Source organism: Glycine max, chromosome 13 (genome assembly GCF_000004515.6).
Source record: "Glycine max cultivar Williams 82 chromosome 13, Glycine_max_v4.0, whole genome shotgun sequence".
NCBI lineage: Eukaryota > Viridiplantae > Streptophyta > Magnoliopsida > Fabales > Fabaceae > Glycine > Glycine max.
Genome location: NC_038249.2, coordinates 21831103 through 21972306, shown reverse-complemented (window position 1 = coordinate 21972306; position 141204 = coordinate 21831103). Strand labels below are relative to the sequence as shown.

Genomic DNA, 141204 nt, shown 5'->3' with positions numbered 1-141204 from the left:
CTACATCTTTAATATTTATTGCATAAAATTTGCAAGTGCATGAATTGTTCGTAAGAAATTAAATAACAAATATATATTGGTTTAAGTTATAATAATTTTATTTATAATATTAGTTATCTAAGTTAACAATAAATAAGAGAACAATATAAAAATTAAAAACAAGCATAAACAAACAAACTGATGAAACCTGAGTAACGACTAAGGACTTGTTTGTTTTATCATTATGTTGTTGCAAAGTATCATGATGCTTGGTTGGAGAAAAGGGGAAGGGTTTGTATAACATTTTGTTGTTTGGTTTAATTTTTAGGAAGAGATGTGAAGGAAATATGGGGAGCAAAACCCCTCTTAATCTAATTTTTGCTTCTTTCCTATATTGGGATATTTGGAGAGGGAAAGTAGGTGATTTAAAACATTTCAAATGTATTAATTAAAATAATCATACCTGTGTTTTGAAATTCAAAATCATTAGTATAAAATAGTGATTTTAAAAGTTTAATAATTTCTATCATCCCATTTCATTCAAACTAAATAATCCCATAATATTATTTATTTTCAATTTCTCTTTCACTCTCTCAAATCAAACAACCTAACATTTCACACTTTTTCCTATCTTTTTGCCTTTTATCCATTTCTCTCTTTATTTTCATCCGATCTATTTATTTTCTCGCTACCAAATGAAGTGTTTAGATAGTGGGAATTTCTTTTTCCATAGTCCATACACAAGGTGTGAAACTAAAACCTTAGTTAAGAAAAATAAACATATATCACTTGAATCAAGTTTTACTTGAATAAAAAAATATTAAATTTTAGAAAGGCTTAAATAACTTTTTATCTCTGTAGAATAGAGTATTTTTTCTATTTTAGTCCTTTTAGTATTTTGTTTGTTTTAGTCTTTTAAAGATTTATAATTTTTTATTTTAGTCCTTACTATCAAGCAACATTGCTAACAAATGATATAACAATGACATTAACAATTTATTGACTTGTTAACCCATGAAAAAAATTAACTGGATAATCACATGTAATTTTTTTAAATCATGTTTTAAAATTTTTCATCAATTAGTATGACATCGTCAACTATTTTTAACATATGATTTTTATAAAGTCATATTTATACAAAGAATTAAAAAAGTAAAAAAAATGAGAGCCTCATTTTATATTCTAATTTATAATTTACAACACAGAAGTAAATTTTAAATATGAAGGTTAATGAAATGAGTTAAAATAATATACCAAAATTTGTTGATGACATTTGAATCCTTTAATTAAGATCTGAAATTCAGTCCTTGACTTAAATATGAAATTGCAAATGGAAGTATACTTTTTCCAAAAAATGGACGGATCCGGTGTGACCTCCTAGTTATACCAAAACAAAAAAGAAAATAGTTTTTGCATGAATAATATTATTTTAAAACTTAATAACAAACATAAAATGATAACAATATACTACATCTCTTAACACAAAAAAAAAAAAAAAGTTAATCTTAACACAAACACCTTAATTTTATATATTGGGTTCTCACCAGAGTTGGTGGTGGCCATGCATGTTCTATACAAAAGCCCAAACACAGATCCAGAACGAATCTGATCAGTCCAATACATTGTTGGCCCAAAATGAAGAAAACAAAAAAGATTATACCAAAAAAATAATAATTAAAAGGTGAAAAAAAAAAAACAAAAAGTGTATTGCACAGTAGCCCCTTGTCTCCACAAATTTAGTTACGAGGCATGTTCTAAAATCTTCAGCTTGGGGAAACATTAGAATAGTTTAGTTTTGTTTTGGCTCTGCGTGACCAAAACAGACATAAATACATTTAAGACAGATCTACGCCCTTCTTTCTCTCCATTTTCTCAGATCTCTCTCTCACTCTTCCCAGCTTCAATTATCCCTCTCCTCCGGCATCCAATTTCGTCGCCGCCGGACAACACACATTCCCCGTTACAATACGATCTCGTTTCCGATTTGGGATGATCTTCAATTTTGATTCGCCCGCATTCCGTTTCCGAATTCCACACCGTCCGTGACCTGAACGCGCGCGGCCGTAGCGCAATTTGGTCGCCGCCAGAGAGTGAGACAAAATGGCCGGAGGTGCCGCCGGGGGTTTCGTCACTCGAGCGTTCGATTCTATTCTCAAGGAGTGTTCTTCTGTCAAGAAGTTTCCCGAACTTCAGAAAGCTATTCAGAATTACACAGGTCCCAACCCTAGATCCACTGCTTCATTCTCTATCTTACGCTTTTTTATCCTATTTGATGCTTTCTCTTTTCGATTGTGATAAGATAGTTATCCGCTTCAGTGGTCGATTGCTGGCATTGATTCTTTAGTTCATCTAGTTATGATGCTACTGGTAAATGGTGATGCCATTGATTATTTAGTTATGTTTTCGATACAGATATAACGAAACAGGCGAGCCAGAAAAAGCAGAGTGAGGTCAATCAAGCTGCACCTTCAGCTGAATCTGGGAGGTAAGATTTTTCAGAATAAGCACAGTTAGGACGATGTTGCGTTTTGAAATTTTGTTGTTGGAGGTTAGGTAAATTTAGTTATGGCAAATGAGTAACGGATAGTTCTTAGTTAGTGGAATGGGATCGAGCTTTCTGTTAATTCAATGTTTGGATTATATTGGTTTGTACTAGCACGAATGAAACTGAAGGTGGAGCGGCAACTAGGACAGAAGCAGATCAGTTCCAGAAGGCTGAGCATGCTTCAGATGACAGGCCTAAGATTGGAAACATTAATGTTGTTTTGGCTAGTGCTGGGAATACTCTTGAAGGAGCTGATGCAGAGCTTGTTTTAAATCCTCTTCGTCTTGCGTTTGAGACTAAGAACTTGAAAATCCTTGAATCTGCTTTGGATTGTCTTCATGTACGTGCATGCTTTCTTGAATCTGATCAATAAGGTGTTCAACCAGTCCTTATGGCATTTCTTCATGCTAACTAGGTCACTTACTATGTGTAACTATTGTTAATACAGAAACTTATTGCGTATGACCATTTGGAGGGAGATCCTGGGTTAGAGGGTGGTAAAAATGTCCCATTGTTTACAGACATTCTAAACATGGTTTGCAGTTGTGTTGACAATTCATCACCTGACAGGTATGCAAACCACTATGCATATTTAATGCTTATGCATTACTAGATATATATTTCCTGTTATACCTATTCATTTTTAAAAACCAACATGCAGTACTATTCTCCAAGTGCTGAAGGTTCTTCTTACTGCTGTGGCTTCTACTAAATTCAGAGGTATGTTTATTGTGAAAAAAAGAATCCATTGTTTTTTTATCTGTCTTCTGATAACATGTGTCACAGACATAAAATAATATAAATTTCTGTTCAAGGTATCTTTCAAATTCTAGAGTGATAAATAAAATAGAAATTCTTTACTTGTAATTTAAATGATTAATGTAATGTTTATTTAAAACTTAGACGAAGGTTTTATCTAAAGAAGCTTAATATACATTTTATTCTCTTCTGTTAATGAGAATTTTACACACATTTTATGACCATAGCTGAGTTAGTGGGAAACAATTATAAAAGAGTAGGCTCAGCATTGCATGTAATCTATTGGAAGGGCTAATTTACTTTGGCTTGACTGCCTTTTTATTCAGGGCAAAATGTTAGATCGATTTACCCTTTATGTTGTAGTACTGTTTTTCTCTGAAAAAGTCATAAGGGCTTTTGTCTAGAATTTGGTCATTAATCTACTTTGCTTTCCGTCTTGGAAGTATATCTCTCAGGGATTCACTTCCTTTAGATCACGTATTTCTCTACCTTTTGATGATGTTTTTCGCTTTGGGTTGGGAAGGATGTTTGAGGGGAAGTGTCTCGTTTTTAGAGGCCTTTATTTTCCTTTAGAATATGTTTCTGGGATATAAACTTGGTTTGTAGTTGCAATTGAAGATTCACAATAGTTATTATGACGTCATGTTACTCAGGCAATTATTGATGGGTTGACTTGTTTGAAGAATGAGCTTGGATAATTTAATGAGCTAGGGCCCCTTTTGCCCCTTTATGCTGCTAGCTTCAGGGTTCTGCTGCTTGCCTCTAGGTTTTTGTTTGACTTGTTTCGCCATTTTATTGTACCTCTTTTTATCAAATTCAAGTACTATGAGATTGAAAGTTGAGACCTGCAAGTACTCGAATTAGGCATGATTGGAAATCAGTTGGTGCCAAACTGTTTGTGTAAAGAAAAAACAAGATTACTAATACATTCTAAGATGCTTTGGGCTGCTTTCCTTTCTTTGTTTTTAATATGTATATATATTTCTTTTTTCTTCTTTTTTGTATGATTTTTGAATCCTTATTTACATCATTCAGTACATGGCGAACCTTTACTGGGAGTTATCAGAGTATGCTACAATATTGCTCTGAATAGGTATCAATCATTTCTATTCTGTCTTCAAGAGCTGTTATTGTTAATCTATAATACTGAGATTTATTGTTTTTGGATTTGTAGCAAGAGTCCTATAAACCAAGCAACGTCGAAGGCAATGTTGACACAGATGATCAGCATCACTTTCAGGAGAATGGAAACTGATCCAGTGGGGCATCTAAATTTCTTAGTATTAAGCATATTTGGCTTATGGCTTTTGTAGTAAATTTTTTTAGTATTGCCTATCAAAATTTCCAGGTCGAAGCGTCATCTGCTTCCAGTGGGCATACAATTTCAAAGGCAGCTTCAGCAGAGAATTTAAACTCAAAATCTGATGAATCTTCAACGGGAGACTCAAATGAAAAAGAAATGACTTTGGGTGATGCACTTAGTCAAGCCAAGGATGCATCTCCAACATCTCTTGAGGAACTTCAGAATCTTGCTGGAGGTGCTGATATAAAGGTAAATTAATTGCATAGTTTGTATTGAACCCTATCATGTCCTTATTATGACAAGATTGTGTTTTCTTGTATAGGGCTTAGAAGCGGTACTGGACAAGGCAGTGCATACTGAAGATGGTAAAAAGATAACACGGTATAAAATATGAATATATGATATAGTACTTTGGGATATCCATTGTGTGATCTACTCTGAATAGTTGATTAACTATTAATCTTCTGTCAAGTGGGATTGATTTGGAGAGCATGAGTATAGTACAACGTGATGCTTTGTTGGTATTCCGCACTCTTTGCAAGGTTGGTTCTCTCACTTTAACAATGGCATTGTGGTTAATTTCTTGTGAACATTACATATACTTCTTAATTTATTTGACAGATGGGTATGAAGGAAGATAATGATGAAGTTACAACGAAGACGAGGATATTGTCGCTTGAGCTTCTTCAGGTTATACAGTGATTTCAGCTTCAATTACTAGTTAGTTAATAGGTGCAGGATAATGCATTGGAATGTTATATTACTTGTAGTCATGCAGAAGTAATTATTTGCTTTATTTTATGGGCCAACTTGTGGGTGCCTAGTACATTTTATTTTATGTGACAGACTTGGGCCCTGTTTGGATAAGCTTCTTTGTAATCGCTTATAGGAGAGGAAATAAGAAGAACAAAAGAAATAAGCTTTTCCCGCAGTTACAATCAGTTTTTTTTTGGAGAAGTTAAAATCATTTAGCTTATCCAAAAGGCTAATTTTAATTTGTACATAAGCTAATTTTAGTTTATGAGACAAGCTTATTTAATTTTCCCTTCTTATTTTCTTTCATGGAGAATCTTAGCCAAATGGGGCCTTTGTGTTGTTCAATGATTTTACCCTTGGTTGAGATCTAGAACGATATATTGTAGTTAGAAGCTGAGTGAACCACCTAAATAACTGTGCCATCTGGCAGCTGGTTAACTGTCAGGTTAACTGTGGAACTGCCAAGAAAACCTAAGTTACTCAAGCATTGTTCTAATGCACTCTAACGCAAGGAAAGAAAATTTATAATATTTTGTCTTGGTGTTGTTATTTGTATTTAATGCAGAGCCTTATGCAAGGAGGACATCGTATATTTTTTTTTATCATTCTTTGAAAGCTTCCATGTGAATGAATCCTAGTAGGTAGACACAGAGATTCCTTCAAAACAAAATACAAAATGAAAACGAATACAAAATGAAAGGTGAAGAATACAATAGATGGCCTCAATAATTCAGTGGGTCAAGGTCTTAAAAGGCTCTGAAAAAATATCCACTGTACCACTGCCAGCTACTGCTATTGTACTGTTAGTTCAAAAAACGATTTGTTGAGCAGAAAATAGATGACACAACTCGTTTTGTATTGTTGATTAATGTAATTTTCAATTCTTCCGATTATAAGGCTTGACTATATCATTAAGTGGGAGTAGATAGGATAGGAACAAATATTCCATCCTTGTTCTTCCCATTTGATATTCAAACTTTTCATTCTTTGACAGTTACTATTTTGACTGTTCAGTCACATGCTTCTTATGTTATTTTTCAGGGTTTGTTGGAGGGAGTCAGCCACTCATTTACAAAGAACTTCCATTTTATTGATTCAGTGAAGGCATATCTTTCATATGCATTGTTACGAGCTTCAGTTTCACAATCCCCTGTCATATTTCAGGTTTTATTGAACTGCATTACCTTTCTTTGCGTAAAGTATCCATGTGTAAATTGTGATATTGATATTCTTTCTTGGCAGTATGCAACTGGAATATTTTTGGTGCTGTTATTGCGATTCAGGGAGAGTCTCAAAGTATGTATGTCATTCTGTAGATTTTGCAGAAGCTTCTTAATGTTAATTTGATGTCTCACTTGTTTTTACTCTATTTTGTTTCCAGGGTGAAATAGGCATCTTCTTTCCATTGATTGTTCTTAGACCACTGGATGGATTAGAATTTCCTGTCAACCAAAAACTTAGTGTTCTTCGGTATAATGTTCTTCCTGGTTGATTAAAATATTGCTTGATTATAAACTTTGTTAATGAAATTTCTTGTGTTGTTTGCCATTCCTTTTCCATATTGTTAATTTGGTTTAGTGTGGGTTTGCAGGATGTTAGAGAAAGTATGTAAGGATCCACAGATGCTTGTTGACATCTTTGTGAATTATGATTGTGATCTTGAGGCACCAAACTTGTTTGAACGAATGGTATTATCTTACAGAGCAATCTTTTATGGCATTATAGACAGCATGTAAATTAGTTATGACCTCTTTGGTAAATATAATAATAATCTCTGTTATTTTCCTATTCAATTTGTAGGTTACTACTCTGTCCAAAATAGCTCAAGGAACTCAAAATACCGATCCAAATTCAGCTGCTCTTTCTCAAACAGCTTCAGTTAAAGGCTCATCACTTCAAGTAGGTTTAGTTGTTGCCTTTTTGTTGGAAATCAGTAATTCATTGAATGAATTTTTTTATAAAGTTGCCTATTGATCCCATTTTCTTTTATCCTTCCTAGGGTCTTGTGAGTGTGCTTAAATCACTAGTTGATTGGGAGCAATCACATAGGGAGTTGGAAAAGTTAAAGAATAATCAGCAAGAAGGGATTTCAGCTGGAGATTCTTCTGAAATAAGATCTAGGGAAGATGTAACCAGTGACTTTGAGAAGGCTAAGGCTCATAAATCCACATTGGAGGCAGCCATTGCTGAGGTATTGATCATGTTTTGTTTAATCTTTTTCAACAGGGAAGGGAAATTTGTCTTAACTCTTAACCTCTTGTTGCATAATGATGAAGCTATGTTGGGGGCTGACTTATGGTTTTAATAATCTTTTAGTTCAACAGAAAACCAATGAAGGGGGTGGAATATCTAATATCAATTAAGTTGGTGGAAAACACACCTGCTTCAGTTGCTCAATTTTTGAAAAACACACCCAATTTGGACAAGGTTGTGACCTTCTCTAGTATAATTTAATTTTTGATCTACCATTGCATCCAAGTTTGGTCTGGAATATATAACTGTTGGTTGCTTTCAGGCTACAATTGGTGACTATTTAGGTCAACATGAAGAATTTCCCCTTGCTGTGATGCATGCTTATGTAGATTCCATGAAATTTTCTGGATTTAAATTTGATACTGCAATCAGGGAGTTTCTTAAAGGGTTCCGACTTCCTGGAGAAGCTCAAAAGATAGACCGAATCATGGAAAAGTTTGCAGAGAGGTAATGGCTTTTTTGTACATGCAAGTTGCCTCCATTCCCCTCACCTGAGTGGCGACTGCTTGCCTGTCTGTTGAACTGTGATCGGACAATTAGATGTATTCATATTCATTTGTGCATCTGTATTGGAATCTCCTTTAGTGCTGAATTTTGATAGATGATTATGTGCCCAAAAACTATGCATCATCATTCTTGCTTTTAAGAATTTTATGCTCTATCAACAGATTTGTTTGACCATTGTGCAAGTCAGTTATTAATTTCCTTGAACCTAGTGGGAAAAAAGGAAAACTGACAGTCCTAATTATTCTGCTTCATGTGGACTGAGATTAAGATGTCTCAGGGTGTTTTATAAGGTGTCAAATCTTAGTTGATTGCCATGCATAATGTCTACTTATACTTTATATTTCGTGGGCATGATACCTTGTACCTGTACTGATAATTTATATCTTTTGTACTAATAGAAGTGTCTTGGTGCTTGTTGTCTATGGCAGATACTGTGCAGACAATCCTGGCCTTTTTAAAAATGCAGATACAGCTTATGTTCTAGCTTATGCTGTTATTATGTTAAATACTGATGCTCATAACCCAATGGTGTGGCCCAAGATGTCCAAGTCGGATTTTGTTCGCATGAATGCCAGGGATGATCTGGATGAGTGTGCTCCTAAAGAGCTACTAGAAGAGATCTATGATTCCATTGTCAAAGAGGAGATTAAAATGAAAGATGACACATCTTTAATTGGAAAAAGCAGCAGACAGAAGCCAGAGGGTGAAGAAGGACGCCTTGTCAGTATTCTTAACCTGGCACTCCCAAAAAGGAAGTCATCCGGAGATGCCAAGTCTGAAAGTGAGGCCATCATTAAGAAAACACAAGCTATATTCAGGAATAAAGGGGTGAAAAGAGGAGTTTTCTACACTGCCCAGCAGATTGAACTTGTAAGGCCCATGGTTGAAGCCGTTGGATGGCCTTTGCTTGCTACTTTTTCTGTAACTATGGAGGAAGGTGATAATAAGCCTCGTGTTGTTTTGTTGATGGAGGGATTTAAAGCTGGCATACATATTACGTTTGTGCTTGGAATGGATACCATGCGATATGCATTTCTAACATCTCTTGTCAGGTATATGTTCCTGTAGCCCCCATCCCACATCCCTAAAAAAACTGTCCCTGTGATTATCATAAGTTATTTGCTTTTTTTTTTATTATTATTATTTTGACATGCTAGGTAAGTTTCATGCTTTGTGGATGAGAATACAGGATGGCAACTTTGATGTTTGGTACAGTTGACAATGTTCATTAGTTTCTTTGTTGACACCTCAGGTTTACTTTCTTGCATGCCCCCAAGGAAATGCGCAGTAAAAATGTGGAAGCTTTGCGTACACTGTTGGTTCTATGTGACTCAGACATGAACGCTCTTCAAGATACATGGAATGCAGTTCTGGAATGTGTTTCTCGCCTCGAATTTATAACATCAACTCCTTCAATTTCTGTCACTGTTATGCATGGGTCAAACCAAATCTCCAAGGATGCTGTTGTTCAATCTCTGAAAGAATTAGCTGCAAAACCTGCAGAACAAGTTTTCATGAATAGTGTTAAACTACCTAGTGATTCAGTTGTGGAATTCTTCACTGCTCTCTGTGGTGTATCAGCTGAAGAGCTAAAACAAACTCCAGCTCGTGTCTTCAGCTTGCAGAAGCTTGTTGAAATTAGTTATTACAATATGGCTCGAATACGAATGGTATATGTTTTATCAACTGCGAAGTGCATATTTTTTCATCATTTTGACATTTCATGTCTTATAAATTGCTTTTGGTAGGGTTTTCTGCTTACTTTATTTTTTGAGCTATTGGACTTGTATTATTGTTAATTTTTTGTTTTCAATGTCTTGGCTCAAATGTATTGCTTTTCTAGTGGAAAAGCCATTTATATTTATTAATTGGGTTTAGTTTATGCATATATAATGAGTGCACATATATGTACATGTGTATGAAATTTTTTATAGCCACTGAGGAATGATTTGAAAATATGGTTTTGCTCAAGCTATCTGTAAACATTATCATTGTGCTTCTATCCCTTGTAATAATATTGTCTTTTGATGCTGCTCTGAATGCATTTCTAAGCTCTAATTGTTATGTTTTTCAGGTCTGGGCTAGAATCTGGTCTGTCCTAGCAAATCACTTTATATCAGCAGGGAGTCATCATGATGAGAAAATTGCTATGTATGCCATAGATTCTCTAAGACAACTTAGTATGAAGTATTTGGAGCGTGCTGAACTGGCCAATTTCTCTTTCCAAAATGATATTCTTAAACCATTTGTTGTTCTTATGCGGAATAGTCAAAGTGAATCCAAAAGGAGGCTAATTGTTGACTGCATTGTCCAGGTGTAGTGGGAATAAGTTCTGAATCCTGATTCTTGCATTTGAGGTTAATATCATTGGATATATTTACTAAAATTTAGCCGGCACTGTTGCCTATCACAGATGATAAAATCTAAGGTTGGAAGCATAAAGTCTGGGTGGCGTAGTGTATTTATGATTTTTACAGCTTCTGCAGATGATGAATTGGAATCAATTGTCGAGAGTGCATTTGAAAATGTTGAGCAGGGTAAGAATAATTTTCTTTGTCTTTGTCTTTGTTATTGCAGTCTAAGTCTACTATTGCATTTGTGGTGTATCTAACACATGGACATTTTACAGTCATCTTAGAACACTTTGATCAAGTAGTGGGAGACTGTTTCATGGATTGCGTGAATTGTCTGATCAGGTTTGCCAACAATAAAACTTCACATCGTATTAGCTTGAAGGCTATTGCACTCCTGCGGATCTGTGAGGACCGTCTGGCAGAGGTTTGTTGGGTTATCTGTAGGAAATTACTTTTCTGAATAGGAAGATTACACACACGCATTCATGCACACGCACACATCAATAGAATGAAACTGGGTAGACGTTTATATCAAAATCCATCCACTACCCTCATCTAGGATCTATTTCTATGGTATGTTTTTCTGGCGGTATGATTTCTCAAAGTACAGAGATGATACAATGTTTTAATATTATTTTTCCAAATCCTCAATCTTTTCATAAGATGAGACATTTCAGTGATAGTGTATATGCTGTATAGGTCCTATCCTATTGCAAGTAGTATAGACCTGCAAGTAGCTTAGTGCTACTCCTTAGTTATGACAGCTGTTGAGTTAGTTGCAACGGCTGTCAGTCTGTTAGAGCCAGGGCTCTACCTATGAACTTTATGAACACCTTTCTGTAAACATAAATCCATAACAATGAAAACATTCAGATTACTCTCTCTAAATTTTATGAACTTCTACATGGTATCAGAGTTAATTAAAAAGAAAAAGAAAAGCTCTGGCTTGATATTGCATTGATATCTACCATTGCTTTTGTGTGATGTATGCTGAAGTGTACATTGTTTCAGGATTTGGAAAATATTTATTTATTTTACTGTCAATTATTGGTTCCTTTCCTGCCTTGATGCCCCTTTTTTAAGTGGTTTTATTTGTTTGTCTGCTTAAGGGTCTTATTCCTGGAGGTACTTTAATGCCTATTGATGCTACTTTGGATGCAACTTTCGATGTAACGGAGCATTATTGGTTCCCAATGCTGGCTGGTTTATCTGATCTAACATCAGATCAAAGGCAAGAGGTCAGAAGTTGTGCACTTGAAGTCTTGTTTGATTTACTGAATGAAAGAGGTAGCAAGTTCTCCACAGCATTTTGGGAGAGTATATTCCATCGCGTTCTGTTTCCAATTTTTGATCATGTGAGACATGCTGGGAAAGAGGGCTTTATTTCTCCTGATGATGATTGGTTTCGTGAAACAAGCATACATTCACTTCAGCTTCTATGCAACCTTTTCAACACATTCTATAAGGTAAAGAATTAAAACAGTCTTGTTTTCTATTCTTGTAACTTTAACAAGCATACATTTGAAATTTTTGCTTAGAAAAAAGTTAGCAGACAGTCTTACAGTTTTAATTGGAAAATGGCCTGTGTTGACTTTGTTAGTTTCTTATATTAGATGCTTTTGTTATCTTATAAATTATTTATGAAATTTGGACCATTCTGTTCAGCATTTATCTGATTGCTGTTAAATTTTAAAAAGATTACTCATGAGGAATCTTGTTTCCAGGAGGTTTGTTTTATGTTGCCTCCACTACTGGGTCTGTTGTTAGATTGTGCCAAAAAGACAGATCAAACAGTGGTCTCAATATCTCTTGGTGCTTTGGTGCATCTCATTGAAGTTGGTGGACACCAATTCAGTGAAAGTGACTGGGACACACTACTTAAAAGCATAAGGTGTAAATTTTTTCCTATTTTCTGAAGATTCATTTTTGTTATTCTAATATCAACTGTAAAACATTCATTTAATCTTGATCTCCAGAGATGCTTCGTATACTACACAACCTCTAGAACTGCTTAATGTGTTAAGTTTTGAAAACCTGAGGAACCATGGAAGCATTATTAGTGATTCTGAAGGCAACGCAGGTGACAGTGGGACCACAAGGTCTATTGACAATGAGGTAATTGGTGACCGTCAACTTGATGTCAATAGTAATGGGAAATTGTCTCCACTGGCATCCTCAAATACAAATGCTGATGGAGTGGAAGATTCTATATCACAGACAAATGTAGATCAGTCTGAAGGTTAGTTTTTTGTTTTTAATTTAGTTGGGTGCTGTTTAAACATGTGCATGTCTTCAGTCAGATAAGTGAGAAGTGATATCAATTATCAAATAGATTAGTTTCACAAAAATTAGCTTATCGAGAAAAAGAATAAAAACGTGAAATATCTCATTCAAAATTGCCACATCTCATGGTGGGGCCTTAGTGACTACTTTTAGGGGCGGGCACAAGTCGGATTGCCTCAGAACCATGACTTCTATCCAATCCAATTAATTTTAATCGGTTCAGATTGGATTTTGCCTCGGGTGGATCGGATTGGATTTTCAAAAGAGAACTTCAAGTTCCTATACAAACTCACCGGATTTGAAATTTTTTAACTTGATCCGAACCATGGATCGGTTCGGATTCACTGGGTTATCGGAAATGAATTTTGCTTGATGGTATTAAGAAGTTGTTTATTATTGTAGGCCTTCCATCTCCATCAGGAAGAACTCCCAAAGCTGCAGATGGAGAAGGTTTCCAGCGGAGCCAAACCTTAGGTCAACGGATTATGGGAAATATGGAAAATCTCTTCCTTCGAAATCTCACAAAATCTAAAAGCCATATATCTGATGCTTCTCAATCATCTTCTCCAATTAAGGTATCATGATATCTACAGTGACAATGTAGCACTGACTTTTATTATTATGTGAATACATCTCTTATTTTACTCCATTTTAGGTTGCTGATGCTGTAGAGCCTGATACCAAGAATGAGGAGAGTCCTTTGCTGGTAACTGTCAGGGGAAAGTGCATTACACAGTTATTGCTTCTTGGTGCAATTGATGGTATTCAGGTTTGTATGTTTATATCTTTTCTATGTTCAGATCTCACATTTTTAGGTTTCCCTAAATTTGTGTGTTAAAAAAGGTTTGTAACCCGAAAAGTTTTCAAGGTTTTTGCATTTGAAATAGAAGTGAAATTTTTGGTTGACTTTGCTGCCAACTATTTGATTGCTCGAGTCTGTGTAGGGTAAGGGGGAAATGTTTTCCTTCTTTTTCCTCCTCTTTCATAAAAGGTCTTGGAAAAATGTCTGTATGAGGAAGTACCTCTTCACACTGTATGTGAGGAAAAGAGGGAGAATGTAATTTGAGACCCATCCTGTTTAAATATAAATAGATTTGGTGGTGGAGGAAGCTTTGGAACCCATCTCCTATCCTAGCAAAACATTTCTTGATGGGGGGAGTTTGATAGTCAGATGAAACTTTTGCCTTTAACCTGGCTGTGATAGTCAATGTCAGTTTGAAGAGGATAAGCTTCAATATCTTCTTCCAACTATGTTTTTCTAATTATTTGCAGAAGAAATACTGGACAAAATTAAAATCCCAACAGAAGGTTTCTATAATGGACATTTTGCTGTCTTTGTTGGAGTTTGCTGCTTCATATAACTCATCCACCAATCTTAGAACTCGTATGCACCAAATTCCTGATGAAAGGTAAGACAATACTCAGTATCTAATTGTCTTAATTTTGTTCTGTTGGAATTTCTTTACAATTGGAATGTAGGACTTTAAGGTTCACTAAACTATTCTTGGACAGGCCACCAATAAATCTTCTTCGCCAGGAATTAGCTGGTACTGGCATATATCTGGACATCTTACAAAAAGCAACTTATGGTTTTGAAACAAAAAAAGAAAAAAGTCCAGAGTCTGTTGGATTTCAAGATGTGGACTCTACAGAAGTTAATGGCTTGAGTATTACTCAAGATTCTGATTCAGAAGTGAAATTTGAAAGGTTAGCTGAGGAGAAACTGGTGTCTTTCTGTGAACAGGTGCTCAGGGAGGCATCCGACCTCCAGTCAATTACTGGAGAAACCACTAACATGGATATTCATCGTGTCTTGGAACTGCGCGCTCCCATCATTGTTAAGGTTCGAAGTTTATTCTCCATGATAATATATGAAAATTCACCTGCCTTCTATTCAGTATCATAGTGTTGCCTTAATTGTTTAGTGAATATTGTAAATATTGCAGCTTAATGTTTAAATAAAATTTATCATAAAAGAGTTATTGTTTATCTGTGTAAAGATTTTTACACTACCCGTGAACCAGATTATGCCACCTCACCTGTTTAGAAACTGTTTTAAGCTTCTATTGTTGATGAAAAGCCTTAACATGGTGTGGCACTTGCTTGCTTGTAGATTGCATAAACTGATAGTGGATCACGGATCACCTTTAATCTCAAAATAATATATATATATATATATATATATATATATATATATATATATATATATATATATATATATATATATATATGTATGTATAAATAATGTATTTGTAGACTGATTTTTGTTTAGATCTCATAAAAAATTGCTAAATCTTTCTTCCATACCATGAGAAGCATAATCTCTCCAGTCTCTAGCTGTCTGTCTTGACTGGCATGCATTGCTGCCATAAAAAAATGCGGCCATATAATCAATGATGCTCTGCCTGTGGCTTTTTTAAGGTAGTTGCCATGTCCTGTATATAAAAAAACTGGCTGGATCCATCTTCTACATTCTTGGTTTTCTTCTCATTTCTTTCAGTTTATTTTCTCTTCTTGTTATTATTATTTTTCAAATGCTCTGGATACAGGTGTCTTTATTTCTTTTTCTATAACAAATCAATTAAAAGGGGTACTCGGCTTGAGTTTTTATCTGCTTGTTTTTCAGTCTAATTGGATTAGTTTCATTGCAGCTTAAGTTTATGTGTTCACTTCTGTGCTAATAAACTAATATTTATTAACCTTTTCAGGTGCTTCAAAGCATGTGTTTTATGAACAATAAGATTTTCAGAAGACATCTAAGAGAATTCTACCCCTTGCTAACAAAACTTGTTTGCTGTGACCAGGTATTTCTTGTTTCTACAATTAGTCAAGACTGCATTTAATTGATAGTTTTGCTTTGTGTGTAATCTGTAATGTATGGATGAAGATTTAAGGGAATGGATGCTCACTGTATAAAACTGAAGTTATTTTCTATTCCATCAGAAGAAGTATTGAGACAGGGACAATTGAAAGAAAAGGAACTTTGATATATTGAGTATGTTTCCAATACAAGCTCTAATATCCCTTTTATAGGGTAAACAACTAAGCCTAAAAAGAGGAATAAAGAAACAATATAAACAAAAAAGTATAAATATCAAGATACAAAGATCTTTTTCTCATCCTAAAATATCTATGATATTTACAATGGGGACAAACCTAAAAAAAATTCTAATTGATTTTCACCAGTTGATTTTTCAACTTACATTTTGGAAAGAAAAATAGTTATTATTTTGAACTGATAAGTAATTTTTGGGATTCCTCGGCTGCTGCTATATGTATGCCTTTCCTAGGTCATTATTTGGTTGTGTTTGCTATATGCTTATGTCAATAAAAATAGAATAATTGAATGAGATTCATTAAATGCTTTAAATATCCTTTACTATGAGGAAAACATATCAGAATTTGCCTGAAATTTAAAGATGGAAAGGTAATTGTTTGGCTCCTTTAGGTGTGTGTCTTTGTTTGACCATTGTTTTGTTGCAATTGCTAATGATAGTATGGTTTAATTATAAATTTGGTTCTTACACTTGACAACATTTATGGTTTTAGTCCTTACACGTAAAGATGACTTAATTTGATCTTTATATGAAAAAGAAAAACTGATTACAAATCAGTTCTTGTACAGAGAAAATTATGCCACATTTTGGTCCCTCCATGAAAAGTACTCTATATTTTGCTTTCTACACATGACATGTCATTTTTCGTGTTAGTCCATGCAAGAAAAATACTCTAACTCCGTTATAACTTCAGTAAATGTTGGGGACCAATTTTTAATTTTTTTGGTGTATAAGGACCACAATGTAGGATCTTTTTATGTAGGGGACTAAAACAAAAAGTTAGGTATAGGGACCAAAATTATAATTGAACCTAAAAAGACTTTTGCATGTGTATATTTTTTTTTTTAATGTACCTTCCCTTGCTTATTATTTAGAGGCAATTCTACAATACGAGTATTTTTTGTGGCATGGATTTCACTTGTAACTAATACACATTTGACTTAAATTAACCAAAATTGATTTCTTGTTAACTGTATTAAAACTAATCCCTAGCATTTCTCATTTTAAATACAGTAAACATCCATTTTGATCTTCCAAAGATATCATTGTCATCACTCATTAGTTTGGTCCTTTAATGATAAATACCCAAAAAATGTTCAACTTGATGTAAAAAAATGACAATTAGGACCATTTTGATATTAAACTTGAATCTTGTTAAAGCCAAAGGTAGCACCAATATTTTGGTTTTACCGCTGCTAGTCCTCCAGCATCATCTTGTTTACTTTTGTATTTGGATGATTAGAACTAGTTCTGATAGTATGGTTTGGTAGAGTTGCTGAACAGTTGAACAGTCAGAGACTCGGAATATACTGCTGTTAATATAAGAAAGCCATCAAAATATAGATTAAATGTGATTTCAATTTCTAATGACAACGTGTATATATCTTTTTCTAATTTAAGGAAATTACTATGTATTACCAGTAAAAGATACACTGTCAATTCCTCTAAAATACTGGATTCCATTAAAGAACCTAGCTCTTTTTGTTTTTCTTTTTGGGAGGGGGTGTTAAGAAATGCCTCATGTGATGAACTGATAATCCTTTGTTTTGATCAGATGGATGTTCGGGGAGCTCTTGGTGATTTATTCCAGGCACAACTAAAACCTCTTTTACCATAACCGTCGTATAATGCCGCTGATAATCCTGTGTGATCAGATGGACGTTCGGGGAGCTCTTGGTGATTTATGCCAAGCACAACTGAAAGCTCTTTTACCATAACTGTCTTATAATGCCGTTGTTAGGATTCTCAGATATAAACTCCAGGGTATTGCCGTTGTCAGTTTTAGCTGGCTTGGAAAGAAGAAATATGGTGGCATTTTTTTGTATTAATCTTTTTATGGAAATTTTGTGATTGTACTAACAGTTTTGTAGAAAAGAAATAGAAATGTAATTTGGTTTCATCTGACCTCCCAATATTTGTTTGCACTTGACTCAATTTGTTTGTGCAGTATTTGGACAATAGGTGAAAGCTCTGATTGAGGTTTCGAATCAGTCTTTTGTTGTATGATAACAGATGTATACCATGTGAAACCCTTGTCTTTCATGAGAAGGAATATCAACTATTTGCTATTCATAATGTATACTAGAAAAAAAAAAAGTAGCAGTTATCCCCCTTTTCCCATTTCTTCGTTTTTATTTTATTTATTTTTTGACATGTTCAGACTTCATGCCTTTATTTTGAATGTTACCCCTTTACGAGTTGATTTGATTTCTCACTGTCAGTTTTTGATATTTTTTTTTTTTGCACAGCAAAAATAGAATTTAATTTATAATAAGAGACAGCACTAGGTGTACTGAATTACAATCAAGAGGATACAAAGACAAAGATAGCCGAACCCAACTAAAAAATCCAAAAAGAGAATAAGCTAAACAAGATAGGTCAAGTCCCTTCTAAGATAATTCATCCTTCAAGTTAGTTGACCAGTGATTGAAATGAGTTTGGAAGCCTTAGTTTGGAAGTCTTTCTCTGTACATTTTAACCAGGAACAAGTATGGAATAAAGCTTCATCCATGAGATTTACAGGATTGAAAGTCTGGTTATTGAAAACCAAACTATTTTTATGTTTCCAAATCATCATGGACAAGGTTATCCACAACACTTTCCATCTCTTGTGTGGGAGAATTGCATAAAGTGATTCTTTGGCTCTATGGGAAAAGGGTCCACTCTATTAACCCAACTCAAAACATCCCACCACAAAGACCTAGTTTTGATGCAAGAGAACATAACATGGCTGACATGTTCCTCTTCAGATTCACATAAAGGACAGCTATAGGAAGGCAAATCCACCTGTTTTTGATATTTTAATCACATAACATGGCTGGCCAGTTTTTGATATTTTATCTTTGCCTTTTAATGAATTATGAATGTGTTCTCGTTATGAGCTGGGGTCAGCTCAAGGTGATTGTCCTAGAGTAGGAGGCCTAGGAACCTCCTAAGAAAAAGGTTAAGAAAAAGGTGAAGGAAGGAAAGACTTGTATTATTTTTTTGCTTGATTTCTATATTGCATGATTCGTTCATATATATATATAAGCACCAAAATATGAAAAGTTGTTAACCAAATTCTAAAATTGTACTAACAGCACTAATGGAATTTAGCAAATAACAGAAAGAAACATATATGGCAGACAGCATATGCTCCTTTGGCCAATTAAGTTCTGCCAGCTTAACACTCCTGTTCAGAATTGGTTATACAAAATCTTTCAAACTGAGGTTTGATGATTCTCCTTTTGGGCCTCTGATTTGTGCTTGTCTCCCTTGTGTCTGCTTGCTGCATCTGTTTCTCTGTTTCAGTGTTAATTGCTTGTTGTGCCCATTGTTGTTGCTCTCTTCCTTTCATAACAGTTCGTGTGTATCATATAAGTTGAGTTGGATTGGAACTTGTTAATCCATATACTTGTAACTGTAAACTTCACTAAAACAACGAAGATGATACGTTGTAAGGGAAAAAAAAAAAACAAGCTTGCCTTCGGTATATTAAGCACGATTAGTCGCTTTTCGTTCCAATCTATTATTTTAAATTTAATTAGTTTGATTTTATTCTGGAATTAATAGTTCTTATTCAAATATATAGAGGTTTACAATGATTTTGGGATATGAAATAATTTAAAAGTTTGGAAATTAGATATTTTAATGAAAATTCTACAGTAAAAGTCTTTTAAGGCATGGCATTGGGATTTAAAGAGTGGAAATTTAAGTGCTTATTAATTTTAAGGTGAAAAATCATGGTTTGGATTGTTAGTTTAAAATGATGTATTTAAAAAAAAGATTAAAAATAAGTAATTTAATTTTTTTATAGGTAGAAAGTAATTAATTACAGAAGTAATTTTACTTAATTTAAAATGCTGGAGTTTAATAAGAATAGAATTTACAAGATTAAAATTGCACACAATTTATTCATTTTATTTACAATATTTGCACTTTTCATTTCAATTGACCATGGCAAATTTAATATAAATTGTTACATTTATGACAACCTTGCAAAGTTTGAACAAGAGCGTTACTCAAGTGTATTTGACTGCGTTTTTTAGTTTTATAATCTGTTTGATTTTTGTTTATAAAAACTATTTTTAGTTTTCAAACTCTAAAAAGCAAAACTTATTTTATGGGTAAAAATTGTTTCTCTACTAAGAAGTTCATTGGTCTTGTCCTGCCCACTTCTACATTATTCCTACCCATAGCAGAGCAGCTCCAAATTGTTCGTTGGATGTCAATTAGAGCTATTCCAATTCGAGATTGAAATGGAATCTATGAAACTTTCTAAGAAAAGAGAAAACGATTATTAATGAAGCTATTGCCTTTTGTTATGGCGTGATGGAAAATTAGTACTGTAGTTTTCTCTTTCAACGTATCTGTATAAGGAAATTCGATACGATCCTAGGTATATAGTATTAAATTAAAATAAGCACGATAATAAATAATAAATAAGTAGACGACATAGAAATGGGAAAACAACAAGATAAAGTTCAGCTGTTCTTGGACGATAAAAAAAAAAGTTGCTTTTTTTCTTTTCCGTTCTTAAAAGTCTGGTTTCTTAGTTTGAAATGAAAATTGATTCTGCTACGGTCCATAGACAATCCTAAACCCAGTAGGGAATAATTGGAATTAAAAATAAACTTTGGCTTACCCTTATGGATTGCATTTGAATTTTTCGGTTACCTTTTAGTGTGATTCTACCTTTCTTTGCTAGATTGTTCTCCCTCTCCTACCACGTAAGCATTTTAAAAAATAAAATAAAAATGTTATGCCTTGGCTTAGTGTCACCCAATGGGTTTAGGAATCCAGTGCTTTGTTTTGTTGAGTCTAAATGCAATTCTTTACGTAACTTTCTACTGAATAAAAGTACATTATTTTTTCCCCCACTTTGAGAATAATCATCTTCATATAGGTGAGTGTTGGGAACAGAGGGGACTCAGAAACATAGGTAATTAGTCAAGGTAAGGTAAGAAAAAAAACAAGACAACATGGGACTCCAACATTTTACTACGTGCGTTTTGTTAGCTCTTTGCATTCTAAGCCAAGGTTTGGCAAAGGGTGCTCATGGCTTTGCTTGCAACTGGGGAACGCGTTTAACACATCCCCTTCCACCTCAAATAACCGTGAAACTCATGAAGGACAATGGATTCAAGCAAGTGAAGCTCTTTGAGGCTGATCCCGCAGCACTCAAGGCTTTAGGAAATTCTGGCATTCAGGTCATGGTTGGCATACCAAATGACCTCTTAGCAACCCTTGCTTCCAATGTCGATGCTGCCATTGCATGGGTCAACCAAAACGTGTCCTCTTACATATCCAAAAATGGGGTTGATATAAGGTAATATAATACTACACTATCTCTTTATTCCAATCCTTGTTGTGCTGTCATTTTAAAAGCAATTAATGACCATGTACATAAAGCAGTTTTACACAGTCACACTGTCATCCCATTACTAATCACGTTAATCTGACTTTTAGGATAGTTATCATATAAGTCAATAAACTTATCATACATGATAGGTTATGATTGGATGATAATACATAACTTTTTTTCTCCATTTTAAAAGGGCAAAATATATTTGTGTTGCAAATGAATAATTGCATATTTAACCGGTGTTTGCAAAATTGCTAGGTATGTTGCTGTGGGGAATGAGGCTTTTCTCAAAACATATAATGGCCGGTTTGTTAATTCAACCTTTCCAGCCATCCAAAACATCCAAGCAGCCCTTATAAAAGCAGGATTAGGCAGGCAAGTGAAGGTGACAACCCCTCTAAATGCTGATGTCTACCAAAGTGACAGTAGTCTTCCATCAGGTGGAAACTTCAGGCCTGACATTCATGACCAAATGATCTCCATAATAAAGTTCCTAAGCCAAAATGGTGGGCCTCTAACCTTCAACATCTACCCATTCCTCAGCCTTGATGCTGATCCCCACTTCCCAAAAGAGTTTGCCTTCTTTGATGGCTCAGCTGCTCCCGTTGTTGATGGCTCCATAACCTACACCAATGTGTTTGATGCAAACTATGACACCCTCATCTCAGCCCTTGAGAAGAATGGTTTTGGCCAAATGCCTGTCATCATTGGAGAGGTTGGATGGCCAACAGATGGAACAGCCAATGCCAACATCAAGAATGCTCGAAGGTTCAACCAAGGCCTAATTGACCGCATTGTGAAAAGACAAGGAAGCCCCAAAAGACCTTCCCCACCAGATATCTACTTGTTTGGATTTATAGATGAGGATGCCAAGAGCATTGAGCCTGGCCCTTTTGAGAGGCATTGGGGTGTCTTCAACTTTGATGGATCCATTAAATACCCTTTGAATTTGGGTGGTGGAAAGCAACTAGTTGGTGCAAAAGGGGTGAGGTATTTGCCAAAGCAATGGTGTGTGATGTCAACTCAAGCAAATGTTGACCCTAATGCTTTAGCTGAGAGCATGAGCAAAGCATGCACATATGCTGATTGCACAAGCCTCTCTCCAGGGTCATCTTGCAGTGGATTAGACACAAGAGGCAATGCTTCATATGCATTCAACATGTACTATCAGGCCATGAATCAGCAAAAAGGTGCATGCAATTTCAATGGTCTCTCTGTCATCACTAACATAAACCCTTCACCACCTCAAAGCTCTTGTCAATTTAAGATCATGATCGATCTGGGGAAGCATGAAAAGAAGTCCACCTCTTCTTCTGTTGCACCAGAGAGGAAACTACACTCAATGGTCATGCTGGTGTCAAGCTTCATTTTTACTGTCATGTTATTGCTTTGTGTTTAGTTTTTTCGTTTGTGTTATGCAGAGTTTCACAAGTTCATGCCGCCAATTTTTTTAATTTATTCATTTATTTATTTTCCTTTCTTTGTAATTGTTTGTATATTCTCACTAATGAGTAGATTTTCAATCTCATACATGGTCAAATGAATGAATAATTGGTCTTGTTCTTCAAGTTGACTCAATTTTTAATCCCTGATCCTGTTATTGTATCAATTTTTTTTTTTTCAGTTTGTTGGTGTTGGAATCATTTTTTTGAAAAAATATCAACGTGCCTCTGGGACACCAGTTTCTACTTGGAATTAATGTTTAAATATTTTAAGGCACAATCAATATTTTTTTAATGAAGTAGTATTAAAAAGTTTGGAAAGAAAAATTATAGAAAGAGTTAACATTACATTTGTTTTTAACTTTTTATGAGCAAAGAGTTATATATTTTTGAAGAGTGTAGGAAGGAATACATTGTCTAACATATTTATTTTTTAAATATGTTTATTTTCATCGGTTTAAATTTATAAAATTTTTAAAAAATCATTAAATAAAATGTGAGATTTATAAAATTTTATAATTTTTAAATAATAGGAGAGTGTTATAAAATTTACTATATTAATAACATTTCTAGCCGTATCGTATCCAAAGGAAATCTTATGCACATTTAGAACAAGAGAAAGTTATATGGCTTGAAATCCACAAAAATACTCAGTTAACAAAATCCACACAAAAGAATCTTCATTTTTCGCTTAATAATTGAATAAAATAATCGCATAAATATATTTTGACACCCAAAACCTATTGAAAGCTGATAAAGTGAGAGAAATATAAAAAGAAGTGAAAAATATTAGGCCTGAAATTCTTTCCCCTATTTTATTTATTACATTAAATTGGTTCTTTTTTTAATTTATTATTTGAATTTTCTTATTTTTTAACCTTGTTGACCGTTAAATTTTTGGAGTGAAACACATACTCTTTTATTACTACACTCAAATGCTAATTTAAATATTTGGTACAAAATATAGTATTAATACAAATTTAAGTAAACATATTTCAAAATTCAATTTTTTTTAATTTATTATATTTTTATAATATTATATATTATCCTTTAAAATATAATATATAAGATTTCACATAAATTAGAATATGTATACTTATATAAACTTTATTTTTATTTCATATATTATATTATATTTTCACTATTCAAAACTTATTTTATGATGTAAATATATAATATAAATTTTATTTTTAATGTATATTTTTTTTAGTTATAATTTCATAAAATGAGAGTATTTTATTACCTTTTTAATATTTATATATGTAATTTAATCACATTATTTTTTACTTATATTAAAATATTTTTGTTATTTATTATAATAGTATTTTTTATTTATATTTAAATTTATTTAATCAGGTAATAATTTTTTTAAAGAATTAAATTATATACTAAAGATACATAATTAAAAAAATGACAATATTTTCTATTTTTTAAAATATTTATATATGTAATTTATGGAATTATTTTTTTTGTCTGTATTCTAAAAAAATAACATAAATATATTAATATAGATAAAAAAATATTATCATTAAGTATCATTTTAAAAGTTAAATATAATATATAAAATAAAAATAAAACTTATGAAAATATACATATTTTAATTTATGTGAAAATAGATTTTAATCTTATATATTATATTTTAAAAGATAGTATATAAAATTATAATAAATTTAAAAATTAATTTTAAATTATTTTCACATAAAACTTATATTAATATTATATTTTGTAACAAATATTCAAATAAACAGTTGGGTGTAAAAATATTAGAGTGTTTCTTATTTTAAGGACCATGATTCTAATCCACTTTATAATATAGTAATATAGTCAACATTTGAAATTTAACAGTTAACGGTTAGTTAAATGTTAAAAACTTAAAATCAACTTTACACACTAATAATGTATTTTAAAATATAAGAAGATTTAAATAGTAAATTAAAAAAATAAAGAGACCGATTTATGTAATAGACAAAATAGGTGAACAAATATACAATTAAGCTAAAATGTTAATGATTTGATGACATGTTTAAAATTATAAATTGTTTAAATATCACAAACTACTTTTAGTTCAGGGAAAAAATAATATGAAAATTATATAAAATAAAAAAATCTTAAATAATATAACTTTTTATTTTCTAATAGAAATATTTTTATTTAAAATTTTTTAATCTTTCGTTATAAGATGCTAGTTAACATTTTTCATATCATAATCCAAAATAATCACACTAGCTCACAATCATGAGATTACTTTCTGTAATGGGTAAGAAAGAAAGTTGTAATGGGTAATCGAAAATGATGCCCTAATTTCCGTATTAACCAACAATTAGCTTTCAACGTTTGTTTTCAACTCTCTCTTTAAATTCTCCCTTTTATCAACTTAAGAAAAAGATTAATTAATCTATTGAAGTAGTCTCAGATTCAGTGCATGTCGTCTATTTTTCTACACACCGAATGATTCTATATAACGAAGAAAACCAAAAATTTGAATTTAACTCTTGAACACTAAGGAGGGATTAGAAGCAATCAAATCACCCATATACAAAGATTATTCTTCATTGTCTATGATTTCGAGCATATTCAGTTTTCAGGTTCTAGCATCTTCTTGAAACTCTTCTGAAGCTGGACCAAAATTTCTCAGCTTTTCCCTCATTATCGTTACCCATCAAAGTTTCCTCTTCTGGGTGTTTGTTTATTGGATCCGGGGCATTGTAAGATTTGATCTTTTCACGAATCATATCATTTTCAAACACTCCCATTTTCTGGGTAGTAATTGGGATTGGTTGCCTCGGATTTCGCACTCTCATTTCTAGGGTTTATGTCGGTTGGATTTGGTGGATACCCTTTTGACTCCGAACGAGCTTGACCGCGAAAAGATTGGTCCTTGGTGATCGCAGTGTTCAATTCAATAAGTTCTGGGATTGATTCTTTTACAAAGAGAATATTGCCTTTTTTGCTCTGAGATTTATCCGTTCATTTCTTTTATTCCTTTTCTTTTAATGGTGATGCTTGAATATCAGAGCAAGATTCTGGTGTTATTATGTTTAGATTAAAGAGTTGTGAAGGCCCTGTGCGCTACTTGTATCAGCAAACTTGGCATCACCTTTATCATAACAATATTATGGCTTATTTAGTTGGTTATGATCCTTGTTCCCACTTGAGCAAGGCCTTTTCTCAGTACCCTTCTCTTTCTTTTTCTGATCGTGGTAGCTACCTGTCTTTCCCATTTCTCCGTAATCTTGTTTATGCTAATGTTTTTGGGGTTAGCAGAAGCATTGGTTTTGGTACTAGAGGTTGTAGCTTTGACACTAGTGGTAGCTGCAGTGGTAATAGTGATAGGATCTTTGTGAGGGCAAAGACAAGGTCCCGTGGCTTTGCATCGAATCGCCGCCAGCCGATGTTGGCTGATTTGGAGCAAAGGAATTCTGTTAGGAGTGATGAGAGTGATGCTACTTTGGTTAAGGTTGATAATGGATCTATAAATGGAAGTCCTGCTAAGCCTCCTTGTTTCAGTGATCATCGATTATCCCAGAAACTTGTGGTTGCTGTTGATGTTGATGAGGGTATGTATGAATGTGGTACTCTTTTTATTATATTATGGTGTTTCTTCATAATTTTATATATTTTGTCATTTAACTTAATAGTTTATATGAATTATGTAGACCTAGTGCAGAATCTTGACTTTTTTCCAAGGAGAATTGCGTTACTTGATGTCTTTTCCCTCTTTTTTTTTATAAAAAAATTGTTTCAAACTTAAACATACAATTGAAGAATTAAGAAACTGAAGTCAAAGTCCGCTCCTGGGTCCATGAAACGCACAGATGATATCTCACTTTATTCTAAGCTTATCTTAATGCATTTTACATGTGTATTTGCTTGAATCTTACCTCGTCAAAATCTTGCCTAGAATGACTAATACTAATTTTAATTTTTGGATTATCCACTTTTGTTCTTCTTCTGATGTTTTTCCCCATATAAACAGTATTAGGAAACTTTGTGTCAGCTCTCAACAAGTTCATTGCAGATCGATATTCATCAAATTATTCAGTTTCTGAGTATCACGTGTATGAGTTCTGCAAGGTATTATTTGTCTGCTTTGGTAATTCTCTGAGTTCTGCATCAGGTGTATTTGGCTTGTGCACTAGTGGTGCTATTAAATAAAACTTCATTGATAAAAAGATAATCAACACTTCTTACAGCCCATTAAGCCATCATTGTATTGTTGTGAATTTGTGCATGTTTGTATGTGGAGTCTGATGCACCCTTCATTTCTGTTGCAGATATGGAATTGTTCACGTGATGAAGGTAACTTATCTGTCAGATTTTCATATCACATTTTGTGAATGGTTTTGCTATTCATTTAGTTATGGAAATTGTTGGATATAAATTATTTCCTTCTCTTTTGATTTTCACCAAACTCTTATATCTTGTTCTGCAGCTGATATCCGTGTTCACGAGTTTTTTAAGACACCATATTTCAAGTCAGGGATCCATCCTCTTCCAGGTGCTCAGATGGCTCTTCAGAAGTTATCAAGATTTTGTAGCCTATCAGTTGTAACGTATGCTTTTGGTATTGAACTTTCATCAACCTGTAAAGGAATCTTGTAAGCATTGACTAACTGGAGGTATTATTGTATGATCAGATCACGGCAGAATGCAATCAAGGACCGCACAATTGAGTGGATAGAGAAGAATTATCCAGGACTGTTTCGTGAGATTCACTTCGGTAACCACTTTGCTCTTGATGGTGTGTCAAGACCAAAGTCAGAAATTTGTAGGTAAGTCCCTTAATGCTCTTTAATGTATTGCATGTTTTCTACTTACTTTCTCAGTAATAACTGCATAAACAGAAGAGAATTCAATCTCTCTTTTCTAATGTTTAATTAGTGATAGATTCCTGGTCTACTACTATTGACAGGTCTTTAAAAGCCAAGGTTCTTATTGATGATAACCCACGATATGCCATAGAGTGTGCTGATGTTGGAATTAGAGTCTTACTTTTTGATTATGAAAACTCATATCCTTGGTGCAAGAACGAGTCTGTTGATCAGCATCCTCTGGTGACCAAAGTTAAGAACTGGGAAGAAGTGGAACAACAATTAGTGTCTCTGATAGCTTCTTAGTCGTTAAAACTTTTAACAAGGATTTGTGGAAAACCATCGTTTCTACATGAAGTTCTTCACTACATGTGTTTGAAATATCTAATATTATATTCTTGAAGACTTGAACTCACTTGAAGTGACTGTAAGGAGACTACCACCCAAAGGTCGTAGGTAGGCTGAGGTCAAAGAACTATAAATGACCGGATTATATTCTTTTTCCCATTTTGAGCAACATTGAGGAAGATTGGAATAGGAAGTTGTTCATTATCTTCAGCAGAAAAAAAAAGGAAGTTGTTCATTATGGTCGAAATTATGGTGATTTTACCATATGTAGGAGTGAAATCTAAATCATATTGGTTATACCATCCTACATTCAATCTTAACCGTCAGATTGTATGATATCTGATGTTGAACAAAGATTATACATGAAATAAAAGTGCAAAACCATCAGGGGTTTTAGTCATTGGATTCTATTCGACGTTTTACTGGTTTATTATCTTTGGTATTGTTTTTTTTATGAGTCAATTAGAAATATGAAATTCCTAATTATTATTAGTTACTTTACTAAAATTTACAATAATAATATTTTTGAAATAATCAAATAGATATCTATTTGATAAATTGATCGAAATTTATTATATTAATATTAATTATTAATACCTATTTTGTACTTTATGTTATGCACTAAAATATCAAATAAATAAGATATATTGGATTGGATATTCTATATTTTTTAATGTTTCTATTAATTTGAATTATGTTATAAATAACTAACCATTTATAATTCAGATCCTATTTATTAAATTTCTATGCTCCCAAATTTTTTATTTATAAAAATGAATTGATAATATATGTAAAAAATTAAAACAAATTGAGAAATGTCGGCTATCGCATTAAATGTTAGTGGAGGGATTTTCGAATCTCCAACTTTTGCCCTCCTCCCTTCAACCCTTAAATCTCTTTTCTAACTACTAAGCCTTATAACTTCTTTATCTTTGGTCCATTTAATTGCTAACTGTTGGATTAGTGGGAATTCAAATCCAAAAATGGTGAAATGTATAAATGGATAGATAAAATATTGCTTCTATCTTGCTTAGTCAAAAACATAAAAGTTGTGCTTTAGTTCTACCCTGGTGTAATTTCGAAATGCCAGTAAGTAAATGCTGTCTAAAACATTGTATTTAGGACAAATATAATAATACACTCCTTTGTTGCTATTTATAATATCTAAAATGTGTGCTCGTTGTTTTGTATAAGACTTAGTTCATAATGTCTTGTAATAACTATTTTTAGACTAAAATATTATAAATTAATTGTACTAACTAATAATATATATATATATATATATATATATATATTAATGACAATGGTAATTTTGAAAGAAAAAAAAATATAAATTTAGGATATTTTGTTATCAATTAAATTAATTATTTTTTTTATTCTTAATAAATTAAGTAATTAAGTCTGATAAATAAGAAAGGAGGGAGTAGTTTCATTGATCACCAATTAACAATTTTTCTAGAATTTCATTACCGGTTGGATTGTACTGCTGCAATTGAAATTGGCATCTTCATGTGTAAGTGTTATAACTATGCTGGTACCGTGTGGTCCATTTCTGACACTGGTATAGAATGGTAGTTGCAATTCCATAAACTCAGTAATTATTATATTTTATCCTATTCACGTCAAACATTGCATGGTGTACATTAATTTACACCTATACATCAATTCATAGATGAAAATTACTCGGTCGTCTCTATCAACTTGATGCCATAAGCTTCTATAATATCCAGTGCTGCAAAAACCACATAGCTCACAAATAAGCATTGTGAAGTACAGTCCAAAATATACAATTTATTGATATTAGTTCCACAATGTACATCTGTTAACAATAGTCAATGACAAAATATGCGGTTGAGTAGCCTTATTTTCCATTTATTAATCTGATGCAAAACCCTTGATAAAAAATTCACATAATGCGAATATTTGCAATTTTGTGGCCATATGACTGGCAAGTATGCTAATTATTTCTATGGTCAAATTTTCCCCTTTAACTATATGCATGATAGAAAAACTAGACTCAACAAATGGACAACAAACCAATATATCATGCTCACCTGGAGTGTATACTTCAGGTTCGATAGGCCTTAAGACTCCTCTTGTCTGAATTTTGTTTGTCAATAAGAGCTGCAAAAAAGATATCATTCACCAACAGCATTTTCTTGGAATACAACATAAAAGAACAGAAAGAAACAGAAAATACCAAAGCTCCAACAGCAGCTGGAATGCCAACAGTAAGGGCCATGGCAGTTGTGGTTTTTCCATTAAGAGTCTTCCCAAATTCAAGTAAAGTAGCTCTATGCTTCTCTGTAATTTGGCTATCTGGGTATTCTATTTCCAGTTCATGGTGCAAAAGCACCATATCCTGCTTTCAAATCAGGTAAAAGTTAAGGCACTAGAAATTAAATGTATGATTTAATAAGTAATCTCTGAACATTCCTGCAAATGAGTTGCTTTAGCAGTATTTAAGGTGATACGCGGATACAAATCATTTTTTTTTCTGTTTTTTAAAGAAGTTAAATTAAGCAGTCATTTTTGTTTTGCAACATTTAGTTATAAAATGTCAAATGGAGACTCAGTTCATACAATTAATAGAAGATAAGTGTTAGCAATGTACTCTCTAACAAACTCTATTATCAATTAAAATTTATTGGAAATTATAAATCATCAATGAAACTCATCAAATAAATGTTGGACAAGTGGCCTCAATAAGGGTTGAATAAAGTTTCTAAATCTTCCCACCAACAAACTTTAACTCCCTTTAAACGATAGGCTTTCTTTTTCTTGTGTTCAGGAAACTCAAAAGATATAACCAGTCTCTTGATTACAATTGACTTTCTGAGAAGAGCAGACAGATTTCTCTCTTTCCTTTAGAGTGGATAATACAAATTGAAGTTTCTGGATGAACTAATAGATTTGCAAGTGTTTGTCCAAGAGTTGTTGAGAGAACATTTGCAATGAAATTTTCTTAGAATATCTCTCTTATTTTTTGAGGTCAGACACACATATATATGAATCCTTAGTGCCTTTTCAAAATGATTTGAAGAGATATGTTTTTTCAAAAAACTTTTTTCTCAAATTTTTCACTTGTGGTACCAGTTATATTTTGAAAGGTCATGACTTTTGAATTTGAATTTCAAGAGTTCTGCCGCTGGTAATCGATTACAAACATCTGATAATCGATTACAGGTTCAAAATTCAAATTCAAAACCTTTTTTAACAGCTATTTTTAAAAATTGTCTTCTGGTAATCGATTACATTGTCTGATAATTGATTACCAGAGCCTTGGATGTCTTAGAAACACTTTGTTTTGAGGCAAGGTTTAATCTTGAGTTAATCTTGAAGCAAGACTTTATTTGTTGAAGTAACCTCGTATTAATCTTGAAGCAATGCTTATCCTTTGAAGCAACCTTGTTTGATTCTTGTTTAGCATCATCAAAATCATGTATTCATACATTCACACTAAAAAATAAAGAGTGGAACCTATATAATTTTGTAATTTTCAATAAATTTCAGCATATAACTTATTAATAGAAATATACCTTTTCTGTGCTGGTGTATGATAACCTCTCCTCCATGCGGAAACAAACAACATCAAAAGCACTCTTGCAGGAAGCAGGGATTTCTGTTTCGCCAAGAAGTCCCAAGAATCTATATGAAAAAAGACAGTCAAGTTTTTTTTTTATAAGCAAAAATATTTTATTGATGATAGTATGGCAGAAGCACAAGATGTGCCCAACCAGTATAAGGTAGGGGTAAATGGTCTACATTACATGATTGTTTTTGCTGTCTTCATTGCAGTTCTTTGATCTTTGCAGTGCCCTTGTGTTAATATATGCTCCATGATGTCATTCTCTCCTATCAATGGTCCATCTGGATTATCGCTAACAACTTTGAGAAGTTCAAATAAGAATTTTCTGAAAGTTTGTCTCTGTTCATTCATTAGCAACGAATGAGCTTCATTGTTAAATAAGCCAATCCTAGACAGTGTCCCCATGATCTCACTAAATCCTGTACACCAAGTTAGAACAAGTAAGTTTCAGAAAGATTAATAAATATAGACCCTTTATGCTAAACACGCCACAAGATTAAATAAATACTATATTGCTTAATTTTAACATGATTCAAAGAATGGAACCACTTTATCAAATTATGATTAATATAGTTTAAACATATTATAGAGAACAGTATTAACCAATGTCAAAATGTTTGCCTGAGAAACAATAGAAACATATATACAACATGCCTTCATAGCGGAGGGTTCCACGGAAAATGGTCGATGCTTCAGTTATTCCATACAAATCCCTTAAAAGTAATGAATTGCGATTTGGGAGACATTCCAAAGCAAAAGCAGGAAGGTCCGGTAGCCTTAGTCTTGTAGCAGAATCATAAAGATCGTTCCCTGGTCAAAAAACAAGTATGATGCATCAACATGAAGTAATCTTTTTCAAAAATGGGCAAGAATCCTCTGAGGTCAAATATAGAAATTACATGAATTTTATTTGACCTTCAAAGTGGATTCATGCATGCATATTGTGGAAGCATGTTAGAATTGTTGCTTAAAAGCTTACCATCAATATGTACAGTTTCACCACCCCATTTGTAGGTGGCAGGATTACGCCCAGCTCGGATTGCTCCTGCAGGATTCCAACTGAAATAATGGGTAATTAACCAATGAGTTCTTATAGTGACAATCATCAAAGTTTTTACCACATAAGCAAAATGACTATGTGACCTACTAGAGTTGAAAGGTTAGCCAGATGAAAATGCTACAAAACAGCGAGTTTAAAGGCATTGAGTAATGAAAACTTACAATATGATTTTCAAATGTTTTACAAATCATATCTAATTAAATACATAATTCAGTGTGCTTACTCTTGAGTTTGACAAAGAGATTCCAAGAAGTACCTGAATTTATATGCTAATGGATTGTTAGCAGCTTCAGGAGATGGAAGTCCACCACAATAAGAAGTGAAAGACTTTATTTTCCCCTTCCGCACATGTGCTTGGTTGATCATCTTCATTGCCATCATATGATCTGGATCATCAAACAACTACAATCTTATATTCTTATTGCAAGACAGACCCATTTTAGTTGGAAATATGAGAAGCTTCTAGAATATTCACAAGCTGGTTTTCAGCCAATGTGTTAGGACAAAAGAAGCAAACAAATATTTTTGAAGGAGTTTGTATAAATTTGATGATATGATATGTTGTAACATTCAGCCCAGTAAATAAAATTTCCAATAATTTATTTCAACTTTCTCAGAAGAAAAATACCGTAGCCATCCATGCAATCAGAAAATAAACACAGGTAATAGTTTAACAGGTGCAATGCTTAGAACATAAATTTAAAGAAAAAAATCTGGGAAGTGAGAACAATAACTCAAAACCGAGTTTTTAATAAGTACATCAATCCAGATGCACTATTTTAGACTATTTTATTTTGCAGAAGTCCTGGAAACCGATCACTAATTATCAAATAACTCTCTACCAATTCCTGGGTCCAAGCCCATCTCTCCCAGAATTGTTATGCCAGCATCCTTAGCCTTATCATTTAGCATTGACATGGAGCTATCAACATAGCTAGCAGTGACAAGATGTTTTTTCAGCTGCATTAAGAAACATATTCATTTACTAAGGTAGAAAAAAAGAAAGAATAATTATGTACAAATACTACCCTTGCAATTTTTACCAAAAATAAAATCTATACAGATGTTATTTATGAGATTCTGGAACCAGGGAACAATTTTTTCCTAGATTACTCGGATCATCTCTCTTTTTTTTGTTTCCCCACAGGATGACCAATCTATAAGTTGATTTATGTCTAAATTCAAGAAGTGACTTCAATCCTTGTCACGTTATTGCAGCCTTTACTATAATCTAGTCTGGATATGCTTTGTCCAAAAACCTGTCATTTTAGTTGCTTTTATTGTTCTAAATGTATATAATTTCAGTTCAATATTGAAAAATATCATAAAATAATGCGAAGTACCTCAATGCAAGCATTCGCTACGATAATATGACAACTTGGGGGCAGCAAACTTATAACAACGTTAACCTGCAGACAAGGAAAAGAAAACAAAATGTCAAGACCCTAAGAACACAAAGCATATATAGATCAGATGTAGCATGATGTTTCAAGATGGCGAAATCATAGTCAACGTTAACAATGATGGAAAATTCAAAATTATAAGTACACTATATGTTAATAATAATCAAAACGTTTTTTCCAGCAAAATCTCATAGGGTTTGATGAAGGTCAGTTATTTCCCAAGAGACAAACGTACCTGTGCAATGTACTTACACAAATTGGCATGATCCATCACATCAAGCTGAACTCCGGTTACATTTGGAATGCCCTCTACAGTCTGCATTGATCATCTAATGTCAAATCTAGGACCTAGTAAAAAACCATCTCTTCTTCCATAGAAGAAATCAAGAAATTATTATGTGAACGCAAAATATCAGTCAAAATACCTGCTCTGCATCCTTCAGGTACAGAGATCCCACAATGATTTCTATATCAATTTGACATTCAAAATCATCTTCCAACAATGTTTTATACCATTGGCTCGATGATGGCCTTCCAAATGATGAAAGCATTTCGGCAGCTGGTTGACAGACCCGACCAGCACCAAGAATTAAAACCGCAGCCTTCTTTCTGGGATCAGACTCCTTCTCTATGCCATTCTCTTCGACTTTACCAAGCTTAAGTGAAATTTTACTTGAATCTTGATTTGAAAATCTATCATTTTCAGTTGGATTAGCAATAGCAGTTAAAGAATCAATGATTTGATCCAGAACAGCCCTGTCATCTGCACCAACCTGTTCAAAACCCAGCATGTTAAGACATCGTCGATTTTTAAAAGTTCTTTAAGTTGGTATGAAAGTCATAGTTTTAAATGTAATTTCCATTAAAAAAATGACTAAAAAACACAGTACAACAAGTCATATGGTGAATTCCTTAGGATCTAATATGCTTCCTGTTGAGCAATCTTCATTACTTTAGCTCAAGAGCAATGAAAGGCTTCCCATCTTTCAAGCATATGGAAGAGGTTTCAATTATTTAGTATTGCACATCAAAAGAAAGAGAAAGAACATTTTCTGAGGACATAAATAGATTTTTCAGTTTGAAATAAATGACTACTTACTTCAAGTTCAGAGAATGATACAGCTTCAACGCTCTGACCGACATGGCAGTTGACTAAGTGGAAGGAGCCTCCTGCAGCTTCAATAATATCTAAGGCCTCATTTATCAGAAACTGATCAAATAAGTGACCACTCAGAGACACCTGTCATATTCAGCAATCACAATCAGAAGATTAACTAGCAACTAGTGGGGAGTACCATGAAATTCTACAACTCAAGTTAATCTTGGCATGTTTTGTAGGGTCCAATTAATGGATAATAATATTTGAAACTGAAGAACACACCGATATATTGTACTTCCTTTTGTTAGATAGAGAATTTTCTGCGTTTTCTGATACTTCCCTGCAAGCCAAAAAGACAGTGTGTGCCTGTTATATAAGCGGAAAAATAACAGGAACTGTAAAAGGGGCACAAAATCCAACAAAGTGAATGAAAAGGCTTGCTATAAAAAATTTACAGTTAAGGATACAGACAACCAATAATGAAATATATAGATGAGACACATACTCTGAATCAGAACTCCGCATGCGTGGGATATAATCATATAAGGAGGTTAGCACTCCTTTATTGGCTATGCAAGCTCTCCTTAAGTGAGCAGGCAACTTTGTAATGTCTGTAGCAGAAGCCAAATTTATGACAAATTGGGAAAGTATGTTTCCAAAATGTTGGGAAGCCTAGCCATAATGAAATTGCATATTCGATCATTCTCCAAACCTATACCATTCTCTTCTCAAATGGAAGTATAGGAATTCAAAAATAAGAAGGCACCTACCTCCTTTGCAAATTCTGTTGGAAGAATGTCAACAGCTAAGCATATCACACCATTCCCCTCCATATCATCATGGTAGGAATTTGTTAAGGGATCATATCTAACAACAACGTTTAAACATTACATCATACTAGAAATAAATAAATAAATAATTGTAACATAAATATTTGCAATTGAACTGAAAGTTACAGTGTAAATATGTAATGTAAGCCAATATAATATTTCAGCAAAAGTATCACCTACAAATCTTATAGCTTCTAAAACATACAATCAAGTATTATATGGTATTTCATCCTTCTTAGGACTTCTCCTTTTTCTGTTATATGGGCCTCCTAACGCATCCTAGCTCAGCCTTAAGAGGCATATGACGCAATGACACTTTATATGAGACATAAGTAGAGATTTATTGCAGTGGGCATAATGAAACATTTTGTTAAGGCTTCATGGTGCATAAAATCCAAGCTTTTATGTTGAACATAGGTAGACCAGTAGCATCATACACATGATTTTCAACTTCCAAATAAAGCATTACCAGAAGCAGAAAAAAGGTACTGACAAAAAAATCTTCTATTTTCTGGTCGTATTTTATTTTTAGCTTAATTTTATTAGCAGAAAGTAAGATCATGAAATGTAGCTTCTGTAATTCATCATATCAACTTGGGCCATATATAATTCTTGACATTATAGAATGTTACCTATGCAGAGTGCTTGAAACAACGCGATATTCAGCAACTCTAGAGCAAAAACTATTATCTCTTTCTAAGATAAATTTCATGGTAGAATAGAGTAGATGAGACTAAAATAAATTAGTTTCCCCTGACTAGAGACATGGTATACCTGAAAAAGGGTGAATCAATTGATGTAGCACGGTTAACAAACTCAATTGAACCCCCTATATCACACGTTATGTCTGCTATTCCAACAAGGGGGCACCCCTGGCTCATTAAGTCTTGCATCTGCTTATAGCTCAGCAATTGAGGAAATCTTTTCTCCCAATACATGCAATTGACTAAGATAAGCAAATGTGAGTAATGGTTTTTAATAACAAAAATCAGTTTATCAAGAAACATTTTGTGCCAGATGTAACAAAAACTGAATTACTAATATACGGTAAGCTAACTTGACAACTATTACAGTTCTTCTTGATCTAGTAACATATGAATTAGATATATCTTCACCCATGGTAAACACAAGAGTTGAGGAGAAATATAATTTGATCACGAAACATTTCAGGCCAGGGTATTCAAAAGCAGAATTGTTAATATATGATGATTGGTGGTGACCTAACTTGAGACTTCTTTAAAATCTACTACTTTAACTGAATTACATGCATCTTCAACTATGAAAAAGCATTTTGAGACTTGGTTTTTTCTTAATATTTCTTTTTGACAGATGATAAAAGAAAAATTCAAATTTCTGAAACTAGAAATTTAAATTACTTCAAATAATTTTAGTAATTCCTGACAAACAAGGTCAAGACAAAACAAAATTATTAGCTACCCATACCACTGCAGTGTGGCAAATAATAGAATATAATTTGCTCCATTATCAGTAGCATGCATGAAGGGACCTACCAATAACAGATGCATATGGTGCTATTTTTTCATGGAAAGTGGGATTGTAATGCTCAGGATGTGAATAGTAGTCTGCCTGAAATTACCAGATCGTGTTAGTATACTATTTATAAATCTCAACCCCTGCTTGACATAATTTTTTGCTTATCCAATAACAGGTTTTATTTCAAATGATAATAACAGGTTTCAGATACAAATTAACTTGCCAATTTTTTTGCAACTTAGCAAACAGGCATTTTTAGCAGACAAATAGATACGAGGAGATCTCAAAACACGAGATCAAGATCAACTAACTTTGTCAAACACTATCACGTGATCTTTGGGTTCAACCATGTCTTGGGCAGTCACAACACAACCATAAACTTGGAAAACTCTTTTTGAAGCATGCCTTGGTTGATCTTTGTCCTGTTAAACAAGGTACATACAGGGCAAAGTATAAGACATCTCAAAAGCTAATAACATAACAGATAACACTTGAAGATTCTATTGATTTATTTTTATTTAAACTTGAATTCCTAATAATTTCCTTTATTTATAACTATAATAGATGTTTCCTACACACTTGTTTTACTGTGATGAACTTGTAACAAAGTGTTGCATTCTTTATCTGTTCAAACTACCCTAACTTTTTTGGAATTTCACAATCATCACTCCAGACTAAAAGATAATACTAGAAAAATGAAAAGAACATTTCCTCCAGTTGCCACAAGTTACCCATCCTGATTATGAGGAACTTCATGTGTTACCTTACTCTTTTGTCTCAATTTAACGAGGCAAGGAAAGGATGGGGAGGATAATTTATTATACCGAGGTCTAAAATTTTGATGAACCTTCATCAAATCTTGTACCACATTGAAAACAGTCAAAATTATAGGGATTGGATGGAAAAAGAGTTCTACAATTCAGTAATAAGACTCTGAATCATCATTATGTTGTGATATGAACCAGACCTACTAATGGCCTCTTTATACTGAAAATCTAGGTCAAGCACAAGTGTCACACAACTAACACAAGTTGAACCCAAAAACACTCTTAACATAATAAGGCTCCTAACACCATAACAATTACCGTTCTATGTAGATCGCGTAGTTTAGATGGATCTACAAAGGTATGAGGAAGAAGCTTAAATATCTCTTGTGCACCAGAACAAACTACAGGAAAGAAAGGAAGGATTCAAAAGTCAGCACAAGTGTCACTTTTCAACATTCAATTGGCAAAAGTAAATGGGATATAAGAAATATTGGTTCGTGCATGAATGGATTAGTTTAATTTCATTTGCGATTACGTCTACTTAAGAAAGGATAGGACATATAAAAATAGAGTATCATTTCCTAACTCCATACCATTTCCTGAACCAGTAAATACAAAAACCAGGGGACAAATCCCCAATGGCAATCCCTGGGTCGCAATTTCTTCACCAACAGAAATCACAGCAGCCTTAGCAGCAGCCAGGGAAGGATACATGTAAGATGATCCAAGTGACAAGAAAGGTGTTGAATATCCAAGACTTAAAAACCCTGGAACAATAAAACAGATAAGATGTAAAGTTTGAAGATCACTCACTATACAAAGCCATTCAACAATGAACATATGATAAATTAAAACCTGTGCTATTAGAAACTTACGTTGTCCTAATCCGCGCAAAAAGTCAATCATTCCAGCTCTACCAGCAAATTTTCCAAATGCAAGTAATCTTTTCCCATTGTCCCCAACAATTAATTCATAGTCATATAACGATGCCCTCTCAGCTAGAATCTAAGATTATGGAAAATACCAAAAACGAGTTAGAAGTTGCAAGAAACCGCCACAAAATTGAAGTCATATTTCAAACATGAAGTATAAGTATATAAAATTAACACCTTATCCAGCAAAGGCATGTTTTCTTTCTGTGCTTTATGTGTATGTGAGAAGAAGGCATAAGCTCTATCTGGTAATATCATCTCCAGCTGCATCAAAGCCATATGCATCATAAAAAATCTCTGATCAACTAACACAATCTAGCGGGAACAAGATTAATTTAATTAAACAAAGAGAAAAGAACCTTTGGTTGCTTAATGCCAAGGATGAGACCACATTGTGACAAGTCTTGTGATATTTCAGCACCAACTTCTTCATAGAGAGCATCATGGTGAATTCGCTTAGTGGAAGGCTGCACAATGATCCTAGAAACACCTGTCCCACCATGGAGTAATCGAGCACAGTGTGATGGGGTCAAAGGTGCCCTTCTTTCCCATTTATTCACAGATTCTGCCAAGATCCCAACAACCCCGTTCCCAAGCATGATCCTTGTACCTGTTTCAACACACCCAATTGTCCCAACTCTTCATCCATTCACAGCATAACACTCAAAAGCAACACATACACTAATCAATTTCTTTATCATATTCATAAATATAAATAAATAAAATGCTTATTTACCTCCAATATCAGTATAGTTGAACACGTTTTTGTGATGGATTGTGACACTGAAACTGAATGAAAGAAAAAAGTGAGGAACAAACAACGATAAGAGCAGAAGTGATTTGTAACAGGATATGAGTGTTAACAACTGAACTAGAACGGCCAAGTCGTGTACTTCGTTGGTGTTTGTGTCAATGTCAGGCTTGTCAGCACAACAATCTTGTAATATTTAAAAAGGTTGAAGTGTGACATGTGACGTGTACTATATGGCTATATAGTTAGGCATACGACATTGGAGGAATGGGAAATGGATCCTACTTTATGCTACGTTGTCATTTTCTGTTTGTTTGTTAATCTAGAACTAGAATGAGTACTATCTTATTTGAATTTACGAGAAAATAATAAATAATACAGAGAGAAATTTCATATTAACCTCGTGATCGACAGTGACCCTCCTCAAATTCAGAAAAAAAGGAAATAATAAATAATAATGGTTGAGGAGCCATGTTAACGCCACGTCTTATAAAAAAATACATACGTAACGTAAGTTATCATATTGTGTTGTTGTATCTACAATAGGAAACGGGATATGCTTAATGTCCTATCTGTCATCATTTACAGGCACTTAAGTGTCGTGACGTGAGGTATAATCATTCACCAAATTGAAAAAGATACACGGGACAGAGTCGTGTATTTCTTAAAATATTTTTAAAGACACGTTTGATTTCTTAAAATATAACTTTGTTAGAATTCATTAAATAATTAGAGAATAAAAACTATATTTGAAATTTCTTATTGTTTAAAAGTTAAGTATTTAATCATTTCCATATTTTCAATAAATATTTTTTATTGCTTCTTTAATGTTTGTCAATACTAATATTTATTTAAAATATGCATTTGTTTTCTATATGTTAACTAATCAGTTTAATTGTATTTCTAATTTCATGTTTTTTATCCCTCTATTTTTTATATTTACAATAAAGTCTTTCTATTAATATTTTATAAATTTAGTTGATGTGACCCTAGTAGTAACACAAGAAGAACTACTTGCACCTACGCAATGCATTTTCAATTCATTATCGGTATTAGTTAATTAATTACATATTTTTTGGTATTTTAAAACATTCAAATCGAAGATTTATTACAAGGAGAGAGTAAACACATAATTAGATACTGATTCCAATTTACATGTTCTGTTGTAATATGGGACTTTCGGTTGTCGCATCTAGCGTGGATGGTCTTTTTGCTTACTAATTGTCATTTGTCAGTACTTTTTAGAGAATGTTTGAGATCATTTGTATACTTGTTTCTTTGTCTGCTTCTTCATCGTGATAATATATTTTTTTGCCGGAATTTATTTAATTCTAGAAACAGAGAAAAAATTAAGATACTTTTGATATTTAAATGAGTTTAATAATGTGATGAAATATAATTCATACATACTCATGTTATAAATAAAATTTATATTTTCAATAGTTTAATTTTCTAAAGAAATTAAATTTAAAGTTGGAATAAGCTGATTTTTATTTCTGTCAAATGATCCTTCATCTTACTTTTACTTTAATGATTTTAAGCACGCATTCTTCAAGTTATTTTTATTTAACTATGTTAGATATTCACAATGCTTGTTTTTATAATAACAAATTGCTATATTTTATTTCATTTGAACTTTTTTTCATCGTTTTCTTTTCTTTTATTTTCTTTGTCCAAACGCTTCACCATTATCAGCATATCTATGAACTTAACCCAAATGTGAAGGTGAAGCATAAGGCCTAACTAATTCATGCTCATGTCTAGTGTGGGCTTGCTAAATCCTCTGAAGAAATGGGCCGTGGAAAAGGCTTAACAATGATTACATGAGATTTGCTTTGGTACGAAAAAACAACTCTTACAAGGTAAAGGCTACGGTGGTCCAGCTTTGTAGGTGATTTATGGCGAACAAGTTTTATTCACCGTTGGATTCATCTGACCCTCATATATGTACCGTAAATCCTCCACACTAGATTTATTCTTTACCAACACTTTCTCTCTCCACTCTCCTCACTTCTTTACCCTTTGCAATATCTCATTTTTCATTGTGGGCTTCACCTCCCCTTTACAATGGTGTTTCCTCTCACCCTTTCTATCGATGTCGACGGTCGCGACACCAAATTCTTCTCAAATCCTAACTCAATTTCTCTATCTTTCTTCACGTCATTTCGTGACCACTACGTTTCTTAGGGTTTTAATCTATTTCTTAGATTAGCTATTACTATTGAGTTTCTGTGTATCGATTTTGTGTTCCCGACTTTCTTTTCTATCACTACACAACTTAATTTTTCCTAAGAAAACACCTTTGCTTCAATCGATGTTCAGTTTCATTTTTTATTTATGATTTAGCTTTTAGTTCATGGGCCTAATAAGAACCCACATGTTCAGAAACAAGTGTCCAACCCAAATAGCTCGAACCTGAACCTAAACAATGGGATCTGGTTTATTTTGCGACGATTAGATCAAACAAGTTTTGATTGGAAACTATAAATCTAGCCTTGTTTGAGAATTTGTGTTTGGTAATCTTGGATATTTTTAGTTTTTGTTTAAATTATGATTGATTTTGGGTTGTTGGGTCATGGGCATCGGGGAAAGGGAAGAAGAATAAAAATGAAACATTGTCATTGAATATTATTTTTGACATTGGTAAAGTGTGGTCGAAGGGTTGCCAGGAAAGGATTGGAAGAAAAGGAGAAATATTCTAACAAAGAGGGTCTATGATAAGAATATACATTTAAATTAATCTAAGGACTAGAAATAGTGGTGCATTGCAGACCACCTATAAAGGTGGCCCACCCTAGCCTTTACCCTCTTACAAACATATACTTATTTTCTCTTAATTATTTTCACCACATTTTCTTCTTATATTTCTTTCATATCACTTGTAGCATCCATAATTTTCTCTATCTCTTTTTCTTTTTCTTCCTACCAAAGTGTTAGCAACACTCTCAAACACATACATTATATATTGTCCATAAAAACTTATTAAAAATCATAAAAACATAATTTATTTGATTAGATAAGTGGAATGATTTTTTTTTATATTTTACAATAAATTTCAGTAAATAGTAGAGAGTATATTCAAAAAAATATATTATAATAATAAATAGTCTATGTACTGGTAATATAAATGATTTTTATATTGTCATCTATTTGTAATTGTCATATATATGATAACTTTGTTTACTTCAATAATATATATTCTTGGAAGTCATATTTGCTATAAATTTTAGTTATTGATGCTGTAAAAAAATTTACATAATAATAAATAAAATTTAAACTCACTATAAAATATTTTACTGGAATTTTCCTTTCTCCTATTTCTTTTTTTCTTTCACCTCAAAATAGTAGGTTGTTTATACTTATGAAGGTGATAAAAACATTGCTGACAAATTCAGATCCTTTCTAATGTGCGCTTGATAAGGTCCTTAGGCTCAGGTGGACCCCTTAGGTCCTATGTGAAGGTTGTTGTTTCCTGTACTTTGTAAGTTGTTTCTTGCACCTTTTTTTTAGCTTATGAAATGTTCAATCTAAAATGTTAAATTACATTCGAGAATAAGTACAAATTTTGACTTTTGGAATGGTCAATCCAACAAGTAAAAAAAACATTCCAAAAAAGTGGAGGAAGCAACAACCATATGTGAAGTGTCTTGCTTAGTACTTAAGCCCTCTCATTTATGCACAACTGAGCCCAACCCAACCAACAATTATTGTTCAATAAAAAAAACACCAACAATCATTGGACGAAAATAAAAGAAATATTAGCAACCCACAATACGAAAGAACGCTCATTCTTATATTTTATTTATGAACAACCTTTTGTTTTCATAAATAAATAAAAAAATGTGGCGTAGATGCAAGGTTGTTCATAAATAAATAAAAAACACCAACAATCATTAGACTAAATAAGAGGTTGTTCATAAATAGATCATAAGAGAATTATATTTATTTTTTCAATGTAAATAAAAATCGAGAATCACTTGAAATGAAACTAATAATTGAACAGTAATTTACTTGATTTTAGAAAGACAGTTATTTAATTGACTAAAAAAAACTCAAAGAACCAGAGTTGCACATAATCCAAACACTAAGAAAATAAAAACGCCATTAAAGTAGATTGATTAGTAGCTTAATTTGATAAGATATTAGAAGTAATTTATATGACCTTCTAAACTTTTATTTCTTTACTTATTTTAAAATTTCTCAAAAAGTTTATCAAAAAAATATTTTTATAATTCATTTTATAGGCTTCACAATCAAAATACATAAAACCAGGCAATCTAACATTATAATAATATTATAAAAATTTGAAATCAACAATATTTAGTTGCAATCGGTTAAGTACTTATCTCAGATTGTTTAGAGGCGTCGGTGCTACAAAAGTGGATAGTCATGACAAAGTTGATTTGGTGATATTTCTCTTTCATATTGTGAAAAGCATGCCACAGAATGAACAGATACATGCCCCCATGAAATCTTCATATTGTGAAAACTTATTGAAAATGGTTAAAAAACAATTTAGAAGGTGTCTGAAATAGCATGATACATTGGCATTCATTCAATTTATTGGTTCAGATGCTTAACTTTTTTAATATTATATTTTTTTTTAATTCTGTTCAGGTGATATTATTACTCCTTGATTTGTACCCTAACACAAACAATTGATCAACAAAACAACTTATTTAGTATAGTATATTATATATTTACGTTCTATCGAATTAGTTAATACAGCATGGCAGGTTGGAAATTTGTTAATATAGCAGTATCTAAAAAAGTATCAATTTCATGGTATACCACAAATGTCATTTTACGATTTTGGCGCGCGCACACGCTAAAATGAATATGATCAAGATTCGAGAAAAAAATCTAAATAAATAATTAAAAAGTACAAGATGAAATGCAAACCGTATAAACTTTTTTTTTTTTTTACAGAAAAAACCGTAGAAACTTTAAAAATTAAATCCTTACATGTGCATGTAAATTAAACTTACGTGTGTGCGAAATTAAATTCTCACTTGTATTTATACAATTGTATATTTTTGGAATTGCAATGCTTAACTATTTTTATGATTATATTATAAAAAATATATCTTTTTTTATAATACTTCTTATGATTTTAACATATTATAAGTTTATTAGTTTTGGATTGATTTAAATTTATTCCTTTGTTTCATTTTTTTATTATATAAATTTTGTGTTGTATATAAAATAAGCGTGAATTAAAAATAGCGTAGAAAATATTATAAACTAAACTTTATTTACAGCCTTTAAACAAAAAAAAAACAAAGAATAAATTATATATGCATTGATAATATAAATTATTTTTACACAATTATTTAATAAAAGATAATTATGCAATATAAATTTGTTAACTTTTATAATAATAATTTAAAAGTAATATAAGAAGTCATTTCTAATTAATTAATAATGTAAAAACTTTTATATTCACAGTACATGTCTAATGAACTTGATCAAAACAAATGTATAAAAATCAAATCATTCTAATCTAAATTAATTTTTATCATACTTGACATTGAATCATATTAGACTTTGATATTGTATACAATATTCATTCTTGTGATCTAATGAGGTGTTTTTTTAGGGTAAAATACATTTTAATTCCTTATAAATGAGTTAATTTTTTAAGTCCTTGTATTAACTTTAATCCTTAAAAAAAATCTAAAATCATTGTTTTTGTCTTCAATTTATTTTTCGGTAAACTTACTCGGAGTACATTTGATTTTGATTATAATCAACTACTATAATAATAATTGATTGTTGAAATAATTTAATTTTTCAATCAAATACACCCTAGTGTCAAGTGACAATCTTAGGGTCTTTTTTGAGTGGTTGTGAATTTTTAATTTTTGATTTTTAAATGTAATTTTTATTACAAAACTTATTTTGTAAAAATGGAGTTGAAATGATTTTTAAATCATTTTTGAAATATTTTTATACCCATTTTCAAAACAAAAAAAAAATTGTGAAATTGGTTTAGTTTAAAAAACACATTTTTTATATTTGATTATGACACTTCTTGCTATTATTACCGTTACTATTACTGCCATTACCACTATTGCTACCATCAATATCATTATCACTACCACCACTACCTATATCACTTTTGTTATAGCTTACCATCGCACCGCTACTAACACTGTCATTATCACTATCAATATTATCTTCGTTATCGTTACCACAACCATATCGCAACCACCACCACCTTCACATTGCTCCCAACACCAATACTGTTACTACTTTCGTCATCACGATCATCACTACCATTGACATTACTACTACTAACACCATTATCATCATCGTTATTGTCACCACCACAACTACTACCACCATCACCAATACCATGTCTATCGCCATTGTCACCTCCATTAGCTTTCATTACCATCACAATTACCACCTTCGTCCTCAACATCACCGACATTACTACCGTCACCATCAATACCACTTGTCACTGCCACCAACAACAACAACGTTGTTGCAATAACTACCACCAATGTTATCACCATATCACCACCACCACCATGATTGCCAACACTATCAACATCACTACCACCACCATCTCTACCATCATTAGTATGTTTACTGACATTGTCATCATTGTTGTCACTTTCACATTAACACGCTCTTAAACTAATATTATGAAACTTTTAAAATAAATTTATTTTGAAACTAGTCAAATTTTAAATTTTAGTTTAAAAATTTGTGGAAACTAAAACTAAAAACTCAAACCTTAAAAAAATAAAAGATCCATATAAAAATGTTATTTATGTGCCTTAAAATGAATATTAGGGATGAAAATAATGATTTCAAACTTTGAAAGGAAAAAAATGAATGAATTTTTTCGTCACATACACCAAAATCAAAATTTTCTCATTTATAAGAACAGAAAACAAAGATTTTTTATTTTGGATGGATTAAAAATTGTAAATTAAAGAGCAAATTTCATAAAATTCAAAATTAAAATTTACTCATTTTATAGGAACTGAAAACATATCTTTTGTTTAATTTTTATTTCTCTCAATACTATAGCTTAAATTCAATCGATCCCAATTTAAATCAGAACTTGATTTTAATTTTTTTACACTATCACTAATAAATATAAAATATCCTGTATATACTTTTTAAAACAGTTATTGTAAAAATTAATAAACTTATTATATAAATTAATAGTTTATAATTAAATAATTAATAATATAAAAAATATTTACACTATTATTACGTTCTAAACAAATTATGGAGAGTTTTTGACTGCACTATCATTTGATTGAAATTGGAATATATCCCAAAAACTGGGATCGCTAAAAATGTGTGCGAAGGGCCACGATACCCCCCAAAAGTTGATTTCTTTAAAATTGCAGTCACAGATTACAGATAGCATATTGACAATGCAATCCAAAGGCCAAGTCAAATTGCCCCCATTAGTTTCGATTTTTGAGAGATTCTTGACCATGGAACCAGCCTTAGCCACAACACGTGCCAGATCCACGAATAGCTCAAATTCCGCGTTTTTATCTTTTTTTCCTTTAGCATTATTTAATAGGAGAAATGCTGTAGAATATTAATATACGGAGATCCTAAAGCAAAACGGCACCAGAGCAAGCTGTAAACGCGTTTTGTTTTAGCAGCAACTTCTTCTCTAAAGCACGAACTCGCTTTTGGCTTTATTGCTTTTGAGATTGACACATTTGGGATCTTTTCCCTTTCGTTTTAATTTTATTCTTTCTTGGGGTGAGGATGTGCTTCTGTGCTCACAATCAAATCTCCATTGAATGGATTTATCATAACGCTTCCTAATTCTACACAACTCTTAAGTTATGCATACACTTGACTTTAGTTATTTTTATTTGAATATTTCTCAAATCTATAACGTCAGAAACTTACAGGTGACGATATTTTTGGTGGGGAAGAGGAAGACAAAATTTGAAACATTTCTTATTGAAATAAAAATTATAAATATAGATAATTAGATTGTGTTTAAATGATTAAGATTAAAAAAAATGAACATAACTTTTTAATTGATTTTGCAATCATCAAATAAATTTTAATTTTGATTATTTATGTATAATTATACGATCTATACTTAAAGTTTTTCACATTTTTAAAACGAGAATTATTCTTGGTTGATATGTTCTTCACAAGTCGTATATGTATAATGTTCCATTTGGTTATTATTCATTGATTATTGTGAGAAATAACATTTATAAATCTAGACGTACTATGCAACTATGCAAATTTCATATTATTATTTATACAAATCGTGCTTCTAAAAAAATATTTAAACTCATGTGTATTTCTAAAAAATTTAACTATGTATAATTATATAATTTAAATTTACAGTTCTTATTTCTTGCATTAATTAAATATGCTCACGTGAATCCTTTACATCATGTAGTCATATACTATCCGAAAGTTGTTGAGGTTGACTGTTTTGACGATGGTGTTTATGACAATCCCAACATTAATGTAAAAATTCTTATTTCTTTGGACTTAATTAATTTTCATTAAATATTTTTTTTTTGGCTAAAATTTGACTGCATAATCTGCAATCCTGTTTTAGTCCCCAGATTAATCGCTAGATTTATTAGCATTATTTCATTGTCAAATAATGTAAAAAGTAACACCCCCATTGAACGCCAACATTTGACTTCATCCATGTTAATGATTTGAAAATAAAAATTAGAGTGGAATGGGAAATTTAAAATTTTCAATAAAAGCTTAGATTATTGACACATTCTCTTTTATTGTTATTCTTTTTTGGACGGCAGGCATTTTTCAACAAACAATTGAGATTTGACTATGAAATCAAAATTAATGGTAAAAAATTGTTCAAATAATCATAAAATCTCATATCATGTAGGATTCGAGACTAATAATCATTTACATACATAATTCTTTTTTAAGTCACCGATGTGTATTTTAACAAGAATAAAATTGTGATGAGTTGCTGTACACTTAAACAAATATTATCTTCAACCATCATCCTGATGAGTTCAGCAGAAAAAATAATACTATTTTATCATATAATTTTTTAGTAATAAATATTTTCTTTATTATAATAATAAAACAGTTTTACATGACTAATTTATTAATATTTTATAATAAAAATTGCATATGAAACTTTTTTAAGAAATATTATTTTTTAAATAAATCTCAATATCACAAAGAAAAAATTAATTTCTAGCTTTTTTTATCAGGGATATAAGTTCATCCAAAAATATTAACTATAAAAAGAATATATAGTGTTTGAAAATTTTCTCCTAATTATGCAGTTTTTTAAGTAATTAATTTTGATATATTTTCAGTGTCAACTTTTTACATTATTAATCAATTAAAAATACCTTAATAACTTTTGTAAAAAAGTTTAAAATGACTTTTACGTACAGTATAATAATCATCCTAGAAATTAATTGACGTTTTTTTAAGATAGTTGAATGTAAATTACCTATTAAAAATCAATAATTTTACTATATATAATAATTCTATTTTTGGTGGAACCATATACGATAATTCATAGTTGACATAATAATAAAAAAAACTTTACAGTTTACATCGTCTATACATTCTATTTTTCTTTTAATAATAACTTGATGCAAATTTTAAAGTTTTCTTTTTCTATCTAACTTTAGAAATTTAATTAGTGTCTAAAAAAATTATTATAGCTGACATTTTGTGATTTCTAAGTTTTGAGTGAGATTTTACACTTTTTAATATTGATATATTTATCTTTAAAATTTTCAAGGATGAAATTTAGACTTTATTCTTCTTTTTTGTAATGATGCTAATATCTTTAAGTAATTAAACATCAATATTTAACTATGAGTATCATATATCCATGAAATCAGCAAAAAATAATAATTATTTATCCAAGAGAAATGTTGATAATACTTTTCCATATGTATTTTTCAACACATGTTCACATCCCTTTATTGATATAGCCTTTATTTAATAGGAATTTAATTAGTTGTTGATATATATAGACCTAAAGAAATCTACCCACATGTTTGAATTTAACTAACATCGACTCTAAATAGGATATGGAACTAGGTTGATTTAATTAATTATGAGTTAATTAAAATGACAAGGTGATTTAAATTGTGCTAACTCATATAGCCAATAAATTACTTCATTTAAAATTGAGTATCCAAATTGATCCTTGAAAACAATAACAGGAGGGACACTTTTCAATCCCTCGACAAAGTGAATCGTACGTGATGCAACAATTCCCAGAGATTAAAAATTTAATATTAGACACTCTAATCCTTAATATTTGAGTTAACTTTTTTTACATGAATCAATTAATCAAGTTACTAATAACTTTTGTAAATGCTTAAGTCGGTTCACATTTTACTTTTCTATGAACTAGCTAATCATGATTAGAAACAGAAAAAATGATTAAATGGTCAAAGTGTTGCAGTATTTGAAATATTGACGAACCAATTGTTTTTATTTTCAAGGGACCAGAGTATCCTTACTGATTGATTTGAACCTTTATCTTTAATTAAAGGATAAATAATTATTTTTATTTTTGAATAAGTATAGCGTTGATAAATTAATCATTAAAACATAAAAATTTTAATTTTAATTTTTGTAAGTAAAAAAGTGTGACAAATTTATTAATATGATAATTTTTATACGTTATTATTAATAAAAGAGCCTACGTGACACAGAAAGATGAAAATGTCACAAAAATTATTGTTAATATGATTGCTAAATATATTGGATCAAAATGTTAATAAGTTTCCATTGAACCAAAATGTTAGTAAGTTTCCATTAGACTAATTTATGAGACTCCAAATTTCATTTCATTTAAGGCTAAATTATAGTTTAATTTTCATCTTTTTTCCTTTTTTATCGTTGCAATCATTTCAATTTTTTGTAAGAATTAACTTAATAGTTCTGTGATTTTGTTTGAGTATCATATTTTGGATAAAAGTTAATATTACATTAAAAGTTTCAGAGCAACACACAAATTATGCTTATTATTATGTTTGTTCTAACTTATACTTGTTTCACTATTTTTTAAGTGTTTGGTGTAATGTTATGCTTGCAACGATAAAAAAGAAGAAAAGATGAAAATTAAATTATATTTTACCCTTAAATAAAACAAAATTGGGAGTCCGACAAATTGATCAAATGAAAATTTTCTTGATATTTTGGTCCAATTTATGCAAGAGTCATGGTGACAATCATCTTTGTGATATTTTTGTCCCTCTATGTCACACATGGTCTTTTATTAACTATAACATATGCCGATGAATGAATTTGTTGTATTTTTTTTCAGTTTCAGATACTAAAATTTAAATTTTAATCTTTTGAAAACGAATTTATCAACACTCTATATATTTATAAACAAAAATTACTATTTTTCCTTAGTTGAATTAATATTTTACATTGCATCTTAAGTATTATTTTATGTCTAATCTGTTTAATTATTTAGAATGCAATACATATAAATATATGTAAAAAGTCTAAATATATAAAAGTAACACGTTCTTTTTTTTAGGAAAAAAGTAACGCGTTAATTATGCTGAATGTAGATCACAAGAAAATATAAGGAGAGTTTAAATTTTGTTTTACAAACTTTTTGCGAATTCTTTCTTAAAACGTGTTTTAAAATGATTGGATCATCTTATTGATATATAGAAATATTCTTAAAAATAAAGTTCGCAAACATCTAATAATAATGTATACAATTTAATTTTTAGGTTAGTTAAAATATATACATGTCAAGGGAAATAATATTTTTTTAGGATTAAATATTATAATTAATAATAAAAAATATTAAAAAAATAATTGACAATGAAAGTGATAAAAAAATTCAAAATGTCGTTAAGAAACAATTTGTTCATATGATGAAAAAGTTTGTTTATAAAAAACTTAAAATATAAAAACTTAAAATTTATTTATATGAGAATTAAGAATCTTATTGATGAATAATTAGTAAGTATTTTCAAATCTTAAAATCTGTCTTAAATATGATAATCTCCTGAATTCAACTCGATCACCTAATCTTTTTGTAACATTTCTCGAAAAAAGAATGTAATTGACCCAATATCATTGTTTTACTCTTTAATGGTTAGTGCATATCAGCATCTATTTACTGAACGTATTAAAGCCGTGTAATCGGAAACCTATGGCTGCCTGTAGTAGTGAAAGAAAAACAACATTAATTCACGAGGCAGTCCCATACTAGTTTGTCTAATTACGAGGGAAAAGGACAGGCGCGGGTCACTTGCATAGCAAACGATAACATTTATTTTGGTTTTCGTTTCAAATGGTGAAGTGGACATTTTTTTTCTTTTGGTGACGGTGGTGGGAGGGAAAATGAAAAGTATAATGATACATAAATAATTATTTATTTTAAATATTTTACTAATATTTCTTATTTTTCTCTTTCTCTTTTCTTATCCTATTATAAATCTTATTATATTTTTTCCCCCTCTAGGTATAAGATAACATATAAAGCATTTTTCAAATGAAAAACAGACAAGAGTCGATTTCAATGCAACAAATTGATTCTGTGGAAGCTGTAGTAGTAGCAGTCACAGTGGGTGGGGTGTTGGATTTGGTTCTGCACGACACTGCCCTCTTTTTACGTTGCGTAGCCTCTCTTGTGAGAGAAATTGTATTCTTACAATATCTTTATATAACAAAATAGAAGGGAAAAAAAAGTGTAAGATGAGTTGATTCAGGTCTTGACTTAGATGAGACTCTTGTTTGTTCTTCTGGGTCCTAGATTTCTTGACTTAAGGAGGAGGTGAGATTTCTTGACTTACGGAGGAGGTAACGATGTATACGAGGTGGTTGACTATATTCAGTCAAAAGAGAGAGAACCTTTTTTAATGGTTTTGATAAATATTGTTTTTATGACTATTTTAAACACTTGTAAACAAACTTGAACAGTGTTGATAGAGGTAATTAAGCTTTTTTTGGATTGAGTTGAGTGCAATTGAGAAGAAATACTAAAAAATAAGTTAATATTTGTAGAAGATAATCTAATGATTAAGTCAAAGAATATCATATAATAAAAATTGTTGACGAATTAGAGAGAAAAAATAGTATTATATAAAAAATATAATTCATCCTCTTGTCATTATATTATCATTTTTATTTATCTTTTATTAATTTTTAAAAATTAATATAATGATATTTAAAATCTTTTTGAACACACTAGTTTTATGAGTAATTTTTTTAGGGATCGATGACATTTCACATATAAATTTGTAGGATAATAATATATAAATATTTTACTATTTTAAATATTTCATCAACATCTCTTATTTATTTTATCCCTTTCTTCCTATCATATAATAAATCATATTAAACTTATATATCTTTTTTCTCTATGTAGGTGTTCAATGGATGGTTGAGGTGTTGATGCAATACTTTTCAAATTTTGGAGTACATAAAAAATATCTATCCACAGTTAAAAATTAATTTATTTAAAAAATAAAAACCGTTCAAGTAAACTTTATGTATTCCAATAAAACTTACTTTACATTTAACTAGACCCTAGTTAACATAATTAAGTACTCTCACGATATCAAGTAAACCTGAATTGAATTATCTATCACTAATACCAAATTTTGTTAGCAGCATAATAATATATTAATGTTGTAAAAAAATCATATTAATTCCCAGGGCTGGCTAAGACTAACCAACAATACTACTAAATTCGAAGCTCTCCTCGCCCTTTAAATATCCAACCTCTCTGACTCGTTATTTGCCCCCCACTGCTTCTTCCAAATGGCTATTCCTTCACTAGTAAACCAGCCTCTAGCATTCAGCTTCTCCTTCCTCCTCTTTCTTGCTCTCTGCACCCCATTGGCTGCTAACAACACCGATTTCGGAGGTTCAGCCTGCCTCAAGGTTTCCCCCACCCACTTCGCCGGCTCAGTCACCGAAGTCATAACTGCTATACGACAAGTCGCTTCCATCCTCTCACGCTTCAGCCCTCCCTTCGCCAACTTCCGCCTCGCCACCGCCCTCGCCGACTGCCTTGACTTGCTCGACCTCTCCTCCGACGTCCTCTCCTGGGCCCTCTCCGCCTCTCAGAACCCCAAAGGTACCTATTCTACACAAACACTCCTCCCTTTCGTCTAAAATAATCTACTGTCCCAACTTAAATATAAATAAAATTAACAACAATAAAAAAAAATCATTCAAAATAGAATCTTCATTAATTATCTCCGCTCTTTGTTTATATTAATTTTTTTAGTATATTTTTCACTAAAATTTATTTCTTATAAAAAAGATGGAATGAAGTATTAAATAAGCTAAAAATAATTAAAATTTATTTATATTTAAATCAAGAGAAAGATTATTTGAAACAAAATTAGATAAAAATTAAAAATTAATTTATTAAATTATAAGAATTCGGTAAAATTAACTGAAAAAAATAAAATAATAAAATTATAATTTATTTTAAAAAAATAATTAAGAAATTAATTAAATATATTAAAGATAAAATAGAAAAATACATATAAAGAATAAAAATTAGAAATTAATAAATTCAAGTAACATTAAACAAAAAGGTGAAAACTATTAAAATTTATTTATTTATTAAATATTCAAAGAAACTTTTTGATTAATAAAAAAAAATAAAAAATCTTAGCATAGTAAAGTATATAAACGGAGAATGAGTCTTGATTGTGTTTGGCAGGGAAGCATAACAGTACGGGGAATCTGAGTTCGGATTTGAGGACATGGCTAAGTGCGGCGCTTGCGCATCCAGAGACGTGCATGGAGGGATTGGAAGGGACAAATAGCATTGTGAAGGGTTTGGTCTCAGCCGGAATCGGCCAAGTGGTGTCGCTGGTGGAGCAGCTTCTTGCGCAGGTGGTGCCCGTACAGGATCAATTTGACGACGCCAGCAGCAAGGGGCAATTTCCTTTGTGGGTTAAGCCCAAGGAAAAGAAGCTGCTGCAATCAATTGGAATGACAGCTGCTGATGTTACTGTAGCGTTAGATGGGAGTGGGAACTATGCTAAGATCATGGACGCGGTGCTTGCGGCACCGGATTACAGCATGAAGCGTTTTGTGATTTTGGTAAAGAAGGGTGTTTATGTTGAGAACGTGGAGATCAAGAGGAAGAAGTGGAATATTATGATGGTTGGAGAGGGGATGGATTCCACCATTATCTCCGGTAACCGGAGTGTCGTCGACGGTTGGACCACATTCCGGTCAGCTACATTCGGTAAGTTATTATATGCTCTACTATTTTTGTCTTCGTTTTCCTTCTTTCTTTACTAACATTAAAAAAAAAAAGAGCATAGGATATGATGTAAAATTGAAAAAAAAAAAAAAACTGTATTATATTGGGTTTCGATAGAATCTTCTATTTCGAAGCCTAACGTTGATTGCCTACGAGATGGGGTAATAGCGTGATGATGGGAACTTTTTACCGTGCCTTTTTTAACGTTATAATCGTTAAATATTTCATTAATATCTTGTTTATAATAACAAAATTTTACCGTTGTTTCTTTTCAACTTAAGATGACTTTTTCAACTAATTTTGTTATACATACTCTAAATAAATAAAATAATTTTTCTTTGCTTTCCTTCTTAACATTTTTTTTTAAAAATAAAACATAAGATATGCTGTAAAATTGAAAAAAAGTGCATTGGGTTTGGATGGAATCTTCTATTTTGAAGCCTAAAGTTGATTGCCTACAAGATAGGGTAATAGGCTAATACGTTTTTTTAACGTTATTGCATGGTCATTAACCTTAATTTTTTAAAATAAAAAAATTGTATTGATGATGTTTTTTTTTTAAAAAAATTAATGTGTCTAATAAAAATGAATATTTATATTTTTTAAAGACTAAAATGAAATATTTGTATTCCGAAATTTCTCCGTCACGAATTTAGAGTTTCAATTTTCTTTATGTGTGTTTATAGATTTTAGCAGACAATAGCTAATTACTGTTGAGTTGGGGGTTATTGGTTTTATTATTTCATAATAAATAACTGAAAATTCACTTGGAATATCAATAATTAATGAGCTTTATACTGTTCTTGAAAGCCGAAAGGTGCTGGCATTAAAAAGGAGCAATTGCCATGCGATACCGATAGGGACCCCTTACATTACTTTTATATCTGTAGAATACCTTTAAAAAAGTTTTTCTAACAAAATCCTAGCAGAAAATATGACTAAATAAGTTATTTTGAACGGCAAACGGTCCAAATCAAAATCCCTAGCTATCAAATTCAAATTTCTATTAAGGTTTTGGTACAGCAAAAAATAATATCATCAAAATACGAATTATTATATCCGTGTTGATCACTGATTTTATTTCAACGAACCAAGATAACGGTATTTATAAAATTTGATCATGGAAGTAATCCATGACAGAATAAATAAAACTATAAAAGTATAGACAAGGTAGGCCAGCAAGCTAGTGTGAAAGATTCCATTAGTATTCCAGGAAATCCAGGCTCATTACCAACATAATCCATGTCTGCAAGCTAACTTCTAATGAATCAGCATAAAACAATGAATGCAGTGGGTCAAAGTTGTTCTGATTAGGAACAATCCCTTCTGAACACACAAGATTGAAGAAAGTGATTAAATATAATTTCGACTTATAACAACTTTCAACAGTAAGTAGGGCCTCAATATTTAATCATAACTAACATAATCCACCACGTATGCAACTAACATATAATTAACAATAAATGAGCAGGTGCATGGAATTAAAATTCTGAAAAGCATCTCATTTGACTGAAATGTTTAACCAAATCCTCATTTTTTGTACTTGCTTGTGTGTGTGCAGCTGTGAGTGGCAGAGGATTCATAGCAAGAGACATATCCTTTCAGAACACCGCAGGGCCCGAGAAGCACCAAGCAGTGGCACTAAGATCAGACACTGACCTCTCAGTGTTCTTCCGATGTGGGATTTTCGGTTACCAAGACAGTCTCTACACCCACACAATGCGCCAATTCTTCAGAGAATGCACAATCACTGGAACGGTTGATTACATCTTTGGTGACGCCACTGCAGTGTTCCAAAACTGCTTCCTACGGGTCAAGAAAGGGTTGCCAAACCAAAAGAACACAATCACAGCACACGGTAGAAAAGACCCAAATGAACCAACCGGTTTCTCGTTCCAATTCTGCAACATAACCGCAGATTCTGACCTTGTACCTTGGGTTAGCAGCACTCAAAGTTACCTGGGGAGACCCTGGAAGAGTTACTCACGAACAGTTTTCATGCAATCGTACATGAGTGAGGTGATAAGGGGAGAAGGGTGGTTGGAGTGGAATGGGAACTTTGCATTGGAGACATTGTACTATGGTGAGTACATGAACACCGGGGCAGGTGCTGGACTTGCTAACCGTGTCAAGTGGCCAGGGTACCATCCATTCAATGATTCCAACCAGGCTAGTAACTTCACAGTGGCTCAGTTTATTGAGGGGAATCTATGGTTGCCTTCAACTGGAGTAACGTACACTGCGGGACTCATACTTTAGTTTAACACAAATTAATACTGCCAAAGAGGAAATTATAGGTACAATTATCATCCTTATTTTAAAATTAAAAAAAAATGGCTTAAGCATCAAAGAGGAAATTATAGTTTTCCAAATTATTTTCGATTCAGTTCATCTTGAAATCTGGACGACATAATAACGTCAATTTTCTTTTTAATACAAATTATATAGTTATTTATCATTAACAAAAAATACTCTCTTCCGTGTCTGGCATGATTTATGCAGGGGTTATGCATTTAAGTGTTTTGTGGTTAGCATTAACGAGCTTCAACAACAATCCATCGGTTTGGCGAAATTTTCTTTTCTTTGTGGGGGTGACTTCATTTGGTGTGGTGACAAATCGCTGCATGAGAAATACTAATACTATTTTACAACGAGCCAGTGCTAATTAATGAAGTCCCAACTAACTACATTTGTAGAAATTGCAGCAAAAAAATAAATATAAAACTGCACTGTAGAGAGTAGAGTTCTTGCACATGTTGTATCCATTTAGATTGGATAGTATTTCTGGTCCCCAGCTCCTGATTCTAGCACGGAATTATGTCAATGTGTTAGTTTATTTTCTAAAAAATAACAACAATAGTTTTTTTTTTTTTTAAATAGTTCTGTTAACAAGTGTGTTAAGAGTATTGGTTAAATGATCCATCATTAAAAAAATTACTGAGAAATCACAATGAAATATATTATTAACCTATTTTTATAAATTTTTAATTATACTTTCAAATATTAAAATAAAACAAACTTGCAATTAATAATTTGAGTAATATTATATTGTATTATAATATTTTTATTAGTTATCCTAATATTTTATAACAATATTAAATGAATGCATTAGATCTTAAAAGCATATAAACAATATTTAAAACTTCTTTCTTCTAATAAATTAATAAGAAAATTGATGAGAAAGTTATACTAGGATTTCGAATTATTCAAACAATAATATGACTCACTATAAACAAATGTATATTTTTGGGTCGCGATTTTAGGTTGGTCACAATATTGACGCTATTGACTTGGGCTTGATTTTTACACTCTCTTAACTGTATCTCTTCCTCTGTGTTTGGGCCATTCCGTGCCTTCGAGAGCCTTGTGCACCCATTCTCTGTCCACTTTCTATGTGTAAATGTAACTCTATACTTAATTCTTTACTATCAATACTTAATTATTGAATATAAGAATTGATATAATCATCAATTATGTGTCGTTAACTTTCGTCAACGCGAGATTTTGGCTTGCAGACTTTGAGGACCAAGTCATCTGCATATTTTGACTTGACTCGTGATTTCGGCGATACCTAGCTCAAGTTGCAAATATTTTATGATTATGATTTTATTTACTTTTTATTTTTTGAAGCAATGATTTTATTTACTTACTTCCATGCACATACGTCTACATGCCTGGGGCTGGGGAGATTTTTATTTTTATTTATTTTTTAAGAGTAGGCATGAGTAATAGGTTCTAACTTTCGAGTCGTCACTATCATACAGAGAAAAAATTATACAAAATGTCTACATGCCTATTATTTATTTTTTTTACTGCAATCTACATGCCTACTTAAATAGCGGAATTACAATATAAGTGTGCAGAAATTTAATTAAAACTAAAAATAAAGTAAAAATTTAAAGTTTTTTTTATCAAACATGCATGTTTTCTTCAAATGATCATACAATTCCATGCACTTTTATTAGAAAGGCTTTTATTAGAAAGACTATGATATAATGATATTATTTTTTTATCGATAAATATTAATTATCACTTTATTAATTTATATTAATTAACGGAAGAAATTCGAATATATGATATTTTTTTAATCTCTTTAACCACCAAGTCAACTGTATAATTCTCAATTCTCATCTAATGACATTGTTAACCATGTCAATAAAGATATTATCTGAGCAACATTTCATGTTAGAAATGTATGGATTTATTTTTAAATGGCCAAACCTATTTAAAGTTTATTATATTTTTGTTATTATTATTATTTTAAAATAAATGGTAATACTGCTTTTTTTTTAAGAGTTCTAAATTAATTCTACAGAGTTCTAACGTATTTTAAGAGAATTCATTTTACAAACAGTTTTAAAAATCTACTTCCATGCAAAATATCAAACATTTACTTCACTAGTGTATCTTTAACAAGTTGCTCAATCTTAATACTCAATTAATGAACACGATGAGCAAATGGAGCAATACAACTAACTTTTAGAGGAAATTAACCCATTGGCCTAGTGGTTGCATATGATAAAGGTAACCATTCCATGAATGTTGAAGCCCCACGAAATAAATCATGAAGGTGCCATACTCATTCCATTTACCAATCACCATCAAATGGTCTAACAGTACTTGACTAGCTAGTAGTGTGTGTGACCCACCCTTGGTTTGTGACTAATCCGGGAATTGGAAGATGTAACCTAAACTCAGCAATTAAAGCACTGAAAACTGTTGAGCTTGAAGTGGAACTGTCAACGTAGTACAAATTAAGGTCCCTTCAATTAGTAGTTGCTGAGCACCAACCCTTTCATTATTTTCACCGCTACTCACAGAAAACCGAAACAGAATGACCCAAAACGTAGGCAATGTCTTCCTGTCTTAGATCATTCTCTTTCACCGACATATATTACAATATCTTCTAAAAACAACCTCAACCATCAAACTTAGCGAACTGATTCTTCCTTTTTTGATATTTCTTAGTCTCAGCTTCTCATTTTGCTTGACAATGCCAATAATACTACAAAGTTGGTCTTCGAGTAAAAACAAAATAGGTGGCCCACCCAAAGCAGAAATATAGGAAAATTAATACCGCACATATTAATTTTGTGCACCACATGCATCCCCTTTGGCCGTAAGCTGATTTTCATGTTTCCTGGTTTAAAAGGTAGTGCAATTATCGACCTTCTTTAACAAAAAGGGTCAAAAAATCTAAGTTCTAAGCCCGTGCTGTTTTTTTTTTTTTATTCTAAATTTCTAATCCATGTTCACCCACTGCCTTATTTATCACTAGTCAAATACTGAAATTCTTCGTCTCCAAATCACATTTTAACAGTCTCTTTCTTCTTATTGTTCATGTAATAGTAATAATTTCATGGCTATTCCATCTCCTAAAATTTTCCTCCTCTTAACATTCTTCTTCTCACATTCTATAGCTGTGAAGTCCTCCAATGTTTCCACAACCCCAACATTGCATGCAACCTTCCCATTTCCTGAAGTTAGCAGCTTCAATTCATCTAAGCTTTCAATCTCAATAAACATAAATCCAAACATCATCAACACCCTTCTTCAGTCCCTCCAAGCAGCAATATCTGAAGCCACAAAACTATCTGATCTATTAAACAACGCTGGACATAACATCATAGAGAACAAAATAGGAGCAGTCCAAGACTGTAGAGAACTTCAACAATCCACCTTAGCTTCCTTAAAAAGATCACTATCAGGAATCCGTTCCCAAGACTCCAGAAAACTAGTTGATGCAAGAACCTACCTCAGTGCAGCACTCACCAACAAGGACACGTGTCTAGAGAGCTTAGATTCTGCTTCTGGTACCCTTAAGCCAGTTCTAGTGAATTCTGTGATCAACTCTTACAAAGATGTCAGTGACTCTCTCTCAATGCTCCCCAAGCCTGAGAGGAAGGCTTCCAAAGGACACAAGAACCGGCGTTTGTTGTGGTTGTCAACGAAAAATCGCCGTCTCTTGCAAAGCAATGATGGAGGAGAGCTTGTTGTGGCTGCAGATGGAACTGGGAACTTTAGCACCATCACTGAGGCTATCAACTTTGCTCCGAATAACAGTGTTGGTAGGACAGTAATCTATGTCAAAGAAGGGACGTACGAGGAAAATGTTGAAATCCCAAGCTATAAGACCAATATTGTTCTGCTTGGCGATGGAAAGGATGTCACATTTATTACTGGCAACAGAAGTGTCATTGATGGCTGGACCACTTTCAGATCTGCAACTCTAGGTAAACCCTTTATGGATGGAATTATTAATGTAACTGACATGCCTTATCTTATAACTTTATGAATTGATCACTTTGATTTGTGTACTGAATATGCCAAATGTCTTTGCTTTGTGTTGGTGGCACTGACTAATTTGTTATAGTTTCAGTTTGGATAAGCTTTTAGCTTATGAGAGCTTTTTTAACTGTAAAACTTTTAAGAATTTTTTATCACAAGAATGTTGAACTTTGTTAAGTTTAATGATACCTGTAGAGAAGTGAGAGCTTATGAAAATGGTTGAGGTGCATAGGTTTATTATAATTAAGAAAAAACTTTAGATACAGTATTTTAGGTGTTTCTAATGTAGCTGTCCAATCAGAATTGAAGTCTTATCTTAATAATCCGTATAATAAAGATTTACATTAAAACCAATATAAGTTACCTAGGTGAAAATTTCAATTCTGATCGGAAAACAACACCTAAGCAATTGCATTTTAAGTTGTCTTTTAATTAATAAGAGAAATTTAATTTACTTCATCTTCTTTTCACCTGACCAGAAGTCTATTCAAATTGACTCTTAGCAACATGATTTTTTTTCTTCATGTTATTGTTGATTTGCTCAAAATGGCAATTGCATCATGACCATTGTCTCTTTTTTCTTTTTTTTTCAGCGGTCTCTGGTGAGGGCTTTCTGGCACGTGATATAGCTTTTGAGAACAAGGCAGGGCCAGAGAAGCATCAAGCAGTGGCCTTGAGAGTGAATGCAGACTTCACTGCTTTCTACAGGTGTGCTATGTATGGTTACCAAGACACTCTCTATGTCCACTCCTTTAGACAATTCTATAGGGAGTGTGAAATTTTTGGAACCATAGATTACATATTTGGGAATGCAGCAGTGGTTTTACAAGCATCCAACATTATCACAAGGATGCCAATGCTTGGTCAATTCACTGTCATCACTGCACAGTCCAGAGATTCCCCTGATGAGGACACTGGCATTTCAATCCAAAACTGTTCAATTCTAGCCACCACAGATTTGTACTCCAATTCTGGTAGTGTCAAGAGCTACCTTGGAAGGCCATGGAGGGTCTATTCTCGTACTGTTTTCCTTGAGTCCTACATTGATCAATTTATTGACCCAATGGGGTGGAAAGAGTGGTCTGGTGATCAAGGCTTGGACACTTTGTATTACGGAGAGTATGCTAATTATGGGCCTGGTTCAGGGACTGATAACCGAGTCAATTGGGCTGGGTTCCATGTAATGGATTATGACAGTGCCTACAACTTCACAGTTTCGGAGTTTATTATTGGTGATGCTTGGCTTGGGTCTACTTCATTCCCTTATGATGATGGGATTTAATTATAAGTGTGAGAGAGATTAAATAGGTGAGCTAGCTTGTTGTAAAATTAGCCACTTGGCCTTTGCTATTGTAAAATAAAAAGGTGAGTGGCTAATTTAAATATGATTAAGGTAGCTAAGTGCAGTGAAAAGTTGAAAAGATGTTAAGAAATATGCTGAACCAATCAGTTGTTTTGACGAATCAAACAATAAGAGAGGATCAAACAACATCCAATTGGTAGATAACTAAGTTTGATTTTTATATCTGGAAGATTAGTCACTTTGAATCTGAGATTGTTTTCGGCACAAAATATATAAGATATTTCCAAATGATGTCAAGTATTGTTCATCCAACTTACTGCTAATTGCTAAATAGTTTCTAGCTATTTAGCATTTTCCTTTAAATATTTGTATATTCTTATCTAAGTTTAATATTTTTATCATAAATGTCTTATATAAATATAAACTGGGAATTTTAACTACGCTACCGGGTGTGGATTCTCGGCCACTATGCCAATTGCCAGCAACCAAAATCAAGAAAATTGAGTGATTGTTAGAACAAGTATTTACTCCAACATTAACAATTAAACCATACATTTGTTCAAAATTTCTAAAACGCATACATTTGTTTTTCTTAAAGAAGAGAGCACAATTATGCCATTGGTGTTAAAATATACCAGGTAATTTTAGATTTTTATTATTATAAAAGAGTGGATTACAAATTTACAACTATTCCTTAGTTAGTGAGATGTATTGCTCACATTTGGACCTTTTCACCTAAATTTAGGATGTTCTAAGACTAAACATCATCCTAGATTGGATAAGCAAACGACAATTTTTTAAGAGGAAGAGTGAATCAAAATAACAAGGATATAAATAAAAAAAGTGCTGCTTTTCAGATATAGCTTCTTCCTAGTATTACTGGTGTGAATTTACAAGTTTGAAACGTGTGGCATGCCAAAATCATGTTGGGTTTGTTTACACTTCGTTGTCGTTAGAAATGATGACGAAGCGGGCAACAACAAAAAAAACAATGATAACAAGTCACATAGCCGTGCACAACAATCTACCACCCCCAACAAGGATCACATGGTGGCGCATTCAGAGAAGATGGTGAAATTGGTGTGCAGCTCCACGGACTACAAGGAAAAATGTGAAGGCCCTCTTAACAAGGCCATGGAGGATGACCCCAAACTCACGCAGCCAAAAGACCTTCTCAAGGCATATGTCAAATTTGCTGAGGATGAGGTTAGCAAGGCCTTCAACAAAACCATCTCCATGAAGTTTGAAACTGAACAAGAGAAAGGTGCCTTTGAAGATTGCAAGAAGCTCTTTGAGGATGCCAAGGACGACATAGAATCCTCCATCTCCGAACTTGGAAAAGTTGAGATGAAGAATCTTTCTCAAAGGACTCCTGATTTCAACAGCTGGCTCAGTGCTGTCATCTCCTTCCAACAGAACTGTGTTGATGGCTTTCCTGAGGGAAACACAAGGACCGAGCTTCAGAATCTCTTCAACCATTCCAAGGATTTCGTTAGCAACTCCCTTGCCATTCTGTCTCAGGTGGCTTCGACTCTTTCTACAATCCAAACACTAGCACACGACCGTTCTTTGCTATCTCACAATTCCAACTCCCCAGTTGCTTCTCTAGACAAAACTGATGGCCTTCCTTCCTGGATGAACCATGAGGACTGAAGAGTATTGAAGGCTATGGATAACAAACCTACACCTAATGTCACTGTGGCTAAAGATGGCAGCGGAGATTTCAAAACCATCTCTGAATGTTTAAATGCCGTCCCGCAAAAATATGAAGGACGGTAAGCTCCTCTCACTCTCTAGATTCTAGCTTAATTATTCATAGAGTAATGATATATGGACAATTGCATAGTGTATACACCTAATTAATATTGTTCATTTCTCTTTATCTCTCTTTTCTTATTACGTCATATCACATGCCATATCTACACTTCTTTCTTCTATCTCTGTGTTGTTCTTGGTGTTGAATAACACTTAGATGTCTATGCATTATTTCCTTTATTCACATTAGCACGTAGAATGTGGGAGAGAGAATTCCAACCATCTCATGATGAGAGAGACTCCCATCTTATTCTAAGTGGCATTTTTGTATATGCTGTTTATGTTTGATATCATGTGAGCTATAATATTCTTGGTGTTGTGAACATGCAGGTATGTGATTTTTGTTAAAGAAGGAGTATACGATGAGACAGTGACAGTAACAAAGAAAATGCAAAATATAACCATGTATGGTGATGGATCCCAAAAGAGCATCATCACTGGCAGCAAAAACTACAGGGACGGTGTTAGGGCATTCCTAACTGCAAGTTTTGGTATGTCTAAAACTAAACTCCCTTCATAAAAAGCACAAATGCATTACTTTTTTTTTTTGGTGAACCTGAGTATCCTCAACCAAAAGTTGTAGTTATAGACTAATCTCTCGAGATATTGAAATCAATAAAAGGAGCTGATCTCTTTCAACTTTTTCCATACACACTGATCTTAATGGAACCCTTCAAAAAAAGATTATAGACAGATCCATTTAAGAGGCTGACTTTTCCATACTACTACTAATACATTTATAATGTAGTGCACCATCATATTAGTCCATAGCATTACAAGTTCTTGTAATTTCAAGAATTAATCTGATGTATCATAGATGAGTGACATATTGTTTTGATTCTGTTGCTATGCACGTGCAGTGGTAGAGGGAGATGGATTCATAAGCCTAGCAATGGGATTCAGAAACACCGCAGGCCCTGATGGGCACCAAGCAGTGGCTGCAAGAGTGCAGGCAGATCGTGCGGTGTTTGCTAACTGTCGGTTTGAGGGATACCAAGACACTCTATACACCCAAGCCCACAGACAATTCTACAGGAGCTGCATCATTGCAGGCACGATTGACTTCATATTTGGCGCAGCTGTGGTGTTCCAGAACTGGATGTTCCAGAACTGCATCATGGTAGTTAGGAAGCCACTGGACAACCAGCAGAACATGGTGACTACTCAAGGGAGGGTGGACAAGCAACAAGCCACAGGAATTGTGCTGCAGAAGTGCACAATCAAATCTGATGACTCACTGGTTCCAGTGAAGGACACGATCAGGAGCTACCTTGGGAGGCCATGGAAGGAGTTCTCGAGAACCGTTGTTATGGAATCGGAAATAGGCGACTTCATTCACCCAGATGGCTGGACGGCTTGGGCGGGAAACTTTGCTCTCAAGACATTGTACTATGCTGAGTATGCCAACACAGGACCTGGTGCCAGCACCAATGCTAGGATCAAGTGGCCTGGTTACCGAGTCATTAACAAGGATGAGGCTACCCAGTTCACTGTGGGCTCTTTCATGAAAGGCACATGGATCCAGAACACAGGCGTGCCCTCTACACAAGGCTTGTACAATTAAACACCTTTGCTTCAAATTTACCACTTGAGTTTTTGCTTCAGCCTTGAGCTGCTGCTACATGTTTGTTAGGCACACTGAAATAACTTGATGGTGTTGCTCACTTTGATGAATTGTATTTTTCTACCTTTCTTTCTTTTGACGTGAATTTTTAAAAATGTTTAATCTTGAATTGTAATCTTGCACTAACTACCTACAGTAGGGTGGAATATACTTGCATAGAATTGTGTCACTAAATAGAAGAATTATTATACCAGCTATTATCAGTTTTTGCTGAAAAAGTCTGTAGTGAACTCTGAGATGTCAATAGAATTTTATTTGATTGTAAATTTAACAAACAGATGAATCAAAATCGTACAATTAAAATAGTTTACAATCAAATACTCAAAAAAAAAAAAAAAAAAACAGAAGAACTAAATTCGCCAAATGACTATAGCAGTAGAATCCAAGTGCAATTAAGTCTTTTATTTAATTTTCTTTAACCTTATTATTATTATTATTGACTTTCACCTTTTTCTTTTCAATATATATATATATATATATATATATATTCAATCAAATTGCTGCAGAGAAACCACCCACCCCGAAACCCCTGCTCCCCGCAGCAAATTGCAGCCACATCTCCCCTTAAACTGTTAACCTAACAATAAACCTAACTATAACACTTTAACCTAAATATGACTTTAAAAAAGGTTTATTGTGTTTTTTTATCTCACTATGTATTTTGTTCAATTTTTTAGAACTATTAATTAAAAGTTGAATCAGGTTCCATTATTTTTAAAAGAGTTTCAATGTAGTCCTTTCTGTACAATTTCACTATTAGTATACGATCAAATTCAGGAAAAAATAAACAGAAAAAAAAAAACTAAATTCACCCACAAGCAAACACATGAATGACAGGATGTCATATACAAAATCAAAATAGAAAAAATCAGCATTGCTTTATGCATATTTTGACTGCGATGGCATACAGCTCAAAATTGACATTCACCCACACGCAAACACAGGATGACAGGAACATGTTGCACTCTTCATTAGTGTGCGGCTTCAAAGTTCAAACAGATAAACCTCTGGCTCTATAAGCAAATATTTCTTTGGTTCTTAACTGAGTCTCAATTTTGATTTTCAATTAGCCCTTCAAGAGATTTACAATTTTCTTAACTAGCATTGTTGGATAACAAAGTGAATTCAAACCCCGAACGGAAAACAAGAACCTAAATATAAAGAAACAAAATTGGCAAAGGGAGAGGGACACAGGTAAAGTTATTTTCATCTTTTCTCAAAACAAATGTCACAGCTGATTTTGTTTTTTGTGTTCTTTTTTCTTGATTTTGTAAGAAAAGATAATGTATGATTGCCCTGCAATTTTTTTCTAAAAGCAAAATGTTCGACATTGAACCAAACCAAAAAGCCAACAGTTACAGAGTATCAAATACGATACGGCAAAACCAAGCTTTGAACATAATTAGTAGAATTCACCGCAACTATTTTGCGAGAAATTAAAGTATCCCCTGCTATGCTGTCTCTCCGACAACCCAGACCAAATTCGAACTTCAATTTCTTTGCCCCGAAAAGAACCTCACCGTCTGCATAGATTCTAAGCGAAATTTAAAGATGCTTATAACTAATCTTTGTCAACGGAGTCCAAGACTTGTAAACTCCGAACTCCTTCATTTGCCAAGGAAATGGGTTTCGAAATGAGTTTCGTTGTGACGGTGAGAAAGACACAGACACCCCCTCAAAACTCCAATTTTGGGTGTTGTGGTAAAGTTTTGCTGTTGAGTTAAGAGTGTGACTCAAACTCTCCCTTATCTTCAAGTAAATGGAGAAAATCGCCTAAAGCAATGAACTCTCAATTCAGTTTTATTTAATCTTCTGTTGACGACTGCTGCCACCACCTTGTAAGTATTACTTGAATCATCGCAGCCAAAGTGACAAAGTCAATATTCACTTTGGCAAAATTCAGTGTGGCTATCCGTAAGCATGGCGATCTTCTGGACCCAGGATTCACGAGTCATAGAGTTTTCTTGAATCATAGCACTGAAACAGAACAATCCGTCATTAACGGCGGATGATGCGTCATTGAGACAACGTTCCATGGAGCAGCAGAGTAGGGAACATTGTGTGTCCTCCTCAAACAAGTTTAAGTAGTTGGGCTTTAAGGCCGTGAATAAGATTGGGGTGTCTCTGCGAGATCTTTCAAGGTGCAGTTTCACCAAAGAAGGATCAAAGATGAGAGACTGGAAGCCGTCATAGGATTTCTACTATGAGCTCGCCAGGGAGAACCCTATCCATTCTCAGGAATGCCTAAAATTGTGAATCCTATAAACCCTAGTTCATGGGATTGGCCTCCACTATTAAGAAAACAAATTATGGACACAATTTTTTTTTATATATTCTTGTTAAATTAATATTCTAGTCTTCTAATTTATTATTTAGGTTCAATTTCATCTTTTATTTTTTAAAATCAATTTACTTTTTTTAAAATATATATTTTGTAACGGTTTAAAATCATTTGCGGTGATTTTGAATTATCACAAAATGTAATTTTTTATAATTTAAACAAAAAAAAAACTAAATTAAATCAATTTAAAAAATTAAAAGATCAAATTGAAGCAAAATAAAAATTAAATGATCAAATTGAATCTAAATAATGAATTAGATGATCAAAATACTAGTTTAACATATATTTTCATTATATATGATAGACTAAAATAAAAGTGTAAAATAATTTTATAGTGTTATTTAATCTACATTATCACATCGTTTATTTTACTTTAAAATAATTATTTTAAAAATTAACATACTTATGAGACTTAAGTCTTGAATTTGTGCAATAGTATCTTTTAAATTTGTTATTTAATAAGAATATCTTCTAATAAAATTCTTTAAGTAAGTGTTTTTAAAAATCTTGCTTAACTTCTTATCTCTTTTTATTTATCTTCTTTTAGTTTTTTTTTTATTTCTATATTTTTTATTAGAGATGATCAATATTCAAAATAACCTTGAATCTCAATATAAATTCTTTATCACACATCTAAAGTATAATTTATATGTTCAAAATTATTTATGTATTACAAATTTTAATTATTACATAATTTTTATACTTAAAAGTATTTATATACTATAAATTTTAGTTATATAAAATAAAAATTCATATATATATATATATATATATATATATATATATATATATAATTGGTTTCTAATATTCAATTATAGTTTATCCAGCCACTTAGTTAACATTAAAATTTAAAAACATAAAAAGAATATAGCACGCGTGCATGGTTAAGAGAAATCCACCCCTTCATTGCCTTACAAAGCATATAAAAAAGATGGTTTGGAGTTCCTTTGTTCAAATGTCTTTTTCATATGGTTGGTATGATGAAGATCCCAGAAAACTATATCTTGCAAAAACAAAATAGCGGCAATAACCCGATAATTTTTGTTGCAATTCGTGAACGCGATGCTAATATTTAGAATGCAATGTATAAGGGTCTTTTTAAAAATTATTATCTTATTAATTTATTATATTGCTCATTTTACAAAGTAGCCCACTCTAGAATTGGAGAAAAATAGTATTAAAGAGATTATAGTCCGATTGAGGTACCTCATGAACAGGGCAAAAGCCTATGATAAATTAGCGACAACTACTGAACTAGTCCTATACCTTTCGCTGTGAAAACACCCTGTCATCTTAGGAAAGTTTAATAACCATTCTAAAATAAATCTTTCAAAAAAATGACTACAAGATTATATTTTTATAATTACTTTAATAAATAAATAAAAAAACTCTCCATGTTGAATCAAATTTTAGGTAGTTGTCATGAACAAGTGTATGCTCTTTTGAAACATAAGGCAAGTACTTGTGGCCGATTGGCTAATTCTATTTTATTCCTCAGACAAAACAAATACAAAGAGTTGTCATGATCTATACAACATACGCCCGTTCCGACAAACAGAAAGAAAGGTAGCCAAATAATTCAAAAATCACTTGCCAAAAAAAAAAGTGTTATTCTATTTGCAATCATATCTGACATCTACACTGTTTATTAATTTAAATTGCTCAGTAGTAGCTGATAGACATTTATTTAAGTTTTGAATTTGTCTGTGTATCAATTGGTTTTTTAACCCGGATATTCCAGGAGAACATAGTTATCTGTCAACCATGTCATATCATCTTAATATATATCAACTAATTTGATTACAACATTATATATGACACTAGCACAGCCCCTAAAATCAGAGTCAGAGATGGCATCAAGGAAAGCTCTTAACCAATGGTTGGTTATGCCAATCTTGCTGATGAATTGCTTTGTTTTGCTGGGTCAATGTGCAAGGCCACTGAACACAGAAGAAGGAGAGGATTTGGTCACCTGCAAGCACACCTTCCATTTCCAAGTATGCATTTCTACCTTGAGATCAGTCCCTGCTAGCAAAGACATCAGATCTAAAAGTGCTTGCTGAGATTGCACTGAATCTGAGCACAACATATGCTGCAGACACTTTGTCCTATGTTCACGAGCTGCAGTCTAATTCTTCTGCTGCCAATGGCTCCAACAACAACATTTACGCGTCGCGTTGCTTAAGTGACTATGCAGAGGAATACTCAGAAGCCATAGAGAACTTGAAGGACTCAAAAGAAGCACTTGCTAATGGAGATTGTGACCAAGTGGATACGTTGGTTTCTGCTGCTATGTCTGATGCTGAGACATGTGAGGATGGCTTCAAGGACATGCAAAGTGGGGACAGTGATTCCACATCTCCTCTTACTGAGAGGAATCGTTACTTCTCTGAACTTTGTAGTAATGCTCTTGCCATTACAAAACTACTAGTTTAATTGAGTCAATCTTTTTCATCTAATGTGCTGTTAAGTGTTGACGATATATATATATATATATATATATATATATATGGTAACAACCTGCATTTATTACTTTACTAATGCTTTTTGCTTTTTGTTAAGTATTTGGTTTTTTATGTGTTCTGTCAGCAACTTGATCGGTATGAGGTAAATAAAGTATCAAATCAACAGTGTTACATGCACGTTACGATTTTTTTTTAATGCGCAAATAACTTGTATCATGCAGGCTCCATACTTCATTTCAAAATTATTCACTCTTTTTCACTGCACCAAATAAATGAACTTTACTCACATCTCTCTTCCCTCTTACTCCATTCCTCTTAAGCCTATTTCTTGCTCTTGCTCACCAAACAGAGTGTAAATCATAAGTAGGATAAACATGGAGTTGAATATTATTCACGATTTTTTATAGTAGGTTGGTGAGTTAGCAGATTAATTTATTTAAATAATGAAAGTAATTAAAATAAATAAGAAAATATATAATTTAGAAAAGTAAGTGGGCTGTAACGTCAGGGTTGTGAATGGAAATATATTAGAGATTAGAAATAATAGGAATTAAGTTTGTAATGAGAAAAATAAAGGTTTTGAAATTAAGAAATTAAATTAAAACAAGAAATTTGATCTTATAAATCAATCTTTATCGACCCACCAAAATTACTAATTATGAGATTGATGGATTAATAAACTGACTCTTAAAAAAATGATAACTTGATATGACCAACTTGATTCACTAACTCTATAAAGACTTTATAAGCATGTATAGACTTGCTATCCAACTACCTAATGAGCTACCTCTGATTGATTTTTGATTTTTGAAAGGGAGAAAATATATAAAGTAAGGAAATAAGAATATATATGCTCATTGTTACATTAAAATATTTTGTAAATTTAATCGACTTTAAATTAAAATTGAATACATCTTACTTTCTTATTTTAAATAAATCAAATTCATACAAATATATAAATTATCATATCATATAGATAATAAAGTAATAAAAATGAGTATCATTTTCTCATAGAACAATCTAAAAAATTATTAATTCTTGACTGATTTTCGATAAAGATCTATGAAACATTTAAAAACAAGCAAAAAGATGCGCCATGTTCAGGTAATTAAAAAAAGAATTAATAATGTTTTTAATTTCTACAAACGTAGTTAAATTCAATTTTGTTTCTTTCAAATATTTATTAATTTGAACTTTTTAGATTTTAATTTTTAAGAAAACAATAATTGCCTACCAAGAAGAAGAAGAAGAAGAAGAAGAAGAAGAATAAGGGTTTAGGGAGAGTGGAAGTGTAATTTCAGCGTTCAAATTTTTTTAGAGGGTCAACTTAGTAAGGAAAAGAGGTGATAATAGCAGCTTCGAAAAGAAGGCCACTTATCTATGTATTGGGCCATTTGAAGACAAAATTGGCCCCCTTGTGTGCGCGTTTCAATTAAATTAATTAACTTGTTTTTTTGAAGTATATAAAAAGAAGTTTAAGTTATTTTTAGGTTTGGTTTAAAGTTTTCTTGCTAAGCCTGTGGTGTAAGCTTCTTGGGATCGAGAGAAGTGTTATTTTGGCGCCCCTCCAATTCTTTTGAATCCTCATCACCCCCACTCCACCCATCTCATCTCTCTTCGATCTTAAATATTGAATCTTTGAGGGGTCAGAATCAGAATGTCGGCAACCATGGAGCAGCAACGCCACCAAAAAGCGCCCCAACAACAAGACGAAGCCGAAGAGATACAACCTGGCCCTTTACCCGTCGAGCAACTTCAGGTTTAATCTTCAACACCCACCCTTCACTTCTTTTCTTCAAAAACGCTTTCTTTTTCATCATTTCTCCCTCCCCATTTAATCCAATTTCCTCGATACCACTTTTCTCCATCGAATTGACGCCCACTATCATTTTAGGGCAGAAAAAAAAAAAACCTCTTTTCGTGTTTTTTGATGATACCCTTATGCTTAATTATGATCTCAGGCATCGGGCATAGCCGCCACGGACGTTAAGAAGCTTAAAGACGCCGGAATTTGCACCGTTGAATCCGTTGCTTACACTCCTAGGAAAGACCTTTTGCAAATCAAAGGTATCAGTGAAGCTAAAGTTGACAAGATCATTGAAGCAGGTAAACAAACACGGAAACATCTTCACCTTTGTTTATCTTATTGCCAATTTCTTACAATTGTGAAGGGAATTGTGATGTTTTTGTTTTCTGTTGTTTATTGACAGCTTCTAAGCTGGTGCCTATGGGTTTCACCAGCGCTAGTGAACTTCATGCCCAGCGCGATGCAATCATTCAGATAACCACGGGATCAAGAGAGCTTGACAAGATATTGGAGGGTCAGAATCAGAAACAATTAAGACCTTTTTAATGTTTATTATGTGTGGATTTGAATTTGAAACATCACGGGTTTCACTACTTAAGTGTCTTGAATTGATATGGGTTCTTCTACCAGGTGGAGTTGAGACCGGTTCTATAACTGAATTATATGGTGAATTTCGGTCTGGGAAGACTCAGTTGTGTCACACTCTCTGTGTCACTTGCCAAGTAAGTAGTTTAGTTTCCTTACATGTTCATGCTCAATAACAGTTTCTCTGATGCATTCAGTTTTAAAATTTGAGTTTGTTAAACTTTTGGTTCATATCTATCTGTAATTCTCACACCTTTACCTAATGTTTCGATTGTTGATGTTGTAGTTGCCACTAGACCAAGGAGGTGGGGAGGGTAAAGCTATGTACATAGATGCTGAGGGCACATTTAGGCCTCAGCGACTCTTACAGATAGCAGATAGGTAAAATGAATGATTGTTGATACAACTTTGCTGCTACCCTGTGTGTGATCTGTGCAATGCATTCAGTATTAATGTTTCTTAGTGCTGCAGGTTTGGATTGAATGGTGTTGATGTATTGGAAAATGTTGCTTATGCTAGAGCATACAATACTGATCATCAATCACGGCTTCTGCTTGAAGCAGCTTCAATGATGGTGGAAACTAGGTTTGACTTGCAACGGTTCCCTTTGCTCAATATTTTTAAGATCTGCTAAATTCTACATAATGTGCCTTTTAAATATGCATTATGTTGCACAAGTGCATAATACCATAATTGTTTGTTCTCATCTTGCTTTATCACTTACCACCTGAAATGTTTTATTCCTTCATGTTTTTTTCTTAGGCTAGAGTTGTAAGATTTTCCTTAACTTGAGATATTTGATTGTGGAAACTCTTTGTTTGGCTAGCAAAAATGCATTTTAGGCTTACATTTTGGTTGTATATACACAGGTTTGCTGTAATGATAGTAGATAGTGCTACTGCCCTCTATAGGACAGATTTTTCTGGAAGGGGGGAGCTTTCAGCTCGGCAAATGCATCTAGCAAAGTTCCTGAGGAGCCTTCAGAAATTAGCAGATGAGGTAAAACTCCTAGTTGGGCTGGCGGTGCACCTAACCTTCTAGGTTAATCTAATTCAATATTCTGGCTTAGGATGTTGAATTATAGAACATAACATGTTTGACTTTTCTTGGTAAATATACATAATCAGTTTGGACTTAGGAGTTAATAAGTTTTTCTGATTCTCTAATTGTAGTTTGGTGTGGCTATTGTCATAACAAACCAAGTAGTTTCACAAGTAGATGGTTCTGCAGTCTTTGCTGGACCTCAAATCAAGCCTATTGGAGGCAACATTATGGCTCATGCTACAACAACGAGGTATGAACTGCAAATATGAAATGTTTAGGTTTGGTTCTTCTTTGAGCTCGTTCTTACCCTGGATGTTAATTAATTTCTTGAGGACAGGCTAGCTCTCAGGAAAGGGAGAGGGGAAGAGCGAATCTGTAAAGTGATAAGTTCTCCTTGCTTGGCGGAAGCCGAAGCAAGGTTTCAGATTTGTGCCGAAGGAGTTTCAGATGTTAAAGACTAACTGATTTCAGAATGTTTGAATTTTTCTGTATGGTATACCTGTCGATTTGCAAGTATCCAGTATTAAATTTTGCAAAATTTGATGCCCCCAATTTTCTAGTTGTGATTTGTGAACCCCCTCCCGCCATATTTGTCAGCTTGTTTCTTCGCATTTTGTGTGATATCGATATTAATAAATTTGTAGTTATGATTGTAGAGTTCAGTTACAGTGAACTAGAGAAGTAGAGATCCACTTATTCAAAGTTTAACCCTGGCTTTTGATTCTCTGAACTACATAATAGAAATAGAATCAACAAACTATGTATGTCAAAGGCATTAAACTGAGGTATTGTTGGTGCTGTTTAAATCTAATGCCTCCATGGTTGACTCACTAGTTATTACCACGAAACAGCAAGCTTCACGGTAACTGATTGTTTAGGATCTCGTTCTTCTTACATTAAAAAAAATTAATAATTTAGAATTAAAACTTTCAGACATTGGTTATTTGAATTTATCAATTTAATGATGTCGTACTAAAGGGAAGCACATATAAAGGTGTATTTAAAATTAAGAAATGAGGTTTAAAAAGCATTTTTTCTTAATTTGATTTCACTTATCAAATCAAATAAAATATTAAAATAAATGGAAACTTGTGGACAACAAATTTAGTTAATTATAATATTTTAATAGATGAATAAATTGTTGTACAGAAAAAAATATACACAAGAAATTTACACTAAGTCATAAATAATTATATTAATAAATTTGACATTATATCTTAACATAAAATCTTAAAATTTAGTTTATAAATTTTCCTTTTTATGTTTAACTTTTTTTCTATTCAATGTAAGATTTTACTTCATAATTATACTCTAACAGAATAAATTTTAATATTTTTGACACATTTAAACTTCTTACCCGAGCTACATAAATTTTTTAATTAAATGATTTGAGGAACATATTTACAAATATTTTTATTTTGTTATAAACTTAATTAGTTAAATTAAAATTGTAATAAGACGACAAACCTTGCAACGCACACCAGTTATTATGATAATCTGAGAAACAAAACGCAGCGTTTGGTGCCGTAGCTCAAACGGGAGGTGTGTACGTTGTTATGTAAGGAAGGAAGAAGCAGAGCGAAGCGGTGACAGACAGAGGAAAATGGGAAGCAGAGGTCCACCTCAATCCCATCCAAATTCCGCTGCCATTTCCAAGGGTTACAACTTCGCTTCCACTTGGGAACAGGTTTCCTTCTTCAACAATTATTCCCCAAATCATGCTTCCATTTCTGTGTTTCCGCTCTTCTTTCCTCGCTCTAGTTACCTCGATTTCTAGATCTCGTATTTTCCAACTGCATTTGCATTCAATTCTTATCATATCATCTTAATCCATCTCTTTTGCTTACAATTACATCTCACTCCGCCACGGATCAGATCTGCGATGTTGTTCGCAGCGATTCGATTTGATTTTTGAAGTGAAATGTGTTTTGCAGAATGCTCCTTTGACAGAGCAACAACAATCCGCGATCGTTTCGCTTTCTCACGCAGTATCTGAGCGACCGTTGCCTCGCAAGTTGGTAAGATTTTGCCGTTTACATGTAATTGCTATTCTCTTGAATCAATTTAAATGTAATTCGCATTTGTAGGCTCAAGAAAATGCGTCGGTGCAAGACAATGCCTTATCTGTTAAAACGAAGGATAGTTCTTTTGATGACTCTGGTGCTATTGAGACTGTTATGGTCAATACCAATCAGGTTAGTTGTTCTGCGCAATCTGGTTTGTGACTTTGAATGCTTGACGTGAGTTTTTTTTTTTTTATTTGAACTTGATGCAGTTCTACAAATGGTTTACGGATCTTGAATCTGCCATGAAATCAGAGGTTAGTAGTCTTGTTATGCCGACATGGTGTAACACTCTGTTTATTTTGATCGTGGACTCTTAACTTAGTCAGTCTCCAATTGCAGACAGAAGAGAAGTATCAACATTACGTGAACACTCTAACTGACCGCATACAGACATGTGATGAAATTCTCCAACAGGTCATTTTCATTCTAGTTCTGTTTTACTGGGTTGGTTGCGGGTATCTAATTTGGTGACTATTATTTTCTCATTCAGTTTTCCATTTGGACGACTTGATCTCGTGCAGGTTGATGACACCCTAGACTTGTTCAACGAGCTACAGTTGCAGCATCAAGCAGTAGCTACAAAGACTAAAACGCTCCATGATGCATGTGATAGGCTGGTATGCTTTTGTTACCTGTGACATCAACTCATTTTCATTTTTTTGAAGTATTAGTGGAATGATTTGCAAAACTTATACTGTAGGTAATGTTTGCCAGTGACCTCTTGTTCCTTTAATAATAGACCACGTAGGTTAATGTACATGTTAAACTAATCAATCTGGAAAACAAGTCAATGGAACTGGAGATTTTAGGTTAGTTGGTTTCATTTTCCTTCATGCATGGTGGTAAAAAAATTTGGTTTAGTATGAAACTATTTATGAGTAATAAAACACCTTTTTTTTGGATATATTATTCCTATTTGGAAGTTGAAAGTCTATGATATTTTCTTAGGCTTACTTAGCTGCCTTAGATTTCTTCTTTGGCTGGAATGACTGATTTGCTCACTATTTTTATTCGTATTACAGCTACAAGAGAAACAAAGACTAATTGATTTTGCAGAAGCACTTCGTAGTAAACTCAATTACTTTGATGAACTGGAGAATGTAAGGTTTGACTGCTGGCTTGACTGGATCTTTTTCTTAATTTCATCTTCCATCTTTTCCTCTTTTTTTTTTTTTTTTTTGGTTTAATGATCTAATAGCATGTTACATCTTGAAGGATGTGAACATGCTAATAGGACCTACAAATTTATATGCTCCTAGCACCTAATATAATAATATCTGCCACTGAAAGGTGCCATTTTGGTGGGGACTTCAGGACAGTGCACAACGGGTGCTAAGACTAGTTGTCTCCTGGGGAACATCTATAATCTATAACAATAATAAAGACAATACCTCATTTGGGTTTCGATTTTTTTACCTATTTACCCCTGATTTTACCCCTTTAACTGCATACTATAATTATTTTTTTATTTAATCTTTATTCTCTCTTCTTTTTCTTTGAACTTCCCATTTATCAAAAAACTAATTGCTGTAACTTGTCATTTTCTATATTCTATTCTATCTTTCTTTCTTCCTCTTTTTTCAAATGTTTCTTTATGATATCACAAAGGTACGAAGTGTCTGTCTTGCACTGGTGTAATAAAAGAGGGATCATTTTCACATGTTTTCTGACATTGTGAAACTGAATAACTCAGACTTGCATCAAATTGATGATTTTTAGTACTTTTTTAATGAATTAAGTTTTGAGATATACTGAACTTTTACTATGAATTTCTGAGATGTTATACACTAATCATTTGTAATCTTTAGCTTTTGAATTTCTATTATCATACTTAATTTACATGTGTTTTGTGTTGCTTGTCAAGATTTTTTTTTTGTGTGTGTGTAAAGACATTATGTACTACAAGCACTTAATTGATGTAATTAACACTTCTTCAGTGTTGCTCTTGTAAAATAAAGTATTTGTTGCTGCTGCTTTAATCTTTCAAAATTTGCATGTTATATTTATTCAACATGCTTCTGCTGGTAGATCTGGTAGTATATTTTTTAACTTAAAAATTGAAGTAGTATATTTCTTTACAAAGAGTTTGGAGTTCTTTGTTTTGTTCAGAAGTTGCACAAAAGTGCAAGTAGTTATTATTTTATAAGTGATGTATATGGTTTGTTTAAATTCTTCTGTACAGGTTGCCACCAATTTTTATTCTCCAAACATGAACGTTGGAAATGAAAACTTTCTCCCACTTCTCAAACGGCTTGATGAATGCATCTCGTGAGTGAAAATCCAGTTTCGTTCCAGTACTTTGTACTGTTGCTCAGTGTATAAAATGTCATTTAAACGATTTAACGTTGGCTTTATCTGCTTTGTAGTTGAACAATAAATGTGATCATTGACATTTTTTATCTTTTAATTTAGGTATGTTGAAAACAATCCACAGTATGCAGAATCAAGTGTTTACTTGCTTAAATTTCGGCAACTCCAGGTTTATAAAATTTACTACTAAGAATTGTTAATTAATTTTAGCAAACTGTTTGTTCTACTTTTGATCTTCTGTCTATGGCTAGAAGTCTGTCCTATGATATCTCTCTCATATTTGATAAATATTAAACCTTGAGTAATTTTGAAACATTGTTCTTTTTATAGTCTCGAGCATTGGGCATGATGCGTTCTCATGTACTTGCTGTTCTTAAAGGTGCCTCTTCTCAGGTGAAGTTAATTTAACAGGTTGAGTGGATAATATGTGTGCGTATTGTATTCTACAAGGATACAAGTATTTAGAATCCTGTGATAATGTAATTTGGTATGTATCTCAACATCAGGTCCAGGAAGCAATCCGTGGAAGTGGGGGTGGCAAAGCATCTATCTCTGAGGGAGTAGAGGCATCCGTGATATATGTTCGGTTCAAGGCAGCAGCAAGTGAGGTAAGCCTTTCCATTTGACATAAATCTTTGGATTTGAAGGTTTATTGTGGACAGAAAAAACAATGGTCATTTATAATGATTAATTTTTTCTCCAGCATATTTCTACCTCTCCTTTGTGAAGCTGATTAAGAATGTAACTTTTGCAGCTTAAGCCACTACTTGAAGAAATTGAAAGCAGGTCTTCAAGGAAAGAATATGGTCAAATTCTGGCAGAATGCCACAGACTATACTGTGAGCAACGCCTCACTTTGGTGAGAATTAACATGCTTGGTCATTATATGTTGTTTTTAATATTTTTTTCTATATTAGTAAGTCAGCTGATTGCAAGATTCTTTGTTTCATTCCATGAAGATAAGAGGTATAGTTCAGCGGCGAATATCTGAGTTTGCCAAGAAAGAGTCTTTGCCTTCGTTGACTAGATCAGGCTGTGCATATCTCATACAGGTACTGTAATTTTTTTAAACACCATGTCTTTTTATTGATTTTGGTCTTTGGTTGATGAGAAACTTCTTGTAATTGTTCTATTTGTTTTTATGCTAAATGTGAACTTTTAAGTTTTAATGATATTACTTGGTTCATATCTTTATTTCGTATTGATTGTAATTTGAAGTGCAGGTCTGTCAACTTGAACACCAACTTTTTAATCATTTTTTCCCAGCTTCTTCAAAGGATATTTCAAGTTTAGCTCCATTAATGGATCCTCTGTAAGTTTGTATTCCTGTTAAAAGAATACTTGGTTTATTTTTCTTTGAACAGAAGAAGCATTCATATATCCAGATAGTGTTTGACAAGGTAAGTGAAGGAGCATTTGCAATGGGGGTTCCTTCCTTGGGTTTTTGATACTTCCCGGCTTACAAGTCCATCTTTTTCATTATCTATTGTTTAATGTGAATGTTATTTTAAAAGCAAAATTTCCATACTCTCAGTATGTGTATAGCATTGGCAACTCATGATTTCATCAATTTTGCTTGCAGGTCAACATATTTGTATGATACACTGCGTCCCAAACTTGTTCATGAAACAAATATTGATTTTCTTTGTGAACTTGTTGATATACTTAAAATGGAAGTTCTGGGGGAACAGCATAGTAGGAGGAGTGAATCACTAGCTGGTCTTCGTCCTACATTTGAGAGAATTTTAGCAGATGTTCATGAGCGGTTAACATTTCGTGCTCGGACTCATATACGGGATGAGGTAGGTTACTCATTGGTTTTTTATTTTTTATTATTATTTTAATGTTCTGATTTCTTAGTTATTTGTTTTAACTGTTGAAGTTATTCTTTTTTGTTGGGTTTTTGTCCCTCTGGTTGTTTGTTTTCCACCTTATTACTGAAAGGAAAAAAATACCATCCAACAATATATCACAACATAAATTATTTATCATAAATCTAAAATATAATTTGTATGTTAAAAATATTTAATTATTACAGATTTTAATTATAATATAATTTATATATTGAGAAATATTTATTTAATATAAATTATAAATTTTAGTTGTATAAAATAAACATTTATTATGTGCAAATTGCAATGCACAAGCTAATGTACTGGTTTTCTGGAGAACTGTGTCAATTTTGTTCTTGTGCTCAAATTTGCTTACCTATTTTTTTCTGCCTCTTCTTGGTAGCCTTCGTCCCCAAGTCCGCCCCTCTCTCAAGTCTCAATTTCAACCCTCTTTCTCCATTCATTCTTCCCCTTTCTCTAGCTCAAAACTGCTTGTGCTTTGCATCCTCCTCCAAACAATAAAATTTTTTGCCATGACTTACCTACTTGTACTGTGCTGCTTGTGTTGTCCCCTAAGTGCATCAAACACAACGTGATTAGATGATTGAAGTAAATGATTTTCAGTCTTAAGAATCATACTGTCAGATCAAATGTACTGCTTATATTTTATTGGTTGTTGACGATTTTTTGGCTCACCATATTTAGTTCCTTGTGGTGATCGTTATGATAATTTAAATTTCTTTTATACTATCTTGATTTCTTGAAAGTTGAAACCTTATTTCTTTATCTTATTACAGATAGCAAATTACATTCCAACTAATGAAGACTTGGACTACCCTGAAAAGCTAAAGAAATCTGCTGAAAGTACTTCTGAGATCAATCCTGTAAAGTGTCTTTCTTTGCAACTTTTTTTTTTTAGATAATTCAGCCATGACTGCTTTTCACTAATGATGGGTTGATGACTATTACATGCTGGTTTTCCTATGATAATGCTCATTAGATGTATTTCGTAATTCGAGTTGCTTGCTGCATTAGTTTCTTGTTGAGTAATGTGAATTAGATCACAACTACGGGTTATTCTTTTCTGTTCTTGATTATGTCACCTTCCAAAAATTGCCTTTTTTTGAACTGGAAACTTACATGGCTCACAGGATATTGAAATATCATGCCTGAGGACTATTGCAATATTGATGATACCATGTGATGAATCAATTATTCTTCCCAATCCCATCTCAGTTTTGCCACAATTTTACCAAGAGAGCAAATTTGTGGACTGTTGGGTATCCTTGTATTTTATCTATATTAGGTAGCTTTGTTAGTAAGCTTTTCAGAAGGGCAGCAGTGAGTTGTCACTGTCACTGCCCTTCTCTCTCCATCTTGTACTCTATATATATGTCTTTTTTGAAATAAAAAAGTAGTGAGAGAAAGGAGGGAATTTCTCCTTTAGTTTCAAGTTGGTACCAGAGCAGGTTCCGACCGTCGTCCGCCGCCGCCGTACGCCGTTGTCTCCGGCGGATTTTTCCGGCGAGACCAGGGTTCGGATCGCCTCGAAAAGCGCGATCCACCCCTGGAACTTGCACCGCCATCGGAAGCTCCACGCGCGGCTTCTTCCTCGCGTGTTTTCCGGTGCGTGCAGCTCACGCGCCGCCGTGCCGGCGTCGGAAGCTGCCCCTTCCGGTCTCGGCAGCTTCGTCGTCGCCTCCTGGGTGCGTTTCAGGCCTCACCTCCTTCTTCCGGCAAGCTGTTTGGTCAGCTCTTGTGTGTTTTCCTCTCTTGTGTGTTAGGGTTTGCTGTTTGGCTCTTAAATGGCCTCCTCTGGACTTGTTTTTTCATTCTCCGGGACCCCAACCATCACCACTGCAAAGCTGAACTGGAAAAACTACCCTTCGTGGTCTGCTTCCGTGGAGTTGTGGTTCCTTGGTCAAGGACACCATGACCACTTGGAGAAAACCTCAGATTCTGTTTCAGATGATAAAAGATCTGAATGGGAGAAGCTTGATTATCAACTGTGTGCCGTGTTAAGGCAATCAGTTGAGCCGGATATCTTGGAAATCCTTCGATCATTTAAATCATGTCGTTCCTTTTGGAAGAAAGCCCAAGAAATCTTTGCCAATGATATCCAAAGTTTGTTTGATGCAACCATGAAAGTTACAGCCCTCAAGCAAACCAGTCATGACATGATCGCTCATGTGGGTAAGGCTCGAGCTGCCGTGGAAGAACTGAGAAAGTTCCTTGTAGCTGATTCATTAGAAGAAGTGAATAGGAAACTTGACAAGTTCAACATGGTTCTTATTTTGAGAAGCTTGCATTCAGACTTTGATCATGTGCGTGATCAAGTACTTGCTGGAGACCAGATTCCATCGATGGATTCCCTCATTACTAGGCTTCTCCGCATGCCTCATTTATTGAAGGATGAGAATCCTACTGATGGAGTGGAGACGTCAGCCATGGTTGCATCTCAAAGAAGAGGAAGTAGCTGCAACAACAGAGGAGGTCGTAGTGGAAGGGGTGGACGTCCTTATTGCACTTATTGCAAGAGGATGGGTCACACCCAAGAGAATTGTTATTCGTTGCATGGGTTTCCCGACAAGGTCGCACAGGTCTCTCGTTCAGAGAAAGCAGAGTCTAGATTTTCTGATGAGGAGTATCAGGAGTATTTGAAGCTTAAATCCGAGAAACCCAGCAACCAAGCTCAATCCTCATCTGTACCATGTGTTTCAACAGCCTGTATCTCTCAATCCATTGAAGGTTCTAGTCCTTGGATACTCGACTCAGGTGCCTCTGATCATATTTCTGGTAACAAATCCTCCTTTTCATCCTTCTCTTTTCCAAAAATTCCTCACCACGTTACTGTAGCCAATGGTTCCAAGGTTGTGTCTCAAGGAAGTGGTCAAGTTTCATTATCTCCTTCTCTGAAATTGAATTCTGTGTTATTCATTCCTCAGTGTCCCTATAATTTAATTTCATTAAGTCAGTTAATGCGTTCGTTAAATTGTTCAGTAACCCTTACAACTAATTCATTTGTTATTCAGGAACATGGGATGGGGCGACTGATTGGAGAAGGACATGAATCACGAGGACTTCACTACTTGGAATCCAGTCCACCTGGGGCTTGTTTTGCAATCTCAAAGCCCAAACTTTTGCATGATCGTCTAGGTCACCCAAGTTTACCAAAATTGAAGATGATGGTTCCTAGTCTCAAGAATCTTCGAGTCTTAGATTGTGATTCTTGTCAACTAGGAAAACATGTCAGGTCGTCATTTCCTCAAACTGTACAAAGATGTAACTCGGCTTTCTCTACCATTCATTCTGACATTTGGGGACCAAGTCGTGTTACATCTTTTGGTTTCCGATATTTTGTAACCTTCATTGATGAATTCTCCAGATGTACTTGGGTTTATTTAATGAAAGATAGATCTGAACTTTTGCCTATATTCGTGTCTTTTTATCTTGAGATTGAGAATCAATTTGGAAAAACACTTAAAATTTTCAGGAGTGACAATGCTAAAGAATATTTCTCTCATGATCTTTCTTCTTTTTTGTCTTCCAAGGGTATTTTACATCAGTCTACATGTCCTCGCACACCACAAAATGGCATAGCAGAAACGAAGAATCGTCATCTTCTTGAAACTGCACGCTCCCTAATGTTAAATTAAAATGTTCCTACACATCATTGGGGAGATGCAGTGCTTACTGCTTGTTTCCTAATCAATAGGATGCCCTCTTCTTCTCTTGAAAACCAAATCCCTCACTCAATCGTCTTCCCTCATGATCCACTATTTCATGTCTCTCCTAAAGTGTTTGGTTGTACTTGCTTTGTCCATGATTTGTCTCCTGGTTTAGACAAACTCTCTGCTAGGTCAGTTAAATGCGTCTTCTTGGGTTATTCTCGTCTTCAAAAAGGTTACAAATGTTATTCTCCAACCCTGAGAAGATACTACATGTCTGCAGATGTAACCTTCTTTGAAGACACACCATTCTTCTCACCTTCCGAAGACCATTCTTCATCTCTTTAGGAAGTTCTCCCTATTCCTTATCCTTATCCTCTAGATGACTCCGACCAAAATGTCATTGTTGGTCCCTCTTCCTCACCGGATTCACCTGAAGTTGTATCTTCACCTCTGATTACAGATCAACCCAGGACAACGCAGATTGGATTTCCAGTACCTGAAGCTTCTCCCCGTGATTCTCGTTCTTCTTCAGCCAGTCCTCCGCTTATGGCTCCTTCCACCTCTTCTTCTCATTTTGACACACATTGGCCCATTGCCATCAGGAAAGGTATTCGCTCTACTCGTAATCCTCATCCTATTTATAATTTCTTAAGTTACCATCGTTTGTCTCCTTCATATAGTTCCTTTGTTTTCTCATTGGCCTCCATTACTATTCCTTCCACTGTCCGTGAGGCACTTGATCATCCTGGCTGGAGACAGGCTATGGTTGATGAGATGCAGGCTCTTGAAGATAATGGTACTTGGGAGCTTGTTCCTCTTCCTCCTGGTAAGACCATTGTGGGTTGTAGATGGGTCTACATTGTTAAAGTTGGGCCCAATGGTAAGGTTGATCGGCTTAAGGCTCGCTTGGTGGCTAAGGGCTACACACAGGTATATGGCATTAATTACTGTGATACTTTCTCCCCTGTCGCCAAACTCACTACTGTTCGTCTGTTTCTTGCTATGGCTGCTATCCGTCACTGGCCCCTCCATCAGCTTGATATTAAGAATGTTTTTCTCCATGGTGATCTTGAGGAGGATATTTATATGGAGCAACCTCCTGGGTTTGTTGCTCAGGGGGAGTACGGTCTTGTTTGTAAGCTTCACCGATCTCTCTATGGGTTGAAGCAATCTCCTCGCGCTTGGTTTGGTAAATTTAGTCATGTTGTCCGCATGTTTGGACTGAAACGAAGTGAAGCTGATCATTCTGTATTTTATTGTCATACATCCCCTGAAAAATGTGTTTATCTAATTGTCTATGTTGATGATATAGTGATTACAGAGAATGATACTACTAAGATCACCCAGTTAAAAGAGCACTTATTCAGTCATTTTCAGACCAAAGATTTGGGTCCTTTGAAGTATTTCCTTGGTATTGAAGTAGCTCAATCAGGAGATGGTGTTGTGATCTCTCAGAGAAAGTATGCTCTTGACATTTTAGAAGAAACAGGTATGCAGAATTGTAGACCTGTTGAAAGTCCTATGGATCCAAACCTGAAGCTCATGCAAGATCAAAGTGAGGTTTATCCTGATCCTGAGAGATATCGGAGGCTTGTGGGAAAACTCATTTACCTTACCATTACCAGACCTGATATCTCCTTTGTTGTGGGAGTGGTTAGCCAGTTTATGCAGAATCCTCATTTGGACCATTGGAATGCTGTCATGCGTATTCTGAGATATATTAAAAAAGCTCCTGGTCAAGGGTTATTGTATGAAGACAAGGGTAATACACAACTATCGGGATATTGTGATGCTGATTGGACTGGTTGTCCCATGGATAGAAGGTCTACATCAGGCTATTGTGTCTTCATTGGAGGAAATCTTATTTCTTGGAAAAGCAAGAAACAGACAGTTGTCGCTCGGTCCAGTGCAGAAGCTGAATATCGATCTATGGCTATGGTTACTTGTGAGCTCATGTGGATTAAACAGTTTCTGCAGGAATTGAGGTTTTGTGAAGAGCTGCCAATGAAGTTGTATTGTGATAATCAGGCTGCTCTTCATATTGCCTCAAACCCAGTTTTTCATGAAAGGACTAAGCACATAGAGATTGATTGTCATTTCATTCGAGAGAAGCTTCTGTCCAAGGAGATTGTCACTGAGTTCATTGGTTCTAATGATCAGCCAGCAGATATTTTGACTAAGTCCTTAAGAGGACCTAAAATTCAGATTGTATGTTCCAAGCTTGGTGCATATGATTTATATGCTCCAGCTTGAGGGGGAGTGTTGGGTATCCTTGTATTTTATCTATATTAGGTTGCTTTGTTAGTAAGCTTTTCAGAAGGGCAGCAGTGAGTTGTCACTGTCACTGCCCTTCTCTCTCCATCTTGTACTCTATATATATGTCTTTTTTGAAATAAAAAAGTAGTGAGAGAAAGGAGGGAATTTCTCCTTTAGTTTCAAGTTGGACTAATTAATGAATATTTCATATGCTTGTTGCTCACATGCATGCATGGCACTGTGTGATTGTAGCATATTTCTTGTTTGTTTACATGCTGGAGACCTCAACCAGACTTGTATTTTCTTTAGTAGTTATTGCTGAATATTTTCATGTACTCACTTGTTTGACAATTTGCATTATGTAAATAGCTCTAGATTCAAAATTTGTTTGTCTTCCATCTTTCATAATTGGCAAATTGCTTTACATTTGCAGGCTGATGACAACCCAGATATTTTTAAAACATGGTATCCACCCCTGGAGAAAACTCTATCATGTCTTTCAAAGTTGTATCGTTGTTTAGAGTCTGCAGTTTTCACGGGCTTAGCACAGGTATTAGAGGTTCCACTTTAACTATTTTTTCCCCCCTGGTATTCTCTCCCTTTGAATATTTTACTAATAATTGGCTTTTGTTATTTCAATCAGGAAGTAGTGGAAGTTTGCTCAGCATCTATTCAGGTAAGGCAAAAATAAGCTTTCTGGTCCATATCATGATCATATCAATGTAATATAAATATTATTAAGGAGTAAATATCTGATTACCTGTATTGGGTTATATTATCTTTTTTTCTTCAATTATAGATGTGTTTGAACTGGAAAGAGAAAACAGTATAAAAGGATGAGGATACAGAAACAATTGATTCACACAAATGGTGCTTAAATTTATGTTTGAAAACTGTGTTTAATATTTTGTTTTGACTAGCTTGTTTTATGTTTGCTGCTTTGTCTTGTTTGCCACAGAAAGCAAGCAAATTAATTGCAAAGAGATCATCACAAATGGACGGACAGCTCTTCCTTATAAAGCATCTTTTAATTTTAAGGGAGCAGGTAATCCTGTGTCAGACTCTCTTATGTAATTATTTAGTAGATTTTATATAATTTGTGAGTAATCATTTTTTGGTCTTCCAGATTGCACCTTTCAATATTGAATTTTCAGTCACACAAAAGGAGCTCGATTTCTCTCATTTGCTGGTTAGTGTTTCTTAGCCCAGTAATATATTTTTGTGAGCTGAGTTCAATACACTGCTGTTCGGATTTCAAACACTTTGTCTAATTTGTGCTCATTTCATTGCTTGTTACCATTTTATTGCCATGTAATGTGAGGAAAAAGAACTTGGCAAATAAGTCTCAAATAAGAAGCACAAGAATTCTCATCAGTTTGTTTCACATAATTCAACTTCATTGTAATGTAAAGGACTCTGATATGATGCTGCTTCTTGTATGGTCATGGTTCTTAATTTCTTGTCAAAGGAAGCCTATACTTTGAATAGAAGACCGGTTATTATTGTAATTTTACCTGTGCCCGGAACCATTGACCAACTAAGAGGAAGGTATTTTTTAGGAGAAATAGTATTTTAAAAAACAGATAACAAGTATACCAGGGTAAGGATAAGATATCTTAAAGGGCTGATAAAAGAAAAAAAAAATAGAACAAAGGAAAAGAAACTAAGGAGTCTAGGGAAGCAGTAGGGCAGCCCAATTCCTCTGCAAATTGGATGATCCTATCCCAAAACAAATTTAGTAAGGAGATTCACTTAAAGATGCATAGTTTTTGCTCCATAAGAGAAAAATATGTGTCAGTGTGCACCAAATAGATATCATAAAACAAACACTGGAAACTCAGGAAGTAAAATTACCAATGATGTAATAAACTACAAGAACAACTTCTTCTTAATCTATTTGATATGCATATCCTTAGACCTACCATGTTAAAGTTCTAAATGAGTGTGTGAATGCTATGTAAAGAATTTTTTTTAGTCATGGACTTTGCCTACTAATATTGTCATGTCATGAGTAGGATTTAATTTTTTATTTTGCTGATTTAGCTTTTAGTATCACTAATATTTTGTCTCTATCAATTGGAATATGGTTCAGGAGCATCTACGAAGACTTCTAAGAGGGCAAGCCTCTCTATTTGAATGGTCAAGATCAACTTCATTGGCAAGGACATTGTCTCCAAGAGTTTTGGAAAATCAAATTGACACAAAGAAGGTTTGTGACTTTGTGGATTAATATGGTTTGGTCAAATGACTTGTAAAACAAGCCTCTCGTTGATGTTTTGGTTGTGCATTCTCAGTTTGTTCATCCTTATGCAAAATTAGATTAGAAACATTGGTTAGACGTAACACCTCTCAAAAGTATAAGAGTTTATATTTGGTATTGGATCCTTTGAAAGTTTTAAATTCAAAGTTAATTTGATTGTGATTGCATGTATAATCAGTCACCCAATATGTGATCAAAATTTTCCTTGTCTTTTCAGTGATTCTCCTTTAATCCTTTTATTCCATATGTTGCATAATCAAATTTAGACCATTGTCTAGTGCCTTTGATATATGTTTTTTTTTCAGGAACTGGAAAAGAGCCTTAAAGCCACTTGTGAGGAGTTCATCATGTCTGTTACTAAGCTTGTTGTGGATCCTTTGCTTTCATTTGTTACAAAGGTTTGTGTCTGTAAACAAGTTAGTTTTTACTTTGCCAGCTGGTGAACCAAAAAGAGATCCTTGGCTTTAAAGCAAAGGCACTTGTAAATATATAATTGGTTCTTAGTACAAATTTTTCGTTACTTGGATGCTGCTAATCTCATGTCATAAACATATTTGAAATATTTCATTTCTTCACAACAGTCACTATGAAGATTTAACTTTTTCTATCATCTTCATAAAGAGAAATATTTTTACCAGTTTTTTCATATTGATTTTGTAGGTTACAGCAGTTAAAGTTGCATTATCATCAGGTGGTCAGAATCAAAAGCTAGAGTCAGTTATGGCCAAACCTCTGAAGGATCAGGCTTTTGCTACTCCAGATAAGGTGGCTGAACTTGTTCAAAAGGTAGGTCATTTACTAATTAGAAATTTAGAATTATTTACATTATTTTTTTCATTGAACTACAGAATATCTAGTCTAATAGGAGAATTCTTACCCTGGTAGATAATCGAAAAAATAAAAAATCAATGCCTCCAATCTCATGTTTAAAATAAGTAAGCATGGAAGCTTTAGATAAAGTAAAAGTGCTGAATGTCTGTTTCAGGAGTATTATATTGTTCATCACCAGCCAACGAAATAGTCCTTTTTAATAGAACTTGTGGTCTTGCAGAAACTCATCTACATTAGTGATGATGTCTAAATGAGAGCACAAATTAAAATAGAAAAGAATACTCCTTGCATTATCTTGATTTGTGTAATCTCTTTTATTTAACTTTGTCATGTATGGATAGATGAGTTTTTTAAAATTAGGTTTGTGAATCCCATTCTGTTGTCAAGCTAAATTGATGTTTGGTGGTCTAATAGGTCAGGACTGCTATTCAGGAGCAACTGCCGGTGGTGATAGAAAAGATGAAGCTTTATTTACAGAATTCATCAACAAGAACGATACTTTTCAAACCAATAAAGTAAGTTTATATGTAAAATATAGAATTACAGTTTCAAAATTTTTCTGTACTACTTGCTTGAGAAGTGCATCTTGATTATCAGAACCAACCTTTTAATGTTGGTTTGTATTATTCCTGGGTTTATGAATTTGTTACTTTCTAGCTATGCAGAATCGTACCAATCTTAAGGCTGTTTCCCTTCGTGTCCATGCAGGACAAATATTGTTGAAGCCCATATCCAAGTTCAATCCCTACTACAATCAGAATACACGAGTGAAGAGATCCAGACCATTAATCTCAAATCCGTACAGGATCTGCAAAATGAGCTTGATAATTATCTCTAATTTGTATGTAAAGGCCATTGGATAATTTCATGTCCATTTTTCCCCTGCTGGAGGATCTTGAACAAACAAAGACTTGGTTACATACATTCTAGATAATTTTGTAGAATTATTAGCAAGAGATGGCAGAGTTGTGGTTTTGCTGCGGACGATCTATATATACCCTTTTCTTTTCTAACACCGGTGGATATTTTTGTACATTTTTTTCATTAGTCACCAACAAACCCTATACTTACCCATTCTTCCGCAGTTATTTTTTTTTGTTATAAGACATTTTTTCTAACACTGGTGGCTAACGTACTGATGATTACTTGACTTTTGCTCTTTCATGTGATGACTGATAAAAAAAAGCTATTTCACACCACATTATACGACTTTATTGTCATAGACATGTTTGGTTGATTACTTATTTAGTAATTTAAAAGAAGATATTTAACTAAAAAATTGAAAAAGTAAAAGTGAAAAAAAATGTAGTGAAAATAGTTATTGTAGAAAATAGTTTTCAATTTTCATTCCCATGAAAATAGGAGCTACTCACCCCCTTCTCATGAAAATATAAATACATTGATATGTGAGAATGCAACTTCTTTGGGAATAAAACATCTTGAAATATATTTTCATAATCTTCTAACAAACTGGGGGTGAAACAAATGCTCCTTGTAGTAATGTTTGTAACATAAATTTTTAGAAAATCATAAATTTGTTTTTTTATATTCTATTTTAATAATTTTAATAAATATTTAATTGCATCTAGTCTTGATTATCAGTCGAATATGATCGATTTTGGGTCCAAATATCCTCAACCGATCAAATCCGAAAGCTAGAGAATGTAGCCCTTTCTGGCAGTACAAGTAATCAGGAAATTCGGGTTCGGATAGACCAGGTAACTAGTTAAGTTGGATGGATAAATTCAGATTCATTTCGCACACAAGCAATATCTAATATTTATATATTCATATCTATTTGTGAGAAGAGTTGTGAATATTATAAACATTCGTATAATTACTTAGTATATAACATAACACTGTAGAATTATAGAGTAAAATCCTTGAAATTGTAAAGTGTTGTTTCAGAAATAGAAAATTCTTAAAAGAAACTCCTTAAATTAAATTTGTTAATCATGTTACTTTCTGTCTTTAACTTCGTCACGAACTACAATGATAAGTTGTATGTCAAAGATGATAGTAATTTTAATTTCAAGAATTTATTTACCAAGAAAATTTCATAAATGAAAGAATGCAACACTGAACTAAAGGGCGAAACTATGGAAACTTCAAAATTAATCTTATCATAAACTCATTTATAGTTTCTATTGTCTATCATTAGTATTATTAGGATATAGAATTATAGATGAATAAAAGATAATCAATTGAAAAGCTAACAAAACACTTGAGAGAGAGGAAGCAACATTTTTTCTAATTTTAGGGACTAACACCACCCGACACTTACTCAAAAAAATAGTAGTACTTGACATGCTAAGAACTTAAGATGGTAAGGTCATAGTGTAAATTAGAAAGAAACAATTTTCAAATATATACTTTCACACGGGTCATATAACAGTGAGGTAAGAATTTATCAACGCCTTTCACATGCGTAGAAAAAGAAACGCGGTGTGCAATTCAATAATAGGTTGTGAACTTTAAATCAAATTTACGACAGATTATGAAAGCAAGAGATTAAATACATGATATAAAAAAATGTATAAAAAAGAAAGAGGAGGAGAATCGCTGTACACTTAGTTACCCTTTCAACAATCTCTGGTAACAGGAGGTGCACCTCCATTGCTTAAGGGACACAAATCAACAGCAGCTGCATTATGCAGGAGACAAATATTAAGGGCATAAGGAAGGAGAGACCCGTGTCAATGATGTATGCTGGAATGGTAACATTTACAAGATTCAAACTTTGACCACATCAATGAAATGAGTCCCATGCCTCACGCATTTTCGTCACAAATGTCAGATTGGGACCCACTGGGGTGTAACTCTGGAGGGGACCATTGATCTGGCACCATAAGAAAATATAAGCTCATGGCTTTCCTAAACCGTTTCTTGTACTGCTGTGGTGATATCACAGTTGGAGAAGTGTTCTTGGGTCCACCAAGGATGCCTGAGGTCTTCACCCAAGTTTCAAGGTGTTTGTCCCATGTATACTGCCTCATAAAATCAATGATACCTAAAACCAACTCATGCTTTTCCTCATCCACGCCAACCAGCAATGAGTAGTCCATCACATATATTGACTGCAACAATCAATATGCACAATATTAATGGATGTTTTACAGGCACATGAACTCTAACTAATGCATTTGGATGCTAATACACTCCCACTTGTTTTTTAGGAATATGTTAGGATGCTATAACTTGGATTTGTTAAATTTAAAATACTCCCAAAGATGCAGCTTATACACTAATTTATTAGTAAACACACGCATACCTATAATATCTAATCATAAGTTCTCCCTCCTAACATCATAATAGAAGCAAAGAAGGAAAAGAAAGTTGCAAGAAAATCCATGAAAGTACACCTAAATACTAGAATATAAAGAATTGAACTTGTGAAGGGCATCAGACTTACTGCAAGGAAGGCAGTATCATTCCACACAGCCCTCTCGAGCAACCGTTTTGCCTTGTTCCCAACAAATATTGGAGAGGTTGGCATAGCTTCAATGAGATTCTGATCCAGCAGCACTTTATTGCTCCCACTTGTATCTGGATTGTACCGTGAACGAGAAGAACCTTTGAGATCATAAAGCCGTCTAATGTTACGCCTGTAAAGAAGATTTTCCATAACCAAAACATCCATCTTTGTTTCCTTCCCTCCTTTGAGGTGCTTTGATGTTACCTTCACGGAGAAGACAAAACCACACCCAATGAGAACAGAAAAACATCAATGATTTGCACTAGGAAAAACAATGGTTGTTCACAAGAAAGATTCAAGCCAACTCTTAATTAACAAAAAGTACCTGATAAATCCCCAAGATCTTCGCAAGACAAGTTGGACTTCCTGTACTGATTGACTCAGATAAATACTTAAAATAAGCTGGTGCAAACTTAGTAAACGACTCAAGCTCTGTTTTTGTAACCTGTTTGATGATAAATCTATCGTCCAGGGTTTTTGCAAAGAAAACATTGCTCTTTCCTCCCTGAGCTCCCCACTTCTTACAACGACTAAGGGACCGCACAAAATCTAACTCAGAAGGGCAACAAGTTCTTCTTAAAGCCTCAAATCTTTTTGCATAGTAGCAAGTTACAGTATATTTCACTTTTCCAAGGGAGCCATCATCAGTAAAAGAAACCCTTGCATGCAAATCCTTTGTGTATGAGAATGGATCCCCAGCCGGCAAACTCCGAGACCCAGAAGTGGGTAACACATTCTCATCAAAAGAGCCAAGACTTCTGTAGGTATTAGTAATTGTCTCATCAAAAGAGTTGAGAGAAAGTAGACTTGTTGAATCAAAGAGTGGCAATGAAATTGAACTGTCTCCACTCTCTTTAGGTCTATCATATTCTAACATCTGCATATGATAATCCATTGACACAAGCACATACGCTATAACACTAGTGGGTTCATCATCGTAGACAGGCACTATGGTATCATTAGTGCTGGCTGGAAGAAGCAATCTAGCACCTGTCTGGCGCTCCAGCTCTCGAAATGATAAAATGTGAACTGGGTTGTACTCAACAAGCTTCTCAGTATTGAAGGAAGAAGTTTTGTTGAATGAACCAAAGACATTTGCAAAAGGTATTCCTTTCCATTTAGTATCAAGTCCTTTGGAAAGCAATTTAGAGTAATTAGTGCATCCTGCCTCAATCCCACCTATATTAGCACTATAAATATCAGAATTTGATTTTGATGTAACTATATTTGCCACAGGTGAATGAACAGCCACAGCTGCTGCATCAGGAGGTAGACAACCATTTTCTTTGAGTGATAAATTTGTCGGATGACCTTCACCTGTCCATGCAGCATCAAGGGTATCAGATAAATTAGCCACAAAAGGAGATTCCCCCTCGGACAAAGCCCTCCGTACAGCCCCTCCAAACTCCACAGAATCAGATTTATCATTGATATTGGCACCACCAGAAAGAGAAAGATCAACCTTATCATGATTTGTGTCTTTGCCCTTGTCCTCACTTTTGACCACAGGGTGGCTAAGGTGGCTAGTGTTTTCTAAATTTAGGTTTCCATCAGGTTTTGTTCCCAAAAGAAAGGAATCACAACTGCTATGGCCTCTTGCTGGCCTAGTGGCAACATCTGCTTCGATAACCTTTTCCCTAGAACCAAGCAACTTCTCTCTATGATTTAAGCTCTTCAAGTTTTCTTGAAGAATAATTTTACTTAGATTGGATGCATATATCAAGCGCTGGTCCCAAACATAAGAATGGATATGGATATGCCTGCACAACTTATTGAGCTCTAGAATATCAATCACAGGCTGACCAACTTTGCCCTCTTTATGCAGCAATCTTTGTAATGAGTCCTATGTAATTCAAAATTTAAATGAACCCTATCAATTTATCAGGGATTTGATCAAAAGAACAGAAGTGTAAAAATAAAAAATCCTAACCATTTGGAACCTTTTTTTTTTTGTTTTGGGGGGCGGGAGTACCTCAAATTCTTCTTTCTCATACAGCAGCATCCCTTTAAGTTCAGCAACTAGATTCCTAAAATCTGACACCCTATTTCCACCCTCCTGCAACACAGGACCTGAAACCTTCTCTGAAATTTGATGCAGCACATTGCACACTTCACTAAACAGTATTTCAGCCTTGTTATGCAGCTGGTGGACATGATCAACAATCTCATAAATACAGAAGGAATTCAGAAGGGGATTCTATATTTCAACTAAGAATAGCTACCAACCTCATTTGCTTCTTTTTGTAGCCAGTCCTGACTATCATAGTTGAATTCCAGTTTGGGTGGGGGAAGATAAACAGAATGAAGGTGAATTGAAGCATAACGAAAGCAGGCAACCATCTTCCCAAAACTGCACACAGAAAACAACTATTCAAGAAGACAACCAAAAGTTGTATATAAGTTATTTTTATTTGACAGTCAGACATGTGAGTATTTCAACTGCTTCACAATCCTAAATGATACAGTTCACCATCAACTAACTGCTCTTAAATATTCCTATAATTACTTTGTGGGCATTTGTTTCAAGGTATAACATTGTATTGCTAGGAATACTATAACCAGGAATGTTATTCTTGAGCACATTCAAAAATCCGTTTGGCTAAATTTTAACAATCCCAGAAATATTATTTAAAATTCAAAATAATTAATAACAAAATAATAGAGTAGAAATGGAAGTTAGAATTGGGTTAGAAATACCTTCCCATATTCTCATGGTAATATAACTTACCCACCCTTCATCATGGGAATAAAAATGGAGTAAAACCAAGTATTGTTTCTTTCCTTGGCAAAAACAGTCCTGGGAAATTTTTTTGAAGCTTGTAACAAACATAAAAATATTAAATTCCTAAGTTCACATTCCCAAGTGTAAGAGTTTAAACCACTCCTTGACTCCCCTTTACTCTTTCAAGCAAATATTCCACCACACCCTAATTTATTATAGATTCAATTTAGGAGGAGAAAAGTGTACCCATAGAATCTTAAACAATCTCTGTGGAGAGAATGACCACAACTTGCAACCCTGCTTGCTGCTGCATGATTTGAAAAACTCAGCTCCAAAAATTTCCCAAAGGATAAGCCCCAGGCAGCATCAGACATAACTACTCTTCGTGTAGCACGAGGAAAACCATGTATGCGAGGACATTTCAGGCACCTGTGCCACATCCAAATTTTACCTTCTCGTTCCCCTGGTAAAGCAAACTCCGATTTCTTAACGGAAATTGTCAGGCTGCCTTGCTGATGAGTATAACAATGAACATGAGCTTCTGATGGCAACTCACATGAGCAGCAAGTGTAACTCTAATAAAGAAACATTATCAGTTGTGAGGTCATAAGGTAGCCATTGTTGATAAAATTTATTTAATGAAAGAAATAATTTTGGAAGAACAAATACCGGATCAAGTAGTTGATCTCTCAAAAACCGTCCCAAAGGCTTATCAGAACTTCCATAGTATTTAATTCTTACAAGATGGGACCTTTCACAAACAGTTCCTTTCCACACACGTGTTGATAAAAAGACCAAAATACTCTGATGGTCAGAAGTTGAGGGAGGAAAATCTTCTTTTGAATGTATCATGTCATCATGATTATTATTGTTATTATAATTATTAGTATCATGTTTTATATAAGGTGGCTCAGGGTTAGCTCCTTGATAAGCAGACAATGCTGCAGCTCTGAGGTGGCTATTTCCATCTTGCTGTGAAGACTCAAAAGTACCAAAAGAATCTGAAATAAGATCATTGTTCAACATAGTTTCCCTTCTCTCATCTAGTCTGTATTGAAAAAATTCCATGGGACATTTCTTATCATCCTCCTTAGAAGAAGTATTTGAAAGGAAACTATTGCAGTTGGAAGATGGCATATCCTGAGCTGATTGGGTAATACCTCCAGACACTTCATGCATATGGATTGAGTCACCCACCAATGATCTTTCAGTGGACTCACAGCAGCTAGATGGGCTTCTTTCTGTCTTGTAGATGTCATTAGATTGTGGTTCTTCTTTAAAAGCTTTTGCTCCCTGAGACTCTCTAGCAGTGAGAACAGAAAATCCAGGGATAGTGGAAATGGATCTCACAATACTAGATGGTTTATCAGGTAATGCAACAGTTATGGGAGATTTCAAGGGAAACTCTAGAGGTGAAGCACCTTCATCAGCCAGAAAAGATGTCTCCAGTGCCAGATGATAGGCTGCAAAGATTCCATATTGGATCACATGTTTCACCTTCTTCAACTCATCCCCATTGGCACCCTTCAGCAAGATCTTCAAAGTAAAGCAAAAAAATACACATAATAAATAAATAAAAATATGGAGGGGGAGAAATAGTAAAGCAACAAACAACTCAACTTTTCTTTACAAATTACTATTCCCTGCTAACTATGATAAAGTTGTTAGGTTAATCAAGAATAGAAAATTACATATTAATTTCAACCAGTAGTGAAGAAGGCAAACAATCAGCTAGGAACAGTTGCACTAGAGACAGCAACTCCTACATAATGTTATGTAATGAATTTCAAAAGTTGCAATTCGTGAATTTATGTGCTAATTTTAAATGATTTTTGGTTCCCCTTGCCATCATCAGCTTAATTGTCTGACGAGGTTATACAACATAATATTTAATCAGTTGTTTGAAAGAGCACAACTCAGACCTAAAAAGCTACATAAATTATACAAAATTTTCCTTCTTGGTAGTTGTCACCTGTCTTTTATTTAGCCTATGATCATGTGAAAGTATTGGTAAAGGATCTATCAAAAATTTCGGCTAACAGATAACTAATAAACTATCAAGATAACAAAGACATAATAGAGTAATTCAAAGACTGTAATAATATGTGTATGTACCAACACTGAAATTTGTGTACCAGAATATGTAAAGTTATTGAACTTACAGTGCAACCTAAAGGTTTCGGGCAACCCTCAAAGAACATCAAAGTCTTTGTTGATTTTTTCCCACCTTGCCCAGCACTACCATGCTCCTCAAAAAATTTGTCTACGTGGAATGTTTCGCAATAGCCCAGCTTCTGTGAGGTCAGATGATCAATTGAAGGGACAATCTGTGCACCAGTACAACGGGCAATACGCTCTAGAAGTGGCTTCTTAATATTCAGAACAAGCGATATGTCTTTAGCAAGAAGGTATTCTTGAGCATAACGAGATACTGACTTCTCCACCAAAAGAACATTGGGGTGATGAGCATCAATCCTTGCTACTGCCATTTTCAAATGGTCCATCTCCTGGGAATGAGTAAAAAGATGATGAAATTCAGGAATATTATTATCAGAAACAAGACTATGACAACCAAGTTTTATCCTACAAGATGAGGTCAGGTAATAGAAGTCAGATCCAAGGGAAGATTATTCAGATGTAAGGCCAGTAACAACATGCATATTTGACATAAAATTATCAAGTTTTAAGAGCTGGTTGGGTGGAAAAAACCTGCTGTAACAAAGTATCAACACTTGACAACTGGTTAGAAACACGCTGATACTCCAAAGCACCTCCAAGTATTAGAAAACGTGGTTTATCAATTTTTGCTGTCATTCGCCGATGAGCCACATTCTTTTTACATACAACTCCTTTAACCACCATGCTGGAAATAAAAAACTAAAACATCAAGACCATACAGGGACAGATAGAACACATAATGAACAAACTTATAAAGACTTCTCCCAGAACGACAATCATATGGAGCAGATAGCGCACTTTGCCATTCACCAGCCTGCTCACACGACATGTAACTTTTATTATTAAGAAAGCAAGTTGATACCAGTGTACTCTCTAACTCAAAAGAAGAATTTCTGAATATTATCATTGATAATTTTACAGTACAAAGGTATTTACATTATATAGATTTAGGCTCATAACTGCTTGCCCAGAATAAGGCTATATTACAGGCAACAAGCAAACCATTCCAACTATTACCGAGAAATAAAATAAAGAAATATAATACTCTACCATCCTTAGATTGCCCCAGGTCCTGTAGCTCATCCCCCAAACAAGCACAATGAATTTAAACACTTCAGCAGACAAAAGATGCACACAGTTCTACTATATTAACTTCTTTCCAATAGTTTTTCTTTGTTTTTTGGGGAAGGGGGATCTTTCCATCCGAATTCATATGACAAACAATTAAAGGAAGAAAAGGATTAACAAGAGGAGAAGACAACAACTGTCCTTCAACATGCTGGAGTTATCCATCTACTCCATAAAATGGATTTCGCCAGCATAGCTTTTGTGGCAGATATGAACTATCCATATAGAATAGCAAAAAGGGAAAAGAAAAAGTAAGCAATGCACGTTTTGTTTCATTTGTCTATTATTATTTTTTGTCTCGAGGGGGGCATATACTATTATTACATTTTTTTTCTCAGTTTGTTTTTATTACTGGTATACGGAAAACCCTGAAATATAATATATACATATATAACCACTTGTCCACTTGTATCTTAACCTAAAAGCTTAAGCTTTTGGGGTAGTTGGTTGTTGACAATTACCTTTCATTTTGATGTCCACAAGCTATGCATTTAACCTTTACATACCCACCAGGATCCATACCTCCACCTCTGCTCGTATCTGGCTTCAGAAGTGTAGCAGCTTCCCAAGACAAAGCAGTAATTATATCCAACCAACTCTCTTTTCCATCTTCATCACAAGTATTTAGGTTTTCCACTTGTAATAGCTGAGCTACCAGGGCTCTAAAATGCCTTTCCACTACAGTCTTCATGGCCTTCCTATGATCTTCACTTGTTTTATCTCTGCTACGACATTCTCCAGAGCCAAAACTAGTGGAGGATCGTAGATATCCCCATTCCCCACCTCCAGTAGTACCTTCATCTTCGTCATCATCATAAAGAACAGCTTCTCTATCATCCTCTTCATCTTCTGGCTCAGGAGGTATCCACAGTAGTCCATTACTCTCAAAATCCACAGGCTCCGCATAATTGCTCTCCTCATGATAAGGAGAAGTTTCACATCCATCAGCATGATCATGCTCATCGTCTTCTTTCCCAGGTACTTGAATTCCACCTACACCTTCTGGATCAAGATTCTGTGCCTGGGTTAGGCAACTCAAGTTTTTTTCCTGAATGTTATCTTCATCAGGATGCATTTGATGTGGCCCATAGACATGGTCAACACCATGAATGTTAACTGGATCGTCGTAGTCATGGGCATGGGAATAATGCCTTGATTCTGTATCAGAATGATAAACACCATAATCATCATCCTCATCATCACTCCTGGTTCAGAAGAATAAACATAAAATAACAGTAAGAACAGAAAAAACAAAAAGTTTGACAATAACAGCAGAATTCACCATCATTAGTATGGTGCACATGCATGATGCACTGGTCAAATATATCTTTGTACCACAAATGACATTAAGAACTAATTTGAAACAAGATCCTATCCAGACACTCTCTTTTTCAGTACTAAAAATCACCCTATATCAGCACCATTAGGTTCATCTCTAGATCAGCACATGATCACATCAAAACTTTGTAGCACAGCCTTATAAAATCCACATCTTAGCACAGCCATACAAAAACACATCTTAGCTAGACTAACATTCATCTAAGTACAACCAGATTCTCAATAAGCAAAAACTCTAGCTCATTTTCAGCCTTATTTTTAACTTTACTTGATGGGGATGCTTTCATCAGCATCAGAAATGTGAGGACATAAATGACTCCAAATATTTACAGGGAATGCAAAAACAATTACATTCAGCAATCTGAAAAAATGAACCATAAAAGAAAGAGTACCTGCTGAAGCAATGGCCAAATTGGTTAGAAGGCACATTCCCTACAGCCTCTGAGGGATTTGTACTCCTCCCAGAATTTAAATTTTCTTGATCATCTGTTATCTGATTCATTTGCGAAGATTGATGGGGACTATACGGCACACGCTGATAAGGCCCAGTTGTATAAGGAACTGAACCAGCAGTGCTGCTGCTACTATGACAGGTGCAACTGGACTTAGTGCTGACCAAGCTTGTTGTAGATGGTGAAGGGCTGAGACAAGGGGTAGCCGAAGGATCTGCACTGCCATTATTATCAACTGTTGTTACTTGCTCCCATTGTTTAAAACAATAGTTACAGACCCTTATCCTCTCCCAATCTTCGCGGCCAGTATTTGCCTCATCCGATGGAACAGGAACAGAATTGGCAGTGCATTTTGCACAGAAAACTCGACCACAGATTCGACAGTGATGCCTGCGGTTGAATATTGTGAACTGTGAATCACACTCATAGCATACCCTACAACTCTGATCCGGCATCCAGAAGTCCCTCGACACATTTAGTGGTTCCGCCCTTCGAGGGATCCAAGACCTAACTACATCAACAAAGTCAGATATTTTCTTGTCCGGGGTGCCCATGGACTGTGATTCCACCCAAGCCCTCTCATTATGAGTCCCTCATTGACCAGCCTTGTTAACATTCCATCCGATCTATGATGCTGGTGAGAACCATATCCTCGAAAACAAATAAATATTCTTCAAAAATCAAAATCAAGGAAAAGTGGAAAACCAAACACATCCTTGCACTAGTATATCCAGCAATCACCATGTTTTTACTTTAAAAATATAACGAATTGATACACAACAATATTCACTATATACTACATTACTACTACAGAAGTCGAGAGGAAATCAATTCATTGAGTCTCAAGAACTGGACAACCAAGTCAAAACTAAATCAACAGTTACATAAACTGTAAGTAGTAATAATAATAAATACACCTGTAAGGGGTTAAAACTTAAAGTTGATCAAAGAACAATGAAATAGTAAACCTAAAATCAAGTAATATATATTACTATTGCAACTTGTCCACAAACTGAAAACAAGCCAATAACAGCTAGCAATAAAAACATTGTATATAGTTACCAAATGAAATTGTTCAGACTAAGTTCCAGACCAAAAGGCATAGGCCATCATTGGCCATCGCCATGGAAAGTAAAACCCCATCATCTCAGTTCATAGGATCTTTAGTCAACTCAGCTCAATGCCTCAATTCCCAGAATACCCAGAAAGCAAATTCAATAAAAAAAAAAAAAAAAAGTGAGACAGATGCAAAAACCAACCACTCAAGCAAACAATATCACCCTAAGCTAGTTCTCAAAATTTTTTCCACTCTGTCACCGACCCACAAAGCAATCAACCGTTAAACTCTGAGCATGCATGTAAAGACAGCAACTTTTGGGGAACTGAAACCACAAACAACCGAAATCAGATCTCACAACCCCCTCCAGAAACACCCAGCAGAGTATAATAATTACAAACAGTGAGTGAGCAAACAAAATAATAATAAAATTATTATTATTATTTTATAAAACAAAACAAAAAAAAACAGATTTTGAATGAAGGGGAGAGAAGGAGAGTGAGAGAGTGTGACACACCAAAAGCAAATAGAAAAATCCTCGTTCGCTTGGCGCCACACCTTATCACGTGCGCATCCGACACTTACTACCTCATGTTATTTTTTCATTCTTTATTAATTTCTGATGTTTATTTTTCATGTTAATTTATTATTCTCATTTTTTATACATTATTTTGTTTAAAGTTGTTAGAAGAAATACCAACCAACCGCCACGCGCTTTGGATATCTGTAAATCTACCATCTTGTATAATTACACGTGGTTTCTGTAATTAATACGTAGTGTCATTTTCTATATTTATCTTTTTTTTTTGTGATTATTATTATTATTTTCTTTTCTCAGGATCACGATTATTTGCTTTATTTTTCTCCTTTCACAGTCACGAGAAATTTGACCTACTTTCGCTAAAATGGCGTGTGACTAGAACTATCTATTGCTATGGTTTTCAAAAGTAGAACTGAAATAAATTTATTGACACCAATTTTATACCTATAAAATGAATGTATTTTTGTCTAAAATTTAAGAAAATTAAATGACATGAAACTGAAAAGGGAAAGGGAAAATGAAATGAAGCAGAAAATAGATTTTTAACTCATACTAATATTTTGCTGAGTTTACAAGGAAAGAAAATAATAATAAAAATTATTATTCTAGAAATAAAGTTGAGTTTAAATTTTATTATATTACCTATGTAAATATTTTTACATTATCAATCAATAAAAAAATTATTCTAAATATAATTTTTAAAATAATTATTGTAGAAGTAAACAAAATTATTATTCATGTCAATCTTTGATAGGAAGATAATGAAAAAAAAAAGTTTTCATTCATCAGTACATTCTTATTAAATTTTAAATTTGTTTTAAAATAAATTTTCATGTCAATTAATAAACTATCTTGAATTCTCTATAAAAAAACTTGAATTCATTAATATCATGAATTTTTATAAATTGAAATATAATAAAAAGAAAAGAAATCAAATTATACAGTATAATTTTAATAATTATTACATTATTTTCTTGATATAGAATGTTCAACTGTTGAATTCTATTTATATGTTATAAAAATCATTTGTGTTAAATTTTGTTAAAATTACATAATAAAAAAATAATCAAATGATTTATATTTTAATATATTTTAAAATATTTATATTATATTAATTTTAAAGTGAACAAGATAATAAATGATTTTAAATTAATATGAAATTTTATATATGTGAAAAAAAACTTTTAATCCAAGAATAAGTTTTAAAAAAATATTATTCAATTAAAAGTTATAAAATAACATAATTTAATCCCTCCTCAATTAAAAATTTAAAACAATGAAAAAAAAAACCATTGAATAAACTGAAATCTTGTTAATTTTGGAAGAGATTTTTTTTTATGTAAGGGTAATAAAACAAAGGCTAAACATGGAATTGACTATCCTCAAAGCTTCAAAACACACAAGATTATTTTTCTTTTTGGTAATATATGATCTCTTGTTCACACTATTTAAAATAGAAAAAAAAATTATGCAATAATAGTGTAAATAGTTTTAAATTGTCATTCAACCCACATGTATAATAAATTTACTGACTTTTAAGATAACTATTTTAAAATAATTCTTTTAAGATAACTATTTTAAAATAATTCAATCCATCATTTATAATTGAATGACAATATAAATAATTGAATGACAATATAAAGTGAATAGGCATTGAACTTTTTTAAATATTACCAACTTACAATTTCAGTTCGAGGAAAGTCCCACAGCAAGAATAACAAGAATTCAGCAAACGAATAGAACTTATTTCACCAATTGTCTATGTACAATTAGTCTAACATATTCACATTATAAATTCGTGTATTAGATATATGGATCATTTGTAGTAAACATATGATGTATAACTGAATTATGAGGAGATCCCTCATCCATACATTTCAGAAATCCATGTAGAACTAGAACTGTATATACATCAGGCACTATTTATCACACCACTTGCAGAAGACAGAAAAAATGATGCAATTCTGTAACTGGAACCAGGGACCAGCTTAGAATCGTAGACAGGAATATAGTTCTTGAAGACTGCCATACAAGGGTTGAGCAGCCTTTGGTCTGTCCACCATTCCCAGTAGAATGTCAGATGTGGTGAGGTAAGGATCACCATAAAAGCACAAATTGGCATCCATCCTGGTTGCAACTATATTTCCTTCCAAAGACACTCCCACAAATGCACCTACAGTTTGGCAACATTCCATGTCGTTAGCTATACTTTCAAACATCATCTATCACAAACATTAATCATGAAAATAAAATAAGAAACAATACTAAAAACAAGGTAGTAGGCACAACCGCACAAGTAGACAACAATAATAAATGATGTGCCAAGGCAATTAAGACACAACTATGATAAGCACCCGAGCACTTGGAGAACCCTCCCTTAGCTGTCAAGGGAAGAGAACCAAGTCGCTTGAGGACTTCACCATCCCATACTACTAGATGTGAGACTTAGGCACTCCATAATACCCAAGTACCTATCATAGCACCACCCCTGAGAGCTGAAATCCAAGCAACAATACTCTAACACTTTGCTCAACCTTCCTAGTTTCTGGTCATCCCCTCCACAGGTAGCAGTTATCCAAGCGACAATACTCTAATGCCAATACTCTTTCTGAGCACTGACAACTAGCTCTTAAATCAACTAACAAGCACCCAGCATTGGAGGCACCCTCCCTTAAAAGCTAGCTGTTAAGGGGGGACAACCAAACCACTCGAGTAGTCCACCAAAACGGGGACATAGTACTCAATGTGGGCCTTAGACGCCCCGTAATACCCAAGTCCCTATCAAACTTTTTGAAGAGTGTGTGTACATGGAAAGAGTGTGTTGCTGGCAGTAGCAGTTATCTACTTATCTACCACAGTAACCACACATCATTCTAGTTTCCTTAAAACTTGATACCTAGGTTTGAGTAGAAATAACATTACACAACCTTAACAACATATTAGATAGATGTTGAACCTATTCAATTTGAAAACCATAGTTTGGATACTAACATGATAACTAATGGCCCAAATATGCCCATGCATTTAAATGAAATTAAAAAATGTAATTGGCATTACATGCAAAAAGATCCAGCAGTATGCCAAAAAAAATAAAATCACCATAATTACCTTTACTGCAACTGTAAGTGTAACACATGCCAGAGCCTCTGTCACCAGCACGAATATCTGCCTCAAGCACTCTCCCAACAGGCCCTGCTGCAGCACTACAACCAGCACCCAGAGAAAAATGCATACGGCTGCAGAATGTCTTCACAGCTTTCATATCACGAAGAACAACTATAAAATCCATAAGTTCACCACCAATCTGGGAATATGGGATGAACACATATAATCCATCAGTCAAAAATAAATTCATAACCAAATCAACACAATCATGTATGACCAGAGAGACTTTTTATATTCTCTATTGATTTTTTTATATTCTCTTTTTAAATGATTTCATACAACAACAAAACTTTGTCCCACTAGGTGAGGTCAGTTATACTACCAATCCAAGAGTGTTTCATATAAATAAGTCACAAAGAATATTCATGTCAATCAAAATTAAGAAATGAAGGAAATTCCAGACACAAACAAATTTCAAAATGGCTCCACCTCCATCTGGTATATTCTTTCTCCATTTTTTCTATCAAACCATATCAGTGAGCATAACCATAGTCAAAATTCTAAAGATAAACTAAACTAGTATATATTTTCCTTACCTGAGCACCCCATCCTAAACCCAGGGAGAATATTGCTGACGGTGCAGACCATGATCCGTCTGATCTTCGAGCAACAACCAAGCCAGTACCCAGTTTGTAAGAGACTAGTGCACCAGCTTTAGCAACTGTTAAAATTGCTAGGCCCTTGGCACTTTTAAGAACAGTTAAAGGAATGGACTTCTCAGGATTGGATTTGGCCACCTGCCAACAGAAAAGTATTTCACATAAGATAAAAGCAGTAAAGGCTCATATCCTGAAAAACCTTACCTCGATACTTGATGGATATATTACATCAGCAAAGCAGTCAGTGCAGAAATTTGAATCCAAAATAATACTAATAATAAAATGGTAATCAGAGATTACATTTTGTCATTGGAAAAACAGCATGAGTTATTTGCTTAATGAAAACTTCTTCGATGAAATTACAAAAACAAATTGACTAACCTGACAGTAGTTTCTTAATGTATTAGATGCTTTATAAATCTCATGCTCCATAGATAAACCAATAGGAAGATTAATCCATCCTCTAGCACAAGTCCAGTCCGTGACATCATGCTTAGCCCCCTGTACGGCATTGCTTATGGTGTTGATCAGAACGCCCTGTAAAGGATCAAGCCGATCATAGCAGGCATCACAAACCCTTTGGGGATTTCTTTCCCTGAACCCAACAGGCATTAAACACCGCCCCTTTGTACATGTTCGACAGAAAATCCCCCCACAAAACCTGCAATGATGTCTACCACGGGTAATCGCAGTAAAAGGAGCACTACATTGCATACAAACAGTAGTAGAACTATCAGGGAGCCACTCAGGGGGTTCAGCTTCCAAGACCTCTTTGTAAGAACTATAATCAATTCCATTTGGCAGACAAAGTGGCGGAGCACTTGGCGTGTACACCGAAGAGTCAAGGAAAACATCCCCATTCTTTCCAGAGTCAAAAAATGACACATTTGAACTTGGGAGCTGCTGGTTTGCAGTAACACTCGGAGCCTTGGTCCGTCCAGACAAAATAGCAAAGATCCCAGAAAGCACATTCTTCAAGTTCACCTCAGGCGGCCTGTTAGAGGGTACAATACCACGAGCATCATCACCTGATTCATAACCTCCATCAAACAAGTCATCATCCTCAGAGGGAAACTGATACAATGTCTCTTTGTTAGACAACGTTGGGACTAATTGGCCACACGGGGTACCAGGCATAAGCTCAGACCACACAGATTCAACATGATGATTTATATCATCGTAGCCAAAATGGGTATTCTCCTTTTCTAGCTTAGATAATGAAGAATACGTAACTCTACCATCAGAGGATGCCATTTAGCAATCAAACCACACTACATCTACTTAAATATAACAATCCGAAACTGCAATAGAAAGTTCCAACGTTACAAACTTTATTAAAGGAGCACAGGGAAAATCAGACAATCAGTAAATGGAAACACAACTTAAAGGGCAAACATAAAATTGAACAGGGACAACAAGGATTTTTTGGAAAAACACGAACTGTGCATCGAATTGCATGCAGAAAAATCAATCGCGCAGAGAAAATACCAAGACCAAGCGCGTGAAGGATGTGAAATTAGGGTTTTGATGCCTAAGATAACTAAGGATGAAGTAGGAGGATTACATGGATTATAAAAAAGAATGATACTAATAATCACCTTTAATTGAATGATTGACGCAGGAAAGCTTAATTGAGTTTAAGCAAATTGGGAATCGAATCGGCGATATACCTAATTGAAGTGGAAAAGGGGCAGAAGAAGATAAGAGAGTTTAATGAAGCGACAGAACCTCAAAGAAAGTTTATGGGAAATTGAATTGGATTATCCGATAAATTGGACGACGTCGTTGAGACGACTGTACTTGCGTAACTGCCACACATCGTGTATGCTGTTGTTTCGGGTTCGGGTTATGTTCTAATTAAATTCTTTAATTTTTATTACATTTTTTAAAACTTTAATATATTTTTATTCTTTAATTTTTTAGATAACTTTATTTTTTATCCTTCAAATTTAAATTTAATATTTTTAGTCCTATGATTTTAAAAATGAAATCGAGTTTTTTTTTGGTAACGTACGAGACTAAAAAGTCCAAAAACTAAACAACAATTACACCCGGAGCCTCGACTCCTAAAGAATCCAAAAGCAACAATTGAATCAATAATCCTATTGGGTGCTCAAAGATCACCAAGTCCTCCTCCAACTCACGAGCTCCGTTAACCAGCAAATCTGCATATTTATTTGCTTTCCTTTATAAATACATTAAAATTAGTACAAAAAAATTCCTATTTGACCCAATGAGCCATGTCGATCTAGAAATTTAGCAATCCATGTTAAAAAATAGTTGACCAACTTGACTTATTTTCATACTCTGGCTCTTTGAGTAAAATCGAGCAACCCATATGAGCATATAAATACTCAATAAGTACGTAGGATAAGGATGATAAAATGAGTCATTTGTGCAAGATAACCATCTAGCCCTAAAAAAAAGTGATAGAGTGGACTAAGTGGCTCAAAATGTCAACTTGCCTTGTTTAATTCGCTAACCCAACAACCTTGGGTAAGGTGAGTTGGCTTAAGAGACACTTGGTATTAAAAAAAAAGTGTAAATATTATTAGGTTTTAGGCATAGGTTTTTCACTATGTATTTTTTTTTAATATCAATGTTCTTAAAAAAAATCAAAATATACATTTGATATTGCTGTTAATTTATTTTATAATCTCAATTCGTCTATTGCCAATAGAAAAGTTTATGTTCAAATAAAATCCAAGCTAAGTCATTAATATTTTTTACGTCATTTATCACAATATCACTTTGAGTTAGTTTTATGAAAAAACTTGATTTTTTTTTAAGAGAAAAAAGGTTATGCATTATTAGTGTAAAAAGTTTTACATAATCATCAATCTAATCATAACCAACCATGTATAATAAATTAGTTAATTTTTAAAATAATTATCTTAAAGTTATTTAAATGACAATTTGTGATTAGATGATAATATAAAGTGCATAAGTATTAACATTTTTCTAAAAAAAATAAAATTGATAGGTCTATCAGGCAATTAATCCCTAAACATACATAAACCATGATTTTCAATCCACCATTAAGAGGTGGACCAGTTCACCCCAAAACATGTTTGGTGAGCTGGTTGGGAATGAGTCAAAATAGGTTGGGTTATAATATCAAAATACTACTATGAAAATCTTATATAAATAAATTCACTTTGATTTTCGTAATATGTTTAACTTGTTTTTTTTTAACATATTACATTTCTACTACTCTTTAATAAGATAAAATTACACTATATAGTAAAAGAGTTTAGCCCAATTGATTGATAAAAGTGTATAAACATAAACTCTTTAATATTTATCTTCAATTCTTACAAATAAAAAAATACTTTGTTCATATTATTTTTGCAAAATTACATACCAATTAACAAAGCTGATTAAAAAATACTTATACTTAAATTGAAAATCATATAAGCAAATGCTAAGTAGTCCTCTTAGGACATTAATTAAATAACTAAAGGATAAAAAATTTCATTAGAACGCATAAAATTATATTATTCATAACTTCTCTTTTATGATTTCTAGAATAAATACTTTATTCTTTTCTTTTAGATATTTAATCAATGTCCTAATGCTTTAAGTGCACTGGTTAGTAAGATGAAATTATATATATTAGTTGAAAAACTGTGCCTTTTTTTTTAGTTAGATATAACTGTGATAACCGTCTTACTAGATATTAATTACTCGCGATTGTGTTTGCGAATGATTTTAAAAAATAATTAAAAGATAAATTAAAAATAACAAATGTATACATAAAATCAATTATTTTTATTAATATTTATAAATAATCATGCTATGTATTAATATAATTTAAAAAATGTACGTATCGCATGCATCTCAGTCCTCAGACGTCGTAGCTTCGCTTTGAAAACCATCGTCCATCCATATTCCATACTGGTACATCATAAATGATATCTTATCATTTTTCTCTAGTAATTAATTACAAAAAGTGTGGAGAATAATTGCTGTCTCACCAGTTTATTTTTATCCCACAAGTAGAATTGGAAACAAAGACCTATCGTGTAACTGTAATCTTTATCATTTTTACACTCTGTAATCTTACCAGTTTTTACACTTTTTTTCACGCTTCCCTTACTTTGTGTATGTTTCTTGCACTCTTTCTGTGTAACGTGTTATGCTAGATTAAGCTTTTTCAATAACAACATTAAGAATTTCTTGTACTAACTCTCAAATATCGGTCTACGCAATCGCATTGGCACGTTCCTGAGATTTTATCAGTATATATGGATTTGGTACGAGTCTTGAGAGAATAATTTAATGGATAATCATTTTTATTTGTGTCCCAAACACAATTAGTTAACATTTTGAGGAGATCAATATTTACTCCCTTTAAGTTGTATTCATCAAATTATTACATTCGTATAGAAGAATCACATAAACACATGCATATGATAAGCAAGAATGTTTTGCTTTATTTGGTACCTTCTATTCTAGACTCGTTAACTTTTTTATTAGCTCATCTTGCTGCTTTAGTTCAATCAATGTTCCCATTCTCATCAACTTTAGGCCCCTTGTTCATAACTTCGCACAGTATGGTGCAAACTGCAATATCACCTAACAAATAATAAAATCATACGACAAGAAATTAAATTTAAAAATTTACAAATATTGATTATGGTCTTATGAAGATTAAACCTATGATTATGTGGAGAAACCTATATCCTTAAAACATATACAATAAATACTGATTGCATTTTTTTCGTATTTTTAATTGAATCTCAATAATTTCAGAAGACGTTGTAAAAAAAAAAAGAAAAATCTCCCAAGAATTTGATTAAAAAAGCGGAAAGGGTTTATATAAAAAGAAAATTTCAAGCTAGCTTATGGTTTTCAACGCTAATCCGCCACTTAATCTGCCACCCTTACAATGTGATCAACGAGTTAATTCAATTCCTTGCTTTTTGCTTAATCAAATATGTAAAACATATTAACTTTACTTTTGTGTTCCGATCCATGTAGCAGGCCTTTTTAGCTTACTTTTCGAATATGATATGTATTTCACATCCTGTTGATTTTCGCTTTTGTTATTAGTTTTATATTCAGTCATGTGGATTGATAACTGAATAAATACTCAACATTGAAAATTTCTATGAAACAATTTCCTAATTCCACGTCATAGGAAGTTCTGGATGACTTGACTTCCTCGTTATAAGCATTCATTAAATGTTAAGAAATCAATCATTGAATAATATGAAAACTTGACTAACAATAAAATAAATTTATCAGGGCTTTGTCATCTGAATTACATGAAAGGTATGAATCAAATAATAATCCGACTTTATGTTCATACACTTTTAAAATGCTTTAAAAAGTGTAAAAATAATATTTAAATTATCAGGATAACAAAATATATAATAATATATTACCACTATTAGTATTAATACACGGAGGTTACATAAAAAAATAAGAAAAAGGAAATAATTTAGTTTCAAATTAACTAGTATATTATTTTATTGATTGCAATGAATGACGTGTGTGGGTTTGAAAAAAATGTTGTCTTCGTTTGCTGAGAATGTGTTAAAGTTAAACTAAAAAAATAAAACACTGTATCATAGTAGATAAAAGAAGACAGTAAGCAGAATATGTACAAGACTATAAAGATTTTTTATAATGACATTAATATAAATTATATATATTATACTTATAATTGTCTATTGGTGTATTTGTTAGAATTTATGTCTCATGTGAGAGGCATGTGACTTATGTAGGGACTAATAAGTAAATAATTAACGATTAAGGACTAAATTGTAATTGGGCTTAATAGGAGAAGTTTCTAGGGTTGACTGCTACTTGATGGGAGTAGTGGTTATAAAAGGGGTTTAATATCCACTAACGTGAAATAGGGTCCCCTTCCTGACCAGACAAATGTTTTCTCTCACTCATAGCCATCACTAACGGAGAGAGGCAGAAAAGAAAGGCCAAAGGAAGTGAAATCTTATTTCTCTCATTTTCCAAGGAGATCAAAGTGCACCGGAGAGAAGTTCCTGAAGAGAAAGATACAAGTCTTCCTATGGAGAAAGGTACACATCATTATCTATTGTTGTTTATTGATTGTTTGTGAGAACCATAGGTTTCAAGATCCTGTTGTTTCCTATCATTGATAGTCTAGGAAACCCCTTAAGAATTTTTACATGTGGTATCAGAGCATGTGTTATGAAATTTATGATTCTCCAAGAATGATTTAATTTCTCCCAATTATGTATGAACCCTAATTATGAAATTTAGGGATAATTTAATTTCTCTCAATTATGTATGAACCCTAATTATGAAATTTAGGGATAATTTAATTTCTTTCAATTATGCATAAATCCTAATTATGAAATTTAGGAATTTTATTTTCCGCTGCATGTATTGTTTTATTGGTAATATTTTGTTATTGTTGAATACCAATTTTTGGAGAAAGATTATTTGAAAAATTATGATTATCGGAGAGAAAGCTACACGACATGTATATATTAAATTTGGAGAAAGTTTTTACTTCTAATGGTGAAAGAAAGGAAGCGTGCCATTAACGTAAAGATTCAATTCCAATTTTGAAAAGCTGCACAGGTACGTTTGTTGTAGGGAAGAATATGAAATTTTGGAAATTGCTATTTGCAACCTTATGTTTGCTATTTCCAATCCCACTTGATCCTTGAAGGTGATTAAAGGATTGAAAGTTTATATTCTGTAATTAAATTAACGTGAATGTTTTACAATTATTGGTAGCAGTAAATATATGTATATGCTACATATTTGCTTGAACGTGTTTGAATGCAAAAACACAAATAAATGTAAATATTATTTTATGGCCTAAAATGAAATTAATAGAATGACTATGAATTGTTAATAGCAATAACTATGTGCAGGCCATATATAATTGGTTGGAATTAAATGTATGTTGAATTTGTTAGTCACCAAAGTGGCCAAATTTGTAAGGTTATTTAATTCCAAATTAATGATTATTTCAATTATACTTGGTTGGAATTAAATGTATGTTGAATTTGTTAGTCACCAAAGTGACCAAATTTGTAAGGTTATTTAATTTCAACTTAATAATTATTCCAATTACTCATAGAATAATGGATGCTAAATTATATGATTATTGGTTTATGGGTAATTGAAATTCATTGTTATAAGGCATTTATGGATCGCCCAAAGGTTGATTAGTTGTTCTTATAATTAATGAATATAATTGTAGGCGATTTGTGTGTATCATTAGTTTTATTTATATGCCCAAAGGAAATAGATACTACTAATTGGTGCATATTTAATTGTCAAATAATGTTAAAATTTTATTAGCATCATTATGTTTGTATGTTGTGTGTTGGTGTATCACCCAAAGGAGAACATCAATATACATTGACCGTTATCTGAATGAATCATATGTATGACATGTATTTTATGTCTCAAAACACTTATGTGAATTTTATTATGTAATACATGTTTTGAATTCATTGGATTCTTATGTATCATTTGTGCCAATTTTAATGGGCTTAACTTCTCTGACTAAAATGAGCAAGTCCAATTTCACCTCAGTGTTTTGGATCATGATCTTGCTATGTTGGAAGAGAAATTTGTTACTATTATTGATGCTAGTAGCAATGCAAAGAAAGTTCATTATAAAGCTTGGGAAAGATCTAACAGACTCAGCCTAATGTTGATGAGAATGACTGTTGCAAACAGTATTAAGACAACTCTCCCTAAAATCGAAAGTGCTAAAAAGTTCATGTGATTAGTGAGAGAGTGCTCTCAAACAGCTGATAAGTTTGTTGCTGGGACATTAATGAGTACATTGACCACCATGAAGTTTGATGGTTCACGTACTATGTATGAACATGTCATTGAGATGACAAACATTGTAGCAAGACTTAAGACCTTGGAAATATAATGGCTGTGAATGAGAACTTTCTTGTTCAGTTTGTTCTAAACTCATTACCGTCTGAGTTTGGCCCGTTCTAAATGAACTATAATACCATGAAAGATAAATGGAATGTGCATGGATTGCACAGTATGTTAGTTCAGAAAAAAAAATAAGGCTTAAGAATCAAGGAAGTCACTCAGTTCATTATGTAAGCCACCAAGGAAATCAAGGAGCTTGAAAAGAAATTTATGAAGAAGCATGATAAAGGCAAAGGGTCATTAAAGAACAATGACGACTCTTTGCAAATCCAAAGGAAGGTATCAAAGGGAAATAATTGTTAATTTTGTAGGAAATCCGAACATTTCCATAAGGATTACCTAAAGTGCAAGTCTTGGTTCGAAAAGAAAAGTGAACTTAATGCTCGTGTATGTTTTGAATCAAACTTAACTAAAGTTTTCCATGATACATGATGGATTAATTCTGGATGTATGACTCATGTTTCTAACATTATGCAGAGATTCCTTACAATCCAAACCATAAACCCAAATGAAAAGTTCATTTTCATGGGGAATAGAGTGAAACTCCAGTGTAAGCAGTCGAGACTTATTGCGTAAAACTCGACACTAGACATCATTTAGATTTACTGGAAACTCTTTATGTACCTAGTTTATCTAGTAATTTAGTTTCATTATCTAAACTTGATGTTACTGGATATTCTTTTAATTTGGTAATGAATGTTTCAATTTATTTAAGCATAATCATCTCATTGGTACTGATATTCTTGTGATGGTTTATATAAATTGGAAATAAACAGTTTGTATGCTGAAACTGTTTTAACTCTGCATCATAATGTTGGCACTAAACATAGTTTAGTGAATGAACGATCTGCTTTCTTGTGGCATAAACGTTTAGGTCACATTTCTAGAGAAAGGATGGAAAGATTAATAAAAAATGAAATTCTTCCTTATCTAGATTTTACGGATCTAAATATTTGTGTGGGTTGTATTAAAGGAAAACAAACAAAACATACAAAGAAAGGAGCTACAAGAAGCACTCAGCTTCTTGAAATTGTGCATATTGATATTTGTAGACCTTTTGATGTTAGTTCTTTCGGAAAGGAATGATACTTTATCACCATTATTGATGATTATTCACGTTACAATTATGTCTACTTACTGCCCGAGATTTCTTAGGCAATGGATGCCTTAGAAATTTACTACGATGAAGTAAAAGGGCAATTAGACATAAATGTGAAAATTATTAGATATGATAGAGGTGATGAGTATTACGGAAGATATGATGAAACTGGGCAACACCCAGGTCCATTTGCTAAGCTTGTTCAGAAACGTGCATTTGTGTGCAATACACAATTCCCGGTACACCACAACAAAATGGTGTATCAGAAAGGCGGAATAAAACTTTAATGGATATAGTTAGGAGTATGTTAATCAATTAGACTTTATCCGTATCCTTGTGGATGTATACCTTGAAAACTGCCTTGTAGTTGTTGAACAGGGTTCCTAGTAAGGTAGTTCCAAAGACACCTTTTGAACTGTGGACAAATAGGATACCTAATATAAGGCACCTGCATGTTTGGGGTTGCCAGGCAGAAATAAGGATTTATAATCCGCAAGAAAGAAAATTGGATGCAAGAACAATCAGTGGATATTTCATTGGTTATCAAAAAAAAAAAAAGTTAAAAGGGTATATGTTTTATTGTTCTAATCATAGTATGAGAATTTTCAAAACTGGAAATGCAAGGTTCATTGGAAATGATGAAATCAGTGGGAGTACAGTTTCACGAGAAATGGAAATTAAAGAAGTTAGAGTGTAAGTCCTTTTAGCTTATGCCTCTAACAATAAGGTGATTGCTCATTCAGTTATTACTACAAAATTAATGAAAAGGAGCAACACAATAATGAACCCATGATGCATAATGAACCTATTATGGAAGAACCACAAGAAGTAGCATTAAAGAGGTCTCAAAGAGAAAGGAGACCAGCTATTACGAATGATTATGTGGTATACCTACATGAAACAAACAAACTTAAGCATTAATGATAATGATCCAGATTTGTTTTCACAAGCTATAAGTTGTGATAATTCTGAGAAGTGATTAAATGTCATGAAAGAAGAGATAAATTCCATAGAACATAATAGAGTTTGGGACCTTGTAAGATTACCAAAGGGTTGTAAGAGAGTTGGTTGTAAGTGGGTCTTCAAGACTAAACGTGACTCTCATGGCAACCTTAAACATTACAAGGCTAGACTTGTTGCTAAGGAATTTACTCAGAAAGATGACATTGATTATAAAGAAACATTTTACCGGTCTCACGAAAGGATTCTTTCAGGATTATTATGGCATTAGTAGCCCATTATGACTTGGAGCTACATCAGATGGATGTGAAAACTGTCTTTCTTAATGGAGATTTACAGGAGAATATTTTTATGGACCAACCAATGGGGTTCTCAGTTGAAGGAAAGGAACACATAGTGTGCAAACTAAAGAAATCAATATACAGTCTTAAAGTAAGCTTCCCGCCAATGGTATTTGAGGTTTAATGATACCATTGTTTCCTTTAAATTTAAGACAAATACTGTTTATCAGTGTATGTATCTGAAGGTCAGTGGGAGTAAGGTTATTTTTCTAATTTTGTATATTGGTGATATCTTGCTTGCAACTAACGATCTTGGTCTTCTTCATGAGACTAAGAAATTTCTCTCTAGAAACTTTGAAGTGAAAGACATGGGTGAGGTAAGCTATGTGATAGGGATAGAAATATTCCATAATAGATCACAAGAATTGTCAGACTTATCTCAGAAAGTATATATATCGATAAAGTACTAGAGAGATTCAAGATGGAAAGGTGTTTAACATCACCTATTCTAATTTTGAAGGGAGACAAATTTAGTCTCGCAGAATGTCCTAGAAATGATATGGAACGAAAATAAATGAAAGCTATTTTGTATGCATCAGTTGTTGTTGCATCTGAAAGCTGAATTTGTAGTATATTTTGAGGCTACAGTTCAGATTAATTGGTTGCGGAACTTTATTTCAGGGCTTGGAATTGTCGACAGTATTGCTAGGCCGCTGAAAATGTATTGTGATAACTCCGCAACAATATTTTTTTGTAAGAACGACAAGTACTCTAAGGGTGCTAAGCATATAAAATTGAGGTACTTTGTCGTGAAGGAAGAAGTTTAGAAACAAAGAGTGTCAATAAAATAAATTAGCACAAACCTTATGATAGTTGACCCTTGAATAAGGGATTACCGCCTAAGACATTTATAGAACATGTTGAAAGTATGGGCATTATTGTTATTGATGATCATTAAGTGTAATTTACCTTATGTAATTTTGCTAACACTCTGAGCTCAATTATGATATGTTTCTGATTACCTGTTCTCTATGTTTGCATGCATGTTTGTGTTAGAGTAATGTTAACAGGTTTTGTCTTGAAAGAAGACATTATGTTGGACCAATTATGTACTCCTAACTTATGGTCATATTAAGGAGAAGACTAATTTGTAGTACATGGAAGGGACTATGTCGATTAGATGATGTACAACCGCCATGACTCAAATTGGTTCCTATTCTTAATCATGAAATTATGATGTACCCAATGTATAGAACAATTTAGTCAATTTTAATGCGCATTATGTTAGTTAATCTATTTATTTATTTAGTCCATAATGTTTATTAATGTCACATGAGCCAAGTGGGAGAATGTTAGAATTTATGTCTCATGTGAGAGGCATGTGACTTATGTAGGGACTAATAAGTAAATAATTAACGATTAAGGACTAAATTGTAATTGGGCTTAATAGGAGAAGTTTCTAGGGTTGACTGCTACTTGATGGGAGTAATGGTTATAAAAGGGGTTTAATACCCACTAACGTGAAATAGGGTCCCCTTCCTGACCAGACAAATGTTTTCTCTCACTCATAGCCATCACTAACGGAGAGAGGCAGAAAAGAAAGGCCAAAGGAAGTGAAATCTTATTTCTCTCATTTTCCAAGGAGATCAAAGTGCACCGGAGAGAAGTTCCTGAAGAGAAAGATACAAGTCTTCCTATGGAGAAAGGTACACATCATTATCTATTGTTGTTTATTGATTGTTTGTGAGAACCATAGGTTTCAAGATCCTGTTGTTTCCTATCATTGATAGTCTAGGAAACCCCTTAAGAATTTTTACAGTATTTTCTTACACAAATCATAAAAAAACTCCATCCCTATGAGTTGTCCTTTTTAAAAAGCAGGGCGTTTTTATTTATTTGTCACACTTTTCATTTATTTTAGGACATACATTAAACTACGTGAGTGTTTTTTATTACTTATTTATCAAATAATTATATATATATATATATATATTTGAATTAATATATTTAATTTTCACTAACAATAAATGTACTAGAATGTTTTAAATTAATATTAATCATTAGTATCAAATATAAAAACATTCATTGCTAGTCAAACAACTAAATTTTATATTTGATCTATTTTTTCTTAAAGATAAATGTTTAAATTCATAGTAAAAAATATGATAGGTTGATAAATTAATTCTTTAAAGATAAAAAATAAAAATTTAATATTTAAATATATAAAATGTATAACAAATTAATTTTGTAAATAATTTAATAATAAATAACTTCTTAAACTTTGTAACTTAATGACATATTAATCTTTAAAAAATATAATTTATCATCAAATTAGTTCTTAAATATTATAATTTAATGATAAACATAAATTAAATAATTTGTCACACAACCAAATTTATATTTTTCAACTTTCACATTAATTTTTCATCGTATTCATATTTTTATAAGAATGAATTTAATTATTTAATTATTATTTATTATTTAAATAGCTGTCCAATCATACACAATCCTTCTTTCTCATTAGATGCCAATGCGAAGGTATCATAATTCTTCAAATGTAATTAATATAGGTGTACATCATAGTACAGTTTTTTGACCGATAAAAGTCTAATACTTTAATAAATAATTAAATTATTTAAGTATACTGATCAGAATTTCATTTTTAACTATATATACAGAAAATATTTAATTAAAAAATGAAAAACAATTTCGTTAATATTTACATCTTCTAAGCAAAATTGTTTCTAACTATATAAGAGAGTATAATATTAATATAAAATAATAATAATTTGTCAATAACATTTTGTAGTGTAACAGCTAAAGAGTTAAAAAAAGTAAAATAAAAATATTTAATGTTCCAAATTATTGTTATTGCAATTGTTAATAAATTTTTGGATAAGGAAACTGGAAAAGTGACTACATAAGAGCACCATTATTGTATTGCCGTCCTTGGACAATAATTATACTTGTAAATTCATTTTCTTCTACATCTTCTCGAGTAGCCTGTAGCCATCACGAACTAATTCAGATGACACGTTTCACAATACGTCGGTCGTTGAATAATAAATTAAATTTGTAAGAAGAAAAAAAAAAGATACTGTAATGGATATAACTAGTTACGTATTTAATAATGTTTGCAATATTACACATGATTCTTTCTCATCAATAATTATCAAGAGTAATAATTTTAACATTGCTGTTCTAGATATACTATGCGTTTTCTTTTATTACTCCTTTTTTTTCGAATTTCAATGTGTGGACGGAAAATTCACACATCAACTTTTAATTTTATTTATTTAATTTTGATTTTCACGCTGTGGTTTTGATTTGTTCTTTGGATCTGAGCCTTCGTCTTCACCTTCTCTCTCATGAGAGAAAAGAGAGAAATCAGATTTTTTTAAAAAATTAAAATTAAAATTTAAATTATATATCCATTTTTCTTAAAAAAAATTGAATCAATAATTAGCAGCTCTTGTTCCTGCACCCGTGGTTCCAACCTTTTTTGTTCTCGAACCTCCCAAATCTTCTTTCTCCTCTTCAATTTTCGCCCAGTTTTCTCTGCTCGATCTTCTCATCGTGTCTTGTTCGCGAAGAGATTCCATTTTCAAAATACCCACATGCTGTGATCCCCCATGTGTGCAAGAGTGCAATCACATATTCCGTTAAAAAAAAATAAAAAAATTCAATTTTTGCTTGTGGGGTGGCGATTTTTCGATCTGGGTGTGTGGAGGGTGGAGTGAGGAATAGTGGGTCGTTGTTGGGTTATAGCAGTGATGGTTGTTTTGGATGGAGCTGAGAGGATGAGGAAAGATCAATAATTTTGGAATTAGTTTTGAAAAATAATGCTGTATCTGAAGCAGCCTAGAGTTCAGGGTATGGGTTTGGATTTTTGGGTTGTCGGTCTTTTGCATTGTGCTGATTCTGAATTTTTGTGATTTTGTGTTATTACTCCTTGCATGCCATTTTGGTGGTTTCCCTGAGCCTGAGGCTCGGGGGATCTGAGTGTTGCAGAGAAAGTTATGGCATCTTCAGAGAATGAACCTTGTCACTCTCCTTCTGCCTCTGATCAATCCCCTTCTCCTCCTTCTCCTCCTTCCAATGTCTGTATGCAGAAATTTAGGCTATATGAGACTCGATCGGTAATGCCCTTTTATTCTTCTTTCCACTGTTTCGAAACTGTTGTTGTAGTTTGCAGTCTGCTAGGGGATCTCTTTGATTTTGTCATGTGATTTGATCTTTCTGTGTTGTAGAAATTATAAAATATTTGTGGATAATTTTAACCTTCACTGTAGATCAATAGTATTATCGATGCACTTGTTTCTTGTTCATATTCATATATGGTGTTGTATGTATGTATATAATGTTTTAGTGCATTTATTATCCTAGTTGTGCACCATTGTCTCAAAGCTGCCTACTTGACTTTTTTTTTTTGAATGTTTTTAGAAAAGACTTGACCAGCTGGTCATCCAGTGTGTTGGATTCTTGCACGATGATTAGACTTCAATGTGTGTTTTGAACTTCCTTGCTTTCATTGTTTTATGATATAAAAATTAGTTTGGGCAAACTAGAAAGAACTACTTAGCTTGGTTGCCTCATTCCATGTTTTGGTGAAGTTCTTATCCTGTTCCTAGTTTAATATTCTTATGTATGGTTTTTGCCTTTCTGAAATGCTTCAGAATGAAATCTTTATGCCTTTTCGTTTGATCATTTATGTGGATGCTTCATAATTCCTTCTTATCTTAAATTGGGATATGTTATTTATCTAGCTTTGAAAGTGGGTTGTCTCTTGCTTCTCATCATGCTTTAGATCCTTGGATGTATGTATTATCATCCCTGGTAATCTAATATGCATACTAAGCTTGGGACATCCCATTCGAGAAATTTAATTTGCAAAATTGAATGTTATTGGAGTTGCAGTGTTTATCATGCTTGTCTTGTACTTAAAAATATTTAACTTCTGCATTTTTTTTATTCCACAGAACTTTTACATGATAGGAAGGGACAAGAGCAGGACATATTGGAAAGTACTAAAGATTGACCGTCTTGATCCTTCCGAGCTAAATTTGCGTGAAGATTCCACCACATATACAGAAAGTGAATGTTCTGATCTTTTGAGACGGATACATGAGGGTAACAAGTCCACAGGTGGACTAAAATTTGTTACAACTTGTTATGGAATTGTAGGTATGTAAATCCATAATGTCTTGTCTACCTGCCTGTTGACCAATTATGAGTTAGTGTCTTGATATACTATTCTGGTTTTAGGGTTCATCAAATTTTTGGGGCCTTACTACATGCTGCTTATCACAAAAAGAAGGCAAATTGGTGCAATCTGTGGTCATACAGTATATGCTGTCTCAAAGAGCGAGATGATTCCATTGCCAAATTCTTCAGTTCGGTCTAACATCAATTCTAAAAATGAAAACAGGTCTTTACAATCTTGCATATTACGTCAATTCTACTTATCATGGAAAACCTGGATTTTAGCCCAAGTGATGCTCAGCATCTATTTGCATGTTATTCATTATATATGAACATTTATTTGCTTCTTTTTGTTTCAAATGCTCATTTCTTCCCATTGTTTCCTGTAACTAAGTAAAACAAGAAAATATTTTGTTTTTATTTTAATTTACTTGGATTTCTACTGGTCTCTCTGTTTCTACCCATTATCCAGTTTTAAAATTATTTCAGTTATCCTTTGTTTATAAACATTTGAAATTAATATAAAAGCAGATAAAATTATATGATTACATCCCTTCTGTTTGACTCAAATATAAATATGACATGTTAAAGAAGCACACTGATTTGTTGAGGAGAACCTAATTTTGATTAGACTTTGTTTATGATATTTTGGTGTAATTTAGAAATGCTACATGGTTCCTATTATTAATCACATCTTTGAAATTAAACAGGTTTTTTTGGCATTATGTCAAATTTTATTGTTCTTTCTACATACATTATCAGGTTTTGTATTAATTATTTAATTTTTTATTGATTTTTTAGGTACAAGAGGCTCCTATGCATGGTTGACCTTACAAAGGATTTCTTTTTCAGCTACTCATACCACATTATGCGTAGTCTTCAAAGGAACATGTGTGATGATGAGACAGGCCATATTCTTTATGAGACCATGTTTGTTTGGAACGAATTCTTAACTCGAGGAATTCGGAATCACCTCCAGAATACTATTTGGACAGTTGCACTAGTGTATGGATTTTTTAAACAGGTGAAGACAGGTTACTCAAAGTTCCGTTGGATACTGTATTCATTGATTGATTAATCTTGTCAAGTAACTGGTTCCTGCTTAAGACAAGCAATTTTGTCTTCCTCATCTTGAATATCTGACCTCTATCTGGTGGCTTCATTAGGAAATGCTTATGATATCCAGACGGGAGTTCACACTTACGCTCATTGCAAGACGATCACGTCATTATGCTGGCACTAGGTCCGTAAATTTCATCATATCTTATTTCCAATATTAAATCCATTGAATTATTTTCCAATGTGATTATGTCTGCATATCATCCAATTGGTATCTGGTTCTATAATTTGACTGTGTGCAAACTTAGCTAGTCAATCTATCAAGTGCCTCCTCTGATGATTTTATCCTTCTTATGCTGAGGATTTTATCCGTATACAGTTTTACACTGGTCCTTTTTTTTTTTTTTTGTAAATTTTAGTTGTTTTAGTTTGTCACTATGTCTTTGCAGTTTGAATATAAAATGAGTATAGTATAGGGAATGTGGCATGGAATAATCTGTTTTTTACGTTCTTATGATGGTATGAATCTCCGTTTACATTTGGGTGTTGAAATTATTAATGGGCATCTGTCCAAGTATTACAACAAGTATTGCAATGTCGAGAGTGGGCTGGTCTTCCCGTAGGATTGTGCATGGTTGCTACTTTGTCAAAAATTCCCAAGGCAATTTGGACTTGGCACCTCTTGCTTTATATTCACTTTCTTTTTTTTTAACACCCCCCCCCCCCCCCCCTGAAAAAATAAAGTCCAACTAGCTTAGCCCAATTGTGACTTGCATTAAGTGAGGCGGTAGACCATGAGTGGAAACTTGAAAGCAATCACATGCAAGATTTTCTGCACATGGTAAGGGAATATATATAAGCAGAGTGCAAGCAGTAAAAACTTGAATTTTCAAGATAGATATGGTAGAAAGATGTCTCTATATTTGCAATAATTTATTTGTACAATTCACAGTTTCACTTATTTGATTATTTTGTCTAGGTATTTGAGGCGTGGTGTTAATGAGAAAGGAAGAGTAGCAAATGATGTTGAGACAGAACAAATAGTCTTTGAGGATGTTGCTGAAGGTCTTCCCATCCAAATAAGCTCTATCATCCAGAACCGTGGTTCAATCCCTCTTTTCTGGTCACAGGAAACTTCAAAACTAAATATTAAACCAGATATTATATGTATGCCCTCCCATTTCACAAATATTGTAGCACTAGCAGAGTTATTTTTCTCTCAATTTTTCTACTTCCATGTGGAGATGTTTATGCTTATGTAGTCACTTATTTTTTCCAGTGTCAAAAAAGGATCAGAATTATCAAGCCACTAGACTTCACTTTGAAAACCTTGTCAAAAGATATGGGAATCCCATAATTATTTTGAATTTAATAAAGGTAATCTTTTTCCCCCTCATTTATTACATGTCATCATCTAAATTCTTGAAAAATCTATTTTCTTATATCTTGGGTGTGTTGAAACATATTGATGTTGTAATTGGTTATTTCTTGACTAGTTTTATGTTATATTTTTGTCAAAATAAAATAAAGGTGATATAATGATGACAAAGTGAATATTGTGTTGATTTGTTAGAATATCTACATAATATTTAGAGGAAGAGAATGATGCATGATGGATTAGAATAAATTATTTTACTTTTTAAGTTTTTTGTTCCCCTATTTAATTTAATTAGGATCAGGAGTCCAGTATTAGTATTAACAGGACTATTGCGTTAGTACTTACTAATTAGTATGACATAATACACCTTAGCAATTCAATATCTATTATTTTGTGTATGCATTCTCTCCTTTTCTCCCTCCTTACTTAAGTCCTAAACCTTATAATTTCAACTGTATCATTTTTGTACAAGACTCCTGGATGGGGTGATTAAGTTTCTTTTTCCATTTAACCAACAGACCCATGAGAAGAAGCCTCGCGAGTCCATACTTCGTCAAGAGTTTGCTAATGCCATAGATTTCATTAATAAAGATTTATCCGAGGAGAACAGGCTTAGGTTCCTTCATTGGGATCTGCACAAACATTTTCAGAGGTTGATTTTTTATTGTATAATTCTATCCTTTTTGGCAAATTACAATGTGCTTTCCGATTAAGCTGATTTTCCTTATATTCATTTCCAGCAAAGCTACAAATGTCTTGCAGCTTCTTGGCAAAGTGGCTGCATATGCATTGACATTAACAAGTTTTTTCTATTGCCAAACGACACCAACCTTGAGACCAGAAGAAAGTCTGAAATGGCAAAGTACAGAGTATGTTTTTCATTTGTTTCAAATCTTCAATTACCTTTTGCAACGTTTCTTAGATAAGAACAATGATATCAGCTTTTCCAAAGAATAAACCAGACAGTGTTTATAAAAAAAAATGGTTAATGCTTGATGGACAGAGGAAATACCTAAAGTTTTTCCTCAGGCATTTTTTGTTTACTTAATGTTAAGTTTTACATGCAGCAGTGTTGATGAGGGAACCTTTTCACCTACTAGACATGCCAATGATGATAATGGGGATGCTAATAATTTAGAGAGGAAACCAAGTGAAGGAAACAATGATGCCAATGAAAATCATTCTGTCAAACCACCCATGTTGCAGAGGGGGGTGCTCAGGACCAACTGCATAGACTGCTTGGATCGCACTAATGTTGCACAATATGCATATGGGTTGGCTGCTCTTGGCCACCAGCTCCATGCTCTGGGAGTTATTGACCACCCAAAAATTGATCTTGATGACCCTGTAGCAGATGATTTGATGGGGTTTTATGAGCGGATGGGTGATACACTCGCACATCAGTATGGTGGTTCTGCTGCTCACAACAAGGTGATTTGCACTCTGCAGCTTGTCACAACTGCTTCAGTTTACATATTCTAATGTAGCTTAGGAACTGATAGTTTTGCTCCATTTTCTTTTTTAATTACCGAAGAAGCCAGTTGAATAGATTTGTTTTTAATAAATGTTATCATTGCTCATTGGCTTTAAACTTTGTGATGGTAAAGATAACCATCAAACTTCCTTTTTTTGGTGGAGGGGGAGGTTGGAGAAAGTAGACCTTTTTATTTATCTCCCAATCAAAATTATTTAAGGGTTAACTACAGATCATAGCTTTCTAATTATGTTGTTTGAGCTGGATGGCATATAATATCCTTGTTAGCTTTCTTGTTAGTACTGTGAGAATGGACTGATATACTGTGTTGATCCCATGCATCATTTATAGAGAACATTGACAAATACGGCTTTGTGGCTATCAATAATTGTCTAAAATAATGTAGGAAATTAGAGTTAATTTCTCTTTATTGAGAATGTTCCACTGATGGGCTGGTCAATCTTTCGATGATTATGTATTTCTTGCCTGTTAAATTGGCAGAGTAGCAGTGGTCATAGGATTTTCTTTCCTGTTATATCTACACTATACATTGGTATAACATGTTTTAACCTTTTCTGATAGTCTTTTTCTATAACTTGGGTTTCTATATAGATTTTCTCTGAGAGGAGGGGCCAGTGGAGAGCTGCAACACAGTCTCAGGAGTTTTTTAGGACTCTTCAACGCTATTATAGCAATGCATACATGGATGCTATGAAACAGGATGCAATCAATGTGTATGTGCTACAGTCATGCATTGTCTTCTTTTTCTATATGCCTCCAAGTTATATACTTATATTATCTCTGGATTGGAGCTTGGCTTCTACCTGGTTTGTTTGTTATTTTCTGTTCTGTCTCTACCTCTCTGTTATAGGGAGCTTTTGTTTTGGACAAGAGATTTCTTTAAAATGGAAAGAAGGATAACACAGTAGGATTAGAAATGCTCCTCAAATATTGCAAATATAAAACAGGGACTATGCAACAGACTTTTCCAACCCCTCTGCATGTCTTTGTGTCTTCTAGCTTAGTAGCAACTTTTGTGATATTTTTTTTGGCAGCTTGTACTTTTGTCATATATTCTATTGTAAAGATGCCTTTGCAATTTTAACTTATTATTCTCTTCTTCTAATCATGAGATGATCTTTCTGTTTATTGGGGCAGATTCCTGGGGCATTTTCAGCCACAACAGGGTAAGCCTGCTCTATGGGAGTTGGGTTCAGATCAGCTCTATGATGCAGGAAGACATGGAGATGACGATGCTAGGTATTTGAATATGATATATGGAATATAACACTTTTTTTCCCCTAACCTTCTATGAAATGGTCCTTGCTTGAAGATCTTGCATTGGGGTTTTTCTCTGTCTGGAACTTGCACAGTCCACCTTCCCCTTCCATATTTTTTATATTGATCTATGAAACGTATGCCCTGGCCCTAGTAGACACTTTGTTAAAACAATCTAAAATAAAATTTGATATTTCATAATCATTTGAGCTTGTTGCAAATATGATGATAACTTGAAGCATGTACATTGAAAATGCCTATCTATGCAACTAATATGGTAACTATGAAATGGGTTTTTTAGGTCATTTTTCAAAAGATCCTTCTCAGATGGAAACATTCTTAATGAAAGTTCTACACCGATGTCAGCCCCAAAGGCCAAGCATGAAAAATTCCCAAGCCAAGGCGGCTTACCAGATCGATCAGAAGAAGGAAGCAAGGGACTCTGTGAGTCATCACCAGAAATATCTACTACTGAGAGTGACATCTCATTTTCAAGGTTTGTGTTCTATATTAATGTAAACTTAAGTGTAATCTGTTTTAAGTTGTACAGGAGGAAATAGATAATCATCACTCCCATTTTATACAGTCTCTCTTTTCTACTGTCTTTATTAGTCACCTTAATCTAGAAAGTTTTTATTTCGTAGCATGCTTTTCTGTATAAGATTTTTTGTACATGTATAGTAAATATTTTCTAGAAGATGGGAAAAAAATTATTCTATTCATTCGAGATTGTCCTCTCTTTTCTTTATCATTGCTTTGTTTGTATTTTGAAATGTCCAATACATTGTAAATTTGTAATCTAAAATGTTCAATGAGCTCATATTGCGCAGATACAAATTGGAACTTGTGTTGCCTGCTTGTATGATGGCATGTTCTGCAATTTGCTGCTTAATTTTCTCCACTGAGTCTGTGTATGATATACAATTCATTTTTATGTGTAGGTACACTCCCTCAATGCCTCGGAGACAGCTCTTTGGAGATATGCAAAGAGAGCGCTGCCTTGAAAGTGAACATATTTACTATTCTGATCACGGGGATTCCTTCAGCTGCTCCAACTTTGTTGACCTGGATTGGCTATCTTCTTCAGGAAATTCATGTGAAGAAGAGCCATTTGAGAGGTAATACATTTTATAGGAACTGAATTTGCTATGCAATTAATGGGAAAATATGACTGTCTTGGTTATGTCCTGTTCTTTTTTCTGATGGTCTTCAAAATTTACCCAAGTTTCTTTCCTTCTTTCTGGTGTTTTGTATTTGTTTTATCCAAAATCATTTTTGTTGAGTTTAGAAGCAAATTTATACCGAATGCAGGTCATCAATTACCAACTCTCCAATTGCTGGAGTTTCTTCAGAAAATGTTGTCAATGGAATAATGGTAGGTGAGGCAACTGCCTCCACTAGTGATTGGGGGGCCTCCAGCCTAAAGGTATCACACTTTCTGATACAATATAATATCACATTCACTACTTCCTCATTCCTTTAGATTCATTGTACTTCCATACCAATGAACATGATGTAATTAATATATTGAATCCGTTAATTATACATTGCAAGTTTTCATTCACATGATGCAGTGTATGTAGTTTTGAACCATGCATTTGAATTCATTGTTTTAGTAAAAAAAAAGTAATAAACAGTTTAGGCTATTCTTGGTCTACTAAGGGTATGTTTTGCTCTGATATGATAAAAGATAATGTATTCTGTGCATAATGCACAATAATCTTTTACCATTCATTTAGGATATGCATGACTTTATGTTGGTCCGAACTTTTAACAAGTTTATGTGTGTTCTACTTCTTAAATTACTTGGTCTTTATTTCAGAATTCACACACTAATTCTGTGTAGTATTCTCAGGGAAGGGAACAAACTGAATCCGAGTTATCCTACGGTGATGCACGGTCCAACACACCAGAGGAATTTCCAGATACTTTTGTAAACTGGGTGACTTATGGACAGACACTTTGCCATTGAACTTTGCATATGATCTCTTGCACTAATGTATGATTGACATTTTTTTGGCTTGGTCTAAAGATGCTTATTAGAAGAAACTAGAGAGAAGGAACCGGGTAAAGAAAAAGAATCAGGCATTTGGGTAGGCTTCTGTTTATGTGGTGCTAATCTAAGAATCATCCTGGGGCCAATCTTGGTATTGACATGCAACATTAATATTTCTGTTGTGAAGATCTCAATCAAATCCTCAAGGCATAGTAGAAAATAGTGCATAGCAAGTGTTTGTAAAATTCTTCACTGTCTTTTTCTTTCTTTTACTATTATTATTATTATTATTATTGTTATTTTCTGTTATTGTCTTCTTGGAGTTCGGTGTTTTCATTATTCTTTCAGCAGTTTTAATAGGTGCACCTTTTGTAAATATTATTTACCCTGTTTTGTGGGAGCTTCACTTTTAGAATTGTAGATATAATTGATTCTTTTAAATAACTTTGCTTGTTGTAATGTATAATGTAGAACTCATGCGGTTTGTGGGAGCTTCACTTTTAGTTTTGTGGGAGCTTCACTTTTAGAATTGTAGGTAAATTGCGGTTCTCTACGAGTTAATGCTCAAGAGTTCATAAATGTCTAATCCGATAACGGAAATAAATTTATGATTTTTATTTCCTTTTTTATATACGAACAATACATGTAAAACGAGACGTTCATATAATTTTAAAAAACTAAAATTGTAATATAAATTATAGATCACTAGTTAAAATAATGTAAAGTTTTTTTTTATATATAAAATTCATACTTATACTATAAATATGAATCTTGAATAAGAATTCTTTTAGGAGTTATTCATACCTATGTCAATTACAACCTGGCTGTATTAAAGGTTTGGATTTGGTGTAAGACTTTTCTTCTTAGTTTTGTAAAGAAAAGATAAGTTGTGTGATTGCCCAGCAACTTTTTCTTAAAAGCAAAACGATTGACACTGAACTTTAAAGTGCCAAGCCAACACAAGGAGTATGATCGTTACAAGAACAAAACCACATGGAAAGCCATTCAAAGTTCAATATATGGTGCACAATTGCATGTTGAACATCGTTACAGAAGGTGTAGGGAATAGATCATCAGCTAGTACTCCACAATCCCAAATTTGGGTTCCTAAGAAATGCATGCATCAACAACGTTGACCATTATTGTTTAAAACATTGACATAAGAAGCAATTTCCTTTTGGGAAAATCATTTATAATAAAAAGAAAATTAAAATGACATAATTTAACCCAAAGATTTTGATTGCAATTTGCAACCAACAAATTAGTCTCAGCCACAAAACCAATTTTAGAAAAGGTTCTAAAATTATGTCTTCTCCTAGCTAACTAGCTTGCACGGAATGAAAAGGTTCTAAAACTACTTAAAGTATATAACTATTATCTCAAATTGGATAAGGCAAAACCAAGCTTTGAACATAATGACTGGTCTCCAAGAAAACTATTCCATTAAGCTTTACTCCTCCAATATTACACAGAACAAGTTCCAACTCTTGAATGTTTGCCACCACCAACTTTACATCGCCCTTTGCAGCATGCATGGACGTCCAATGCGGAGAAACAGATTTTCGAAGAGCCTCATGATTAACCATCTTCATTTCCAAAACAACGAGATGGTTTCTCTTATAATCAAGAGAAAGTCATAGACAATCACTAAATTGTTTTTCAACTTCTAGGAGGTCACCAAAGGGTATATCAAGAGCAACCGGTAGCGGCAAATATCTGTGTCTCCTTCCTTAAATCAAAGGAAAAAACTCCATACTGATCATTAAGTACTCCTATCCAGTTAAGAGTGCCACCCAGAATCCATCCCCTACCTTGAACTATACGGGGAAAACTTGTCCAACTTGCAACGTTTCTCCAACAATTGTCACCCATGCAGTAAACTCTCGGTTCAGTTTTCAATTGCATGGAGGAGTATTGAACCGCTGCCACCACCTTGTAAGTGTTGCTTGAATCATCATAGCCAAAGCCCATCTTCGCTTCCCAAGTACCTATTTTTGGGATCTTAACCTTGTAGCGGGATTCCGAAATCACGATCACAATCACAATCGCGAGTGGTAGTCATAGCCCACACACAGACCAATCCATTACGTACCCCAACCATGTTGTGGCACTTCTGATCGAATCCGTGGCCACCAACTTCATCCATGAGTGATGGGTGGTCATCGAGTAAACGTTGCATGGAGCAGTAGCGTGGGGTGGTGTCTCTGCGTGATCCTTCAACATGCAGTTTCACGAAAATAGGATCGAAAACTAGGGTTTTCCAAAACTTGCAAACGCACCTCAACCGCAAAAGTGTTTTCTCCGGAAGCCATGGCGGAATTTCCACTTGGAGCTCGCAAGGGAGAACAACTACTGCATCATCATAGCGACCACGATTCATTCTCGTGACAAATGTATACCATGGACTGAACCCTACCACCAATAAATAGCCAAAATATTTAACAGTTTTCTTCAGAAAATTAATTTTCATGATTTCAACGTTAAGAGGAATATCTATTTTAAATTTAAATTTTCATCTTATCATTTCTTATATTTTAAATTTAAATTTTCATCTTATCAAAGTGTACAAGTTATCAAATTAATATTTTTAAAAGATAAATGATCAAATTATTAAATCTACACTACACAAAAAAGGATAAAGGGGTGACAATTTAAAGTAAAATATATTAGTATCGTGAATTTATTTGAATTAAAATCTATTAGAATATATAACTATCTAATCAATTTAATGTTTTTTTTTAAAGAAATCAACCTTTTTAGATAACAAAAGAATATGGTTGGTGTGAATTGAGATATTTTGGCTATTTATTTTCTTAATACCTGGGCACAGGCCCATACGTACATATGCATTGGTTAATTAAGGTTTCTAGAATTCACAATTTATGGCATTAGTGAGAATGAATCCTGCGCTGGCGCATTTCTCCCTGGCGATGTCACTGAAAATTCTGTCATGGCTTCCGGTGAAAGCACTTTTGCGATTCAGGTGCGTTTGCAAGTCTTGGAAGTCTCTTATGCTTGATCTCTCTTTCGTGAAACTGCACCTTCAAAGATCATACTGCAGAGACACCCCCGTCCTATTCACGTTATTAAACTCCAACTCCAAGGAAGAACAATGCTCCCTACACTACTACTGCTCCATGCAACGTTTACTCGATAACCCATTATCCGCCATTGATGACGGTGACCTCCCATTCAATCAGAAGTACAACGTTGTCGGGGTCTGTAATGGATTGGTCCGTTTGAGTGCTTTGACACATGAAGTCTCTGGGACTACTTTGCAAAAAGGCCATGCCGATTTTGGAACCCGGCCACAAGGCTAAGGTCCAAAAAATCACCATGCATTATGTGCTATATTCATACGTTGATTGGCTTTGGCTACAATGATTCAAGCGACACTTACAAGGTGGTGGCCGTGGTTAAGAAATCACGGGCAATTACGGAATTGAGAGTTTGCTGTTTGGGTGATAATTGTTGGAGAAAGATTGCAACTTGGACTGATTTTCTCCGTGCAATTCATACTAAGGGGCTGTTTATGAGTAACACTCTTAACTGGGTAGGAAGACTTTACACTACCCATCAGAATGCAATCTTTTCCTTTGATATAAGGAAAGAGACATACAGATATTTGTCACTGCCTGTTGATGTTGATGTCCTGTCTGATGACACAGTGATTGGAGTTTTAGGAGGTTGTCTGTGTCTTTCTCATGATTACAAGAGAACTCGTCTCGCTATTTGGCAAATGAAGGAATTTGGAGTTGAGAAATCTAGGACTCCGTTGAAGAAGGTTAGTTATGAGCATCTTCAAATTTCTACATCTTCGTCTTGGATGGCCATGCATGCAAATGGCGATGTCAGGTTGGTGGCAAGCAAATCAGAGTTTGGACTTGTTCTGTATAACCGGAGAGAGAATAGAGTAAAGCCTAATGGGATGTTCTCCAAAACAGTTATTTTGGAGTCCACTCAATACGTTGAAAGCTTGGTTTTGCCTTATCGAATTTGAGCAACTCTGCAACTATTGGCTGCAAGTAAGTGGATTTAGAACAAGACATGTAATGAGAAATTTGTGGCTGAGACTAACTTGTTGGTTCATTCTCGGCTATTGTTATCAGAATCTTTGGATTAAATGAGGCTAATTTTAATTTTCTTTTTTATTAATATAAATGATTTCCTTCTCTCGTGAGTGTTTTATTCTTAGGTTTCTCTATAAGTTCTGTGATCTTCAACTGCAATTGTGCACTTTATATTGAATTTTTAATGGTCTCTCGTGGTTTTGTTCTGGTATTGATCTATATACCTTGTGTTGACTTGGCACACTTTAAAGTTCAATATCAATTATTTTGCTTTTAAGAAAAAATTGCAGGGCAATCATACACCTTATCTTTTCTTACATAATAAAAAAAAAACTAGAAAAAAAGAGAGAAAAAAAGAAGTCTTATTAAAATTAATGTCTCATATGAGAAACATAAATTAATGTCTCATATGAGAAATATGTGACTTATATAGGACTAATAAATAAATAATTAATAATTATAAATTAAATTATAATTGGATTAAATAGTAAAATTTTTTAGAGATAATGACTACTTGATGAAAGTAGTGATTATAATGTGAAATAAGAGGTTCTCTTCCCGATAAAAAAAATATTCTCTCTAACCTTTAATCATCTAGAAGATAGAGACAAAAAAAAAATAGTCAAGGAAGCTAAATCTATGTTTCTTTTCTCTTTAAAGGAATCAAAGTACACCGGAAAAAAACTTCACTCTCAAGAAAGATACGCACTGATTATCTATTATTTGTGATAATCATATATTTTAAGATTTTATGAGTTTCCTATAATAGTTAATCTAAGAAAACCCTTAAGATTTACAAATGACATCAGGACATAGGTTAAAAAATTTATGATTTTTCAAGAATGATTTATTCTCTCTTTAACTATGCATGAACCCTACTTACCAAATTTAGGAATTTTAATTTTTACTGCATGTAGTTTTGATTATATGTTTCAATAATATACTTTTGGTGTTTATTATATTTTTCCGCTATAAGTATGGAATTTTGTATCTAATTTATGTGTGCCTGAATTGACTTCCTCTTGAACTCTACTTGGTGTTTATCGTAGGTTACAATGTTTTGTTTGCTGAGTTTGTATAATAAACTAAACTAATAACAGTCGAGGAAGGAAGCATATATTTTATTTGAACGATGAATTGAAGGAAAGTAATATTTGAATGTAAAAAGCGAAATCTCTCTCTCTCATGTACGTTTAAAAGCAAAAGGAATTATTTTGGAATTGCTAATCTTAGCCCTCTTTTTGCTGTTCTCAATCTCACTTGCTCATTTTTTTTCCAAATATTATTGTTGAACGTGATTAAAGGATTAAAAATTTATGTCATGGAATTAAATTAACATGAATGCTTTGAAATTGTCAATAGTAGTAAATATGTATATGAATATATTTGCTTGATCGTGTTTGAATGCAAAATACAAATAAATGTGAATATCATTTTATGGCCTGGAATTAAATTAATAAAATGGTTATAAATTGTTAATAACAATAAGTATGTACAGGCCGTATATTTGGTTGGAATTAAGTATATGATAGATTTTTTAGTCACCAAAGTGGCTAAATTTATAAGGTTATTTAGTTCCAAATTAATGATTATTTCAATTACTCATAGAATAATGGATGCTAAATTATATGATTATTGGTTTATGGGTAATTAAAATTCATTGTTATAAGGCATTTATGGATCGCCCAAAGATTGATTAGTTGTTCTTTTGATTAATGAATATAATTGTAGGCGATTTGTGTGTATCATTAGTTTTTTTTTATATACCCAAAGGTAATAGATACTACTAATTGGTGCATATTTAATTGCCAAATAATGTTAAGAATTTTATTAGCATCATCATGTTTGTATGTTGTGTTGGTGTATCACCCAAAGGAGAACATCAATATACATTGATTATTTGAATCAATTATATGTATGACATGTGTTTTATGTCTCAAAACGCTTATGTAAATTTTATTATGCAATATTTGTTCCCAATTTATTGAACTCTCATGTATCATTGAACTCTTATGCTAGTAGCAATGAAGAGAAAGCTCATTATAAAGCTTAGAAAAGATCTAACAAACTCAGTCTAATGTTCATGAGAATGATTGTTGCAAACAGTATTAAGACAACTCTCCCTACAGCTGAAAGTGCTAAAGGATTTATGGGATTAGTCGAAGAGCGCTCTTAAACAACTGATAAGTCTTTTGCTGGAACATTAATGAGTACACTCATCACCATGAAGTTTGATGGTTCACGTACTATGTATGATGTGACACCCTCTACCCCTCACATATATACTAATAAGGAATAAACAAATTCAAATATTAATTAAAAGTATTTTTAAAACATTTTTTTTTCTTTCAAAGGGGAAAAAGGTTCACATTCATTTTCTTTTACATCATATTCAAACTTGTCCAAATAAATAATAAAGTATTCTCGACTCAACAAGGTCGTCTAAGCTTCATACAATTAATATAGAACCTATATTCTAATGTCACATCCTATCAGAGCGTTATGTTCCCGAGTCCTCTAGCATGAGATTCTTCATAATCATCCACCTATTTTCTGCTCCCCCGAACACAAGTTCAAGATCATCACAGGATCCAAACACAACAACACACAGGGAGTGAGTTATCACATTCCTAGCTAATAGAGAAACAAGACAATTAAATATACATATTATATAAATGAGATACCACTTGTTTAAACATAGCTCACGTAACTTCACCACTTCGTCATTCAAAATTCACTTTTCAATCATCAATCACATTACACAAGAATCCCACACTCCGATCAAGATATAATAACGCATCAATTAGCAAGTATATGCAACAGTTATGTTAAGACTCAATCTTATATGCAATGTGGTACCATGTCAGTGAAAAACCACCCTGGGGCGCTTAGGAGTACATAACAAGACACACCACACAATGGGTTTATCAGGTCACTCTCACTAAGTAAGATCATAGGGAGACCAGTCAGGGTCACGATGTTTTGCGAGGATGCTTCAACCATATGAGATCAGCATAGGCTTAAAGGAGTACTTAAATCCGGTGACCCCCAAGGCCTACACTCCGAAGAGTCTGTCAGGGTCTCTCCCTCCTGATTCAGGTCCAACCCCTAAAATAATTTTTGCATGCAGACACTGCTCATGAATTATACAATACCCATGACCTTACACTCGTGTTTTAAACACGTTCAACACAATTGCGTTACGATTTAACACTGGTTCCTAAATAGGAAACCTACATTTTCTCTTTAACACTGCGCATCAACGCTTTTCTCAATATAACACTAGTCGGGTTATTGTACAATTCATAGCTTACAACACAAGTAATTTCACATCAAGTGTTAACTACACGCTTATCCACAACTAAAACTCATTCACAATTTCACATTTCATAGTGTCACAATCCACCATCACATGTTTTTACGTATCTCACAAATTAACACATGTTCAACTTTACAGTTATACTCAATCTCAATAACAATATTATAATCTCAAAGCACATGTCATTCCACAATTCATCACGTACTCACAATTTGAATCATCATTTCATATACTCAATATAGCAATTTATACAAAAGACGATCACAACATGAGGACTAAAATCTCTCAAATAATATTACACACTTATATCAAAATCATAGGTCGAAATATATAAATATCAAGAGCACAATTTATCAAACAATTTTCATTAGGACATCAATATTTTATTTATAATCATAAAGGAAAAATTGCAATTTAATAAACATCCCAAAATAAAACCCCAATTATATCCTCTAAGGATCCCTACACATGTTCTCACTAACCCCCAATTGTGAATAACTCATCTCTTACCTCTAAGCGGACTCACGTGTCTTCCGACAGCAATAGCAGCATCTCTAGCGGTTCCCTAAGATTCCTTCAGTTTCTCCTCTGACTGCTCCGATAAAGTTCCCAAACGTCAGAGAAACGTAGAAGGGATTGAAGCCTCCATTTGGACTATCTTCATGCGATTCCTTTTTCTCTCTCCACGAACATCATCTCGAAAATCCCAACGGTCAAAGAATGCTAAATTGAATTTCAAACAACATATCCAAATTTCACAACAATCCAACGGTTAACGAAACCGGGATCGTAGTTTTACCAAGACAGCTCTGGGTTTCTACGGGAAAGAAAAATGCTACAATGCGAAGGATATTTCTCTCAGTTCATACATGATATCGAAATTCCCAACGGTGAGAATGCTCGGAATTAGGTTTTGAACGTGGTACTAAACTTTTACGACGATCCAACGGTGAATGAGTCCGAGATCGTCGTTTTTTTGAGACAGATTTGGTGGGTTACGGGAAAAAAGAAAGGGTTTTGAGAGGATAAGGGAAAAAACGAAAATGAGGGAAAGAAGAGACAGCGTCAGTGTGAAAACTGACCTAACACTATTTATATCTAGGTTTACTCAATTTATTTATTTATTATTTTATAAAAATAAACTCTATTTTATTTTCTATCAAACAAATAAATAAAATACCCTTTTTATTTTCTCTCAAATCATTATTTTAATTAATAATTATATCTCCTTATTTATTTATTTATAGAATCTCATCATTTTTCTAAAACTCTATTTATTTATAAATAAAAATTATTTTTCAAAATTAGCTTACGAAAAATGGGATGTTACACATGAGCATGTCATTGAGATGACAAACATTGCAGCAAGACTGTGAATGAGAACTTCCTTGTTCAGTTTATTTTGAACTCATTACCATTTGAGTATGGCCTATTCCAAATGAGCTATAATACCATGAAAGATAAATGGAATATGCATGAATTACACAATATGTTAAAAACAAGGCTTAAAAATCAAGGAAGTCACTCAGCCCATTATGTAAGCCACCAAGGGGAATCAAGGAGTTGGAAAGAAATTTGTGAAGAAACATGATAAAGGCAAAGGGCCATTAAAGATCAATGATGGCTCTTTGCAAATCCAAAAGAAGGTATCAAACGGAAACAATTGTCATTTCTGTGGGAAATCTTGATACTTCCTGAAGGATTACCCAAAGCATAAATCTTGGTTCGAAAAGAAAGGTGAGCTTAATGCTCTTGTATGTTTTGAATCAAACTTAAGTTTCCCATAATACATGGTGGATTTATTTTGGATGTACGACTCATGTTTCTAATACTATGCAGAGATTCTTTACAATCCAAACCATAAGCCCAAATGAGAAGTTTGTCTTCATAAGGAATAAAGTGAAAGCTCCAGTGGAAGCAGTTGGGACTTATCGTTTAAAACTTGACACTGGATATCATTTAGATTTATTGGAAACTCCTTATGTACTTAGTTTATCTAGGAATTTAGTTTCATTATCTAAACTTGATGTTACTGGATACTCTTTTAATTTTGGTAATGGATGTTTCAGTTTATTTAAGCATAATCATCTCATTGGTACTTGTGTTCTTTGTGATGGTTTATATAAATTGAAATTAGATGGTTTGTATGCTGAAACTATTTTAATTCTGCATCATAATGCTGGCACTAAACATAGTTTAGTGAATGAATGATATGTTTTCTTGTGGCATTAACGTTTAGGTAACATTTCTAGAGAAATGATTAAAAGATTAATAAAGAATGAAATTTTTCATGATTTAAATTTTACGGATCTAAATATTTGTGTGGATTGTATTAAGGGAAAACAAACAAAACATACAAAGAAAGAAGTTACAAAAAACACTCAACTTCTTGAAATTGTGCATACTGATATGCGTAGGCCTTTTGATGCTAATTCTTTCGGAAAGGAAAGATATTTTATCACTTTTATTAATGATTATTCACGTTATGGTTATGTTTATTTACTGCATGAGAAATCTTAAGCAATGGATGACTTAGAAATTTACTTGAATGAAGTAGAAAGACAATTAGACAGAAAGGTGAAAGTTGTTAGGTCTGATAAAGGTGGTGAGTATTACGAAAGATATGATGAAACTGGGCAACATCCAGGTCCATTTGCTAAATTCCTTCAGAAACGTGGCATTTGTGCGCAATATACAATGCTTGATACACCACAACAAAATGGTGTATCATAAAGGCATAATAGAATTTTAATGGATATGATTATGAGTATGTTAAGCAATTCAACTTTACTTGTATCTTTGTAGATGTATGCCTTGAAAGTTGTCATGTATTTGTTAAATAGGTTTCCTAGTAAGGTAGTTCCAAAGACACCTTTTGAACTGTGGACAAATAGGACACCTGGTATAAAGCACCAGCATGTTTTGGGTTGCCAAACAGAAATAAGAATTTATAACCCATAAGAAAGAAAATTGGATGCAATAACAATCAGTGGATATTTCATTGGTTATCCACAAGTAAGTAGGTCTTCAAGACTAAACATAACTCTCATGATAACCTTGAACTTACGAGGCTAGACTTATTGCTAAGAGATTTACTCAGAAAGATGACATTGATTATAAAGAGATGTTTTCATCAGTCTCACGAAAGGATTCTTTCAGGATTATCATGGCATTAGTAGCCCATTATGACTTGGAACTACATCAAATGGATGTGAAAACTGTCTTTCTTAGTGGAGATTTAGAGGATAATGTTTATATGGACCAACCAATGAGATTCTCATTTGAAGAAAAGGAACATATGGTGTGCAAATTAAAGAAATCAATATACGGTCTTAAGCAAGTTTCCTGCCAATGGTATTTGAAGTTTAATGATACCATTGTTTCTTTTGGATTTAAGGAAAATACAGTTAATCGGTGTATATATCTGAAGATCAGTGGGAGTAAGATTATTTTTCTAATTCTGTATGTTGTTGATATCTTACTTCCAATTAATAATCTTGGTCTTCTTCATGAGACTAAGAAGTTTCTCTCTAGCAACTTTGAAATGAAAGATATAGGTGAGACAAACTATGTGATAGGGATAAAAATATTCTGTAATGGATCACAAGGATTGTTAGGCTTATCTCATAAAACATATATCAATAAAGTATTAGAGAGATTCAGGATGAAAAGGTGCTCGACATCACTCGTTCCAATTCAAAAAAGAGATAAATTTAGTCTCACACAATGTCCTAAAAATGATATGGAACGAAAACAAACAAAAGTAATTCTATATGCATTAGTTGTTGTTGCATCTACCATGAAAGCTGGATTTGTAGCATGTTTTGAGACTACAATTCAGGGTAATTAGCTATGAAACTTTATTTAAGGGCTTGAAATTATCGACAATATTGCTAGGTCGCTCAAAATGTATTGTGATAATTCCGCAGTAGTATTTTTCTCAAAGAGCTAAAAGTACTCTAAGAGTGCTAAGTATATGAAATTAAAGTATTTTGTCGTAAAGGAAGAAGTTCAGAAACAAAGAGTGTCAGAACATATTAGCACAAACCTTATGATAGTTGATCCTTTGACCAAGAGATTACCGCCCAAGACATTTAGAACATGTTGAAAGTATGAATTTTATTGACACTCTGAGCTCATTTATGATATGTTTTTTATTACATATTCTCTATGTTTACATGCATATTTGCATTAGAGTAATGTTAACAGGTTTTATCTTGAATAAAGACATTATGTTGAACCAATTATGTACTCCTAATTAATGGTCATATTAAGGAGAATACTAATTTGTAGTACATGGAAGGAACTATGTCGATTAAGTGATATACAACTGTCATGACTCGAATTGGTTCATATTCTTAATCATGAAATTATGATGTACCTAATGTATAAAACAGTTTAGTCATATTAATGTGCATTATGTTAATCTAATCTATTTATTTATTCAGTCCATAATGTTTGATAATGTCACATGAGTTAAGTGGGAGAATATTAGAATTAATATGTCTCATGTGAGAGGTATGTGACTTATGTAGGGACTAATAAATAAATAATTAATAATTAAGGACTAAATAGAAGAAATTTCTAGAGATAACTGCTACTTGATGGGAGCAGTGGTTATAAAGGGGTGAATATCTACTGACGTGAAATAAGATCATCTTCCTGACAAAAAAGTGTTTTCTCTAATCCCTAGTCATCACGAACGTAGAGACAAAAAGAATAGTTAAGGAAACGAAATCTTGTTTCTTTCCTATTCCAAGGAATTAAAATATATTGGAGAGAAGTCTCACTATAGAAAAAGGTACATATTATTTATCTATTATTTGTAAGAATCATATATTTATAAGAATCATATATTTCAAGATCCTATTGATTTCCTATTTCAAGGAATTAAAATACATTGGAGAGAAGTCTCACTATAGAGAAATGTATACATTATTTATCTATTATTTGTAAGAATCATATATTTATAAGAATCATATATTTTAAGATCCTATTGATTTTCTATAATTATTAATCTAGAAAACCGCTTGAGATTTACAATTACAAGTTTGATTACCGTTAGAGTTGCTTGCAATGTACTTTTTGCCAAAGCATCATCACCCGTTTTACTTCTCCGTTGGAGTGCATTGGAAT

General features: G+C 33.3%; 13 protein-coding genes and 1 pseudogene across 25 annotated transcripts; 11 read left to right on the top strand and 3 right to left on the bottom strand.

The window, feature by feature from the left end:
* Positions 1 to 1735: 1735 nt before the first annotated feature.
* LOC100794995 (brefeldin A-inhibited guanine nucleotide-exchange protein 5) lies at positions 1736 to 17912 on the top strand. Its single transcript, XM_006593915.4, has 33 exons — positions 1736 to 2194; positions 2392 to 2464; positions 2636 to 2864; positions 2973 to 3094; positions 3186 to 3244; positions 4319 to 4376; positions 4458 to 4542; positions 4632 to 4835; positions 4909 to 4967; positions 5059 to 5128; positions 5208 to 5276; positions 6384 to 6506; positions 6585 to 6638; positions 6724 to 6812; positions 6934 to 7030; positions 7143 to 7241; positions 7342 to 7533; positions 7659 to 7769; positions 7858 to 8042; positions 8531 to 9154; positions 9355 to 9772; positions 10177 to 10416; positions 10516 to 10639; positions 10732 to 10880; positions 11566 to 11922; positions 12181 to 12347; positions 12433 to 12695; positions 13142 to 13314; positions 13395 to 13508; positions 14012 to 14148; positions 14252 to 14582; positions 15448 to 15543; positions 17351 to 17912. The coding sequence occupies exons 1-33, from the start codon at positions 2080 to 2082 to the stop codon at positions 17411 to 17413; spliced, it is 5349 nt and encodes a 1782-aa protein (XP_006593978.1). The 5' UTR covers positions 1736 to 2079; the 3' UTR covers positions 17414 to 17912.
* Positions 17913 to 20677: 2765 nt separating this feature from the next.
* Positions 20678 to 22877, top strand: LOC100794467 (glucan endo-1,3-beta-glucosidase 5). Its single transcript, XM_003541274.5, has 2 exons — positions 20678 to 21103; positions 21398 to 22877. The coding sequence occupies exons 1-2, from the start codon at positions 20757 to 20759 to the stop codon at positions 22536 to 22538; spliced, it is 1488 nt and encodes a 495-aa protein (XP_003541322.1). The 5' UTR covers positions 20678 to 20756; the 3' UTR covers positions 22539 to 22877.
* A 1941-nt stretch (positions 22878 to 24818) lies between these two features.
* LOC100793947 (uncharacterized) lies at positions 24819 to 28140 on the top strand. The gene is made up of 6 exons (XM_003541273.5): positions 24819 to 26138; positions 26558 to 26655; positions 26856 to 26880; positions 27014 to 27134; positions 27219 to 27353; positions 27494 to 28140. The coding sequence occupies exons 1-6, from the start codon at positions 25616 to 25618 to the stop codon at positions 27696 to 27698; spliced, it is 1107 nt and encodes a 368-aa protein (XP_003541321.2). The 5' UTR covers positions 24819 to 25615; the 3' UTR covers positions 27699 to 28140.
* Positions 28141 to 29246: 1106 nt separating this feature from the next.
* Positions 29247 to 39899, bottom strand: LOC100813294 (alpha-aminoadipic semialdehyde synthase). 2 transcript variants are annotated; one of them, XM_006593912.3, is made up of 26 exons: positions 39787 to 39899; positions 39651 to 39703; positions 39274 to 39524; positions 39092 to 39178; positions 38858 to 38987; positions 38576 to 38749; positions 38301 to 38383; positions 37527 to 37637; positions 37233 to 37308; positions 36496 to 36667; positions 35662 to 35758; positions 35397 to 35563; positions 35174 to 35231; positions 34892 to 35032; positions 34218 to 34565; positions 34028 to 34108; positions 33733 to 33798; positions 33232 to 33349; positions 32646 to 32775; positions 32309 to 32388; positions 31984 to 32139; positions 31511 to 31748; positions 31280 to 31388; positions 29941 to 30102; positions 29795 to 29864; positions 29247 to 29472 (listed from the first exon to the last, which is right to left on the bottom strand). In XM_006593912.3, the coding sequence occupies exons 1-26, from the start codon at positions 39882 to 39884 to the stop codon at positions 29420 to 29422; spliced, it is 3309 nt and encodes a 1102-aa protein (XP_006593975.2). In that variant the 5' UTR covers positions 39885 to 39899; the 3' UTR covers positions 29247 to 29419. The 2 variants fall into 2 exon arrangements, with proteins under 2 accessions (XP_006593975.2, XP_006593976.2); XM_006593913.3 differs by having other exon boundaries at positions 39808 to 39899.
* Positions 39900 to 53373: 13474 nt separating this feature from the next.
* Positions 53374 to 57702, top strand: LOC100812756 (pectinesterase/pectinesterase inhibitor PPE8B). The gene is made up of 4 exons (XM_003542339.5): positions 53374 to 53745; positions 54343 to 54876; positions 56456 to 57191; positions 57397 to 57702. The coding sequence occupies exons 1-3, from the start codon at positions 53427 to 53429 to the stop codon at positions 57151 to 57153; spliced, it is 1551 nt and encodes a 516-aa protein (XP_003542387.1). The 5' UTR covers positions 53374 to 53426; the 3' UTR covers positions 57154 to 57191; positions 57397 to 57702.
* A 2327-nt stretch (positions 57703 to 60029) lies between these two features.
* Positions 60030 to 62782, top strand: LOC102666380 (probable pectinesterase/pectinesterase inhibitor 12). 2 transcript variants are annotated; one of them, XM_041008036.1, is made up of 3 exons: positions 60030 to 61127; positions 61776 to 62501; positions 62558 to 62782. In XM_041008036.1, the coding sequence occupies exons 1-2, from the start codon at positions 60254 to 60256 to the stop codon at positions 62462 to 62464; spliced, it is 1563 nt and encodes a 520-aa protein (XP_040863970.1). In that variant the 5' UTR covers positions 60030 to 60253; the 3' UTR covers positions 62465 to 62501; positions 62558 to 62782. The 2 variants fall into 2 exon arrangements, with proteins under 2 accessions (XP_040863970.1, XP_006593974.1); XM_006593911.4 differs by having other exon boundaries at positions 60035 to 61127; positions 61776 to 62782.
* Positions 62783 to 63464: 682 nt separating this feature from the next.
* LOC100793421 (probable pectinesterase/pectinesterase inhibitor 13) lies at positions 63465 to 66058 on the top strand. The gene is made up of 3 exons (XM_026125114.2): positions 63465 to 64260; positions 64631 to 64791; positions 65161 to 66058. The coding sequence occupies exons 1-3, from the start codon at positions 64154 to 64156 to the stop codon at positions 65862 to 65864; spliced, it is 972 nt and encodes a 323-aa protein (XP_025980899.1). The 5' UTR covers positions 63465 to 64153; the 3' UTR covers positions 65865 to 66058.
* Positions 66059 to 70006: 3948 nt separating this feature from the next.
* Positions 70007 to 71005, top strand: LOC100792898 (putative invertase inhibitor; annotated as a pseudogene).
* A 1216-nt stretch (positions 71006 to 72221) lies between these two features.
* Positions 72222 to 74821, top strand: LOC100812213 (DNA repair protein RAD51 homolog 1). The gene is made up of 9 exons (XM_003542338.5): positions 72222 to 72489; positions 72692 to 72836; positions 72941 to 73051; positions 73168 to 73259; positions 73409 to 73503; positions 73594 to 73707; positions 73992 to 74121; positions 74295 to 74416; positions 74504 to 74821. The coding sequence occupies exons 1-9, from the start codon at positions 72388 to 72390 to the stop codon at positions 74625 to 74627; spliced, it is 1035 nt and encodes a 344-aa protein (XP_003542386.1). The 5' UTR covers positions 72222 to 72387; the 3' UTR covers positions 74628 to 74821.
* Positions 74822 to 75674: 853 nt separating this feature from the next.
* On the top strand, positions 75675 to 90405 carry LOC100811682 (conserved oligomeric Golgi complex subunit 3). 2 transcript variants are annotated; one of them, XM_006593910.4, is made up of 25 exons: positions 75675 to 75853; positions 76101 to 76184; positions 76254 to 76361; positions 76442 to 76486; positions 76572 to 76646; positions 76754 to 76849; positions 77255 to 77332; positions 78415 to 78500; positions 78645 to 78711; positions 78873 to 78935; positions 79049 to 79150; positions 79297 to 79401; positions 79502 to 79594; positions 79766 to 79854; positions 80125 to 80344; positions 81172 to 81258; positions 86735 to 86851; positions 86945 to 86977; positions 87260 to 87346; positions 87428 to 87490; positions 88394 to 88510; positions 88867 to 88959; positions 89222 to 89347; positions 89807 to 89907; positions 90050 to 90405. In XM_006593910.4, exons 1-25 carry the CDS (start codon positions 75770 to 75772, stop codon positions 90072 to 90074), a joined length of 2244 nt encoding a protein of 747 aa, XP_006593973.1. In that variant the 5' UTR covers positions 75675 to 75769; the 3' UTR covers positions 90075 to 90405. The 2 variants fall into 2 exon arrangements, with proteins under 2 accessions (XP_006593973.1, XP_006593972.1); XM_006593909.3 differs by having other exon boundaries at positions 75678 to 75853; positions 90101 to 90405.
* Positions 90406 to 91860: 1455 nt separating this feature from the next.
* On the bottom strand, positions 91861 to 102253 carry LOC100811146 (1-phosphatidylinositol-3-phosphate 5-kinase FAB1B). Of its 5 annotated transcripts, none has more exons than XM_006593907.3 (12): positions 101748 to 102253; positions 100626 to 101356; positions 99357 to 100100; positions 98299 to 98452; positions 97752 to 98096; positions 96259 to 97125; positions 95836 to 96164; positions 95094 to 95217; positions 94840 to 95010; positions 93193 to 94710; positions 92805 to 93071; positions 91861 to 92469 (listed from the first exon to the last, which is right to left on the bottom strand). In XM_006593907.3, the coding sequence occupies exons 2-12, from the start codon at positions 101237 to 101239 to the stop codon at positions 92164 to 92166; spliced, it is 5439 nt and encodes a 1812-aa protein (XP_006593970.1). In that variant the 5' UTR covers positions 101240 to 101356; positions 101748 to 102253; the 3' UTR covers positions 91861 to 92163. The 5 variants fall into 5 exon arrangements, with proteins under 5 accessions (XP_006593970.1, XP_006593969.1, XP_006593971.1 ...); XM_006593906.3 differs by having other exon boundaries at positions 100626 to 101336; XM_006593908.3 differs by having other exon boundaries at positions 100626 to 101319.
* A 1754-nt stretch (positions 102254 to 104007) lies between these two features.
* Positions 104008 to 107879, bottom strand: LOC100810604 (uncharacterized). 3 transcript variants are annotated; one of them, XM_003542335.5, is made up of 5 exons: positions 107646 to 107879; positions 106429 to 107348; positions 105985 to 106185; positions 105392 to 105587; positions 104008 to 104456 (listed from the first exon to the last, which is right to left on the bottom strand). In XM_003542335.5, exons 2-5 carry the CDS (start codon positions 107299 to 107301, stop codon positions 104272 to 104274), a joined length of 1455 nt encoding a protein of 484 aa, XP_003542383.1. In that variant the 5' UTR covers positions 107302 to 107348; positions 107646 to 107879; the 3' UTR covers positions 104008 to 104271. The 3 variants fall into 3 exon arrangements, with proteins under 3 accessions (XP_003542383.1, XP_014620934.1, XP_040863971.1); XM_014765448.3 differs by having other exon boundaries at positions 107718 to 107879; XM_041008037.1 differs by lacking the exon at positions 107646 to 107879 and adding an exon at positions 107536 to 107584.
* Positions 107880 to 119443: 11564 nt separating this feature from the next.
* LOC100810079 (phosphoinositide phosphatase SAC3) lies at positions 119444 to 129120 on the top strand. 4 transcript variants are annotated; one of them, XM_006593905.4, is made up of 16 exons: positions 119444 to 120431; positions 121272 to 121476; positions 121558 to 121720; positions 122296 to 122518; positions 122661 to 122737; positions 123533 to 123720; positions 123833 to 123930; positions 124450 to 124583; positions 124672 to 124800; positions 125002 to 125362; positions 126018 to 126139; positions 126564 to 126665; positions 126985 to 127179; positions 127625 to 127801; positions 127995 to 128109; positions 128539 to 129120. In XM_006593905.4, exons 1-16 carry the CDS (start codon positions 120312 to 120314, stop codon positions 128653 to 128655), a joined length of 2526 nt encoding a protein of 841 aa, XP_006593968.1. In that variant the 5' UTR covers positions 119444 to 120311; the 3' UTR covers positions 128656 to 129120. The 4 variants fall into 4 exon arrangements, with proteins under 4 accessions (XP_006593968.1, XP_014620933.1, XP_003542382.2 ...); XM_014765447.3 differs by having other exon boundaries at positions 128530 to 129120; XM_003542334.5 differs by having other exon boundaries at positions 119616 to 120431; positions 124999 to 125362.
* A 2330-nt stretch (positions 129121 to 131450) lies between these two features.
* On the top strand, positions 131451 to 133708 carry LOC102669681 (F-box/kelch-repeat protein At3g23880). Its single transcript, XM_041008047.1, is given in 2 exon segments — positions 131451 to 131967; positions 131970 to 133708. Coding segments are annotated over 2 exon segments (1116 nt in total). The 5' UTR covers positions 131451 to 131561; the 3' UTR covers positions 132680 to 133708.
* The last annotated feature ends 7496 nt before the right edge of the window (positions 133709 to 141204 follow it).

What these genes read in the sequence shown, in the direction of transcription:
- LOC100811682 (XM_006593909.3), top strand. Translation starts at nt 75,770, where the DNA reads ATGGGAAGCAGAGGTCCACCTCAATCCCATCCAAATTCCGCTGCCATT. An exon ending in GTACTTCTGAGATCAATCCT is followed by an intron (nt 81,259 to 86,734) that starts GTAAAGTGTCTT and finishes TTACATTTGCAG; the next exon opens with GCTGATGACAACCCAGATAT. An exon ending in TTTTAATTTTAAGGGAGCAG is followed by an intron (nt 87,347 to 87,427) that starts GTAATCCTGTGT and finishes TTGGTCTTCCAG; the next exon opens with ATTGCACCTTTCAATATTGA.
- LOC100794467 (XM_003541274.5), top strand. Translation starts at nt 20,757, where the DNA reads ATGGGACTCCAACATTTTACTACGTGCGTTTTGTTAGCTCTTTGCATT. An exon ending in AAAAATGGGGTTGATATAAG is followed by an intron (nt 21,104 to 21,397) that starts GTAATATAATAC and finishes CAAAATTGCTAG; the next exon opens with GTATGTTGCTGTGGGGAATG.
- LOC100813294 (XM_006593912.3), bottom strand. Translation starts at nt 39,884, where the DNA reads ATGTCACACTTCAACCTTTTTAAATATTACAAGATTGTTGTGCTGACA. An exon ending in CAACAGAATTTGCAAAGGAG is followed by an intron (nt 35,564 to 35,661) that starts GTAGGTGCCTTC and finishes CATTATGGCTAG; the next exon opens with GCTTCCCAACATTTTGGAAA. An exon ending in ACCTGAAGTATACACTCCAG is followed by an intron (nt 29,473 to 29,794) that starts GTGAGCATGATA and finishes TGGTTTTTGCAG; the next exon opens with CACTGGATATTATAGAAGCT.
- LOC100812213 (XM_003542338.5), top strand. Translation starts at nt 72,388, where the DNA reads ATGTCGGCAACCATGGAGCAGCAACGCCACCAAAAAGCGCCCCAACAA. An exon ending in TGACAAGATCATTGAAGCAG is followed by an intron (nt 72,837 to 72,940) that starts GTAAACAAACAC and finishes GTTTATTGACAG; the next exon opens with CTTCTAAGCTGGTGCCTATG. An exon ending in TTCAGAAATTAGCAGATGAG is followed by an intron (nt 74,122 to 74,294) that starts GTAAAACTCCTA and finishes CTCTAATTGTAG; the next exon opens with TTTGGTGTGGCTATTGTCAT.
- LOC102666380 (XM_041008036.1), top strand. Translation starts at nt 60,254, where the DNA reads ATGGCTATTCCATCTCCTAAAATTTTCCTCCTCTTAACATTCTTCTTC. An exon ending in TTTCAGATCTGCAACTCTAG is followed by an intron (nt 61,128 to 61,775) that starts GTAAACCCTTTA and finishes TTTTTTTTTCAG; the next exon opens with CGGTCTCTGGTGAGGGCTTT.
- LOC100794995 (XM_006593915.4), top strand. Translation starts at nt 2,080, where the DNA reads ATGGCCGGAGGTGCCGCCGGGGGTTTCGTCACTCGAGCGTTCGATTCT. An exon ending in TTGTTGACTGCATTGTCCAG is followed by an intron (nt 10,417 to 10,515) that starts GTGTAGTGGGAA and finishes TGCCTATCACAG; the next exon opens with ATGATAAAATCTAAGGTTGG. An exon ending in GTGCAATTGATGGTATTCAG is followed by an intron (nt 13,509 to 14,011) that starts GTTTGTATGTTT and finishes AATTATTTGCAG; the next exon opens with AAGAAATACTGGACAAAATT.
- LOC100793947 (XM_003541273.5), top strand. Translation starts at nt 25,616, where the DNA reads ATGTTTAGATTAAAGAGTTGTGAAGGCCCTGTGCGCTACTTGTATCAG. An exon ending in TGCTGTTGATGTTGATGAGG is followed by an intron (nt 26,139 to 26,557) that starts GTATGTATGAAT and finishes CCATATAAACAG; the next exon opens with TATTAGGAAACTTTGTGTCA. An exon ending in TGTAGCCTATCAGTTGTAAC is followed by an intron (nt 27,135 to 27,218) that starts GTATGCTTTTGG and finishes TTGTATGATCAG; the next exon opens with ATCACGGCAGAATGCAATCA.
- LOC100793421 (XM_026125114.2), top strand. Translation starts at nt 64,154, where the DNA reads ATGGATAACAAACCTACACCTAATGTCACTGTGGCTAAAGATGGCAGC. An exon ending in CCGCAAAAATATGAAGGACG is followed by an intron (nt 64,261 to 64,630) that starts GTAAGCTCCTCT and finishes GTGAACATGCAG; the next exon opens with GTATGTGATTTTTGTTAAAG. An exon ending in ATTCCTAACTGCAAGTTTTG is followed by an intron (nt 64,792 to 65,160) that starts GTATGTCTAAAA and finishes ATGCACGTGCAG; the next exon opens with TGGTAGAGGGAGATGGATTC.
- LOC100810079 (XM_014765445.3), top strand. Translation starts at nt 120,312, where the DNA reads ATGGCATCTTCAGAGAATGAACCTTGTCACTCTCCTTCTGCCTCTGAT. An exon ending in CGTCATTATGCTGGCACTAG is followed by an intron (nt 122,738 to 123,532) that starts GTCCGTAAATTT and finishes TATTTTGTCTAG; the next exon opens with GTATTTGAGGCGTGGTGTTA. An exon ending in CTGAAATGGCAAAGTACAGA is followed by an intron (nt 124,801 to 124,998) that starts GTATGTTTTTCA and finishes TTTTACATGCAG; the next exon opens with CAGTGTTGATGAGGGAACCT.
- LOC100810604 (XM_003542335.5), bottom strand. Translation starts at nt 107,301, where the DNA reads ATGGCATCCTCTGATGGTAGAGTTACGTATTCTTCATTATCTAAGCTA. An exon ending in CATTAAGAAACTACTGTCAG is followed by an intron (nt 106,186 to 106,428) that starts GTTAGTCAATTT and finishes TTCTGTTGGCAG; the next exon opens with GTGGCCAAATCCAATCCTGA. An exon ending in CACTTACAGTTGCAGTAAAG is followed by an intron (nt 104,457 to 105,391) that starts GTAATTATGGTG and finishes GCCAAACTGTAG; the next exon opens with GTGCATTTGTGGGAGTGTCT.
- LOC100811146 (XM_006593907.3), bottom strand. Translation starts at nt 101,239, where the DNA reads ATGGGCACCCCGGACAAGAAAATATCTGACTTTGTTGATGTAGTTAGG. An exon ending in TTGATACTTTGTTACAGCAG is followed by an intron (nt 98,097 to 98,298) that starts GTTTTTTCCACC and finishes ACTCATTCCCAG; the next exon opens with GAGATGGACCATTTGAAAAT. An exon ending in ATGATACTGCCTTCCTTGCA is followed by an intron (nt 92,470 to 92,804) that starts GTAAGTCTGATG and finishes TGATTGTTGCAG; the next exon opens with TCAATATATGTGATGGACTA.
- LOC100812756 (XM_003542339.5), top strand. Translation starts at nt 53,427, where the DNA reads ATGGCTATTCCTTCACTAGTAAACCAGCCTCTAGCATTCAGCTTCTCC. An exon ending in CGCCTCTCAGAACCCCAAAG is followed by an intron (nt 53,746 to 54,342) that starts GTACCTATTCTA and finishes TGTGTTTGGCAG; the next exon opens with GGAAGCATAACAGTACGGGG. An exon ending in ATTCCGGTCAGCTACATTCG is followed by an intron (nt 54,877 to 56,455) that starts GTAAGTTATTAT and finishes GTGTGTGTGCAG; the next exon opens with CTGTGAGTGGCAGAGGATTC.